The sequence below is a fragment of the Phyllobates terribilis genome, unplaced genomic scaffold, assembly GCF_046119375.1.
Source record: "Phyllobates terribilis strain yellow unplaced genomic scaffold, ASM4611937v1 Scaffold_4__5_contigs__length_816908805, whole genome shotgun sequence".
Taxonomy (NCBI): Eukaryota; Metazoa; Chordata; class Amphibia; order Anura; family Dendrobatidae; genus Phyllobates; species Phyllobates terribilis.
In genome coordinates this window covers 641,221,044-641,365,222 of record NW_027362764.1, presented here as the reverse complement: position 1 = coordinate 641,365,222, position 144,179 = coordinate 641,221,044, and the positions used below count along the sequence as shown (strand labels likewise).

Here is a 144,179-nt window from a genome sequence, read left to right as displayed (position 1 = left end):
GAGATTGACACATTCACAACTGATCAGATAGTGTTAGTATCACACTCCCACCCAGTAACACCAAATAGTCAGTGTATTCATTAAAGGGAGTCTGACTGTTCAAACCAAGCACAGATGCTTGGTGCACCATGATGGGGCCAATCATTTAAGTGTATCTTCCTACCTGCTTGTTTTTGTTTTTCCTGTTATTCTGTGCTGAGACTTCCTTTAATATCTAGGAGGAATAATGAAGGAACAACAAAATTGAGATCTAAGACAAGATACTCCTGGATTGTGTTATGAGGAGCTCCGGGCTGAGAATTCTGCAGGCACTCTACAGAATCGTGACAATGTGCATTACACACACTATCACGATTCCCCTGTATTCCCTGACTGTCACATGACCGTATGTGATTTGTATGCTTGCCTTCACATGCCAACTAGACTCATCTGACTTCTCAATAGAAGAGAACTGTGAAGTGCAGGAGTCTAGTCGGCATGTGACTACATATAGTATTTAAATCCTATACATCCGGTCACTTGACCATCGACCCGCACGTGGAATACCGGGAAATCGTGACTGTATATTATACACTGTCACAATTTGTGTGACTGCAAACTTTTCGATATCACATGGACAATGCCTTTAAATATGTAAAAGGGAAAATAATTAAGTCTTTTCATTGTGGCATTTGTGAGGCATATTATAAAAATGTATAGTACATACATGTAGGATACGTAGTAACGTGCAGATCAGCAGTGGATTTTCCAGGTAGATCATCTGTGTGTTGCAGTAGCACAGGATACAGAGTCTCATCCTCTCGCTGTGGAAATATGACAGCGGATGAGATCAGCAGTCATGTGTGAGAAGACCCCCCTCTAGGGTGATGGACAGATCCTGTGTTAATGAGCCAATTGCAGGGGTCCCTCTACTGTCAGGGATCTGGTGTGATGGAGCTTTCCACGTCGCCATTGGTGGGAGAGGACGGCGATGGTCTTAATGAGTGAGAGCTGCTTGTCTCTGTTGCTCTCAGCTCTGGTTAAAAGGCTATTCCCGTCCTAAAAAGTGATGAAGTATTGATGGGATAGATGATACCTACTAGATCCATGCTGTTCTGTCCGCTAAAACAATGGACTTGGGTCTTCTGTACGAGTCGTGCTCCATTCACTGACTGTCTCCATCAGTCCTTTAGATGGGTCAATCCAGGGTGTTAAGTGACTGCCAATTTGCCACATGCAGGCAGATTGGAGTTGGTTTACTGGCTCGTTTACACAGACCGATGAACGATTGTTATGCTCATTCGCCGGTAGATTGGAACAATCTTTCCTACAAATGCTCGTTCTCCAATTATTGTCTAAATTTGTTTTAAACAGTGTCCGTAAATGAGGGGCTGCTGATTGGTAGGAATTTGGCAGTGGAGCACCTTCTGGTCTAGCAGTAATCGCCTATCCCATGGAAACTTGATAAGTTATGACTGGAATCGAGAAAACAGAACTCTTTATTGAAACAAATGAAGACATGGATGCAGGGGAGCGGTCACAGATGGGACGACGGTCGTTTCACGTTCAACCTCGACCCGTTGAAGCGTTGGCTGGTTGCGAAACGGCTGTCATCCCATCTGTGACCCGCTCCCATGCATCCGTGTCTTCATTTGTTTCAATAAAGAAGAGTTTTTATGGGATATAAGAGTTCCACCCGTTCATCTGTTTTCTCGATTTCACAAAGACTTTGTTTTCCCGGGTGGAGCACTTATTGCTCCTGAAGTCAGCAAGCTGCAATCATTTCCAGGAGGCTGCACTGAGGTACGCCAGATTGAATGGTGCAGGTGATTTTCTGCTTTGCTTATGACTAGAATACCTCTTTAAGGGGTTGTTAATTATTATAAGGTAAAGGTTTTCTGGAGGTTTGTTTTTCTCCTTTTCTACCATAGGGATATTAGAATTTGTACAAGCTGCACATACTCTGTCAGATGCTGTTTTCTGCATACAATCTGTGTGCCTGGAACAAGGAACGACTGACCAGAGGTGATATAAAGTCACCCAGCTCACTGCACACTACTCTATTTTATTATTGCCAAAACTGAAATTCCCCAAAAATTCAGTGACATTTGGGAAAAATCAGTGAAAATTAGTTTCCGAACGGCAAGCAACTGTTAACCCCTTCCTGCTTTGCAACATACTATCACAACAAGACAAAGACAGCGTGAGGTTCTGTAGTAGTATTACTGGCCAGTGATGATTGCAGCACAGGCGCTTTCTGCAGCGGGGCCACTTGTATAATAACTCTTAGCCAGGAGCTGAAATCTGGTTGCCACCAGCAAATATTCAGATTTTTTCATAAACAGAAAACTTTTGTCCTCAGTGGTATCTGTAGACTTACTCTGCTCACATATGATTTGCTACATGTGTATAGGATTTTCAAAACCTTATTCACTAGTGCTCTGTAAATTACGCATTTTAGGTGCTATATCTGCAACTGATCCGCTACGTGGAAATATGAAATCTACCTTTTTGTGTGTTTACAAGCTTCCAGATAAGTAATTTATAAAGAGCCCCACCATTTTTATAATTAAAGTTTTAAAGGGTATCTGTCAGTGTAATTTGAGAGCCGCACGATGTAGGGGCAGAGACCCTGATTTCAGTTTTATCATTTACTGGTCTGTATGTTTTCAATAAAATCAGGAGATTATCACTACAGGACTAGGTGTCTGGTCCCACCACTGATTACCGCATTTCTGTCAATGTACTCAGAAAGCTGCCAATCAATGGTGTGGGCGGGATTACACAGGGCTCAGCATTCAGAGAACTGCTAGATCTGCAACAGAGAAAACTCAATTCTGTCATAACTGCTGCACTCCATCGCTAGAATCCATCGCTAGAATCAGGGGCTTTGTCCTTCATGCTGCTGCTGTCTGATTACATAGCAAAACCCTGCAGACAGATGCCCTTTAATCTGGCCCCAGGATTGGTGATCACTTTTAGATCGATGGGAGTCTGACCACTGGACCCTGTCTCATCAGAATGGAGCGATAACCGTGGTTTTACAATGTCATTACTTATCTTGGGTATAACTGATAACTTTTAATGTCAGAAATAACTCATGACTTTTTGTGCAAATGTGGGATTTCCAGTTCTGAATGCCACACTTTACCCTTTAGGCTTTCATTGCTGTGATGGTAAATTAGATGACACTATTCATGTTTGGGATGTATAGTTAAAGGGCCCGATACATCAAGATTGACGTTGTTCACACTGGTCTTGATGAGGAGATTGTCTGTCTGGAGTCGCATGCTAATCAGGAGTGTTGGACGAGTGGCATACATCTCTGCGTGCGCCTTTGCCACAAATCTTACTCCGGTCCCTGTTTCTTCATAGCGCAGGGAAAAGAGAATAATTTACTGGGTAGAAAGGCAAAATGAACAATTGTACATACACAGTGCTGTATAATATGAGCAGATAGTGAACGCTGACGTGCACTACATGGGGGAGTTTTCTATAGTGGATGATTCTTTATAACGTGTACGGTCTGTTATCTACTCCGACTTATAAGAGCAGATGTTGGGATATGATTAGTAGTTAGTGACTCACGTTGAAGGCAGCTTCATCTTGATAAATTCTTTCATTTTATTTTTAGTTTCATTTCTGATTTTCACCGATGTACTAACATGCATTTCCTAAGAGTGAGAGAAGGCTGCTGATCTCCCTGTGGGGCCCTCAGATAAGTTTCCGGGGTGTGAGCCCTCTCCTCACTCCGGGGACACCTTTTGCACTAATTGGGCAGTACCTTATTTCCCATGTCCATCAGGAGTCCCGGGGATGACTGCGCAGCTTTATGCCTTTTTAATCTTATCGCCATTATTATGTGCATTATCCGCATTCAGTTTTTCTTCATTATTGCAGTAAATCATTTTCCCTTCTGGCAGTCGGGGTACTGAGTAGATCACTAGTAACAAAGGCCGATGCAGAATGTGATTCTTTTTATCCTTTGTCTACATTGTGACTCTGTAATCCCTTTTTACATTACACTAATGGAGGTGATACTGTAGAGAAGTCTTGATTATGGCGTCTTATGGCTTCCTGGAGGGGGACAGGAACCTCATAGCGTCACCAATCGTCTGGGTAATTGGGTAATTGCCCAGAATCAGATGATGAATGGCAGAAATATGTATGATGCTTGTAATCGGCCTCTGTTTCTTATTGATAAGTAGGAGTGTCTCATTTTTGAGTTTTTTCACTTTTCTGAATTTGTGTGCATTTTGTCTTGCAGGAGAAGATGTTTGGTCCTATGCTAAAGGCCTCCCTCATCTGTTCCAGCAGGGTGGCGTCTTTTACAATATCATGAAGAAAAACATGGGTGAGACCTTGTTAGAGGGATATTATCTCCTGACTGCTTATTCCAGAGCTTACAGAAATAAGATGTATACAATGCAGGTAGTTACTGCCCGGTCTGAGCTTCGCTCGGTGGATGGCGCCAGAGCTTGTCTGTTTCCTCTAGTAATTGCTGTCCTATGAAGTTTTTAGTAATGCATATAAATAAGTGATTTTTTTGTAGCAGATTCCACTTGGAAAATCATGATTTAGATCCCAGTGCAAGTAAGTTTTACAAGTATCTGCATTTATAACCTTTATAATTGTCAAGAAATGCAATAAAAAATGAGGCTCCGCTATAAAAATGGATGCAGAGGATTTATTTATTTTACTCTATCTACCGCCAATAATTTTGCAGCACTTTACAGACATCATCACTGTCCCCGTTAGGGCTCACAATCTAAATTCTCTATCAGTATGTCTCTGGCATAAACTGGAGGAAACTGATATTGTCCTTGGTGGGATTTGAACCCAGGGCTGCAAAGTAACAGTGCTAATCAATGAGCCACCATGCTTTATTTATTTCTCTATAAAGAAAGTCTGTCAGAGTAAGCATAAGGTCTGCATCTGCTATTCCAATGTATCTAATCTTCTAGTTTTTCATTTTACTGATCAAAGTTTTAGGAAACTAAGATTTGTAGCGTGTGTGTGTGTGTGTGTGTGTGTGTGTGTGTGTGTGTGGTTTTTCTTTTTTTTTTTTTTTTATTGTTTGTGGTTTTAATGTAAAAATTAGCATTGGGGATGTATTGTTCTGGAACCCGCCATCCTCTCACCCTCCTAATCCTTCCTCATCTGTATACTAAAATGCAAATATAGAAGGAGATCATCTACGTATTGATGTCAATTCAATCCAGTATTGTCTTTAAAAGGGTTATTACCAACTTCACTAATGGGTATTGCCATACAGTGCTTGTAAGTACAAGTATTTTTGCAATTTATTGCTTCTGAAAATTCTCAGCCGTTCTTGAGATTTTAACACTTTTTTGTTTTGGTGTTTCTTTGGAGACAGACCACCATTGCTAGACAGCAGAACACAGTGCTTACAAGATCTTTTCTGTTCATCACTGCTTTGAAGCTGGCCAGGATCACTAGAGCATGCTGTTGTCTCCTAATCCCAGCCAGCTTCAGAGCATTGTTTACAAGCTAGGCAGCAGTGGAGGTCGGTTTCCCAGGCAACAAACTCTAAACAAAAGTTTTAGTATCTAAAGAACGGCTGCAAACTTTATTAAGCAGTCAATTGCAAAAGTACTTGTTTTTTCAAGCACTATCCAACAATAGAAAAATATTTAGATTTGAGAGTCCTCAGTGGTTGATACCTTTTGTAATGGCAAACTGAAAAGATAGTAAGAAATTGCAAGATTTCAAGACTACTCAGGCCTCTTCATCAGGTATAGTATAACATGAAATCTGAAATAGTATCTACCTGTGGCAAAACATTTTTGTCTCCCTGATCACAACACCACGGACATGAAATTACTGATATTAAAAGGTAATTTCAAATCTCAGAGAGACAGACGAGTCTGGGAGTATAAACTTATTACATCCTTTCACACACTCAATGCTGGAATGAATGTGTCGCATGGATTTATGTCATTCTACATCATCTACGTAATGTGCACTTAAGACCTGTGGGGTCATCACAAAACTCAACCAGATCCCAATCACCGAACAATAAAAACTTTCACAGTCCTTATCTATGAACTGCTCTAATATTTATGGCCACAGCTGTTTACCCCTCTCCTACACTCAAAGTTCTGCTTCACTTCTCTTGTCCTATCTATTGCATTTTTTCTGTGTCCTATTGTGTATAAATATGTGGCTCTTCAGATTTTGTGGTATACTATGCCTGATGGAGAGACCTGAGTAGCCTCGAAAGCTTGCAATTTGTTACTATATTTTCAGTTAGCCATTAAAAGGGATCAACCACTGAGATCTCTCAAATCTAAATATTTTTCTATCTACTGGCTAACACAGTACAAGAATATATATTTTCTCTGTATCCAACAATATCCATCTATGAAGATGGCAATAACACTTTAGCTCATGACACTGAACACATTGGCATGGAACTTGCAGGGCTGTGGAGTCTGAGTCGGAGCCCATTTTGGTGGAGTCGGTATAAAATGGACCAACTCCGACTCCTAAAATATATAATAAATTGGGTACAGTAGTTCAATGCAGTTTGTGGGGAATATTTTTTTCATAAGAATTTGGGAAAGTTATGAAATATCCTATAAATGTCTGTCCTGTTCCTAATCTAAGGGTCTAGACTTTTAGCCGAGATTAATCTGTGCTGCAGTAAATTTAGCACTTAAACATGAGCCATGTATGAGGGAGTCGGTGTCGTGGAGTTGGTGGCATGAAAATTGAGGAGTCGGGGGTTTGGCTTACTGACTCCACAGCCCTGCATGGAAGCACTCCTTCCAAGAATGAGCTAAAGAAAAAGAGCCTTCAAGTGATTGTTCAGTTTAATAGCTTAACTGCTGAAAATGAGCAGAAGCGCTACTCTCCTCTGAGGCTGAAGACTGGCTCAATAAAAAGTTTGACTTGGGCTATTGTCTTGGAGGAGAGTTGTGCTCAGCTGAGAACTTCTTGGTAGGTGATGGGATCACAGCAGCTGAACTCCACCAATCAAAACCTCTGACATGTCAAAGGTTTTCAAAAAGTTTGAGTTTATTAAGTAAAAACTTTTTGTAAACATTATTACAGATATTGAGTATGTACAAATGGAAGACTTCATGATCATTTTAGTTAAAATATATATATTTTTTTGTTTCTGTTTTTAGGAGTAGTTGATGGAAAGCACTGCACATTTCCGTACCTACCCAACAAAACCTTTGTTTACAATGCGGCTGAAGACCGGCTAGAACTGTGTGTGGACGCAGCAGGCCATTTTCCCATTGGCCCTGAGGTTGAAGATCTGGTGAAAGAGGCAATGACTCAAGTGCGTTCTGAGGCATCTTCTAAGAGCAGAGAGTCTAGTCCTTCACATGGACTGATGAAGCTTGGCAGTGGTGGGGTGGTGAAGAAGAAGTCCGAGCAGCATCACAATGTCACAGTCTTTCAAGGCAAAGGGCACTCTCTAGGAACAGCCTCCACAAGTCCGGAACATAACCAGAGAACCAAATCTACGGCTAAGCCCAGCTCCACACCCAGCCTCAATAGCACTGCGACCTATTCTGATTCCTCGTCATTTATGTCCACATCCAACGATGGGGAGCTTATCAGAGTAGCTCCTGGAGTAGTCACTATGAGAGATGGTCGGCAACTTGACCCCAATTTAATTGAGGCCCAGCGTAAAAAATTGCAGGAAATGGTTTCTTCCATTCAGGCTTCTATGGATAAGCACTTACGGGATCAAAATGCGGAAGCATTAACCGGACCTGATGCTTTGCCTCGTAAAGGAGAAATGCTTACCTCAAAGCCTACGGGCAGCCCTTCTAAGGGGAATGTCGACACGACTGTAGCGCCTGCTAGTAATATTGGGGGCTCTATAGCAACATCCATATCTGTTAGACCTAAAGTTCAGTCTGCAGTTTCTACAGATGATCCAGAAGAGATGGACAGCCAGGACACAGAAATAGCCCATGTAGCTGAGCCTATGGATCATTCATGATTAGCAAAGGGTTTGACAGCAAGGAACGTACATAAATATATATATACATATAAATATGTAATAACATGGCTGGGCCACCGTTTGGAATAGTCCTTTAAAGAATTCATGTACATTCAAAAGTATATTAAACGCCTTTTCGCTGCATGAAAATGTGTGTAATTTGGGGGAATAAAAGCTTTTCCATGGTTATTTTAGCTTTTAAAGGATTGAAAATATCTGTAAAATGAAGGGTCTGTGCATTTTTCAATGATCTCGCTGCCATTGATGCTGATGGGAATATCCACTGCTGATATTCACAGTCTGAATGTGATGGTGACAGACTAGAACAGTAGTACGCTGCTGACTTGCCATCACTTGTGAGTTTGCCTCCATATTAAAGAATCTACAGCCATTGTGGAAGGAGAATTTGAGCCCGGAGTTTATATGTATGTGCTTTACTGCCTTTGTGACACCAATCTCTGAGAACATCGTTTTGTCTTAAGCGTATAGTAGTTAGCGCCTTGTTATACGTGCAGTGATCTGGCTGTGCGCGCGAGAGTAAAGATTTATGTCATATAGTAAAAATAAACCTCATGAATCACATCTTCTTGAAAGCTTGAATCACAAGCCAGAGTGCCTCAGTTAGCTCAAGAGGGCCTTTACCGAAAATCCAAGCTTCTGCTGACCAAAGTGAATGCGCCTAGAGACATTTTCGGGATAGAATTAGCGGGATAAAATGTTTTGTAAGTTCCTTTTGGATTGCGTGCATTGGAAATGTTCATGTGTTTCTTTTTTCCAGCTCTTATGGTTGCTATAATTCTTGTGGATGATAGAATAAGAAATGTAACCTCACTAGACATTTCCTTTACTCGCTGTAGTTTATGAAGCAAATGGGTCATTGCAAAATATGATCAGTGGCTTTGGAGACCAACTACATGGCTTGATTACATGTGACATAGGTTTAATAAATTCTGAGCTTTAATGAGTGTAAAATTCAGTAAGATTTCTCGTCTAAGTAACGGAGTTACAATGTGTGCTTACCTGGGGTTGAGCAGTGGCCTTGCACACATGCCAGTGGCAACTGCCCGAGATGCCCAGCTTGATTTCTCATCAAATACAATCAAATCTAGCTAATGATCGAAGATAAAACAAAAAAAAATTGTAGCATTCTTCCTTAATTTCACTTTATGGCTGATCTACTCGGACTACCTCTTCTTAAATACTATGTTCCCCAGTGTGAATTAAAAATAACAGATACACTCCTCCTGCATCAGTGCCGTTCCAGCGACTCCCAGTGCTTGCGTGACATAACACATAACATAGATATCAGCGGCTGTTAATGGGTGGCTTCACTCACACCTCCCTTGAACAAACCTCTGACGTCTCAGATGGAAGTGAGAACAGCAGCCTATTAGCGGCCGCTGATTTTCTGCGACGTTCACATGGCATAACGTCATGTGAGTACCAGGGCTGTGGAGTCGGTATGAAATGGACCGACTCCAACTCCTAAAATATATAATAAATTGTGTAAAGTAGTTCAATGCAGAATGTGCTGAATATTTTTTCATAAGAATTTGGGTTATGAAATGTCCTATAAATGTCTGTCCTATTCCTGATCTAAGGGTCTAGACTTTTAGCTGAGATGAATCTGTGCTACAGTAAATTTATCACTTAAACATGAGCCATGTATGAGGGAGTCGGAGTCGTGTCATGGAAATTGAGGAGTCGGAGGTTTGGCTTACCGACTCCACAGCCCTGGTGAGTACCGGGAGACCTGACGCCAACAATGCTAGAGCAGGTAGAGTATCTTTTATTTTTTACTATGGGAAACATAGTATTTAACGAGTTGTCCAACCCCTTTAATGATTTAAGGATATTCTCCTCCAATAGCTGTCGGCTAAATGCTCATTTGGCTGATTGCTATTCTCCCCATGCAAATGCATGCTTGGACCCAGCAGCAGGTTCGGACAACATTGGTCTATTGTGCATGGATACCTCTTTTCTGCAGTTATGGATGTGGTTTTCAGATCTATAGAGCTAGCTGTCTGCGTTTCCCCTATTCTAGTGTGATAGATCGGGGGGTGAGAGGCTGCAACACTCCGACCTCCGCTGCTTCGCCTAAACACTGATGTCTAGGATGAGTGAATTCTGATTGTGGAACACGCAGAGGTCCGTGTTTTACGGCCCATAATACAGACACTATTTTCAGTTTTTTTTAGTAGCTTTTGTAAAAGAATCCTGCAGTTAGTATTTTTAGGACTAGATTTAGTATTTGGTTATTTGTATCATGAGCCAATTCTGTCGGGGGCGACTTCAGAATGCTCTCAAGTTTTATTTTTTTTTATACTGATTATTCTTTTCTTCTTTTTTTTTTTTTTTAGGCTTTTGAAATGCACTTTCTGCACCATACATGGGTCTCCTGACCTGAATTCTTCCGTCTCCTATATATGAGTCTGTTGGGTTTGGGTCAGGAGACTCTCGGCTGGATTGTGTACGAACCGTGAAAATCTGACTCTTGAAACTGATTAATAGCATCTAGAACAATGAGTTATTGAAGTGTTATAGGTTAGCAAATATTTTTAGGAAATTTCAAATGATTACTGTTTGATTTGGACTTTATCTAGATCCCATCAATTACTTCATTACTTCAGATTGTAATTTTTATTTTGTAATTGATAATGGTAAAGACATTTACAGGTATAGACACTGTAGGAAATATTCTCGAAGTATAAGCTTTTTTGTTTGTTTTTTTCCTGCCCAAATCCATTCCATAATTGAAAGTCAGAGAGCCTATATTTACGTTCCTGAAACCCTTCACATTCCCCGTCGATGGAAGTAATGAAAATAAATAGTATTTTCAGGTCTTCCTAGATTAGTTTTTCTTTTTGGCACCAGTTTGATGCTTGTTTGTTAATCTCGTTAATGAGTATCTTCATCCTCATATCAGATAATGATATGTTGGTTCTGTGAGGATGCCTACGTCCTGACGAAGGCTTTTGGATTGTGACATGAGTGCAGCATTTAGTATAAGGTAAAATAGTGTCAGAAGATCCTTTTCCAGGGGTTGTCCGATCATGTCCTTTGGATTCAACAGAAGTGTCTGGTAGCTTTCTCTAGAACACGGATCCATCGTTGCTTCGTGAATGATGTAGATAGGACATGTGTCCTGGGTTGGAATAACCCTTTAAGCTTTCCACCATTACTTTAGTATTATATTCTGACATTGATGTTACCAGAAGAACTTCTGTGCTTGCCTGACAACCCTCCATGCCTCTGATCTTGCACTATAGGGTTGTCGTAGGAATGCCGTGTTTTTGTTTTTTTTTAAAGCGACCTTTAACATCTTTTCCTACGCTTTTTTTTATCTGTGCTAAGAATAAGCTTTGATCTTCCTGCTGCTCCTTGAAGTTTCCTTGCACATGTAATTTGCTGTGTGCACTTTGGCTCTGTTCACGTCACTTTTCTGATGTGCGTGTGTCGTATAAGTTAGGAGCAGTTGATGGCGTATAGAGTGACGAGGCCATAAATTTTCCTTATCAAAATGCACTATGCTCATCTTTACAAGGGCATATATATGTTTCTCAGATCTCGAGCAGACAATGGTATTTTCAGTCCTTGTTTGATTCAACAATATCGAATCACACTCTGACCAATGTTAGTCTATGGCACCGTGCACATGTCCGATTTTTTTTTTTTTTTTCTCCTCTGTCAGAGGAAAAGATTGCAGCAGATTTGCATCAGATATTCGGATCGCACTCACCATACAAATCAGTCAATTGAAATCCAAGTTCGGTCCAATTTTCACATACAAACAGAATTTTTTCCCCACCTTCTCATCCGAGAAAATTGGACAATTGGATTGTACTATGCTCATACTCTGATCAAACTATGATTATCATAATCTATTGGATGAGAGCGAATCAGGTGGTGTCTCCTAGCCTTCGTGGACGCCATTGGCACACGTGTAATTACTGTTTAGGCAGATAGCTTCATCACGCTTAATTCAGACATTGCCTTTCAATGAGCCTTAATTTCCTTGTGCCACTTAGCATTTGGGTATTGTCACCCTAGAAATTGTATATTTTCGGTCACATATAGTTCATTAAACAATGAGGCTTTAAAGGTGTGTTACCACGTGTGCAGTGTCCGCAGGATGTGATCGCTTGGGGGTCTGACCGCTGAAATCCTCACCATTTACAGGAATGGGGTCCCGAATCTCCTGTTTAAATGGAGCGTCCGTGTACAGGTTATAAGTTGTAATCTTAGTATAATACCTTCATGAGCCTTGTGAGAGACCTGCAGTGATGTCTTAAGTGACATTATTGCAGCCAAAAATATATACTATTTTTTTTAGTAAATTTTCTGGTGCAATAATGGCGAAGAGAAGAACTAAGTAATGCTGGATCCTCTCATTATGTATTTATTGCAGAACTTCAGATGTGGGATCCTCATTGAAAGTAGCAAAGCATAGATCAATGTAACTCAATGAGTTTATACTGAGTTTTTGATGTGGATTTTTCCAAGTTTTTTTTTTGTGTATACAGGGAACGTTTTGATTCCAAAGTCAGATTTGGAGGTTTTGGTTTTTTAGCAGAAACACCTGATGAATTGACATGTTCTGTATAGAGAAAAATAGCATCTCTATGATGCTAATATGGGCACAAAAATGCACCCGTAGTATACTCATATACTGGCCCTGTCAAGTCAATTCACTTGTCAAACGTCTCCTTGTAGAGATGCTGTAGAAAAGAGAATTAAATTCACATACAGTATATTGTTCTGAAGAGATCTTGGGGGGAGGCTGCCTCGTCAAAGCACTTTAATAGACAAGCACATCATAGACATTAAAGAGGCTGTCCACTACTTTAGCATTGATGACCTATCCTCCAGGATGGGTCATCAATGTCTGATCGGTTGGGGTCCAACACTTGGCGCTCAGATCAGATTAGCTGCTGGTTGGAAATGCTCAATTGTGGAGCTGTTCCGTCTTCTGATGGAAGCAAGGTACTACACATCCTCCTCCTATTGATTTGAGTATGAGGTGGATGCGCAGTACCAAGTCTTGACCACTACCAGAAGGAGCAATTGAGCATTTCTGGCCGCCAACACCGAGAGCGGCTGATCGGCGGGGGTGACGGGTGTAAGACCCCGACAAGGATAGGTCATCAATGCTAAAGTAGTGGACAACCTCTAAGCTTTAATATTAGCACATCCATCACTTCATATGAAGTTACTGTGGCTAGATGCCAGTCCTGCATTTGTCAGGCATGTGTGCCACAGGAGCTTACTGCAGTGATGGGAACTTTGTAAAAAAATAAATAAAAAAAATGCAAATAAATTTATTGCGTAGCCATTGGATATGCCATGAGTATATAGTAGAAGCCAATAGGATCTGCATTGTTGAGTTGCGTGCCGTTGCCCGTGGAGAGGTGGTCGGGATTCACAACTCATTTGTATGGGAACTCTGATCTGTATCTACTATTCATTTATGGCTTTATCCTGTGGACATGTACAAGATGGGAAAACATCTTTAAGTTTCACGAGTTTGAGGTTTGCCCATGGTGAGACCCCTTTTTATTTAATGTCATTCTAACTTTGTATGTATGGAATATTTAATACATTGAGGCATGGAAATTCATTTAGGGTTGGATTTTATTTTTCCCTCTGATAACACAATGATGACCTGTCCACCAGTCCTAGTCATGTATAAGCCGTGCAAGCGAAGAGGCCACAACCTAGTTGCTTTTGGTCAGTTGCTCTACTTGAGGTCATGAGTCTTCTCTACTAAGGTAGATAGTGTCTGTAACTGAAGTGTGATTTTATTTTTATTTTTTTTTGGGGGGGGGGGGGGGGTTGAAAATGAATGCACATGTTAGGTGTCAGTGGATGGAAACATTTTTCAAAATGGGTCCTGATTGAGGCCTTGTTTCTTAGTGCGTCAATGGACACATCTGACTTACATGCAACCACAGCATAAACCTCTTCACCCTTTAGTGGGAGTCTGTCGGCACCAAATAACCATTCAACCCAAGTGCACCCTTGGAGTCGCCTGTGCTTGGTTTGTCTGGTCATTCTGTGCTAACAGACTCCAGACTGATAGCTTCTACCTATAATGATACACTGTAACAAATCTGTCAGCCGTGGGAACAAACTGGTTGTGTTTCCAATCATTGATCACAGTCAGAGTTCTTGAAATTAGAGAGGAGCTGAAATGTAAATGACATTTCTCTATAACTTTCCCTTGTGATGATCACCATGATCTCTTCTATGGTTTCTTATAAAGGTTTATGATTGTGTTTCTTACTGAGTAGAGTAAATCAGCACATAAGATATTGAAAACACATGCTGGAAATTGCCACCATTGTGGTTTCCAGCGCACATGAGTATATGGGATGGAGACATTGCAGAGTTTGTGCTGCTGCGTTTTAGGATCCAGATGAAGGGTCTTACTGTGAGTAAATTATACAGACCTATATTGCCTCAGATTAGCGTAGAGCTGTACATAACATGGGAGAGAACATGCTTCCAGCCATTGGAAGGCTTGTACATTGTTGTTGTATGGTTATTTTTTATTTCCTATAAGGAGCACTTTAGAAGGGAGAATCCGAATCCAATGTGTAGATAAACTCCTGTACATTTATAGAAAGACCTTTTGGAGGAGTTAGCTCTCCACCTAGGATTTTAAGCATTTTTGTTGCACTGGCTTTTTCTTCAGCCATCGATTTGTTTTGTGATTGCTGTGCTATCTGATTTTTTTATTTGTAATGTAACAATAGTGTATTATAATAGTATATAGTGTACTATATTACACTGACTGTACAGTATTTCAAGTTGGATTGCTCTATTAAACAATGTTAAGTCTACAAGAGGAGCGCTCCGTGTCTTATTCCTCATGGTACACGGCATTTATATGCCCAATATGGCGCCGCACACCTCCGGCATCGGGAACATTTCAGGGAGCTTTGTCTGCAGTTATACTGCAGAATAATCAAGCTATGTCCTGTACCTTTATTCATCATTATCTGCTTTTATTTGTCATATGTACTATCTATCCACTTGTATAGTGCTGGAAAAGAGATTATGATCAAGTCCCCCCCACCCTCCTCCAGTTACCATATATTGTAATCGCAGGGGATCTGCCCCCCCTCCCCTCCCCCCCCAGTGTCACCCATGTCATCCAGAAGTATTGTTGGGGGCGGCACAGCTTTAGCTGATGGAATAGACCTTTATTTAAATGTGTATAAGCCATTGTTTATATCACATTTATTATGCGTTGCTTATATGGTGCCATCATTTAGAGACATCATCACTGTCCCCATCGGGGCTCACAATCTAAAGTACTTTGGAGATGAAAGTGGATATAAGACCCGCGCTGAAGAGGATCCAATGTACGATAGGAAACCGGATGCGGTTTAATTTATTAACGCGTTTCGAGGTGATAATACCTCTTTATCAGGACAAACCACAATGATCACCTCGAAATGCATTGACAAGACTGCAAATCTGTCAGCCGTAGGAACAAACTGGTTGTGTATCCAGTCATTGATCAAAGTCAGAGTTCTTAAAATTAGAGAGGAGGTGAAATCCAAATGACATTTCTCCTCTATAACTTTCCATTATGATGATCTCCGCCCCATGAGTTGCCTCTTCTATGGTTTTTATAAAGGTTTAGGGATCACCCATTTCATCCAGAAGTATTGTTGGGGCCGGCTTTGCTTTAGCTGATGGAATAGACCTTTATTCAGACATGTATAAGCCATTGTTTATATCACATTTATTATGCATTGCTTATACAGTGGTGGCCAAAAGTATTGGCACCCCTGCAATTCTGTCAGATAATACTGTTTCTTCCTGAAAATGATTGCAATCACAAATTCTTTGGTCTTATTATATTCATTTAATTTGTCTTCAATGAAAAAACACAAAAAGAATTGTCCTAAAGCCAAATTGGATATAATTCCACACCAAACCTAAAAAAAGGGGGTGGACAAAAGTATTGGCACTGTTTGAAAAATCATGTGATGCTTCACTAATTCGTGTAATTAACAGCACCTGTAACTTACCTGTGGCACCTAACAGGTGTTGGCAATAGCTAAATCACACTTGCAGCCAGTTAACATGGATTAAAGTTGACTCAACCTCTGTCCTGTGTCCTTGTGTGTACCACATTGAGCATGGAGAAAAGAAAGAAGACCAAAGAACTGTCTGAGGACTTGAGAAACCAAATTGTGAGGAAGCATGAGCAATCTCAAGGCTACAAGTCCATCTCCAAAGACCTGAATGTTCCTGTGTCTTCCGTGCACAGTGTCATCAAGAAGTTTAAAGCCCATGGCACTGTGGCTAACCTCCCTAGATGTGGACGGAAAAGAAAAATTGACGAGAGATTTCAACGCAAGATTGTGTGGATGGTGGATAAAGAACCTAGACTAACATCAAAACAAGTTCAAGCTGCCCTGCAGTCCGAGGTTACAACAGTGTCAACCCGTACTATCCGTCGGCGTCTGAATGAAAAGGGACTGTATGGTAGGATACCCAGGAAGACCCCACTTCTTACCCCAAGACATAAAAAAGCCAGGCTGGAGTTTGCCAAAACTTACCTGAGAAAGCCTAAAACGTTTTGGAAGAATGTTCTCTGGTCAGATGAGACAAAAGTAGAGCTTTCTGGGAAAAAGCATCAACATAGAGTGTACAGGAAAAAAAAGAGGCATTCAAAGAAAAGAACACGGTCCCTACAGTCAAACATGGCGGAGGTTCCCTGATGTTTTGGGGTTGCTTTGCTGCCACTGGCACTGGACTGCTTGACCGTGTGCATGGCATTATGAAGTCTGAAGCCTACCAACAAATTTTGCAGCATAATGTAGGGCCCAGTGTGAGAAAGCTGGGTCTCCCTCAGAGGTCATGGGTCTTCCAGCAGGACAATGACCCAAAACACACTTCCAAAAGCACTATAAAATGGTTTGAGAGAAAGCACTGGAGACTTCTAAGGTGGCCAGCAATGAGTCCAGACCTGAATCCCATAGAACACCTGTGGAGAGATCTCAAAATGGCAGTTTGGAGAAGGCACCCTTCAAATATCAGGGACCTGGAGCAGTTTGCCAAAGAAGAATGGTCTACAATACCAGCAGAGCATTGAAAGAAACTGATTGATGGTTACTGGAAGCGGTTGTTCGCAGTTATTTTGGCTAAAGGTTGTGCAACCAAGTATTAGGCTGAGGGTGCCAATACTTTTGTCTGGCCCTTTTTTGGAGTTTTGTGTGAAATGATCAATGATTTGATTTTTGCTTCATTCTCTTTTGTGTTTTTTCCTTGCAAGCAAATTAAATGAAGATAATAATACCAAAGAATTTGTGATTGCAATCATTTTCAGGAAGAAACTGAGTATTATCTGACAGAATTGCAGGGGTGCCAATACTTTTGGCTACCACTGTATAGTGCCATCATTTAGAGACATTATCAGATCTGGTTTCCTATCGTATGTTGGATCCTTGGCAGCGCGGGTTTTGTATCCACTTTCATCTCCAAGTTTGCTTACTATCTGTTTGGTGGAGCTACAGCAGCCATCTTTACTTAAAAGCTAATAATGGGGTTGAGACTTTCACCCACCCCCCATTTTACTCTTTGTAATCCGGATAAGACCCTATTGCACTATTTGTCATTCCAGTTTTTATATAAACACAAATCTAAATTCCTTATCAGTATGTTTTTGGAGTATGTGAGGAAACCCCCACAAGCACAGGGAGAACATACAAACTCCTTGCAGATGTTGTCCTTGGTGGGATTTGAACCCAGGACCCCAGCGCTGCAAGGCAACAGTGCTAACCACTGAGCCACTGCACATAAAATCCATTCAACCCCTCCTGACATACCAGTAAAATGATGATTGTTCTGTCACAAGATGTGCCGATGATCACAGGAGCTTGACTGGAATTAACAGCGGTGAATAGACACACCCTGGTACCGGCTGTTTAATACCTTAGATACTGAATTCAATAGTAATTAAAAAAATTAACAAGAAGTATAATGAAAATAAAATAACAAAAAAATCTTGTGCCATCTTAATTTGTACTCGAATGTTATAAGCAAATTTATATGTATGAAGATTTTTCAATGGAGTTTTTCGCTGCCAACATAATATTATTTATTATTATAGCGCCATTTATTCTATGACACTTTACATGTGATAGGGATATACATAGCAAAAACATTTACATAATCTTAAACGAGTCAGCGACTGGTACAGGAGGAGCGAGGACCCTGCCCGCGAGGGCTCACAATCTACAAGGGATGGGTGAGGATACAGTAGGTGAGGGTAGAGCTGGTCGTGCAGTGGTATGGTGGAGCGGTGGTTACTGCAGGTTGTAGGTCTTCAGGTTTCTTTTGAAGGTTTCCACGGTAGGAGAGAGTCTGATATGTTGAGGTAGAGAGTTCCAGAGTAGGGGGGGAAGCACGGGAGAAATCTTGTATGCGATTGTGGGAAGAGGAGATAAGAGGGGAGTAGAGAAGGAGATCTTGTGAGGATTGGAGGTTGCGTGCAGATATGTACCGGTAGACTAGGTCACAGATGCAGGGGCGGACACAGACTGTAGTGGGCCCCTGTGCAAGAAATTTTTGGGGGGCCCCCCCCCCTGCGCTTCATAAGGCAACAAAGTTATGTAAACATAACCCCCCCATGTGCATCTCTCGCTCCCCCCATGTGCAGCTCTCATCCCCCCCATGTGCAGCTCACCCTCCCGATGCATCTCTCATCCCCCCATGTGCATCTCTCATCCCCCCCATGTGCATCTCTCATCCCCCCCATGCATCTCTCATCCCCCCCATGTGCATCTCTCATCCCCCCCATGTGCATCTCTCACCCCCCCCATGTGCATCTCTCACCCCCCCCATGTGCATCTCTCATCCCCCCCATGTGCATCTCTCACCCCCCCATGTGCATCTCTCATCCCCCCCCCCATGTGCATCTCTCATCCCCCCCCCATGTGCATCTCTCATCCCCCCCCCATGTGCATCTCTCATCCCCCCCCCATGTGCATCTCTCATCCCCCATGTGCATCTCTCATCCCCCCCCATGTGCATCTCTCATCCCCCCCCCATGTGCATCTCTCATCCCCCCCCCATGTGCATCTCTCATCCCCCCCCCATGTGCATCTCTCATCCCCCCCCCATGTGCATCTCTCATCCCCCCCACTCCTAGTTAATTAATTGTATTTAAGAAAAATAAAACTTGTTATACTTACCCCCATGCGATCCCTGCAGAATCCTGGCGCTCGTCCACGTTGCTGCCACCAGGCTCTCCTGACGTTCGGCCATGTGACGGTGCCACATACATAGCCAGCAGCTTTTGTTTTGGCCAAAAGATTTTTAAAGCCGCCACCACGATAAGGTAGACTCTTCTGGCCGGGCCCTACTCTAACCTATTAAAATTTTCTTAAAATATCCAATACTCTTTTTAGATATATTTTTATTTAGTTTTCTTTAAGGGAATGTGTCATATACATTTTTTTTTAAAATGACCAATAATACCACATACAGGGAATACCGCCATGCCATCACCAGACCACATATTACCACAACATAGTGACCGAATAATACCATACAGAAGGGAGAAAAACTGCCACACCATGACCAGACCACATATTACCACCACATTACTAATATTACCACCACATTACTAATATTACCATAAGTGTCATTATACACGGGAGCTCTATGCATGGTATGTATAATGTAAGTGTCCAGGTAATCTAGTGATCACCACTGACATTATACACAGGAGCTCTGTATATAGTGTCAGTGTACAGGTAATACAGTGATCACCAGTGACATTATACACAGGAACTCTGTATATAGTGTACAGGTAATACAGGGATCACCAGTGACATTATACACAGGAGCTCTGTATATATTGTCAGTGTACAGGTAATACAGTGATCACCAGTGACATTATACACAGGAGCTCTGTATATAGTGTACAGGTAATACAGTGATCACCAGTGACATTATACACAGGAGCTCTGTATATAGTGTACAGGTAATACAGTGATCACCAGTGACATTATACACAGGAGCTCTGTATATAGTGTACAGGTAATACAGTGATCACCAGTGACATTATACACAGGAGCCCGGTACATAGTATATAGTGTAAGTGTACATGTAATGCACTGACTCAATGGTGAAGTCTCTAGGTGAAGTCCTTCAGCTACGCTTTTCTCCTTCATCCAGCACAGACCGCCATCACGTCTTCCAGCCAGGACTCGTCTCTGCATAAAATAACACAGTTATGTAGAGCACATTCTCCAACTTCTACATTACGCAGCTGAATACAGACGTGCATCCACCATCAATATATGGTTAGTTATTATGCAACCTACCATTCCAAATATAAATTGTAATCCACCACGGTGCCCCCATTAACTGTAAATAGGCACTTAATATATAATTTAATTAGAACCTCTACTCTATACTTCCTGCTCCCCGCATTCATTATTTACATGCACCCCCTGCCCCAATTCATTATATCATGTCCGTGCTCTCCCCACCCCGTCATTTAACATTTACTCTCCCCCACCCCACATTCATTATGTGCAGCTCATTATCCCCCTACTCCTAATTCCCCCATGTGCAGCTCATTTTCTCCCAATTCCCCCATGTGCAGCTCTCACCCCCCCATGAGCAGCTCTCACCACCCCCCCATGTGCCCCTCTCTCATCCCCCTCCCACACATGTGCCCCTCTCTCATCCCCCCATGTGCAGCTCTCACCACCCCCCCATGTGCACCTCTCACCCCCCTCACATGTGCACATCTCTCATCCCCCTCCCCCACATGTGCCCCTCTCTCATCCCCACCATGTGCATCTCTCATCCCCCCACATGTGCAGCTCTCACCACCCCCTCTATGTGCACCTCTCTCACCCCCCATGTGCATCTCTTATCCCCCTTCCCCATGTGCATCTCTTATCTCCCCCATGTGCATCTCTTATCTCCCCCCCATGTGCATCTCTTATCTCCCCCCCATGTGCATCTCTTATCCCCCCCCATGTGCATCTCTTATCTCCCCCCCATGTGCATCTCTTATCCCCCCTCCCCCCACATGTGCACCTCTCTCATCCCCCCCACCCCATGTGCACCTCTCTCATCCCCCCCACCCCATGTGCACCTCTCTCATCCCCCCCACCCCATGTGCACCTCTCTCATCCCCCCACCCCATGTGCACCTCTCTCATCCCCCCCACCCCATGTGCATCTCTTATCATCTCCCCCCCATGTGCATTTCTTATCTCCCCCACACACACACACACATGTGCATCTCCCATTCCCCCCACTCCTAGTAAATTGTATTTTGAAAAAAACAAAACTTGTTATACTTACCCCCATGCGATCCCTGCAGAATCCTGGCGCTCGTCCAAATCGCTGACACCAGGTTCTCCTGACTTCCGGCCATGTGACGGCGCCGTCACATGACCGGAAATCAGGGGAATCATGAAGGTGCTGCCGCAGCAGCGCAACGCAGCGCTGAGATGTCCCGGACCCGGCGCTTAGCATGGGGCCGGGGGCCCCATGAGGAGAGAGACTCACAAGAGGGGGGCCCCCAGCGGGGCTCCAAGGGAGCCCCTACCGCCTGGGCCCCATACTGGAGTCAGGGCAGTCATGCCCTGATGGCGGCCCTGCTGGAGGGGCCCCCTCTCCCTCGGGGCCCCCGTTCAATGAACCGGCTGCACGGGCGGTAGTTCCGCCCCTGCACAGATGTATGGAGGAGACAGGTTGTGGATGGCTTTGTATGCCAAGGTTAGGGTTTTAAACTTGAGTCTCTGGGTAATGTGGAGCCAGGGAAGGGATTTACAGAGGGGAGAGGCTGGGAATAGCAGGGGGACAGGTGGATTAGTCGAGTAGCAGAGTTTAGGATAGATTGGAGGGGTGCGAGAGTGTTAGAAGGGAGACCACAGAGCAGGAGGTTGCAGTAGTCGAGGCGGGAGATGATGAGGGCATGCACTGGTGTTTTTGCAGAGTGTTTGCTGAGGAATGCGCTGATCCGGGAGATAGTTTTGAGTTGGAGTCGGCAGGAAATGGAAAGGGTTTGAAGAAGAGATCAGAGTCCAGGGTTACCCCGAGGCAGCGAGCTTGTGGGACTGGGGAGAGTGAACAGCCATTGACGTTGATGGATAGGTCAGATGGGGGATATGAATGAGAGGGTGGAAAGATGATGAATTCTGTTTTATCCATGTTAAGTTTTAGAAATCTGGCAGAGAAGAAGGATGAGATGGCGGACCGACATTGTGGGATGTGTAAGACTATATAGGAACACTGTGCCACACAATACCAGTATATATAAATAATTATATACACAGTACTGGGCAAACGTTTACAGCAGGTGTGGAAAAAAAATGCAGCAAAGTAAGAATGCTAAATGGAAAATCTAAATCAATAATTGGTTTGACCATCCTTTGACAACAAAACCTCAATTCTTCTAGGTACACTTACACAAGGTCAGGGATTTTCTAGGATTATAGTCCAGTGTATGAGTAACCACTTATACCAAACAGATGAGAATTATCATTTTTATGTGAAGGTTGAAACATTAACTGAAAAAGAAACATATGTAGGAGGCTTAAAACTGGGTGAAGAACAGCCAAAGTCTGCTACACAGGTGAGGTTGTGGAAGACAGTTTCATGTCAAAGGTCATTCACCGCGACAAGACTGGTTTTGTTAAGATTGGCATGTCGAACTCCAGTCTTAATGAGTGGCATGTAGGAATAAAACACACCAAAATCATTAAGTAACAGTCACTTAAGATGTGCCCACTGCCCAGTTCATTATCAGTTGCATGAGCCACCACTTTCAACTAAATTGACTGATACAGCTAAACCAATCCCGCCTCCTCCAATTTTGGCTGAGCTGCTTGAAACTTGTGAAAAAGCCAAAAGCTGCCAAATTTTACAACTATTTAAAGTGTTATACCAGTTCTTTGGCGTAAATACTTTGATGTATCAACAAAGATTTCAAAGCAGACTGGTATCTCAAGATGTGCTGCTTAAGCTCTTTTGAAGAAGCACCAAGAAATAGCAAATGTTGAGGACCATAGACGCAGTGGTTGGCCAATGAAACTTAGCGCAGCAAATGAAAGACACATCCTGCTGACTTCAAAATCGAAAGATGTCCAGCAGTGCCATCAGCTCAGAGCAGGCAGCAACGAGTGGGACTCAGCTGCACTCATCTACTGAAGAATTCTGGCCCAAAGTAATAGTAAAAAAGAACAAGTAGTCCTGGAAGCGATGATACGGCTCCCAAAGAGCCGCGTTTTTCCAATGCAAAAAAACATGCGGCAAAAACGCAACGTGTGAACATGCCTTTACCAAGAAAACATGGCGCAAAACAAGCCCCAACATGTGTTAGATGTATCTGCTAGGATCCCAGAGTATTTGGGCTGGACCATTTTGCTTGAGTCTCAAGTCCTATGAATTGTACCTTTGAGTTTTTACACTCTATTTATTGATGAATTATTAAAGATTTCTGTACAGATTAGCACTTAATTTTTGCACTATTGTGACCACGAGTACCATCCCTTACTGTATTTGTACCTCTTTCTGCCCTGGTCTCCTTTCTAATGACCACTAGGTGGCACCATAATACAAGCACCGACACAATGAGCATACTGTTACAAGTGTTGTATTACATGATCTTCACACTATGACTATATTTAATGCAATAAGTGCAGTTGTGTCTGTGTTTGGAGTCTTCCTTGCATATTCTTTTGTAATGAGACACCAGGGGCACCCGTCAGACCCCAATCACTTTCAGTTGCATCTGTTGGCTTCCACTGAGGTTTCCAAAAATCATATTCAAAGACTTATAGGCTCTGTTCACATCTTCGAGATAAGGTTGGTATTAGGAGCATTCATCACAGGCTCCATCTAAAACATGGAGAAAAAAAGCGAAGGACGCAATTATGAAAACCTTACAGACTCATCATAAGTCAATAGGGTCCATTATGTAATGGGTCCAGCGCTATGGGGGAGCAGAACAGCGCTATTCTGCATTCCTCTAGATCAGGAATGTCAAACTCAAACACACAGAGGGCCAAAATGAAAAACTTGGACAAAGTCGTGGGCCAACCAGTATACAGTGTAACGGGCCCCACACAGTCCTCCATACAGTGTAACGGGCCCAAAAAAACTACTCACCTCTGATCTGGTCTCTTCATATATCACAGTCCTACCCGTGGGCACGTGCGCCAGCTCTGCCACCCTCCTCAGCATGCATGCAGACTGATGAGAAGGCGTGCTGCCTGATGGGACAGCGTGTGTGAGAGGAGAGTGGCTGCGGCGCTAGTGATTAGGGGGATGGCATGCGGGCTAAGGAGAGTGGTGGCAGTAGTGCTGAGGAGATGGCACGCATGTCCACCAGGAGGGCTCTAAGTACCTACTCTGGCATGTGTACAATAGGTTTGCCACCACTGACCTATACTGTCCTTGAATATCTATGGGTAAGGCAAGGGCAGTGGCCAGTGAGGGTGAGCCGCCGTATCCCCTAGGGTGCCAACCTCCGCTGCTAGGTAGGGAAGAATCTATAGTGATATATAAAGTGAGCATTCCCTCTTTGTGTATAGACACATATGGATATAATATGTTTTAATAGTATCTAATTTTCCACACTTTTCCCATAAGGGCTGTGGCAGGTGGAGAAAGAAAGCTTCTTCTTGGCTGATTGCACACGGAGGACTGAGGCTGGACAAAAAAAAATTATTTGTGCTCAGTCAGCCGGGAGATTTATTTCTCCTTCTCTCACAGCTTATAATATACTAGTAGCCCGAGATCCGAAACAAATAAGTTTCGGAAGCTAGAAAAGTGTGCTCTACATAATAAAAACTAACTCAAATTACCCATGTCTATTGACTTTCAGCCTTTTTACATGATAAACAAAGTTGTCTTAATTAATAAATTAGTAAATCGCATTACGGAAAACAAAAATACAATTTAGAAGATTACAGAGATGTTCACCAATTCAAAAAGTGAATTGCCCAGGGCCGATCACATGGAAATCTCTCTGTATGCCTTATCACCTTCCGCTGATCCTGCTAAAACATCTGCCTCAAGAACATTTCTATTCAATGATGTTACAACTAATCGTGTACTATTGCAGAGTCCTCGTTTTGTATTCAAATTTCTCAATAACATAATAATGCTGCCCACCTTAAGTCTAAGGCAATGACCTGGCATGCCTGATGGGGTTAAGCGATTTAAAAATTCAATAGGAAAATGTTCCCTTTCATCGTCGTCATCTACAACAACAGTCATCGCTCTAACGTCAGCTGATGTTTTTCTCCGACTCACCTCAACATTAAGATAATACAGCTCCTGTGTCATTGAGACACAGGTCTCGGGAGCAGAGTTTCTTCAGACAGCAACCCATTCTGACACGCAAGTAGTACGGGCTGCCATATGAATTATGTGATGGGGGCCATTTTACTACATTCTTTGAGAACCCCATTAAGGAGTAGTTTCATTTATACAGTCTTACAATTACAGACGGACATAATGCGGATGTGGCCCTCAGTGAAAAGGAGTTTGCACCCTTGAACTATATCATGCCTACTACACAAAGCCGAACACAGCACAGACCGCAGCAGTGCACTATTGTTTGGGAAAGAGTGAGACCATACTGTAAGGTCTATGTGCACAACTTTTTTTTTTTTTTTTTTTTTTTTTTAAAGGGCCACATTGTCATACCGAATCAATCCGGTGGCCACACTAAAAATTAAAGGGTTATTATCTCCTGTGACATATCAAAAGTATATACTGTATATCATAAATTTCTGATAGAATTTGTACCTACCTACAGGACTCTTACCTCCAAAAGTATGTTCACACTGGTTTTTGATGAGGATTTAGAAACAGAATCTGTTCCTAAATCCACATCAAAAACTGCGCCAAATACTCTTTGGATATATTTCTGGTTTTAATGGAAAAAGCTCCTTTAGTGCACACAGGGCTGCATTTTTCATGTTACTTTGAATTTGTTGCAGTAAACGTAATAAGAATATTATTCAAAAGGTATTAAAAGGATTTTTTTATGTGGATTTGCATTAAAATCAGCTTCTAAATGTTCAAAAAAAACCTGAATAAGTCCAGAGATGTCTACAGAGGCCATCATTAGTACTTACCAATACTCTCTTGTGTGTGGCTGCTCACATATAGAAATTGTGAAATATTTTTCAGTCTATATGGTAGGGGGCCACACAGAATGGCATCAAGGGCCGCAGGTTGTGCACCCCTGCTGTAGGAGCATCATATTGTGTTTGGGGACACTGCAGGGACTTCAAATTATGATGGGAAACTGTGGGGGCATCGTACTGTGTTGGGGCCAAGAAAGGTGGGTAAGGTGCGAACACTGGCTTCAGTAGGGGCACTATTTCTGTACACATTACAATACATGTCCTTCCCCATCTTTAAAATTTGCTAGGTTCATTGGGTACGGAAAGTATTCAGACCCCTTTAAAATTTTTAACTCAGTTTCATTGCAGCCATTTGGTAAATTCTAAAAAGTTCATTTTTTTTCTCAGTAAAGTACACTCTGTACCCCATCTTGACTGAAAATAAAACAGAAATGTCGAAATTTTTGCAAATTTATTAAAAAGAAAAACTGAAATATCACATGGTCTTAAGTATTCAGACCCTTTGCTCAGACACTCATATTTATGTCACATGCTGTCCATTTCCTTGTGATCCTCCTTGAGATGGTTCTACGCCTTCATTGGAGTCCAGCTGTGTTTAATTAAACTGATAGGACTTGATTTGGAAAGGCACACACCTGTCTATATAAGACCTCACAGCTCACAGTGCATGTCAGGCCAAATGAGAATCATGAGCTCAAAGGAACTGCCCAAGGAGCTCAGAGACAGAATTGTGGCAAGGCACAGATGTGGCCAAGGTTACAAAAGAATTTCTGCATTACTCAAGGTTCCTAAGAGCACAGTGGCCTCCATAATCCTTAAATGGAAGAAGTTTGGCACCACTAGAAATCTAACTAGACCTGATCGTCCAGCCAAACTGAGCAATCGTAGGAGAAGAGCCTTGGTTAGCGAGGTAAAGAAGAACCCCAAAATCACTGTGGCTGAGCTCCAGAGATGCAGTAGGGAGATGGGAGAAAATTCCACAAAGTCAACTATCACTGCAGCCCTCCAACAGTTGGGCCTTTATAGCAGAGTGACCCGATGGAAGCCTCTCCTTAGTGCAAGACATATGAAAACCCGCATAGAGTTTGCTCAAAAACACATGAAGGACTCCCAGACTATGAGAAATAAGATTCTCTGGTCTGACGAGACGAAGATAGAACTTTTTGGTGATAATTCTAAGCGGTATGTGTGGAGAAAACCAGGCATTGCTCATCACCTGCCCAATACAGTCCCAACAGTGAAACATGGTGGTGGCATCATCATGCTATGGGGGTGCTTTTCAGCTGCAAGGACAGGACGACTGGTTGCAATTGAAGGAAATATAAATGAGACCAAGTACAGAGATATCCTGGATGAAAACCTCTTCCAGAGTGCTCTGGACCTCAGACTTTGCCGAAGGTTCACCTTCCAACAAGACAATGACCCTAAGCACACAGCTAAAATAACAAAGGAGTGGCTTCAGAACAACTCTGTGACCGTTCCTGACTGGCCCAGCCAGAGCCCTGACCTAAACCCAATTGAGCATCTCTGGAGAGACCTGAAAATGGCTGTCCACGAGCGTTCATCATCCAACCTGATGGAACTGGAGAGGATCTGCAAGGAAGAATGGCAGAGGATCCCCAAATCCAGGTGTGAAAAACTTGTTGCATCATTCCCAAGAAGACTCATGGCTGTACTAGCTCAAAAGGGTGCTTCTACTCAATACTGAGCAAAGGGTCTGAATACTTAGGACCATGTGATATTTCAGGTTTTTTTTTTTATAAATTAGCAAAAACTTCAACATTTCTGGGGTGTTTTCAGTCAAGATGGGGTGCTGAGTGTACGTTGATGAGAAAAAAATGAACTTTTTAGAATTTACCAAATGGCAGCAATGAAACAAAGTGAAAAATTTAAAGGGGTCAGAATACTTTCCGAACCAACTGTATGTCCTTCAATGACTGCGCACAAATGTCATGACCTCCTGTGACCCCACCAAATATCTGTTTGGGTATTCTCAGGGGCTGGGCAGTGCCCATTTCAGATTTTTGCTATGGGATGCCACGATCTTTATGTACGTCCCTACTAGAAGTGCTGGTTTTCGGAAGGGTTTGGCAGAATCTGGGAGATTTTCCACACTTCTATTAGGTGTTCTTTTTTGGGAACCATCGGGACTTTATGAAAGAGTTGCCCGACCATGGATCCAACATCTGCCACATATAGCCCAGTGGGGGCCCTCCCCCCCAACATCTGCCACATATAGCCCAGTGGGGGCCCCACCCAACATCTGCCACATATAGCCCCTAGCAACTGGATTCCAGCTTTTATTTTTCAGTCACCCTTAGGAAAATCAAAACCGAAAGCTGATCGGCTGCAGGGGTAACGGCTGCTGTTAGGTCGTTAGTGACGCTTGTTCCTCTCTTTAGGTGTGCTGTAGTTGGACACTGGGGCTTTACACCGTGAGAAGTTCTGCAACCTCACAACACGTGACCACACCGCCCGGTCACCGGCCTTCTACCACGTGACCACACCGCCCGGTCACCAGCACTTGCAGACGAGGACTCCCCTACAGCTCGGTGACTGACAGCTGTCACAAGCCACGCCCACTATTGCTACTGCCCTTTCCATTTGACAGCTAGTACCACCCACTGGTCACGTGTTCCGCTTCCAGCCAAGTCTATTCTTGCACGAGGGCCCCGCGCTCCCCCTCCATACAAGCCTCCGGAGCGGTGTCAGTACTACTATGACAGCTCGCGTGAATGGCGGCGCGCAGTCCTGTGTGGCGGAGCTGTCCGCCCCGGCCTCGCCGTGCACCTTGTACCGCGTATCCTTCCCGTACAGCTCAGATACAGGCAGCGCGGGAAAAGACCTGGATTCAAGTTAACACAGCCCCACCCTGTTTCTTAACATCTCACCCCACCCCACGTGTGTTCTTTGGTACCGCCCCTTCATACACAACTTTCTATTGGCTGATTGTGTTTGGTTGCCTGATAGGCCACGCCCCTGTGTCAGCGGCGCTGGGAGCCCGTGCCCGGGACCAGCAGTGGGCTCGGGGCAGGGGGAGAACGAGACGTGGCCGTTGGCACCGTGCGTAGTTTCTAATCTCTTTGGCAGGAAGACGCGGAGGTGCAACTACGGGGTACTGGAGCCCCTGACATGTCGCCTGTGCCCAGCCTGGCACCTGTCGCCCTGCTGTAATACTCCATACACAGAGCGGGATGGCCGGGCGAGCTCGCAGGTAAGAAGTGGGGTCAGCAGTGCCGGGTACAGCCGGGAGCCAGTGCGGACACGAGTGTCAGGACCGCCGGGTGCCCTCCAGCTGCCAGAGGCTGCAAACCAGCAGATGCCCGGTTAGGGGACGATGATGGGATTAGTAGTCCTTCTGGGACGGCTGGAAAACCGCGGGGATGAAAGCGACGCTGCAATAACAATCATCTCAGTCCAGTGTGTGTCCCCGGGGCCACAGAGCAGGGACCCCCGAGCTGTCACTGTGCAGGGTGGTCTGTGCCATACAGGAGCCGTGTACACATGTGCTGCCCACTGCATGCGGCACCGGGAGCTGCGCAGGAATCTGCGACAACCAGCCTGCTGCTGCCTGACCTATAGATTATTGATAGATTTTATATCTCTCTATCTATATAAAAATAATCTCACCATTTCTAGCACTGTTGTCTGCTACAGTCATATATATATATATATATATATATATATATATATATATATATATATATATATATATATATATGTATGTGTGTGTGTCCTGTAGATCTGTCTACCTTTAACTTAGTATCTATCTACTGTATAATGTAGTATCCATACAGTGTGTATTATCTAATACACTATATGGTATAGATAGATTTGAGATGATGCTTTATCTACCATAGATTCTAATATATCATCTTTATATTCTGCATATCTCAGATCTTTCTGTCTTTATGGGATGCTGTGTCTTGCTATATCTATGCATTGAGATCAAGGTCAAGGTATCTTGCACATAGAGCTGGCTTAATTGCCAAAATGAGGACGCTCCCCATTTGTCTTCCTATCCTGCCTTTGGAAGACCCCTTTACCGTGTTCACTACTAAAAAAGATGATGATATATTACACACCCACACCCCCCCCCCCCCTTCACTACAGCAATGTTTGTCATAATACACACAGCGCCCCTGCATACATCTTTATCCACTTTCTTTTTGGCTAATAGTCATTGTGTCTGATGAAGGTCCATAGTGTTATGGGGGCGATACATCACCTGTTACACTGTGGATGGCATGCATAAATGTAACTATCTTCGCTACTAAGAGAGTGCTGGGTTCCTTCATTGTTGTCTTTATGGGTGAGACCCTCTCCGAGCACCTAAACTCCAGGAGTGGCTATTTGTACTTACAGGGAATATGTAGCCACACACAAATGATAAACCCTTGTGCAGCTGGGTGATTCTACTCCTAGATGTGTATATATTGTATCTGTGTATGTAGCTCATATATAATGTGATAAAATCTACCTTTATAACAAATACGATATATTTTATCAATCTTATTTGTATCTATATAGCCCATATTTACTGTCATCTTATCTTTGTATCTGATTTAATTATCTTTGTTCCTATTATATAGCATCTGTACAGTATCTAATAACAGACTACATGGTATGGATAATGTTTATGTCTGTATGTATATTATATGTCTATATCTCTTTATCTATCTCATATATGTCTATCAGTCCATATCATATAAATCTTTGTTGAAAGCTTCTGGTCTTTCTATGTGAACATTGGGATCCTGGGTCAAGGTCAAGCTATTTGACACTGGAACTGTTACTAATTGCCAAAATGCAACTGTCCATTGGTCGGTCTATCTATCTATCTCTATCTAGTAACAGTCCAAATTAACCCCTGCATTGAAATCCTGTTTGATGTCTTTGGTCTTTGACTGCTTGTGCCTTTTGACTCCTCTACATGCAAGAGATGGAGGCAGCGAGGGCACATTTCCGATGGATGTATTATTATGTATTGTTGAAGCTTGGCTATAAGTTGTGTCCTCACATCTGCTGGACCTCATATTTACATACTCTTTGGATGTTGTTATATTCTCTTCCTCATTTTGATGCTTTGCTGCTCAGCTCAAAGATTGTAAGAAAATATTATTATCCACTGGTGTAAAAAAAAAGCAGCATTGACTGAAATAAGGATATTGTGCCCCTTATCTGACACTGCATTGGCTTGTTATATTGCAGATCAAGTTCAATTTTCCCTTTTTTTTTTTTGTTTCCACATTTTTTTTCTTACTTTTTTAAATCAGTTTTTTATTTATTTGGCGCTTGAGGACTTGTTAAATTTATAATGGAAATTATCTTTGTTCCAGGTATCATGGGCCACAGTTTGTTCTTGGAGTTGGCATGTTGCCATGCACACTATAGATGTTCTTGTGAGGCATTCGGTTAATGTTTTGAGGTTTTTGGTTGTTTTTGCATCAGTTTTCTATGGACTGAAAATCAGTTACAGGTATCCATTATACACAGGTATCTCAAGGGCTGTCACACTGTAGAGGGGTCAGCTTTATTCTCATTTGCACAAAGAAAGACGAGAAGCAATGGGATGAAACTGGATAGGACAAGATACAGACTAGATATTAGAAAAAACTTTTTGACAGTGAGGGTGATCAATGAGTGGAACAGGCTGCCACGAGAGGTGGTGAGTTCTCCTTCAATGTAAGTCTTCAAACAAAGGCTGGACAGACATCGGTCTGAGATGGTTTAGTGCAGGGATGCCAAACTCAAACACACAGAGGGCCAAAATGAAAAACTTGGACAAAGTCGCGGGCCAACCAGTATACAGAATAATTGGACCCACATAGTCCTCCAGACAGAATAATTGGACCCACATAGTCCTCCAGACAGAATAATGGGACCCACATAGTCCTCCAGACCGAATAATGGGACCCGCACAGTCCTCCAGACCGAATAGTGGGACCCGCACAGTCCTCCAGACCGAATAGTGGGACCCGCACAGTCCTCCAGACCGAATAGTGGGACCCGCACAGTCCTCCAGACCGAATAGTGGGACCCGCACAGTCCTCCAGACCGAATAGTGGGACCCGCACAGTCCTCCAGACCGAATAGTGGGACCCGCACAGTCCTCCAGACCGAATAGTGGGACCCGCACAGTCCTCCAGACCGAATAGTGGGACCCGCACAGCCCTCCAGACCGAATAGTGGGACCCGCACAGCCCTCCAGACCGAATAGTGGGACCCGCACAGCCCTCCAGACCGAATAGTGGGACCCGCACAGCCCTCCAGACCGAATAGTGGGACCCGCACAGTCCTCCAGACCGAATAGTGGGACCCGCACAGTCCTCCAGACCGAATAGTGGGACCCGCACAGCCCTCCAGACCGAATAGTGGGACCCGCACAGCCCTCCAGACCGAATAGTGGGACCCACACAGGGGTGGTGATTCTGGTGTCGCGGGCCAAATATAATCACCCTGCAGGACAGATTTGACCCATGGGCCAGAGTTTGACATGTATGGTTTAGTGAATTCTGCATTGAGCAGGGGGTTGGACACGAAGACCCTGGAGGTCCCTTCCAACTCCAACATTCTATGTATCCATGTTACAGGTATCCATTATCTTTTCAGATTTTTGTATTAAATGGGGTATTTTCAAGTTTACAAGTTCCATGGAATAGGGGATAATTTCCCAATCGCTGGGAATTTGATTTCTGAGGCCCCCACCAAGCCTCATGTTGTTTGAGCAGTAATAGATCATGGGTACTGCTGCACCAATCATTCTAAGAAGACCAGACAAGCTTTGCGTGGGCTATCACTGGCAGTCTTATTAAGAATAAGTTGTGCAGCAGTGCACATGATCAATCACTGCTCCATCCACATGGTGCTTTTTGTCATGTGGACGGAGCGTCTTGTCAAGCAATTTCTGAACTGCCTCTATCACATTGCAGATTTAGGAACCTGACAGTGTGCAATATGCGCGTTGTCAGGATTCTGCTTTCTTTGAATTCTCAAGTGGTTGTCATGTGACCACTCATCCGATTTATATACTTGTGGTCACATGCTGAATAACAACTTTTGTGGCTTTTCTGAATGCTCTGTTGAGATAAGCAGATTAGAAGCTAGTCAGTATGTGATCACAAGTATGCAAATCGCGTGAGTGTTCAAGTGACAACTACTTGAGCAGGCAAACAGGAGAATCTTGACAGTGTGCATATTGTAAACTGTCGGGATTCATGAATCTACAGTGCGATAGAGACATATTGCATACTGTCATGATTTGGCAACCTGTAGTGCGATAGTGGTACTGCAGAAATTTATGTTTAGTCCAGAAAACCCCTTTAACTTCTTGTTTAGTGCTACAGTATCTCTTCTGTAGAATTAGCCCTCACTCCCCGAGTCCTGGGTGCTTATGACCCTCTCCTCAGTCCACATTTTATCACACAATTATGAAGTAAAATCGTGGGCCTATTGGCCACTACGGGTGGACGACATTACAGCCACACAACTTGTCGCACCACGTAGGTTCCTCCTCAGTCTTTTCTTCTTTTTCCTATTTGACTTAAAAAAAAAAAAAAAAAAAAAAAAAAAAAAAACTACATACAAATTGTGAATGTGGAAACATAGACTTAACATTATGGCTGATCTGGTGTGTGTGTATATACTAGTGATAGAGATTCACCAAGCAAAATGGCCTAGAATTCTGCAACACATTGCTCCAAAAAAAACAGGAGGATGAGGCGTGTGCCAACACTTCTACTACTGAATTGTTTTGAAAAGTGGTAAAAAAGGACCAAATTCTCTAAGATGTGTTATCTTATTGTGGTGCACAATATTGGTGTGTATGTATACTAAGAGGTACGTGAAATAAATTTACTATCAGTAAAGTGTGCAAGATGAGGTTACAGTCTGTAGTTTTTGTTTTGGGATTGAGGTGTAATAAACTTTCTTTTTTGGTTTTGTTGCAGAGAATCTCTGTATAGACGCTGTGCTGTGAGTAGTAGTAATCCTGATACATTGTTATCATGTAACTATAACTCCCATAAATATCAGTATTTTACTGGATGTCATGGGTTTATTAATTCAAGTGTTATACCCCTCATGTATCTGGATTTACTTTCTCCTATTCTAATCCAGATTATCGGTGGTAGAAAATGGATTTGACTCAGTAACCAGACTTTCATTACCCTGTGGTAGTGCCCACCCTTTTCAAGCCTCTTTTCATATTGGCAGCCATTCTGCAGAAGCCCCAGTGTAAGGAAACCCTGCTATGATGCATAATTCATGTGTGTGTCCCGGATGTTTGTACAACCCTGCGCCCAGGAAAAATGCATCCAAGCCTGATCTAAGAGGTGCAGTGAGGATGTTTACTGCGCGCGTCAGTCACAATAGTGCAGTTATATAGCTAGATTTACTGTATGGGTATAAACATTATATACATTGGATTAGTAAGCCTTCACAGCTGCTGTGGAATCTGTACACCGCCGCAGCTCATGTTGGCTCTTCTCTCCTTTCCCATAAGAAGCATGAAAGTGTTTCCCCTATTCTGAAGAAACCCAACATTGAAAAAATAGGATCAGGTGAACCAACCTTTATACTGCTCTTCCCTAATGTGAGAAGGGGTGATAAACAAGCATGGGCCCTTTATTATTATTAATAATCATCAACAGGAATTGGGGCTCCAGAATAAATAGTTAACATTTAGAAAAAATTCCAATAAGTGGCGTAACGTGGTGGTCATCTTACAGAATATTGAAAACAGAAAAACCATCACAAAATAATCTGTTCAGGATGGTGGGGGGTCCTCCTAGTGATTCTGTCTCCTGGAGAGGATTTGCTGTACATAGATATATCCTATACATATGTATGAACCACGCTGCATGTATCTGTCTTCTGTACCCGCCGCTGCCTCCTTACTGCTCATGGCAGCTCCACAACACGGCCGCCCAGCCCTTGGCTTCACAGCAGAGGAATGCACTTCGGAAAATGTGACTCTCTCTTTATTGGATAAACCCATGTAATGACAGAGGCGCTTGTGTTGCATAATGACGAAGGTATTAACTGTTACCACACCAGCAACTTGTGAGCGTTGACTATAAACCTGTATCAAAATATTGTGACTGAGCCGTCAATGTGGTTCTGGCAGTAGCAGGCATATAGGGCCCAATCCATTAGTGTATCTGCGCCTGTTATTTATTGAGTCTTTGGTGTTTTGCATCTTTTATTTTTGTTCCAAATTCATTGCAACTTTTTTTTAAAGTCTATTCTTTGACGTTTACTTGTTGTTGTTTTTTTTTTTTTTTTTGGTTTTTTTAGTTTACCATTGTGGGCAGAGTTAGGGTCACCAGATGTTTGCGTCTGATTCATCATTTACGACTTTTCAAAAAGTCACAAAATTGTCGCCGATGTGCTCAAATTAACCCTCCTCACTCGGACTAATTTTATGAACGGCACAACATTTTTGAGCATTTTTTGCTGTAAAAGTTGCAAAAATGGTTTAAGACAAGAAAAAAAGTTAATTTTTTACTTTGCGCAAAATTCATGAACCACATGCTCCATTTTGATGAATTTGAGAAAAAGGAAAAAAACACAAAATGCGCAATAGGGTCTTATCTGAGTAGAAACAGGGAGACAAAAAAGCAATTTATGCTCATCTGGGGGGGTTGTGAGAGTCATAACCCCTATATGAGCTCAGAAACAGGCTGCTGCAGATCCACGATGTGGAGAAACTTGTGAGTCTGGAGATGAGTGGGTTAAAATCTGCACTGCCTGTGGTCCAGAGATGAGCAGGAGACGGGAATGGTAGAAATGTGGTTTATTAGTCAACGCGTTTCGAAGTGACACACTTCTTCATCAGGACACACCACTTGATTTTTATGGATTTGGCGCAATAACGTAAGCAATTGCCTGAAAAGAAAATTGACTTAAGCAAAAGATAAATGTGGCCTAAGGTCTATATATCAGTGTTATGTTATACTGTGTGCAGTCTGGCACTGTATTAGCACATTTTGCATTTGTCCCATGGTGCAGATGCCAAAAGCAACCAACGGCCAGACTGCTCCAGGGGGCGACTGAGGGCCCAAGGTTGAATTGCAAGTATCATTTTTCTGGTTTGTGAATAGAGGTGACTGGTAATAGTTTTGTCTTTTTTTGACAAAACTGTAAGGCCTCATTCAAACAACATGTTCTGTGTTTTTCATAGATAGAACACATGCCCAGTAAAGTCACTGGGGATTTCACGTCATTTTTTATTTTGTGGACAGTATTCACAAAAATAAGGTGACACGTCCTTTTTTATCTGTATTGTGGTCAATGGTGCAGTCAGAGGGCCGTACAAATCGGTCAGCAATCGTAACACAATGCTCGGACTGGCCGGCGGCTCTCCCGACCTAAGCGTGACAGCTGCATAGAGATACATGGACCTGTCACGCTCAGGTCGGGAGAGCCGCCGGCCAGTCCGAGCATTGCGTTCTGATCTCTGTCCGATTGATACGACGGTCTTACATGCACTCGGATGCCATTCATGTGTCATCTGATTGGTTTTAGTTTTGCAGTAAAAAAAAAAAAAAATTCTGCCTACCAGAAAAACAGATGCCACGCTGATGGTAAGAAAGGACATGGACCAAAATGGATAAAAAACATTCATTTTTTTTAAATGTAAACCAAGAAAGAAACGAAAACGTAAACAGGGTTGAGACCCAACACTGAGGTGTAATCTGCATGTTTGTTTGGTCAGTTACCCCCATCTTGGGCTTGGTCTTAAGTCACATGTGCCAACAGCTATATGGGAATGTACCATAAAAAGGTCAGATTGTTTGTTTTAAAGGGGGTTTCCTCATCAGGAGTGCTCCGCTCCCTGCCTCCCAGCTTCTTGCCGGGGCGGTGCGCTCCTGATGGAAATCACAGACCAATGGCGTCATTGGGCCGCTGGTCCGAACCTTGCTGCAACCAGAGGCCACTTTATCTCTACACAGGAGGAGCAGAGAGGTATTGATGCTGGCTGCATCCCGCAATCTGGCCAGCCTCAGAGTATTAATTAACGTAGGCAATGAACAGTACACAATAGAATTTATTTATTAGAATTACCCCCCCACACACCTGTTCAGAGAGGATTTTTAATAAGTGATACATTGCAAATTTGTTGGCTTCTTCCAATATTTTTTCCTTCTATTATGTGTTTCAAGGTTTCAGTTTCTTATTGTATTTTTTTTCAATATTGCCAATTTGTCAACTTGAGAATAACCCTTTAATTATTCCATGCAAAAAAATATTTTTTTTTCTGAACTGCTTATTTAGAAAGGGGCAGTTAGTTTTTTGTGTGTCGGCAATAACAATTGTGGCTGCACAAAGTGCGATTGAGTTGTAAAAGTTTTCTGCCACTTGTCACTGTAACGATGCAGATAATATTCCTGACAGCAGGAACAACAGTCTTTATACATCTGCCCACGCGTTCTTCACATTGTAGCATACTGTCTGCATAGTGTTTGTTTCAGTAATGTGATCGCCCCATTATTTGATGCTTAGTGTTCATTAAATGGGCCCTAGGATATAGCAGCTTTATATGAGGGAACATAGAAGATAAAGGTCATCATAGCAATAATTAGATTATATATTTACATAATTTCATTTACGCACCCAAATTTTGTGTCTGTTCGTCCCCTTTCTTGGATTATAGGACAGCAATGTGGCCACAGGGTCTGTTCTCCATTCCATTTTTTTACTGTTGTTGAGGGTGGTAGAGAAGGAGAGTCCTATGTATGGGGAGGATGCTAACATGAGCTGAGCCCCAACTTCTATTGGACCCAGTGCATGTGCCTTAACCGCCTGTATGGCTTGTATGACTGAATCTCTCCTCGTCTCTATCCACAGTGAGGATGAAGATGACGATATTTATTACGTTGACCATGATTATGAGGTTCCAGTGCGGAAATCTGTGAAGAAAGTCTGGAATAGAGTTAAATGGTCCAAAGAAGAGGTAGGGTTTACAGGCTCCCTATGTCTCACCATGCTGTCTTCAGTTTTCATTGAAGATGTGTTTTCTTGTGTTTTTTTTTTGTAGGATGAAAAATTGAAGAAACTAGTTGAACAGCTTGGGACAGATGACTGGCCTCTAGTTTCTTGTAACTTCATGGTAAGTGGGCACAATACACACGGGCTGACATGTTAACTTGCTTTCTACATGGACCTTAATATCTATAGGCATCCTGACTCATCCAATTAGTATCTATGAAAAAAACGGAATTATCACTGTGATTGTAAGCGTATATTACAACTCTACAGGAAATTAAAGAGGTATTCCGATCTCCAAGATCCTATCCCAATATGTAATAGGAGTAATATTAATATTAGCAAATTCTTCTAATTAGAAATGTAGTATAGTTCTTCTGATTAGCTATGTCACTTACCCCATGTGCAGTGCATTGCAGTAGCTTAGATTTCCATGGTTATGACTACTAACTGTCACTATGTGATTGGCCATAACCAAGATATTGCAATGCCCTACACAAGGGGTAACCGACATAGCGAATCAGAAGAACTATACTACATTTCGAATTGAAAGTATTTGATAATATTATTATATTTACACCTATTTACAATATAATATTATTATTATTACACCTGCTACATATTGGGATAGGATCTTGGAGATGGGAATACCTCTTTAGCTTGTGCTTAATAGTCGAGACCTAGGCCAAGTGAGCTCTGCTTATTAACTCATTATTGTACATATACTTGGATTACTTGCTAAATGTAACTGGCCTGGAAGCAAAGCCTGAGCTCACACCAGATTAAACTTGTAGAGCTGGTTTGTGGTAAGGATGTAGTAACTTGATATGTTTCTGATCTAGGCCATGTGTAATGCAAGGTAACACGTTCCTAAGTAATATTTCCAATTGAAATGTGTAGGTACATGTAAGTCTCACTGTTGTGGGCAGATTTCCATCAGAGTGGCTTGTCTTCTTTTAGAACCGGTCAGATATTCAGTGTCAGCATCGGTGGCAGAAGGTCTTGAATCCTGATCTTGTAAAGGGACCTTGGACCAAAGAGGAAGATCAAAGGGTAATTTAAGTGTCTATAACTTCTTGTAAGACTTGGCTCATCACTTTAGTTACATAATAGTAAAATAATGTAACAGTGGTAAGCCAGTCCTTCCCACGTTGTTCTGGTGCCGGCCCCATGAGCTACATCATGAAATCGTGTGATCTGGAGTCATAGAGGAGAGTACATTTAGCCTCCTGTGGAGAAGAAGAATACTTTCTCTCCTGTCTCCTGAATGCTGCGGTCGCATGACACAACTTGGGGGAGTGAGGCACGAAAGGGGGGTGATGATTTAGAGGTTATAGAAGAGTGAGCTGGACTAAAGGGGTGTACTGACTTCTGGACAACAGAGAAAGCATTCTGCGATTGAAATAAGGGGGAGACGGTGACCAAAACGCCATTAGATAGGGAAAATTGAAAAATTACAAATTGCTACCATATGAGAAAATATTTTTTATTCTCCATCCAGTAAACTTTTTTTTTTTTAATCTAATAGAAAACTTTAAAGTGTGCCTTATAGTAGCCATACAAGTTAGCTAAAAGAGGGCTAAGTAGCATACTTTCTTTTTCCCAGAAAGTATTGCCTGGCCTATAAAACTCCCCAGCAGGCAATCTCTACAATGGTATAACATTATCCCTTTAGGGCTTATTTAGATGTCCGGTTGTCACATACAGTCATGGCCAAAAGTGATGACCCCCTTGAAATTGTTCCAGAAAGTGAAGTATTTCTCCCAGAAAATTATTGCAATTCCACATGTTTTGTTATACACATGTTTATTTCCTTTGCGTGTATTGGTACAACACAAAAAAACAGAAAGGCTGAGTTCACACGATGCGTTTTTCATGCGTTTCCGCGGCGTTTTTGCAGTTGCGTAAACGCCGCGGAAACGCATGAAAAACGCATGGTAGAAGGGCAGCAATGTTCCCCAATGGAAATCCGCATGTGCTGTGCCCATGATGCGGATTTTTCCGCAGCGTAAACGCTGCGGTCAAAATTCCGCAGCATGTCAATTAATTTTGCGGAAACGCTGCTCTTTTGCCGCCATTGACTTGCATTAGACCGCATGGAATCCGCATCACTGTATATGTTGATGCGCTTTTCATGCGGTCTAATGTGCGGATGGTACCCGGGTGTGGATGAGAGGACTCTCATCCAGACCCAGGTACCATTAAAAAAAAAAGAATAAAATAAAAAATATATATATTCTCACCTTCTGACGGCCCGCGCTGCGTCCTGCCGGCTTCCCGCGCACTTCGCGGTTGAATGAAGGACCTTCGCTGACGTCAGAGTCATGTGACGGGTCACGTGACGCTGACGTCGGAAGGTCCTACAGTCTTCACTGCCGGCAGCCGGGACCGATGAAGCCGGACACCGGGGGCCATCAGAGGGTAAAGTATAGATTTATTTTTTATTTTTTGACATTCACACACTATATAAATCCATGCCGGCTGCATGGATTTATATAGTGTGAAGTTGACAAGCACTTTCCAAGTGATGCTAAAATCGCTTGGGAAGCGCTTGTCAACCCGCATGCGGAAATGAAAGTGAAGACCGCTTCATTTCCGCATGTCCCTGGCAGGAAACCGCATGTACAATCCGCATGCGTTTTTTCCTGCCAGAGAGATGCAGAAACGCTCAGGAAAAAATCCTGAGCATTTCTGCATCGTGTGCACATACCCAAAAAAAGGAAAATTGGACATAATTTCACACACAACCCCAAAAATGGGCCGCACAAAATTGTTGGCACCCTCAACTTAATATTTGGTTACACACCCTTTGGAATAAATAACTGCAATCAATCACTTCCTATAACCATCAACAAGCTTCTTACACCTCTCAACTGGAATTTTGGTCAACTCTTCTTTTGCAAACTGCTCCAGGTCTCTCATATTAGAAGGGGCCTTCTACCAACAGCAATTTTAAGATCTCTCCACAGGTGTTCAATGGAATTTAGATCCGGACTCATTGCTGCCCACTTCAGAACTCTCCAGCACTTTGTGTCCATCCATTTCTAGGTGCTTCTTGAAGTATGTTTGGGGTCATTGTCCTGCTGGAAGACCCATGACCTAGGATGCAAACCCAGCTTTTTCCCCTCCCCCATGACAGCACACCTTGAGAGAGGATCCGCCCCACCAAGGACAGGAAACCGTCTGAAATAAAAGGGCGGTACCTCTCCCTCGCTTCAGTTGGTTTCCTGTCCTTGATGGGGAACCTGTCTGGAAGAAAGAAGACTTACCTGGGGCTGTCCCGGTGTGGAAGAGCGGGCACTGGCCTGTGCACCGGGTTCAGTATCCCAGAAGCGCCGTCCGCAGCTTCCCCTGGGGTCTCTGCGCCGAGCGGGGCGCACGCGTGAGGCAGGCTCTATCCTCCCGGAGACCGCGGCGCCGTCCTCCCCCTGCAGTGTGGAACGCTTCCGGGTGTGACGCGCCTGACGTCACGGCGCAGGGCATGCTGGGAGCGGCGTGCTGGGTGACGTCAGGAGGCGGCGCCGATCCAAGATGGCGGCGCCCATCGGAGCGTCCCAGGCTGGTTTTTTATTTTTTATTTTTTTTATTTTTTCAACGGAGCTCCGGCCTGAGGAAGGGGGAGGGCCCACAGACCGGAGGAGGCTGGATGGCCCTATATTTAAGGGGGGGGAGCTATCCTGGAAGCGTGGTGCGCTTCTGAGACATGGCTGATCCAGATAGCCAGGAGCAGCAGCAGCTTACCCCCCCACCTCAGCAACAGAAAAAGCAGAGGGATGCATCGTATACAGACAGCCGCTCGAGTAATCGTAGTGGCAGCCGCAGGAGTAAGGCTTCGAGTGCCTCGGGACCATCCAGAATGGAATCATCGGTTCCGCGACAGCCTCCGAATCCGGTACCCGTTTGTGACCTCCGAGGGTGAGTGAGCTTCGTGAATGTCACTGGTTAATAACGGGAAGTCTCTTATGTGCTTCCTTTTTTTAGAAGCCTAAGAAGAGTAGTGCCAAGCAAAAGCATAAAATGTGTGCCCTTTGCCAAGCTTCTCTCTCAGTAGAGTGGCAGAAACCACTTTGCCAGGGCTGTGTGACCAAAACCATAGCTGAGAATTTCCGGGATTTTGCTGCAGATTTAAAGTCCATAGTACATGCAGAAGTTCAGGGGTCCCTGAAAGGGTTCCTTAGAGGGAAGAAAAGGCCCCGTAGAGAGGTTTCCCCCGTCTCTGATTCCTCCCAGTCCGAGGAGCAGTGGGATTCATCGTCCTCTTCATCATCGGGGGGCGGTAGACCCTGCTTCCCCATTGAGAATACAGACAGACTGGTTAGGGCAGTAAGATCAACCATGGGTCTGGAGGAAGAGAGAGCATCTAAATCCCGGGAGGACATCATGTTTGCGGGCTTGGGAGAGAAGAAGAGACTCTCATTTCCGGTTAACAGTAAGATTCAGGGCCTCATTGACCGGGAGTGGAGGAGACCTGAGAGATCAGGGGCTTTACCCTCCTTCTCCAAAAGAAGGTACCCCTTCGAAGAGAAGGATGCGGAACCTTGGGATAAGATCCCCAAGGTGGACGGGACTGTGGCAAGGTCATCGAAAAGATCTTCCCTGCCCTTGGAGGACTCTGGCGTCCTAAAAGATGCCCTGGATAAAAGAGCTGACTCCTTCCTGCGCCACACGTGGGAGGCGGCGGCAGGTGGCCTAAAACCAGCGGTGGCTAGCACCTGTGTGGCGAGGTCCTTGATGGTGTGGCTCCAACAGCTGGAAGACCAGCTTAAAGATAAAAAGGTCTCCAGACAGGCAATACTTGCAGAGCTACCTCTAATACAAACAGCATCGGCCTTCCTGGCCGACTCTTCAGCTGACTCGGTTAGACTGTCAGCTAGGGCAGCGGGACTATCCAACGCAGCCAGGCGGGCCTTGTGGCTCAAAGGTTGCCCAGGCGACCTACCTTCGAAACAGAAACTGTGCTCCCTCCCATGTGATGGTAGACTCCTGTTTGGCTAAAAGTTAGAAGACTTGTTGGAAAAAGCAGGCGATAAAACCAAAGGGTTACCGGGATTTTCGGGGGAACCAAGAAGATTTAGTTTTCGGAGGAGAAAATTTAACCGGGGTCGTCCTCCGGGAGACAAAAAGAAATGGGAAGCCAAGTCCAAAAAAGAATCGGGCTACATGTTTGGAGGACCATCCTCGAGTTCGAAGAGATCCTCCCAATGACGCCAGGCTGGAAGTGGGTGGAAGGCTTTCCCACTTTCTTCCAGCTTGGGATGCGATAACAGCAAACCCCTGGATTCTGAAAATTATCAGTGGGGGCCTGAAGATCCGGTTCAGCCAGACCCCCTGGCGGACCTTTGTGGTTACGCCCCTACGAAAGGTCCAGGAAGAACAATTAGCCCTGGAAACAGAAGTGTTAGAGTTAGTAGGAAAGCAGGTCCTTCTCGAAGTACCAGCAACACAGAGAGGGAGGGGGTTCTATTCCCCACTATTCATGATAAAAAAAACAAACGGGTCCTTAAGGACCATCATCAACCTCAGGAGTCTGAACCAAGTAGTAGAAAACCAGACTTTCAAGATGGAGTCAGTAAGCTCGGCAGTGAAGCTCTTACATCGCAACTGCTTTATGGCTGTAATAGACTTGAAGGACGCATATTATCACGTCCCAATCCATCCGGAGTATCAGAAGTATCTGAGAGTAACCCTGTTTATTCAGGGGAAGCTGAGGCATTTTCAGTTTGCTGCCCTACCCTTTGGCCTCTCCATTGCCCCGAGAATATTTACGAAACTAATAGCAGAAGTGACAGCCTTCCTACGGATCAAGAATGTAGTGATCGTGCCATATTTAGACGACTTCTTGATAATAGGGAAAACAGAAGCCCACTGCTCCAGTCAGCTCCTAGTGGTCACGGAAATGTTGCATCAGCTGGGGTGGTTAGTAAATTTCCAAAAATCAAGACTAACCCCCTCCAGGACTCAGACCTTTCTGGGTCTAATCCTAGACTCTCGTCGCCAAACCTGCTTCCTCCCAGAGGACAAAATCTGCAGGTTGATTGCATTAGTCTCGAAGGCCATTCAAGCTCCAGAGATGTCTCTGAGAGAGGCAATGTCCCTCCTGGGTTCTATGACGGCCTGTCTCCCAGCAGTAATGTGGGCCCAGGGGCATATGAGGCGGCTTCAGTGGGAGGTCCTGTCAGCACAGAGGTCCTGCAACGGGCATTTAGAAGGCAGGCTCTCTCTCTCCCCACAAGTAGTAGATTCCCTTTCGTGGTGGACAGTCAGGGGAAATCTAACCGCAGGCGTTCAATGGTCCAGACCAGTAGATCGGGTAATTACGACCGACGCAAGCAGTTCCGGATGGGGGGGTCATCTGGCAGAACTCGCAATACAGGGTCACTGGGCTTACCACGAGGGGGGAGCATCCTCAAACTTAAAGGAGCTTTGGGCCGTAGAAAGATCCCTCAGGGCCTTCCTCCCTCACATCCAAAATCACCATGTCCAGGTCAGGTCCGACAACCGGACAGCAGTAGCCTATGTGAATCACCAAGGAGGGACAAGGTCACGCCCTCTGATGGTGGTGGCAGACAGGATCCTTGGTCTAGCAGAGCGAAACCTCCTATCCCTCAGCGCCCTTCACATAAAGGGGATAGAAAACGTGAAAGCAGATTTTCTAAGCCGCCATACCCTAAGACAGGGGGAGTGGGGGTTGAACCCGGAGGTCTTCCATCAGATTGTCCAGTTATGGGGGCAGCCAGACATAGACCTGTTCGCCACAAGGGCAAACAGAAAGGTGCAGAGATTTTGCTCCCTAAATCCGGCAAAAAATCCCCTTGCCGTAGATGCCCTCCAGATTCCTTGGGGGTTCAGGAAGGCCTATGCCTTTCCGCCATTAGTGACGATTCCAGTAGTGGTGAGGAAGATCTGGGAGGAAGGCGCCAGGGTGATTTTGATAGCCCCTTTTTGTCCCAAGAGGCCTTGGTTCTCTCTGCTTCGGCTAATGTCGGTGTCAGATCCCTGGATTCTACCAGAGAGGCCGGACCTTCTCATGCAGGGACCAGTATTCCATGCCCAGGCCAGGGGGTTCCATCTTTCGGCATGGAATTTGAGAGGTCGCTATTGAGTAGCAAGGGGTTTTCACCAGGCTTAGTTTCTACTTTATTGGGGAGCAGAAAACCAATTACAACTAAGATTTATAGCAGGGTTTGGGGTAAATTCCTAGAGTTTATAGATATCCCGCTATCGAGCAAACCTCCGATCAGAGGGATCCTGGAATTTCTGCAAAAGGGGCGGGACCTGGGTCTAGCTACAGGGACCCTTAAGGTTCAAGTTTCAGCTTTGGGAGCACTCTACAATTGTAATCTGGCTGGGAATAGGTGGATCTCGAGGTTTATCAAGTGCCAGAGCAGGACCGGTTAGATCCTTGGGTGTTCCTCCTTGGGACCTGAACTTTGTCTTGAACGCTCTTACTAGTGAACCATTTGAACCTCTACACAAGGTTTCTCCAAAAATTCTCACCCTTAAGACCATCCTCCTAGTGGCCTTAACGACAGCCCGTAGGGTGGGTGATCTGCAGGCCCTTTCGGTTAATCCTCCTTACACACAAATCTTTGAGGATAGGGTCACCTTGCGGCCAGATCCAGCATACCTTCCCAAGGTGGTATCTAGATTTCACCGTAGTCAGGAGATTGTGCTACCCTCGTTCTGCAGCAATCCCAAGAACCCAGGGGAAGTCAGGTTCCATAGCCTAGATGTTAGGAGGTCCCTGCTACAGTACATTCACATGACTAGTCTGTGGAGGAAAGACGGTTCTCTGTTCCTGGCCTTTCAAGGGTGTAGGAAAGGTCACGGGGTGTCCAAGGGTACCATCTCTAGGTGGCTCAGGGAGGCCATTTGCTTAGCCTATACGTCCACAGGGCTTCCAGCCCCGGACAATGTGAGGGCTCATTCCACCAGAGCCGTTGCAACCTCCTGGGCAGAGAGAGCAGACGTCTCGATCGAGCAGATATGTAGGGCTGCTACTTGGTCTACACCATCCACCTTCTTTAAGCACTATCGGTTGGATCTATCCTCTTCTGATCTCACCTTTTGGGAGAAGGGTGCTTCAGGCGGTGGTCCCTCCCTAGGGTGCTCATAAATTCTCCAAAATTCTCTCAAGGTGTGCTGTCATGGGGGAGGGGAAAACACCAAGGTTACTTACCGGTAGCCGGTTTTTCCTGAGCCCATGACAGCACCCGTAGTTTCCCCCCCTTATTTTTTCTATGTTTCTCACACCCTGGTGTTTGGGGTGGTGTGTATATGTATATTGTGGTGTTGGTTATGTGCCTAACCTGTTTAGGGAGGTCCTCTCAATGCTCTGTAAACAACTGAAGCGAGGGAGAGGTACCGCCCTTTTATTTCAGACGGTTTCCTGTCCTTGGTGGGGCGGATCCTCTCTCAAGGTGTGCTGTCATGGGCTCAGGAAAAACCGGCTACCGGTAAGTAACCTTGGTGTTTTGGCACTACATTCATTGCGACGCAAAATCCTTTGGTAATCTTCAGATTTCATGATGCCTTGCACACAGTCAAGACAACCAGTGCCAGAAGCATCAAAACATCCCCAAAACATCTTTGACCCTCCATCATATTTGACTGTAGGTACTGTGTTCTTTTCTTTGTACGCCTCATTCCGTTTTCGGTTAACAGTAGAATGATGTGCTTTACCAAAAAACTCTATCTACCTTTCACCTGTCCACAAAACACTTTCACTAGCATCACATGCTTGAAACAAAGTTGTTTACCCACATTTTTGGAAAGGTGCCAACAATTTTGTCCCATTTTTGGGAGTTTTGTGTAAAATTTTGTCTAATTTTGCCTTGTTTTCAGTTTTTTTGTGTTATTCTAATACACGCAAAAGAAATAAACTTGTGTATAACAAAACATGTGTAATTGCAATAATTTTCTGGGAGAAATACTTCATTTTCTGGAACAGTTTCATGGGTGCTAACACTTTTGGCCATAACTGTACATATTTGTTTCATTCTTATTTTCATAGACAGAAGACGTGCCCATTATAGAGGATGAAATGCTGATGCTTTGGTCACATTAGCATATCGCATCTGATGCAAGATGCTAATAACACACGGCCCCTGCTCTGCTGCGAGCGTGAGCCGAGCGTCAGTGCTCTGTGCTCCGATCCTCTCGCATGAGAGAATCCTAGCACAGGTGCTGAGGAGATGGAGAAAGTCATTTCTCTATTGACCACATCCGCGGTAATCGCACTACACTCGGATGACATCTGAGTGCTGTGCGATGTTTCACACGTACTCATAGACTTGTATGGGTGAGTGCCTCCGATTCTTAGATGCAGTCGCAGCATGCTACGATTGTTTTCTCATGCCGAAACGGCATGAGAAAACAATTGCAGATCTGAGCTGCCCCATAGTATATCACTGGTCCGAGTGATATGTGATGTTTTATCCCATAGCATTCGGCCGTGTTATACGCTTGTGTGACTCTGGCCTTAGACTAATGCTAGCCATGTGAAAATACGTCTAAAACACACATTTACCCATTTTAAGAAAAATGAATAAAAGCTTATAAGATCTGCGTTGTATGGCTGAAATACTCATTTTTGTAGCTTTATAACAGCTTTTTTTATGACCATAATCATTTTTGTATTACTTGTAACCACATCTCTTCTCCTGCCGGGTATCAGGTGATTGAATTGATTCATAAATATGGTCCCAAACGATGGTCTCTTATTGCAAAGCATCTGAAAGGGAGAATTGGCAAACAATGCAGAGAGCGATGGCACAATCACTTAAACCCGGAAGTAAAAAAGTCTTCTTGGACATTAGAAGAGGACCGCGTAATCTACGATGCTCATAAACGACTTGGAAACAAATGGGCAGAAATTGCAAAATTGCTTCCAGGAAGGTAAATATCTACTCTTACTCGTGAATAAGTTTAGTTTTTATATAAAATAAGCCAGAGATCTGTTTTAGATGGATGTTTCTATTGATTGGTTTCAATACACATTTATGAGATTCCTTTTGTCCGACATTTGTTTCCATCTCAAAACTGTGATGTGGCGCACAACAATCAAGAAAACTAGTTAAAAAAATCCTCTGAGGCTGGAATCCCATATAGTGACCCCAGTCCCCTCCAACTTCACCAAATTTCTGAAAAGTGGGTACAGCTTTGTGAGGATGGGGCATGGCCGAACATCAAAAGTGGTGTAAATTTGGATAGACATGTACTCCAGTCTAAGACTGGAGTTAATTTCTTAACGTGGTGCACGACTCGGTGAATTTAGCACATTATACTCCACTGTACCATTCATGAAGATTAGCGGTGTAGAAGACTGTGTGCAAATAAATAGAAGAATCGGTTTTGTTTTGTTTTTTTTCTTTATACTCCCCCCCCCCCCCCCCCCCCCCCCTGTTTTGTGTTGTGTTTTTCGTTGTGGTGTTTGCTTCAAAAACTACACTTGCCATTACCTAAAGAAACAGTTTTTATATTAACATTTTAGTTCTAGCTTTTGTTCTGAAGGTTTATTATTATACAAAACACGGAATGTAGTGGGCACAACAGTATAAAAATTAATATGACAAGGGGTGCAACTGTAACCATGCAAAAAGAAGGACAATGAAAACAAAGAAAAGCTTGCACGGCAATATAATGCAGACCCAAGACCAGTTCTTCCACCAGGAATTTCAAGGCCCCATACTGGCAAAATTTTCGGGCCCCCGTGAGACTCCGCCTACACCCCAGCTCCACCTCCACCTCTACCCCTCGAACCTTCTACAGTCCCACTGCCCACTCTTGGAAAAACTCCACTTCTGCACCCCGTCCTCATAAATCACACATTACCAGTTCCCAGTGAACACCAGATCACATACACAGCCAGCAACTTTTGTTTTAGCCAAAAGATTTTTAAAGCCGTCACCACAATAAGGTAGACTCTTATGGCCGCGCCCTACTCTATTCTAACCAATTAAAATTTTCTTAAAATATCCAATACTCTTTTCAGGTATATTTTTATTTATTTTTCTTTAATAGAATGTGTCATATACAATTTTTAAAATGACCAATAATACCACATACAAAGATCAAATACCACCACACCATGACCACACCACATATTACCACCACATAGTAACCGAATAATACCACATACAAGGATCAAATGCCACCACACCATGACCAGACCACATATTACCACCACATTGTCACAGAATACTACAATAATGATCATTAATAAAGAAAACACAATACTAATATTACCATAATTGTCATTATACACAGGAACTCTGTACATGGTATACAGTGTATAATGTTAGTGTACAGGTAATACAGTGATCACCAGTGACATTATGTACAGGAGCTCTGTATATAGTGTACAGGTAATAGTCATCACCAGTGACATTATATACATGAGCTCTGTGCATAGTATATAGTGTCAGTGTACATGTAATACCGGTGATGTCTCTAGGTGAAGCCCTTCATCTTCGCTTTACTCCTTCATCCAGCACAGACCGCCATCACTTCTTCCAGCCAGGACTTTTCTCTGCATAAAATAACACACAGTTATGTAGAGCACATTCTCCAACTTCTACATTACACAGCTGAATACAGACGTGCACCTACCATTAATATATAATTAGTCATTATGCCGCCCACCGTTCCAAATATAAATTGTAATCCACCACTGTGCCCCCACTAACTGTAAATAGCCACTTTCCCCACCTAATAAATATATAAATTAATTAGAACCCAATTTATTACCAGTCACACTCCTGTATCTGCAACGCCCCCCACTCTGTACCTCCTGCTCCCCCGATTCATTATATCTATATGCACCCTCTGCCCCAATTCAATATACCATGTCCGTGCTCTCCCCACCCTCTATTCATCATCATTTGCTCTCCCCAATTCACCATGCGCTCTTCCCACCATGCGCTCATCCTCCCCCCGCTCCCAATTCCCCATCATGTGCAGCTCTTCTCCCCCCCCACTACCAATTCCCCATCATGTGCAGCTCATCCTCCCCCCACTCCCAATTCCCCATGTGCAGCTCATCCTCCCCCACTCCCAATTCCCCATGTGCAGCTCATCCTCTCCCCACTCTCATTTAATTAATTCTAAAAATAAAATTGTCATACTTATCCCTCATACGATCCCTGCAGCATCCTGCTGCGACGAGGAGATGCACTCTGCCGTCGGGTGATCCTGATGTCTTCTGGTCAGGTGACTGCGCATACGTGCTGTCACATGACCAGAAGTCAGGAGAAGTATGAAGGAGCTGCGCGGCACCGGTAAGGAATCCAGCATCAAGATGTGTGCCGCCTAGGGCGGCGCACGCCCCGGCGCTCGGCACTTTATTACATCATGGGGCCCCTTGAGCAGAAGCACAAGACGGGGGGGGCTCACAGGGCCCCATACAGCAGTAAGGGCAGTAATTCCCTGATGGCGGCCCTGCCCAAGACAATAATGTTTGGTGAAAAAATATAATAACTTTATTAATTACATGCAAAGAACACTTCATGAAAGTTAAAAAGCATTTAAAAACAGCAAAAAGCTGGACAAGAAATACACCGGGTGCTAGATATATGAAAACCTAGGTATACTGACAAATGGTATGGAATATCTGTATTGAATAATGCACCCTATCAAAAAAGTGGGATCACACTTCAATACAACACATTATTTATATATGTGCAAGATGGACAATATGACATACAGGGTTAATAGAAATAATCAACAAAGAGGTATGTACCATCCAATGAAAAGGATTTGAGTATAATACTGTATAAATACATCACTGTTACCACCTGGTAAGTGTCCTGTAGAGCAAAGAGACCATCAATGATGGTGGGCACCAGGGGAAACATGACTATTTAGATAAAATACCAAAAGGTAAGCATGTCACAAGTTAATAATAAGTCCCATAGTGACCGACCACCAATATGTATAGAGCCATAAATCGTGACCGACCACCAAAATGTATAGAGCCATAAATCAAGTATATGATGAAATGCACATATAAATAATAAAATAAATACACAGTGTGCCCACTAGGCAGGTGTGTGCCGCGTCCGCCGCACCAATAGGGAGACCACATGAAGGAATCGCGCATGCGCAAAAGAGCCTGTGGACCGGAAGTCGAGTAATATGCGTTCTAAAACAAGTAAAATGGGTGGAGATGCATTCCACCCACCCGAAATGACAACGCGGATATGCACCCGTCACTGGGCAACAATACAAAGCGGGAGAGACCAAGATCTCTGTTCCCCAGGAAGCAAAGAGACACACGAAAGGTTCCAAAAAACAAATCATGCGAAAGCATCCCAACACAATCAGGGAATATTCGCATTCATAATTTAGCAACCAAAGTGGACAACCTAAATGGGGATAACAAAAAACAGGGGAAAATGAAAAAAGTAATGTGAGTGATATAAAAAGTGAAGGATGAAAAAATAATAAGAATGAGAAACAAAAAATAATCAGACATAAACACAAACAACAATACAACATGGGAACTCCACGGAGGGATGAAAAGGGTGGGAAAGTGACAAACTAACAAAAAACCAAACTGGTAGGAGGGAGAAACTAAAGGAAAGGAGAAAACACAAAGAGAAATTAATAGATATTAAAGAGACAAGGCGGAGGATGGCTGGTCAACAGCCCAGTGTGTGGACTATCGAGCAGCAATCCCTCATCTGGCTAGACCATTTAGAATGTACCAATGGTCAAACCTGTTCTATCCCCGAGATACCTACCAAAGTAGAAGAGGACAAGGGCCAAGAACATCTTATCAAGGCATGCGGAAACCTGTAAAGAGTAAGTCCTCATTTTTGCCAGTGGGAACCACGGAATTAAGTTCAAAAATCCATCTGGATTCAAGTCTAAGCAGGTCACTTTGTCGGTCACGACGCCTAATGTTGTTCATGATTTTTTGCAGGCCGCAGACCTGTAAACCATACGTATTTCCAGAGTGTGTATGCAAAAAATGTGCCGCCACCGTGGAAAGAGTTTTGCCCTTAACCTCATCCTGTCTAGCGAGATGAATGTTAGAGACATGCTATTGTATACTTCGCTGTAATTCCTGAGAAGTGTGTCCTACATATACCTTAGGACAAGGACATGTTAGGGCATAGACAACATTACGAGTTTTACACTAATGTAATGCTTTAATTGAAAATCTCTTTGATCATCAGGATTATTAAAAACTGTATTGCGCTCCGTCAGATGGCATATATTACAATCGCCACACGGGTAGGATCCCTTTAGACTAAAGTCAGAACCTATTTTAGCCTTCAGCCTTGAAAAATGGCTCCTGGTGAGGTGATCATGAAGATTTGGTGCACGCCTTGCTGTAATAGGAGAATCCAGTAATAGAGTAGAAATCCTATTATCCGTTTTCAGAATTTTCCAATGCATATTAAACAATTTGTAAATGGCTCCCCACTGGTTGTTGAAAGTGGTGATGAACTTGAGTCTATTATCAGGAGTCCGCATGGCCGGATTAAGTAGCGATTCTCTGGTGGTATGCTGAATTCTTTGGTGGGCATTTGAGATAACAGCACTGGGGTAGCCTCTTGCACGAAAACGAGCTATTAATGACTTAGCTTGTGCCCTGTAGTTCACCAAATCAGAACAGTTCCATGTAAGTCGAGAGAACTGGCCAACCGGAATACCAATTTTTAGATGACGATGGTGAAAACTCTGATAATGTAACAGACTGTTGGTAGCAGTGTCTTTCCTGAACAGGTCTGTGCCTAGGGTATCTCCATTTCTGAAGAGTTGTAAATCTGAAAAGTCAACTGTAGATGGAGAGATATGATAAGTAGTGTTGAGCGATACCTTCCGATATCAGGAAATATCGTATCGGATTGGATCGGGCCGATACCCAAAAAGTATCGGATATCGCCAATTCCGATACCGGAAACCAATGCAAGTCAATGGGACACAAATATCGGAATGAAAATAAACCCTTTCTTTCCTTGTAGGTTAATTCTACATGAAGTAAAACAACTAAGAATAATGTAGAATGACATGAAAAGCCGGCAATTCATCAGCGGCATACACCGGTACCCGACAATTTACAACAGAAAGAATAGAGCTTCACACATAGATTAGATAGATAGAAACATGTCAGTCACATATATATGAAGTACAGTGACTGTGTTGCTTACTGTACTTGTCATTTAGTGTAAAGGATTTATTAAAAAAAATATTAGTGTTTTCGTGCACCGTCTCTTTAAAAAAGCCGGCCGGCAATTCAGCATCTGTACCCGACAATTTATAACAGACAGAATAGAGAATCACACATAGATTAGATAGATAGAAACATGTCAGTCACATATATATGAAGTACAGTGACAGTGTTGCTTACTGTACTTGTCATTTAGTGTAAAGGATTTATTAAAAAAAAATATTAGTGTTTTCGTGCACCGTCTCTTTAAAAAAGCCGGCCGGCAATTCAGCAGCGGTACCCGACAATTTATAACAGAAAGAATAGAGCTTCACACATAGATTAGATAGATAGAAACATGTCAGTCACATATATATGAAGTACAGTGACAGTGTTGCTTACTGTACTTGTCATTTAGTGTAAAGGATTTATTTAAAATTGCAGTCCGCAGCCGCCCCGGAAAATGGCGCATTCATAGAAGCGCCATCTTCTGGCGCTGTACCCAACTCATCCAGGGCCCTGGTGCGGTGGCTCACTGGGTAATAAAGGGGTTAAGGCCAGCTTGGCATTATCAGCTGGCCCTAAGCCCGAAATTCATGGGGTCACGCCAATATTAGACATGACCACCATGAATTTCTAGTAAAGTATTTAAAAAAAACACAAACACCCAGAAAAAAGTCCTTTAATTGAAATAAACACACAATTCTTTATTGTTCTAAATTAAACCATACTTACAGTCACGCCCATTCCAGCTGAAGCCAACGATCTCCTGCAATAAAAGAAAAATAATAAAGCAACCTCATCCTTACCTTTCCATGGCTCCCACGACGGCTCCAGCTCTGCTACATCGAGATGACAGGCTGGACCGCAGCAGAACGCTGCCATCCAGCCTGTCATCCCGCAGACACTGAGAAGCGCAGGCATACTTCCACTCCTCAGTGTCTGGCTGTGACGGCATCCAGATGAGCCGACAATGAACTCGGCTCACCTCATGTACGTCACTGACAGCGTGGGAGAATTCTCCTGCACTCAGCGCTTCAGCGTGAGAATTTTCCCACGCTGTCAGTGACGTGCATGAGGTGAGGTCATGTCCAATGAACTCGGCGCACCTCATGCACGTCACTGACAGCGTGGGAGAATTCTCACGCTGAAGCGCTGAGTGCAGGAGAATTTTCCCACGCTGTCAGTGACGTGCATGAGGTGAGCTGAGTTCATTGGACATGACCTCGGCTCATCTGGATGACGTCACAGAGAGACACTGAGGAGCGCAAGCATGCCTGCGCTTCTCAGTGTCCGCGGGATGACAGGCTGGATGGCAGCGTTCTGCTGCGGTCCAGCCTGTCATCTCGATGTAGCAGAGCTGAAGCTGTCCTGGGAACCATGGAAAGGTAAGGATGAGGTTGCTTTATTATTTTACTTTTATTGCAGGAGATCGTTTGCTTCAGCTGGAATGGGCGTGGCGGTAAGTATGGTTTAATTTAGAACAATAAAGAATTGTGTCTTTATTTCAATTAAAGGACTTTTTTCTGGGTGTTTGTGTTTTTTTTAAATACTTTACTAGAAATTCATGGCGGTCATGTCTAATATTGGCGTGACCCCATGAATTTCGGGCTTAGGGCCAGCTGATAATGCCAAGCTGGCCTTAACCCCTTTATTACCCAGTGAGCCACCGCACCAGGGCCCTGGATGAGTTGGGTACAGCGCCAGAAGATGGCGCTTCTATGAACGCGCCATTTTCCGGGGCGGCTGCGGACTGCAATTTGCAGCGGGTGGGGCCCAGAAAGCTTGGGTCTCCCTGCGCTGCAGATTCCAGCCCCCAGCTGCCTAGTTGTACCTGGCTGGACACAAAAATAGGGCGAAGCGCCACACATTTTTTTTTTTAATTATTTCATGAATTTCCTGAAATAATTTAAAAAAAATTGACGTGGGGCTTCACACTATATTTGTGTCCAGCCAGGTACAGCAGGCAGGAACGGGCTGCCCCCAACCACCAGCTGCCTATTTGTACCTAGCCGGACACAACAATATAGGGAAGCCCTTTTTTTCTTAATTATTCCATGAATTTCATGAAATAATTAAAAAAAAAAAAACGTGGAGCTTCTCCCTATTTTTGTGTCCAGCCAGGTATAACTAGGCAGCTGGGGGATGGAATCTGCAGCGCAGGGAGGCCCAAGCTTTCTGCCCCCCCCCCCCCCCGCTGAAAATTGCAGTCCGCGGCCGCCCCGGAAAATGGCGTGTTCATAGAAGCTGGATGCTGTACCTGGCTGGCATACAAAAATATGGCGAAGCCCACGTCAAAAGTTTTGGGAAAAATTTATTAAAAAATAAATAATAATTTAGGGACTGCATCTTTATTAAGTCCTCAAATGTCATTTAGTGTTAAAATAAAGGATTTATTTTAAAAAAAAATGGCGTGGGATCCCCCATAATTTTAGTCTCTAGCGGAGGTTAAGCAGACAGCTGGGGCAGATGTTTGAAGCCTGGGAAGGGGGTAATACCCACGGAGCTTCCCAGGCTACTAATATCAGCCCCCAGCTGAATACCTAGCCTTTACTAGCTATTAAAATGGAGGACCCCCCCCAAAAAAATGACGTGGGGGCCCCCCTAATTTTAGTCTCTAGCGGAGGTTAAGCAGACGGCTGGGGCAGATGTTTGAAGCCTGGGAAGGGGGTAAAACCCACGGAGCTTCCCAGGCTACTAATATCAGCCCCCAGCTGAATACCTAGCCTTTACTAGCTATTAAAATGGGGGACCCCCCCAAAAAAAATGACATGGGGTCCCCCCTATTTTAATAGCTAGCAAAGGCTAGGCAGACAGCTGGGGGCTGATATTAATAGCTCAGGAAGGGTGCCATGAATATTGGCCCCCTCCCAGGCTAGAAACACCAGCCGTCAGCCGCCCCAGAAATGGCGCATCCATAGGATGCGCCAATTCTGGCACTTAGCCTCGCTCTTCCACGCTGCCCTGGTGCGGTGGCAGGGGGTAATAGTGGTGGGGTTCATGTCAGCGCCAGCTGCCATGAAGCCCAGGTTAGTAATGATGGCCGTCTATATGACACCCCCATTACTAACCTACAAAGTGTTAAAAAGAAAAAACACACTACACCCAGAAAAAAAAAATTTATTTGAAATAAAACACCATTTTATTTAATTCTTAGTTTACTAAAAAAAAAATAGTTACCTGTCCACGTTCCTGCGCTCATCTCCCATGCACAGCTGTCACATCTGGAGATGGTGACAGCTGTGCATGGCTGCTGTAAGCTCACGCTGCCGGGAACACGTCCGCTCCCGGCAGCGGGAGCCACTGACTGAGGTCACCGGAGTGCATTCAGGCAGCGCAGCTCCGGAGACCTCCTTTACGGCAGTGCTGTACCGTGGGAATTTCTCACGATACAGCAGTGCCGTAAAGGAGCTAACCGGAGCAGCGCTGCCTGAACTCCGGTGAACCCTTACGGCCCCGTCATTCTAGCGGCGGCAGCGGTTCAGAGCGGTCACATTCTATGTGGCTGCTCTGAACTGGAGATCTTCGTGGGACACTCGTGGACTGCTACGGAGGGGTAAGGATAAGGTTGTGGTTTATTATTTTATATTTTATTACAGGAGATCGATGGCTTCGGGGAATTAGGTGTCTAGGTGAGTATAGGTGTAGTTTTTTATTTTTTACTTTATTTTAGGTGGCGATCGGCGGGGACAGGTAATGTATGAACTAATTTCTTTTAGGTAACCACTGGCCACCAATGACATGTATTTAAAATTTATTGGGGACACAGTAGGGCAATTTAAATAGCAGGATCAGGCTGATGGGAACTACTGCTCCCATCGAGCTGATCCTGCTGGCAGGAGTGGACGGGGGACAGACATAGGCCGATGGGAGTAGTAGTGTCACATCGGCCTATGTCTGCCTGCACGCACAGACACCCCGCACACACACCCGCACACACACCCGCACACACACACCCCGCACACACACACACCCCGCACACACACACACCCCGCACACACACACACACCCCGCACACACACACACACACCCCGCACACACACCCCGCACACACTAATCATGACGGGTTTGGGAGGAGTGGCTGACCTGTGCGGCCGTGGGAAAGTTGATGTGAGTTCATGCAGTCAAGCATGAACTCACATGAACCCTCTGAGGGCACCGCGGCTACTTCAAATTAACAGCTGATCGGCATCACCTGATACCTCAGCTGTTCATTTGAAATAACCGGCGGGAAAGCGCAGCACAGAACGGGAAAGCCGGCGGTGAAGTCTTTTCACTGCCGGCTTCCCCGCCCGGGTCCTTCGCTCCTTGGTGCTGCACTCCCCGCCCGGTCCTAATTTACGATTGGGATTGGAGGTGGCGAGGGGAGCGGAGGATCGGGGTGGGAGGCTGCGGGGAAGCAGTATGGGGCTGCGTGATTGTTTAAAAGCCGGCGGCTTTTTACCGCGCGCCGGCTTTTAAACAGTCAGGAGAATTCTCCCACGCTGGGATGGCATTCTGATGACAAGCTGGATCGCAGCTGAGCGCTGCCATCCAGCTTGTCATCCTTCACAGACACTGCAGAGCGCAGGCATTATGGGAACTTCCGATTCCGGTATTCGATATTATAAAAGTATCGGAATTAAGTATCGGAATTCCGATACAGTGAATATCGGCCGATACCCGATATTTCAGTATCGGAATGCTCAACACTAATGATAAGTAAGATGTATATTAAATGGATTGTTATTTAATTCTGATATGAAATTCTCCCACTCCTCCACTGACCCTTGTCAAGATCAAAAAAATATCAATAAACCTAAACCAATGTAAAGCAAAATGTTAAAATGCCATGGATGGGTACACGTGTGCCCCCTCCCACCAACCCATGAAAAGGTTGGCAAAGGAGGGGGCACAACGTGCACCCATCGCTGTGCCGGTAAAAACAAAAATCAAAATGAAATAATTATGTGTAAGTACAAACTGAAGTAAATCCAATAGAAAAAGAATCGTGTAGACTGTTTTCATGGCCTTGAAGATCAAGAAAATCAGTCACTGATCTTATGCCACAGTCATCCCGTATATTACTGTAAAGCGACTCAATGTCAATTACCACCAATAACGCATTCTCAGGTAGTTTTTAATGATTGGACCTTTTGGATAAGTTGGGTCGAGTCCCTAAGGTAGGAGAGTAACCGTACCACACGAGGTTGTAAAAAGAAGTCCATGTAAACACAAGCCTTTTCACTGAGGCTACCAACCCCAGAAACTGTTGGTCGTTCCCCCCGGTGGACATTTGTGGACTTTTGGTAGCATATACAGGGTCGGAATAACAATTTTTTTTGTTAAACATATAATCCCTCTCTTTTTTGTTTATGATGACGTGATCAAGGGCTGCCCCAAGCAGTCGTTCTAGTTTGTTGTTAAAGATTAATGTTGGATCTGAGGGTAATTTCCGATAATTATTGTGATCACTCAGATGTCCATAGACCTCACTTAGGTACATATCCGTGGGCGAGAGCACAATATTTCCACCCATATCTGCTTCCTTAATTAGGAACATCTTGTTCTGTAAATTAAGAAGTGATGTATTTATACAGTATTATACTCGAATCCTTTTAGATTTAATTTCATTGGATGGTACATACCTCATCATTGATTATTTCTATTAATCCTGTATGTCATTATATTGTCCATCCTGCACATATATTATTATTATTTATTATTATAGCGCCATATATTCCATGGCGCTTTACATGTGAAAAAGAGTGTATACATAGCAAAAATACTTACAATAATCTTATAAAACGAGTCAGCGACTGGTACAGGAGGAGAGAGGATCCTACCCGCGAGGGCTCGCAATCTACAAGGGATGGGTGAGGATACAGTAGGTGGGGGTAGAGCTGGTCATGCAGCAATGTGGTGGAGCGGTGGTTACTGCAGGTTGTAGGCTTGTCGGAAGAGGTAGGTCTTCAGGTTTCTTTTGAAGGTTTCCATGGTAGGCGAGAGTCTGATATGTTGGGGTAGAGAGTTCCAGAGTTCTCTAAATCTTGTATGCGATTGTGGGAAGAGAAAATAAGAGGGGAGTAGAGCAGGAAATCTTGTGAGGATCGGAGGTTGCGTGCAGGTAGGTACCGAGAGATTAGATCACAGATGTATGGAGGATACAGGTTGTGGATGGCTTTGTATCCAAAGATAGAGTTTTGAACTTTAGTCTCTGGGCAATGGGGAGCCAGTGAAGGGATTGACAGAGGGGAGAGGCCGGGGAATAGCGGGGGGGACAGGTGGATTAGTCGGGCAGCAGAGTTTAGGATAGATTGTAGGAGCAAGAGTGTTGGAAGGGAGGCCACAGAGCAGGAGGTTGCAGTAGTCGAGGCGGGAGATGATGAGGGCATGCACTGGTGTTTTTGCAGAGTCTTTGCTGAGGAATGCGCGGATGCGGGAGATATTGAGTTGGAGTCAGCAGGAAGTGGAAAGGTCTTGGATATGTGGTTTGAAGGAGAGATCAGAGTCCAGGGTTACCCCGAGGCAGCAAGCTTGTGGGACTGGGGAGAGTGAACAGCCATTGACGTTGATGGATAGGTCAGATGGGGGGGATGAATGAGAAGGTGGAAAGATGATGAATTCTGTTTTATCCGTGTTAAGTTTTAGAAATCTGGCAGAGAAGAAGGATGAGATAGCTGATAGACATTGTGTGATTTTGGTTAGTAGAGAGGAGATATCGGGTCCAGAGAGGTAGATCTGTGTGTCATCAGCATAGAGGTGAGACTCTATGAGCTGTCCCAGGCCAAAGGTGTAGATGGGAAAAGAGCAGAGGTCCTAGAACTGAACCTTGGGGGACACCGACAGATAGGGGGCGAGATGAGGAGGTGGTGCGTGAGTGGGAGATGCTGAATGTCCTGTCTGTTATGTATGAAGAGATCCAATATAGGGCCAAGTCTGTGATGTCAAGAGATGAGTCTGTAGTAAGAGGGAATGACAGGTCCAAGAGAAGGAGAATGGAGTAGTGTCGCTTGGATTTGGCGGTTAGTAAGTCATTGGTGACTTTGGTCAGGGCAGTTTGAGTCGAGTAATGCAGTTTGAAGACAGATTGTAAGCGGTTGAAGAGGGAACATGAGGAGAGGTGGGAGGACAGTTCAAGATGGACATGTTGTTCCAGTAGTTTTGAAGCATAGGGGAGAAGTGATATGGGGCTATAGCTAGCCGGAGAGAATGGGTCAAGGGAGGGCTTTTTGAGGATGGGTGTGATTGAGGGATGTTTGAAACATGAGGGGAAGACACCGGTTGTTAGTGACAGGTTGAAGAGGTGGGTTAAGGTTGGGATGAAGACTGTGGTAAGGTTAGGGATGAGGTGGGACAGGATTGGGAGGAGGCGCTGGGGGCGGAGGAGAGAATTGAAAGTGTTGAATAGCTGTTTACCGTTGTGTGACAGGGAGAGAAGTATGTTTGTTTTGCTGCAGTGAGTGTGGACTTGAAAATAGTGAGGGATTGTGCTCGATGGAGTGGGACCTTTTCCATCTCCGCTCAGCAACCCTGGAGGCCCATTACAGTTCTTTAGTAAGGTTGGTGTGCCAGGGTTCCCTGTTGATTGTGCGAGCTTTGGTATGTATATGGGGGGCGACCGAATTGAGGGCTGCAGCTGTTGTGGTGTTATATAAAGCAGCAGCAACATCTGCGTCGTGTAAGGAATTTTATATCTGTAAGAGGGAGGAGGAATTCAGAGAGTGAGTGTAGGTCAAGGTGTTTGAGGTTTCTGCGCGAAGGTGTGCAAGTTTGTGGAGTGGAGATTGTGGACCTGGAGAGAAGAGGGCAGAGAATATAAGTAGGTTGTGGTCAGAGTGAGGGAGAGGAGAGTTAGAGAGGTTAGATAGGGAACAGATGAGGCGGGTGAAGATGAGGTCCAGTGTGTGGCCATCTTTATGAGTGGCTGCGGAAGACCATTGAGCAAGGCCGAAGGAAGAAGTGAGGGATAGGAGCTTAGAGACAGATGAGTGGGAAGTATCGATGGGGATGTTGAAGTCACCCATGATAGTGCGGATGTCAGCGGAAAGGAAGTGAAGCAGCCAGGTGGTGAAGTGGTCTATGAAAGTGGTGGTTGGCCCTGGTTGTCGGTAAATGACGGCCAGTTGGAGGTTGGGGGGGAGTAGATGCGCACACAGTGCGCCTCAAAAGAGGGAAGTGTAACTGAGGGCAGCATTGGGATTTGGGTGAAGGCGCAGGTATCTGACATTAGAAAACCTACGCCTCCACCATGTTTGCCGTTGGGGGACGGGGGGGATGGGAAAGCTGGCATCCACCATACGAACGTGTGGCTGGAGAGGCTGTGTCAGAGGGGGTGAGACAGGTTTCGGTGATGGCGAAGAAGGAAAGTTTGTTAGTAATGAAAAGGTTGTGGATGTAGGAAAGTTTGTTGCAGACGCAGCGAGTGTTCCATAGAGCTCCTGTTAGTGCAACTGGGGAAGCGGGGATTAGATGGATTGGTAAGAGGTTAGAAAGGTTGCGAGAGTTTGTGGTAGGTCATGGATAGGAGTTAGAAGTGACTGGGGATATGGCGAGGAGGACCAGGATTTGGAGCGATGTTGCTGGCAGTGAGGAGGAGCAGAGAAAGTGTTAGCAGGTGGGAGCAGGAGAGAGCATGAGTGGCTGTCTGTGTTTGGAGATACATGATTGAATGTTGAGGAATAGTTCTGAGGAGAAGGTGAGATGAGTGAGGAGGATGGAGGGAGAGATGAAGAGTTCCTTACTAGATGTTCTGGAGGACTATAGGGGAAAAAGTGAAAGCTAACAGAAACATAGTTAAGAGAGAAAGCGGTCAAAGTGTGGGTTACCTGTCTCCTACCCTGACTAACTGCCTCTGAAGTAACTGCCACTTATCTCCGAAGCCACTTTGCACAAGAAGATGCGTGCACAACCCAGCATGTGTGTACCCCTTAAGGAGCTTCTAAATATATAGGGCACCCTAAACCATCAGGTGAGGGGCATTGTGGGAGCTGCTTGTGGCTAAATTAGCAGCTGCTCAGATCACCAGGAGATGACAGGGTGATCAAAGACAGAGCTAGGACTCTGTAGGCTCTGCTGTTTAGCACCTCTGAACATCAGATAAAGTCTACAGTGGGGAAAGGACAGACATACAGGGGGTACGGAAAGTATTCAGACCCCTTTAAATTTTTCACTCTTTGTTTCATTGCAGCCATTTGGTAAATTCTAAAAAGTTCATTTTTTTACCCCCTTAAAGTACACTCTGCACCCCATCTTGACTGAAAAAAAAAAAACAAGCATAGAAATTTTTGCAAATTTATTAAAAAAGAAAAACTGAAGTATCCCATGGTCATAAGTATTCAGACCCTTTGCTCAGTATTGAGAAGAAGCACCCTTTTGAGCTAGTACAGCCATGAGTCGTCTTGGGCATGATGCAACAAGTTTTTCCCACCTGGATTTGGGGGTCCTCTGCCATTCTTCCTTGCAGATCCTCTCCAGTTCCGTCAGGTTGGATGGTGAACGTTGGTGGACAGCCATTTTCAGGTATCTCCAGGGATGCTCAATTGGGTTTAGGTCAGGGCTCTGGCTGGGCCAGTCAGGAACGGTCACAGAGTTGTTCTGAAGCCACTCCTTTGTTATTTTAGCTGTGTGCTTAGGGTCATTGTCTTGTTGGAAGGTAAACCTTCGGCCAAGTCTGAGGTCCAGAGCACTCTGGAAGAGGTTTTCATCCAGGATATCTCTATTTGGCCGCATTTATGTTTCCTTCAGTTGCAACCAGTCGTCCTGTCCCTGCAGCTAAAAAACACCCCACCACCATGTTTTACTGTTGGGATTGTATTGGGCAGGTGATGAGCAGTGCCTGGTTTTCTTCAAACATACCGCTTAGAATTATCACCAAAAAGTTCTATCTTCGTCTCATCAGACCAGAGAATCTTATTTCTCATTGTCTGGGAGTCCTCCATGTGTTTTTGAGAAAACTCTATGCGGGCTTTCATATGTCTTGCACTGAGGAGAGGCTTCCATCGGGCCGCTGTGCCATAAAGGCCCGACTAGTGGAGGGCTGCAGTGATAGTTGACTTTGTGGAACTTTCTCCCATCTCCCTACTGCATCTCTGGAGCTCAGCCACAGTGATCTTGGGGTTCTTCTTTACCTCGCTAACCAAGGCTCTTCTCCCACGATTGCTCAGTTTGGCTGGACGGCCAGGTCTAGGAAGACTTCTGGTGGTCCCAAACTTCTTCCATTTAAGGTTTATGAAGGCCACTGTGCTCTTAGGAACCTTGAGTAATGCAGAAATTCTTTTGTAACCTTGGCCAGATCTATGCCTTGCCACAATTCTGTCTCTGAGCTCCTTGGACAGTTCCTTTTGAGCTCATGATTCTCATTTGGTCTGACATGCACTGTGAGCTGTGAGGTCTTAGGCTATGTGCCCACGATGCAGAAATGCTCAGGATTTTTTCCTGAGCGTTTCTGCATCTCCCTGTACATGCGTTTTCCTGCCAGGGACATGCGGAAATGGAGCGTTATTCACTGACATTTCCGCATGTGGATTGACAAGCGCTTTCCAAGCGATTAGCATCACTTGGAAAGTGCTTGTGACAACTAGGTCACACTATATAAATCCATGCAAACAGCATGGATTTATATAGTGTGACCCGAGAGAGTGGTAAAAATAAAAAAATGAATATATACTTTCCCTCCGATGGCCCGCGCTGGCTTGTTTCGCTTCGTCCCGGCTGCCGGCAGCAATGAATTGAAAGACCTGCCGACGTCAGCGTCGCGTGACCCGTCACATGACTCTGACGTCAGCGCAGGTCCTTTAATTCACTGCAAAGTGCTGGGAAGCAAGTAGGAGCGCAGCGCGGGCTGACAGAGGGTAAGTATACATTTATTTTATCGGTCGACCATGACAGCACCATGAGAGAGGGAATCCGCCCACCAAGGACAGGAAACCTACAGGCTTAAAAGGGGGCGGCCCTCCCTCTCGCCTCAGTTTGGTTTCCTGTCCTTGATGGAGGAAGCCGGTAGCAGGCGTAAAACATGGATGGCGACGGCTGTGATCCTGCGCCCCTGTCTGGGGATGGCAGCTCCAGCGTTGGCCGATGCTCGTGCGCCCCTATATGGGAGAGGCACAGCATCCTGAGGCACTGGGGGTTCTTTTTTTTTTTTTTTTTTTTTGGTTGCAGTGGGGCTGAGCCCCTGTCTGGGGTGGCATCCCCTTTTTTCTGCCTCAGCCAGGTGCGCCTCCCGTGGGAGTGTAGGCCCTGGCTGAGCCCCAAAAGTGCGGTGGGGTCTGCATTCCAAGTGGGGGTGACAGCCCACCATCACCCTCCGTAAGTATGGGGAGGGGGGGCGAGGGCCAAGGTGATTGTGTCCCCTCGCCCTGCCCTGGGTGAACGCAGCGCGAAGCATGCATCCTCGCGCGAAGCTCGTGCGGCGCGTACTTCCGGGTTTCGGTAAGTCGCGGCCCGATGAAGTCACCGCGACTCGGCGATCATGTGCAAAAGAGCGCGAAATTCAAAAAAAAATTTAAAAAAATAGTGTGCTGAGGCGCTGCTAGAGGGGAGGAGCCAGTACCTATTTAACCTATCAGGTAACATGGCTCAGTGCTTCCCAAACCTTCATTCTTTCATTATGGAGTCTGAAGGTGTCCAGTTGCAGCAGCAGCAGCAGGTTGAGCAGCCGCCATCTTCACCATCTCAGCGGCTGTCTGGGAAAAAATGCATCGCGCACGTGGTCCTGGTAGCCGGTCCTCAGGAAAACGGAGCTCTGGGTCTAGGTCTGGTCCCCATACCTCTGGTAGAACGGACGAATCTGCAGCCTCTAGGGAAGGTTCCCCGGCTGAGAAGGGTCCTTCCTCCAATCCGGTACCAGCTTTTTTTCTTCCTGAGCCGCCAGGGTAAGTGATCTTCGAGTAAGTTCACTTAGTAATATGGTATCCCTTCTCCCCTTCCATATTTTATCAGGGGAAGAAATGTACCGCCAAGGCAAAGCATATACAGTGTGCGCTATGCAAGTCTCTTCTTCCTGACGGATACCCTAAAAAGCTATGTCAGTTGTGCATAAACCAGACACTGGCAGAAGAGGGTCCTGCTCTAGCTTCTGGTTTAAAAACCTTAGTTAAAACAGAGATTCACAAGGTCCTCTCCAAGAGAGTTAAAGAGAAAATGAACTCGGACTGTGAGATCCCCTTAGTCTTGGATGACCCCCTATCCTCTCCCTATGAGTCGGATTCAGATAGTGCAGACTTTTCCTCTGCTTCCTCCTCTGATAGTGGTGTGGGACAAAATTGCTTCCCCCTTGGTGAAGTGGACAGATTGATTAAAATGGTTCGGTCCACCATGGGCATCACAGAGGCCAGGCAGGAGAAGTCAGTCCAGGACGTTATGTTCGGGGAGCTGGGTCAAAGGAAGAGAAGGAGTTTTCCGTTGAACGAAAAAATCCAGGGCTTAATCCTTAGTGAATGGAAAAAAACGGAAAGGAAGGGCGCTCTACCTCCATTCTTCAAAAGGAAGTACCCCTTTGAGGAATCTGCCTCTTCCTCCTGGGAAAAAGCCCCCAAGATTGATGTGGCCATTTCCAAAGCCTCTAAGAGTTCCTCCCTTCCGTTTGATGATATGGGAGCTCTTAAAGACCCCCCTGGATAGAAAGGCTGATTCTTTCCTTAGAGGGACCTGGGAGACTTCGGCGGGAGCCATAAAACCCGCGGTGGCAGCTACTTGTACCGCCAGGTCCCTAATGATCTGGCTGGACCAGCTGGAAGCCCATCTTAAAAACAATACCCCCAGGAAGGAAATCTTGGCGGACATGTCTCTTCTTCAGGGGGCGGCAGCCTTTCTGGCGGACGCATTAGCAGATTCCGTCAGATTAGCCGCAAGGTCGGCCGCCATGTCTAACTCGGCCCGGAGAGCTTTGTGGCTAAAATGTTGGCCGGGGGACATTCATGCGAGGACAAGACTCTGCGCTATCCCTTGTGAAGGGGGACATCTCTTTGGGTCGGTTCTGGATGAGCTACTGGATAGAGCAACTGACACAAAAAAGGGCTTTCCTAACCTATCTGCCCCCACGTACAAACGTCCTTTTCAGAAAAGAAGGTTTCTACGTAATAAGCGCCAGAAGGGTCAGGATAAATGGGAAGACCGTAGACCGAAAGGTAAAGGGCTCCTGTTCGGATCCTCTTCTGCTAGCCAAGGCCCCCGAAAACCGAGCCAATGATTCGCGGCCCAGGTAGGGGGGAGGTTATTGGGCTTCTTACCTGCCTGGACAAATATCTCTTCTAATAATTGGATCCTTGGTCTGGTAGGTTCCGGCCTGAGACTCGACTTTCAGCGAGTCCCTCGTGGGAGGTTCGTCCTGACCCCAAACCGGTCCTCAACACGGGAGCAGATGGCCCTACAAGTGGAGGTCCTGAATCTGGTCCATAAGGCCGTCTTAGTGGAGGTCCCGATAAGCAGAGAAGGGACTGGGGTTCTACTCACCGTTGTTTTTGGTCACTAAACCTGACGGATCCTTTAGGTGTATTGTTAACCTTAAGGCCCTGAATAAATTTTTGTTAATTCCCACCTTTAAAATGGAGTCCATTAAGTCTACTATAAAACTATTGTTCTCAGGCTGTCACATGGTAGTATTGGATCTAAAGGACGCATATTACCATATACCTATACACAGAAGCTTCCAAAAATACCCTAGAATATTTACGAAGGTGATAGCGGAGGTGATGGTTCATGTACGGGAACATAATGTGTTAATTATCCCTTACTTAGATGATTTTTTGATCATTGGAGACTCAGCCTCTCAATGTCTCTCCCATCTTAAATTGGTCTCCTCTATTCTGGAAGGCCTGGGCTGGATCCTAAATCTGGAGAAATCCAGGGTAGTCCCTTCGAGAGTACAGCAGTTCCTAGGTATCATGCTAGACTCAGACCTCCAGATGTGTTTCCTTCCAGAAGCCAAAAAACAGAAGGTCAAAAGGCTGGTGGAAGGAGCTCTTGCGAACCCGGTCATGTCCCTTAGGGCTGCAATGTCCTTACTTGGTACCCTGATATCTTGTCTGCCGGGGGTAATGTGGGCACAATACCACTCCAGAGTTTTACAGTGGGACGTCCTACAGAATGAGGTCTCGTTACATGGGCACTTGGAGAGACGGATGTTCCTATCTCCCCGGTCTATTGACTCTCTACAGTGGTGGGTGAATTTAGAAAACTTGTCTCGAGGAGTTCCCTGGGTGGTCAGAATATCTGAAATAATTACAACTGACGCAAGTCTACATGGATGGGGAGCTCACTTTGGGGATATGATTGCCCAGGGGTTCTGGTCGGACGCTGAGAGAGCTCTTTCCTCTAATACTAGGGAACTACTGGCAGTTGATAGGGCTGTTAATCATTTCTTACCATTCCTTCACATTAGAATCCTGTCCGATAATAATATAGCAGTAGCTTATATTAACCATCCGGGGGGTACTCGTGCTGGATCGCTAATGAGAGTGGCGGATCATCTCTTTCAGATCTCGGAACACCATCTCCTCTCTTTAACAGCCCTCCACATCAAAGGGAAAGAAAATTCAAAGGCAGACTTCTTAAACCGTCATTTTTTAAGGCAAGGCGAATGGGAACTAAAACAGGACATTTTTTCCCTATTAGTCCGGAAATGGGGTCTTCCGGTGGTGGATCTCTTCGCCACAAAACAAAACCAGAAGACAAAGGTTTTTTGCTCCCTAGATCCGAGAGAAAGGCCCCGGACAGTAGACGCTCTCCAAATCCCTTGGAACTTCAGTCTGGCCTATGCCTTCCCACTGTTAAACCTTCTGCCTATGGTGCTAAGAAAGATCAGAGGGGACAAGGCAAGGGTCCTCTTGATTGCCCCCTTTTGGCCCAAAAGACCCTGGTTCTCATGCCTGAGGAACATGTCCATCTCGGACCCTTGGGTCCTGCCCGAAGTTCCGGATCTCCTCAGCCAGGGTCCAGTGCTCCATCCGCGAGCTCCGGGCCTCCACTTGACGGCGTGGAATTTGAGAGGTCCCTGCTAGAACTAAAAGGTTTTTCCCAGAGTCTAGTATCTACTTTATTACGTAGTAGAAAGCCTGTCACTACCAAAATTTATGCAAAAGTTTGGAACAAGTTTTTATCTTTTTCTAAATCTTCAGTGGATAAGGGAGCGCCAGTTGGGAAGATTTTAGAGTTCCTACAAAGGGGCTTCGAGCTGGGGTTAGCAACGAGCACCTTGAAGGTCCAAGTGTCGGCACTAGGTGCCCTCTATAACTGTGTCCTCGCAGAAAACTATTGGATTTCCCACTTTATAAAAGCAGTAGGTAGGTCCAGGCCGGTTACCAAAACTAATGTCATTCCATGGGACCTAAACCTGGTTCTGAAAGCGTTCACTGGGGCACCCTTTGAACCAATAGATTCTGTATCCCTGAGATCTATTACCCTCAAAACAGCGCTTCTTGTAGCCCTAACATCTGCTAGGAGGATTGATGATATTCAGGCTCTGTCCTCTGGCCCTCCCTTCACCCAGGTTCTGGACGACAGAATAATTCTTAGAGCAGATCCAGCATACTTGCCTAAGGTAGCTTCCCGGTTTCATAGACTTCAGGAAGTAATATTACCCTCTTTTTGTCCGAACCCTAGTAATCAGATAGAAGCAGATTTCCATGCTTTAGATGTGAGAAGGTGTGTGGTTAGGTACCTTGCTGTCACTCAGCCCTTTAGGAGAGAGAGTTCCTTATTTATCTCCTATCAGGGGGTTAGGAAGGGGCTTAAGGTCTCTAGATCCACCATAGCTAGATGGATTAGGGAGGCCATTACGCTAGCCTATGTATCCAGCGGAGAGGAAGCACAGCGTGGCCTGAAAGCTCGCTCTACCCGGGCGGTGGCAACCTCATAGGCAGAGAGGTCTGGCGTCTCGATGGAGGATATATGTAAGGCAGCTACCTGGTCTTCTCCATCTACCTTCTATAAGCACTATAGACTAGATCTGGGTGCTTCGTCTGACCTCACATTTGGGAGAAGGGTGCTCCAAGCGGTGGTCCCTCCCTAGAATCTTCATCTCTGCAATTCTCTCGTGGTGCTGTCATGGTCGACCGATAAAGAGATTAGTTACTTACCAGTAACGGGATTTCTCGGAGACCATGACAGCACCCTTATATTCCCTCCCTTCACCCCTTGTTGGGAGCACTTCTTATCTGTTTTCATTCTTTATTCTCACACATTGGTGTTGTAAGAAAATGTATATACTGTTTGTTTCATGATTATGTTGCTATGTCTACTAACCGGGCGGTCCTCTCAATGCTCTGTAATCCAAACTGAGGCGAGAGGGAGGGCCTCCCCCTTTTAAGCCTGTAGATTTCCTGTCCTTGGTGGGCGGATTCCCTCTCTCGTGGTGCTGTCATGGTCTCCGAGAAATCCCGTTACCGGTAAGTAACTAATCTCTTTTTATTTTATTCTTTTTTTTTTACAGATTTTTAATGGTACCTGGGTGTGGATGAGACTCTCCTCTCATCTACATCCGGGTACCATCCGCACATTAGAACGCTTGGATTACGCATCTACATATACAGTGATGCGTAATCCATGCGGTCTAATGCAAGTCAATGGCGGCGAAGACGCAGCACTTCCGCAAAATAATTGCTTTTTTTTACGCAATGATAATCCGCAGCGGAAATTTCCGCAGCATGTGCACAGCACATGCGGATTATCATTGGGGAACATTGCTGCCCTTCTACCATGCGTTTTTAATGCGTTTCCGCAGCTGCAAAAACGCTGCGGAAACGCATTAAAAACGCATTGTGGGCACCCAGCCTTAGGCTGGGTGCCCACGTAGCGTTTTACAAGCGTTTATGCTGCGGAATTTCCGCAGCATAAACGCTTGGGAAACGCTTGGTAATCCGCCCCCCATGGTCCCCAATGACAAGCCGCACTTTCAATGCCCATGTTGCGGATTTTTCCACAGCGTTTATGCTGCGCTCAAAAATCCGCAGCATGTCCATTAATTTTGCGGACACGCAGCGTAATCGCCGCCATTGACTTGCATTGGACCGCGTGACATCCGCATCACTGCATCTGCACATGCGGATATCACACGGTTCAATGTGCGGATGGTACCCAAGTCTGGAGGAGAGAAGACTCTCATCCAGACCTGGGTACCATAGAAACTGTAAAAATCAGAATTTAAAATAAAAAATAAAGTTTATACTCACCTACCGATGTCTTCCCGGTGTTTTGTCTGCTCCGTCCGGTGTCTTGCAATGTTCGCGTTGATGTGAAGGACCTGCCATGACGTCACTGAGTCATGTGAGCCATCACATGGCTCAATGACGTCACCGCAGGTCCTTCACCCCCCACAAGCAGTGCAAGAGACCGGACGGAGCAGACAAAACACCGAGAAGACATCGGTAGGTGAGTATAAACTTTTTATTTTTTTTATTTTTCACCATTCTTATTCTTTTTTTTAACTAACTTGGTCACACTACTATAAATCCATGCCGGTTGCATGGATTTATATAGTGTGAACAAGTTGTCAAGCACTTTTCCAAGTGATGCTAAAATCGCTTGGAAAAGTGCTTGATAACCCGCATGCAGAAATGCATGCAAAGACGCTTGACAAACTCTTCTACCTGGCGGGAAAACCGCATGCGTTTTTCCTGCCAGGGAGAAGCGTAAAAAATATGCAGCATTTCTGCATCGTGGGCACTTAGCCTTATATAGAGAGGTGTGTGCCTTTCCATATCAAGTCCTATCAGTTTAATTAAACACAGCTGGACTCCAATGAAGGAGTAGAACCATCTCAAGGAGGATCACATGGAAGTGGACAGCAAGTGACTTAAATATGAGTGTCTGAGCAAAGGATCTGAATACTTATAACCATGTGATATTTCAGTTTCTCTTTTTTAATAAGTTTTCAAAAATTTCTACATTTCTGTTTTTTTCTTCTGTCAAGATGGGGTACAGAGTGTACTTTAATGAGGAAAAATGAACTTTTTAGAATTTACCAAGTGGCTGCAATGAAACAAGGAGTGAAAAATTTAAAGGGGTCTGAATACTTTCTGTACCCACTGTATGTGAGTATCGTATGGAATGTGACAGATAACAAAGCAGAAGTGTCAAGCAGAGAATTGTACCATTAAGTTGTTTCAGGGACGCAGGGCAATAGATGATATGTACAGCAAGTAGAGGAATTGTGCAGGAGCGGAGCTTGTACCTGTGTGAATATATAAATAATATATTGTATTGCAGTGTGATCCTACTTTTTTGATGGGGTGCATTATTCAATACAGATTTTCCATACCATTTTTCTGTATACCAATTTTTAGGTTTATATACAGTATATAAAGAGTGTGCAAAGCAGTCATCAAAGCAAAAGGTGGCTACTTTGAAGAACCTAGAATAGAAGACATATTTTCAGTTGTTTTACACTTTTTTGTTAAGTATATAATTCTACATGTGTTCATTCATAGTTTTGATGCCTTCAGTGTGAATGTACAATTTTCATAGTCATGAAAATACAGAAAAATCTTTAAATGAGAAGGTGTGTCCAAACTTTTGGTCTGTACTGTATATATTGTACCCGGTGTATTTCTTGTCCAGCTTTTTGCTGTTTTTACTTGTTTTAAATGCTTTTTAACTTTGAAGTGTTCTTTGCATGTGATTAATAAAGTTATTATATTTCTTCACCAAACATTGTCTTGGGTGTGCATTACATTGCCGTGCAAGCTTTTGTTTGTTTTCGAAGGTTTGTTATTCTTACTATTGAGTTTTAATATACTTTTTCTATAAATATGAAAGTCCAATAATCCAGAATATCTCATATTCTCATGTTCTGTTGATGCAGGATTAAAAGAATTTTATAAATAATTATTCTACAGACTCTTCCTAAATTGCAAACCGTTTTCTTTGTCATGTTCGATTTAGTAAATACTTGGATCCATAAAGGGGTTGTCTACCTTTTGCGGGCAATTTTTTTTTCTGATTTTCTATTGTACAAGGCTGATGGACTGATCTGGTCACTGCTCCACCAGCCGCCATTGTATGGACAGGAGATCTGCGCTGTGTGTGAGGAAATCTGTCAAATCTATCGCTCCTCCTGTATCAGTCGTCGTCATGTTTTGTTAAAGATCTTTGTAATAGTTCATGTATGTATGCCCCCTTTTTCACATGTAAAGCGCCATGAAATAAATGGTGCTATAATAATAATCTAGACATTGATACTGTTACCTTTTGCTGAAGGCTGTATCTGGAGCCAAGTGGGCATATCGGTTACTACAACGGCTCTGGGATATTATGTGTAACATGCCGGCGATCCACTGAGATGGACAATGTTATGAGCGGTGTATATATATATATATATATATATATATATATATATATATATATATATATATGTGTGTGGGAACATAGTATTTAATCATTAAATAGTCACATTTTGAACTTAACATCCCACTCAAATGTGATCTGGACTAAGAATTATAGTCCCTATATATCCTATATCCCAGGAGTGAGGTATTATCCTGGGTGTAACAAAATACCATTATATCAAAAAGTAGTGCTTACCCATAGTTCAAAGTGCCCCTGTGCATTCCTTCAAACCCTAATGAATGCGTGTTTCACAACGGCTTCTTCAGGGGATTTCCTGAACTATGCCATTATGTGTATTATCTACACAGTATAACATGTTACCCATGTTCTTTTGCATGTCTGGGCACTTTTTACTTGGGTCTTCACTGTAGACCCCATTTCTTTAAAACTTTTTAAGAATTTTTGGCAGTGCACTTCGGATTTTATATGTTTGTTAATAAATTACTTTTTTGTACTTTGTGTGGCCTTGTGACACCATATGTTTACAGGATATGTAAAATCTGATTCAGTCAGCACTGGTTGGACAATGTCAAACTGTATGGGGACACCTCCCCCATCCCCCCTAACTGGTTACACCCAGATCTGAATGTATGCTTCTATTTGTAAGAGTAATAGTGGAGGTGTGTGGTGGCATACATTGTGAATGTATAATTCTTTATATTCTGCTTCTTTTTTTTTAATTCTAGGACTGATAATTCGATAAAGAATCACTGGAATTCTACTATGAGACGCAAAGTGGAGCAGGAGGGATATTTGCAGGATTTAACACAGAAGGAACATTCTTCAAAACACCATCATAAAGCTCCTGCTACATTTGCTCACTTGCAGCCGCAGAACATGTACTATGTTCCAGTCCAATCACAAGTAATTATCCTATGTTAACCTTCGCCATCTCTGAAAGTGCAGCTTTAGCTTCCACACAGTGGAGGTATCTATTTAGAGCGGAATCAGTGATACCCCTCATTCTTAGTGAATCAAAGATGATGCCTTCATTACTTGTCCCCTCAGTCCACGCCATTCTTGCGGCTCGCTCTTTGTAGTTGACCTCCACCCTTGGCTCCTCTCCCCATATGGCATCTGCACTACTACTTCATACATGCATCCATCACTGTCACCTAGGAAGAATCGCCCATTTTGTTCAGCTGCGCTGCCTTTCTATACCACTGTCTCTAGGGATGGAGTATATCTGGCCCATTTGTGGGTTTTTTTTCCTCCGATTTTTACATACTTCCTTTACCTCTTGAAACTCCATATGTCTGGATTAGTCATAACCTGCCAAGATCACTATGTAGATGAATATATGTGTATTTCATGATGATTATTCTTCTTGTCTCTGTTTCGTGGGCCACCCAGTTCTCATTTAAAATTCTTTTGTTCTCTTTGACATGACTTTCCCCATTCTTGTTCACACTCCATCTGTTCTTCATTGTTTCCTTCTCTTTAACTTGTTTTTTAGAGTATTTCAGTGCTCGGTCTTCATCTTTTCTCTACTTGTCCCCAGCTCCTTGTGTGTTAAAAAAAGAGAGCAGGATAATGACCTGACGGGGTTTGAGTAATGTAACTGAGGCCCAGTTTGTAACATACTATAGTTTATTGTAAAGTACCAAGTATAAGGGTCAGTTACAAGTGATTGGCTGCAGACCTTGAGAATTGCTCTATAGGAAAACCAGATGGTGAAGTGTCCAGAATGAGAATAGTCATGCAGGGAAATTGGGCAAAACATTAGCTAAAAATAAAGGACTTTTGGTTACAAAAAATATATTTTACATAATGGTAAGCTCCATGTGTCTTAATATCCTAACATGGTGAGTTATAAAACTTGGTCCTAAGCTCCCTAAGATTAGGAGGATGAATGTTTACTTACATCTCATACATAGGGAACAGTGTACAGATATCTTATCTACGGAAGAGGCACAAGTAGGCACACATTCTCCTTCTCCCATCTGTTTGCCCTTCTTTAGTTCAGTTTTGAGGTGTAGAACTATTATGACAGGGGCTGTATTGTCGAATTAGAACTTTTTTTAGTGTGTGTTTGTTATTAAAAGGGTTGTCCAGTTCAAACAAGCTATCACCTATCCAATAACTTACTGATCATTGGGGTCAAAGCATCGGGACATGTACCGACCAGCAAATATATTGTTTAAGCAGGTTCTTTTATGTAACCTTGTGTCTTCCCAAAATCTGAGTAGAGATTAGTAATGTGGTAACTGGCGAAATATGTTTGAGTGAAAATAAAAGTTTAACACTTTGTTTATTCAATGACTTATTTTATTATGTCAGAAGATAAATGCTTCTGGCGTTCTCGGTCCTCAGATTCCAGGATACCATTATGTGCCTTCTGATAACAGCCGCATGGAAAGTGCCCACAACTCTTATGCTTTCATTCAGGTAAGGTTTATTGTGTGACATGTCTGCCTCAACATATAAGTAGATAAGACCAGTAATAGAAAGCATGTTCTTATGTAGTAACGATGGGCTATATGCTTACATACTATATGTAGGGACAGTTGTATAACTATGGAGCAGCTCCACCAAAACATGCAAGTCCTCGTCTTCTCCTTTCCTCTAAGATTATTTATTAAGTGCTTCATAGCTGTATCCTCTGCGACCATTAGTACAACTGTGAACAGGTGATGATGAAACGCATCCAAATCTCAATACCTTTTACCTTGATTCTTTATAGAAGCCTGCACACATACTAGGTATCTCTTAAATATCAGGATATAAGGGAAGTAACAGATACAAGTTAACAGTCAAACTTTATTTTTTGGATTGGAGATGAGCTTAAAATATATAGAAATGATCGGGGACCATTTTTATTTCTTTTTTTTTACTTTGCATGTATTTGTGGAAAAATATATAATTTTTCTAAATTATTAAATACATTCAAATGATTAGCAGTATTTTTTTTTTATATTACAATCTTTGTTTTTTTTTTTTTTTAATCTTGCAATTTTCACCCTAGAAACGGGATTTTTTTGACTCCTATATCCCATCCTTTCAGTAACACCTCTATAAACAGCTGATAACACAAGATCACCCAATAGGGGGATGTTACAGCTGACCCTGCTGCCTTCATAGTAGCCTTTTACAAGTTCCTTAGTTGTTCCAATACAAAAGATAAGGTGGAGGTCTGTCCATTGTGGACTGTGTTGTTGTGTACATGTGTTGTTTCCTGAAACAGTAGGACATTAGAGTTTAAAAAATCCCCACTGGCCAGTATGAAAATTGTAAGTTAATTTTTTTTTATTTTTAATACAAATTGTAATATTAAAAAAAAAAAAAATCAAAGCCACAAAATTTCCAAAAATACATTTAAAGAAGTTGTCCAGTACATTTTATGGATGATGGGTGTGACGCGCGGGGTAACCCGCCCACAGCCCATCACTCACCGTGGAGCGCAGCGCTGAGTCACCCCTGGCTGCAGCCGGAACTTGACGTGACATCAGTGGATGTCTGAGCCGGCTGCAGCCGGGGCCACGTGATGCCTGTGAGCGGCCAGCGATGGCGCCGCTCACAGGCAATAAAGACTACTAAAGGTAATTACAAAAACCCTTATGGGCACAGGGTAAATGCATTGGGGAGATAATAAAAAGTACTGGACAACTCCTTTAACACAAGAACCTTCTTTAAATAATAGGCCATTTTCTGATTATCACTTCTCTTTATGAGGGTATTTGCAGTCAGACTGATCTTTTAATATGTTGTAGATACCTCAAGGAGGTTCAAGATCTTGATAGAGCCTCTTCATTTTGCTGGTCCAAGACCTTTTATTTTACCAGTGATGTAAAAAAGTAACTAGTACAATATTGTCTTGTAAAATAATAATTTCACAATAGAAAGATGTACATGCATTGTGTATGTGAACTGAGAAATATTATATATGCCTGTTTTATTATATACTAGGGTTACACTATTACATATAGTGCAGCATAGGTTGACTTTTATCTACTGATCTTCATTGCACTGCACTTCCCTAAACTACTACTGTGTGAATCCTCTTCTCTGTCTCCATGACTGTTGTTTCCCCTCTTCTCTGGTTCTTTTACATGCCTCTCAGCAGCCCTTTGTTGATGTGGATGACCCTGATAAGGAAAAACGGATAAAGGAACTTGAGTTGCTGCTTATGTCAGCTGAGAATGAAGTCAGAAGAAAGAGAGTGCCATCTGTAAGAAGGCTGTTTGACTCTTTTTCTTCTTTCACTATTGCATGCTCTGTTTTCTAAATTCCTTACAATCAATGTCTGAAAACCAATCAGGTGATTTATGTGTCCCCATCTAAGAGCAGGAGAGAAGCTGAGCGCTGTGATGTACAAGTTGATATGATACGAAGTAGGCTTAAGGCTGTGTGCCCACGATGCGTTTTTTAAGCGTTTCCGCAGCGGCAAAAACGCTGCAGAAACGCTTAAAAAACGCATGGTAGAAGGCCTGCCATGTTCCCCAATGATAATCCGCATGTGCTGTGCACATGCTGAGGAAATTTCCGCTGCAGATTATCATTGTGGAAAAAAACGCAGCACTACCAATTATTTTACGAAAGCGCTGAGTTTTCGCCACCATTGACTTGCTTTGGAATGCATGGAATCCGTATCGCTGCATCTGTACATGCGGAATCCAAACGTTTCAATGTGCGGATGGTACTCGGGTCTGGAGGAGAGGAGACTCTCCTCCGGACCCAGGTACCCTAAAACCTGTAAAAAAATAAAAATAAAAAAAAAGAATAAAATAAAAAATAAATGTTATACTTACCTTCTGATGGCCTGCGGTGTGCTTGTCTTCGCTTGCCGGCAGATCGCGGTGGACTGAAGGACCTGCGCTGACGTCATTTAGTCATGTGACGGCAGGTCCTTCAGTGTACCGAGAGCTGCCGGCAAGCCAGGACGGAGCGAATAAAGACTGCGGGGGCCATCAGAAGGTAAGTATAGATTTATTTTTTTACCATTCTTTTATGGTCACACTGTATATATGCTGTTTGCATGGATTTATATAGTGTGACCAAGTTGTCAAACACTTTCCAAGTGATGCTAAAATCTCTTGGAAAGCGCTTGTCAACCCGCATGCGGAAATGCATGTGAAGAACGCTTCACATCCGCATGTCCCTGGCAGGAAAAACGATTGTACAATCCGCATGCGTTTTTTTCTGCCAGGGAGATGCAGAAACGCTCAGGAAAAAATGCAGAGCATTTCTGCATCGTGGGAACATAGCCCTCTGTAAATTGTGTTATGACTAAAGAAGAGGCAGTGAGAGTCCTGATAACCCCGGCCCATACTGAGTGAGAGCCCAACAAATTTTGGGGACATATTGATTCACTCCTGTCTATACTTTATAACGCCAAAATAAATTGAATATTTATTGTGTAAAAATTATGTTTTTTATAGAGCAGTGGCCTTAGTTTAAAGTGTATTTAGTAATGTGGTTAAATCCTGTGGATTTTCCAAATTCTTAAGGATTAGAATTAGAGGATAGAAAATGCGCTTATAGTTTATTTTGTCTGCTGTTTGTATTGGATAGTTTTAATTCAATTTCTCAGTATTGCCGCCTTTATTCTTGATGTAATGCTTACATGCCCTACAGTATTAAATATTTGAACTTGTTTAAAAATGTTTTTAGGAAAACTGTTAATCCAGGTGTGTGATTTTGCTCCAGGTTCTGCAAGCGCATATATTGTGTAGGGTATATATATATATATATATATTTTATTTTTTATAGGGCAGTGAGAGGTCCGTGAACATTTTTACTTGTAATTTTATATTTCTCAACATATTGTTGTGGGAAGAATTATTTAAGGTGTTATCCAGCCTTAGAATAAAAGTGTGTCCGTCACTGTGTGACTGCCGAATCATGACAGTGTGCCACGCGCACACTTTTTTGATTTCTCCTGTATTACCCAAAGATGACAATTCAGAGAAGCTGAGGCACCAAAACTGCAGGTTCTTGATTAAAAAAAACAACAACTTTATTCTATTTTAGTTAAAACAGGAAGACCAAGCTGGCAACGTTTCAGCCATAATTGGCCTTTTTCAAGCCTAATAAATATACAGCTCTATCAAGAACCTGCGGTTTTGGTGCCTCGGCTTCTCTGAATTTTCTATGTTTTTGGACCTGGTGCGAGGCCCTGCCGAGCTAAGCACAAGTTTGGTTAATGTTGCATATGAATCTACTATTTTCCTGCATGACCCAAGTGAGTTGGTGATCATGTGACCATATGAATGAGATTTCCACACTTGCGGTCACTTGCCTACTTGTCTCATTCGGATTCTTTAAATTCTCGTCTGTTGAGGGAAGGCGGATGAGACTAGTAGACAAGTGACCACAAGTTTGCAAAACTCATGTGGTCACCCGCTCGCTCGGATCATACAGGGGAGTCCTAACAATGTGCATATCACACAATCTCACTTCTGCCGTCTACAGACTTTTTAGATCAGCGCAGAAAATCCCTTTAAGACGGATATTGCTCCCAAGATACTCCAGTTGGATTTTATAAAGTCTTGTGTGTCATAGTCACTAATGAGGTGCAGACCTATGTAAATGGTGCAGGTTACTAATCAATGCCAGGCTGTTGTTCCGTTGCGCTTGGTGTGAGAGAACACCTTTAACACACAGGAGCTTTTAACCTTCTGTGCCACAAGTTATAATGTCTGTCACTGCATTGCCCTGTTTTTATCTTCACTCATCTCTATTTCAGCAGACTGAGAGTTTGTCAAGTTGGTCTGAAACTATTATTGTGGATGACAGTATGTCTAATACCAGGAACAGTTTAGAGGAACCGACCAATGAATTCTACAGTATGGATGACTCCAAGGACAGGACGGGCCAGAGCACATCCCCAAGGAATAAAATGGTCATGGAAACCAGTGCTGTAATACCCCCTCTAGACACCATCCCAGAATATGTCGAATCATTTGATCACCTTGAAATTGTGAGTACAGCAGATAAGAATAGAGGGAACATATCAACAGAAAATTACCTATTGTTTAAATCAGGTTTTTGTATTAACATACTTTTTTTTAGCAACAACTTTTTTATCACAAGCTATTAAAAATGAAAATAAAAAAAACGTGCAGTTTTCACACTGACCACTGGGGTTTTTTTTAGACTAACTTCCTGCTGTTCTAGCAAACAACACGCATACATGGCCAAATGTATAGCCCCCGACACTATTTTTTGTATTCACGCATCTAATGAGCATGTGCAAAGATCATTGTGAAGTAGGGGTAGCAGGGTCAGCCATGACATCAGCTATTGTGATTGGTGGATCCTAAGTTATCAGCTGAGTATAGAGGTGTAACCTTTCTTTGTAATCCTGCCTCTGATGATAATGAACCTGCTGAAAACCCTTTTTATAAGCATGGGGAGTATGAATCTAAATCAACACCAGTGGCAAATAAAAATAATTGCAAGTTTGTTAATTTTGCAAGTCAAGATAAATTATCAGATTTCCCAGTAGGAAATTTTGACTCCCTTTTCCGCTTTACCGTATGAGCAGTGTTTATTGGTCTGGTCCATATACGTGTATAAATATACCAAATGATTGCCTACATAGGAGCATCCGACGTGGAGCGATGTCACAAGTTTTGAAGCTTCCATCGAGATCACTCCGGCCAAGCTGAACCCAGTAAAGATCATTTCGGTTCAGCAAGAAGATTCACGCGATTGTTCATTAAGCTGCAGTTTGGAACTGTACGACATGGATTCTACTAATGTGGAGCATAAAGTACCATCTGTTTCACCCATTACATCGAAGTATAGCACTCCTCCAGCTATCCTAAGGAAGAAAACACTACGCCCCAGGCCTTCTCCTGGCTTTAAGGGGAGTGAAATGTACGACGACAGTGTGCTTAAAAGTACCCCCGTCAAGGCGCTTCCCTTCTCTCCATCACAGGTTGGTACATGAAGTTATCACTTTTATTTAGTGCCATTACTAACCTTGTCCTTGTCCTGATCGCGGTCATTTTGAATGACTAGTGAAGTCAGTATTTTCCCAGGACTTACCATCACAAAAACTAGAGCTAAATAAGCCCAGTTTTTATAGGAAGATATCCAAAAGAAATTTTTAAAAGATCAACAAACTTTATTTCAATCATATTAATGCAAAATTGATAAAATACAGGTACTTACAGGTGCAATATAAATGGATACTTGCATGGATTTTAGTATTTAAGCATCACCAAATTGGATCTATGTGGAAATCTATAATTATGATATAAGTCTGCAAGTGATAGTTGAGCTTTGATATTGAAAGTACCTGTATTTTATCAATTTTGTTTTAATATGATTGAAATAAAGTTTGTTGATCTTTGAAAAATTTCTTTTGGATATCTTCCTATAAAAACTGGGCTTATTTAGCTCTAGTTTTTGTTGTGGTAACATTTGACTGGGAAGTTGTGACTAATACACCGTGTGCAGAATTATTAGGCAAGTTGTATTTTAGAGGATTATTTTTATTATTGATCAACAACTATGTTCTCAATCAACCCAAAATACTCATAAATATCCAAGCTTAATATTTTTGGAAGTTGGAGTGTTTTTTTTAGATTTGGCTATCTTAGGAGGATATCTGTTTGTGCAGGTACCTATTACTTTGCAGAATTATTAGGCAACTTAATAAAAACCAAATATAATGCCATCTCACTTGTTTATTTTCATCAGGTAAACCAATATCAGTGCACAAAATTTAGAAATAAACATTTCTGACATGCAAAAACAAAAAACAAAAAAATTAGTGATCAATACAGCCACCTTTCTTTATGATGACACTCAACAGCCTTCCATCCATAGATTCTGTCAGTTGCTTGATCTGTTTTCGATCAACATTGCGTGCAGCAGCCACCACAGCCTCCCAGACACTGTTCCGAGAGGTGTACTGTTTTCCCTCCCTGTAGATCTCACATTTTATGATGGACCACAGGTTCTCTATGGGGTTTAGATCAGATGAACAAGGGGGCCATGTCATTATTTTTTCTTCTTTTAGACCTTTACTGGCCAGCCACGCTGGGGAGTAGTTGGATGCATGTGATGGAGCATTGTCCTGCATGAAAATCATGTTTTTCTTGAACGATACCGACTTCTTCCTGTACCACTGCTTGAAGAAGTTGTCTTCCAGAAACTGGCAGTAGGTGTGGGAGTTGAGCTTCACTCCATCCTCAACCTGAAAAGGTCCCACAAGTTCATCTTTGATGATACCAGCCCATACCAGTACCCCACCTCCACCTTGCTGGCGTCTGAGTCGAAGTGGAGCTCTCTGCCCTTTACAGATCCAGCCTCTGGCCCATCAAGAGTCACTCTCATTTCATCAGTCCATAAAACCTTTGAAAAATCAGTCTTAAGATATTTCTTGACCCATTCTTGACGTTTTATCTTATGTTTCTTGTTCAAAGGTGGTTGTTTTTCAGCCTTCCTTACCTTGGACATGTCCCTGAGTATCGCACACCTTGTGCTTTTTGATACTGCAGCTCTGAAATATGGCAAAACTGGTGGCGAATGGCATCTTGGCAGCTTCACGCTTGATTTTCCTCAATTCATGGGCAGTTATTTTGCGTCTTTTTTGGCCAACACGCTTCTTGCGACCCTGTTGGCTATTTGCCATGAAACGCTTGATTGTTCGGTGATCACGCTTCAAAAGTTTGGAAATTTCAAGACTGCTGCATCCCTCTGCAAGACATCTCACAATTTTGGACTTTTCAGAGCCCGTCATATCTCTCTTCTGACCCATTTTGCCAAAGGAAAGGAAGTTGCCTAATAATTAAGCACACCTTATATAGGGTGTTGTCATTAGTCAACACCCCTCCTCATTACAGAGATGCACAGCACCAGATTTACTTAATTGGTAGTTGGCTCTCAAGTCTATGCAGCTTGGAGTAGGACAACATGTATAAAAAGTATCATGTGATCAAAATACGCATTTGCCTAATAATTCTGCAAACAGTGTATTTGACCTTTTTGAATATATTAATTCTCCCAGTTCTGCAAACATTTCATTGAAATTTCATGCATATTTACACGTTAAAACACTATATTGTGGTGGAACTGTCAACCTAAGCTTTAAGTGGCCTGCTTACACGTCACACGCCAAAAAAAATCAGTTGTGGATTTCGACACAGATTTTCATCAAGATATCCGTGCAGAACATGCTGATTTTGGAGTCTGTTTGCTGCAGATTTCACCCTGCGCGTAGAAAAGAGTGAAGTCCATCTGCAGAAAGAATTGACAGGCTGCGGACTTATAAATCCACAATGTACAGATATGCTCTGCAGCGCGTGGATGAGAATTCTGCAATTTTAATCCACTGCAGATTTGCCGTCTGAACTGAAAATCCGTAGCAAATTTGTAATGTGTGAACAAGCCCTTATATGTAACCGTTGGTTGACATTTTGGAGACCAATTTTAGATATGTGCAGCACATTCCATTGGCATTACCAAAGTTAGTAAAAAGAATATCTGGGATCTAATTTTTTCCAATGGCAATTTCCTCTTTAGGGTTTTTTTAATCTATGATGCATACACAAGTCACTGGCTGGTAATTCTACCATCACTTTCCTACCTTTTTCTATGCCACTTTAAGGAAATGTGAGAGGAATCCAACTATGAGATCTTACCAGTGACTAGTCAGCGCTTCATCATCAAGTAACTATTGTCAGAAAGGACATTTTGCCCATAGGGCGGGAGATTTCCTCGGCGTGCACATTTGGCTTCATGATTGTTGCACTAATTATGTCAGAGTTAGCAGAGAAGGATAAAAATTCATCCAATAATTTTTTTTAAATTTATTATTTTTGTTCCTTTCTAGTTTCTCAACATTTCTGCTGGAAATGTTCAAGAATATTTCAGTCTTGAAAATCCAGCGTACACTTCCACTCCAATATGTGGGCAGAAGAAGCTTGCAACTCCCCTGCGGAAACAGACAACCCCTAAGAAGGGAAAGGAGAATATTGGGCAAGTAGATAAGGCGCTCCTTGGCATGTGTCAGTGATGGTTTTTATTTTTCATATTCATACTTGGCAAGGACTTTCGATATTCTCGATGTACACCTGTATTAAAGAGGTTTGTTGCCAGTGTTTGATATTCGTTTATTCCTGCCGATCCTCTAAGTATTTTGTTTTCTTTCTTTCTTCGTTTTTCTTTAAATCTTCTATACATTTCCAGACATACAGGCTTTTTTATTTAGTGCTACACCTCGCATTGGTGAAGATAATAAAACTTGGCACTAAATGAAAAGGCCCTTATCTCTACAACCATATGGCGGATTTAAGAAAACAAAAAAATTAATACTCCGTAGAGTAACGGGAGTAAAATAAAAGCAAAACCAGACAATCCTGGACCCGGTGACAGGTCTTCTTTAAAATGAAGATTTGGTCTACAGAAACTGTTAATTTCCTCAATGTCAATATTTTGTAAAAAACTGGAGCCGCAGCTTTAGCCTGATTTCACCTTGATAATTTTACCTCTAAGCAGCCACTTGACAGGTAGGCAGCACAGGAAATATTAGAGCTGCCAATTACATTGCTTGACTGGCAATGACCCCGATTACTTAAGTCTGGCACGCCACTTGGTGAATTTGGTGCATCTTATCAGAGAGGCGCACCTCGCCAGAAATGTTACTCCAGGGGTATCATTTCTGGCACAAGAAACGCCACCAATTATGAAGAATTTTCTAAGTGGGCGTAGCCACTTCCTGACTCCTCCCCAGCTCTGCCCCTTTGTAGAGCTACTTGAAACTGGAGTAAAAGGTTGCAAAATATTTGTGCAACTTCACATTCCGCACAATTTTGTGACTTTTCAAAGTGTTTTATGCCTTTTTTTTCTGGCGTAAACACTGATCTATTGACCCATAGTATTTTCTGTGTAGTCTGGGTCATATCAATGAGGTCAATTCATTAAGTAGAAGTTTGGCGTTATCAGCGACCTTGTAACCCCCACTGACCTTATCTGTGGAATGCTTGTATTCAAGTAGGTAACAATTTTTTGGAAGATATGCTCCATGTACCTACCAAATTGTTGATTTTCTTTTTTTTTTTGCCCATAGTTTCACTTTGGAAGGAGTTACTGTATGATTACTTGTGTTCTATACATTTGTTATGTAGTTCGTGAAGAATGTGTCATCATGAAGGACTGTGTACATGTGTCATTCTTTCATTGTGAGTCTTCTGATCAGGACCTGTTCATTTAGTTATTTTTTATTTACCATCTAATGTGTTTCTGCAGATTTCGCACCCCCACAATAAAGAAGTCCTTGCTGGGAACCCCGAGAACACCAACCCCATTTAAAAATGCTCTTGCTGCGCAGGAGAAAAAGTATGGACCATTAAAAGTTGTGGTATGTATGGAGAGATTGGATTATCTTTACATTCATTTATACGGCCAGGAATCCAAGTGTAGATTGTAACAAGGTGACAGAGTACAGCTTGTGCATTTTTGCTCTGTTTTTTAGGGGGTCAAACTGTCTTTCTGCCTTGGCTTCATGTGTAATGCCTCAGTTGGGATCATCATCAGTCAGAATAGAGACTGGATACAAAGAGTATTTCTATTTCTGGGCAACCCAGCCTGTCTGCATGTCATCCCCGTCCCATTGATTGCAAAGGATACAATAACAATAGGGTTCAATCACAAGAATGACGGCAAGATATGCACACATACACATGTATATGTGTGTGTGTATGTATGTATGACTTAGATTTATACTGTTTATAAATAATATATATACACTGTTCAAATAAATAAAGGGAACGCTTAAACAACAGAATATAACTCCAAGTAAATCAAACTTCAGTGAAATCAAACTGTCCACTTAGGAAGCAACACTGATTGACAATCAATTTCACATGCTGTTGTGCAAATGGAATAGACAATAGATGGAAATTATTGGCAATTATCAAGACACACTCAATAAAGGAGTGGTTCTGCAGGTGGGGACCACAGACCACATCTCAGTATCAATGCTTTCTGGCTGATGTTTTGGTCACTTTTGAATGTTGGTTGTGCTTTCACACTCGTGGTAGCATGAGATGGACTCTACAACCCACAGAAGTTGCTCAGGTAGTGCAGCTAATCCAGGATGGCACATCAATGTGAACTGTGGCAAGAAGGTTTGCTGTGTCTGTCAGCGTAGTGTCCAGAGGCTGGAGGCGCTACCAGAAGACAGGCCAGTACACCAGGAGACGTGGAGGGGGCCATAGGAGGACAACAACCCATCAGCAGGACCGCTACCTCCGCCTTTGTGCAAGGAGGAACAGGAGGAGCACTGCCAGAGCCCTGCAAAATGACCTCCAGCAGGCCACAAATGTGCATGTGTCTGCACAAACGGTTAGAAACCGACTCCATGAGGGTGGTATGAGGGCCCGACGTCCACAGATGGGGGTTGTGCTCACAGCCCAACACCGCGCAGGACGCTTGGTATTTGCCACAGAACACCAGGATTAGCAAAGTCGCCACTGGCGCCCTGTGCTCTTCACAGATGAAAGAAGGTTCACACTGAGCACATGTGACAGAGTCTGGAGGCGCTGTGGAGAGCGATCTGCTGCCTGCAACATCCTTCAGCATGACCGGTTTGGCAGTGGGTCAGTAATGGTGTGGGGTGGAATTTCTTTGGAGGGCCGCACAGCCCTCCATGTGCTCGCCAGAGGTAGCCTGACTGCCATTAGGTACCGAGATGAGATCCTCAGACCCCTTGTGAGACCATATGCTGGTGCGGTTGGCCTTGGGTTCCTCCTAATCCTAATGCAGGACAATGCCAGACCTCATGTGGCTGGAGTGTGTCAGCAGTTCCTGCAAGATGAAGGCATTGAAGCTATGGACTTGCCTGCCCGTTCCCCAGACCTGAATCCGATTGAGCACATCTGGGACATCATGTCTCGCTCCATCCACCAATGGCACGTTGCACCACAGACTGTTCAGGAGTTGGCAGATGCTTTAGTCCAGGTCTGGGAGGAGATCCCACAGGAGACCATCCGCAACCTCATCCGGAGCATGCCCAGGCGTGGTAGGGAGGTCATACAGGCACATGGAGGTCACACACAATACTGAGCCTCATTTTGACTTGTTTTAAGGACATTACATCAAAGTTGGATCAGCCTGTAGTGTGTTTTTCCACTTTAATTTTGGGGTGTCTCCAAATCCAGGCCTCCATTGGTTAATAAATTTGATTTCCATTGATGATTTTTGTGTGATTTTGTTGTCAGCACACTCAACTTTGTACAGAACAAAGTATTCAATGAGAATATTTCATTCATTCAGATCTAGGATGTTATTTGAGTGTTCCCTTTATTTTTTGAGCAGTGTATTTATATTGTTTATAAAGAATATATTTATTTATGTGGTTTATAAATTATAAAATATATATATATATACAGTACAGACCAAAAGTTTGGACACACCTTCTCATTTAAAGATTTTTCTGTATTTTCATGACTATGAAAATTGTACATTCACACTGAAGGCATCAAAACTATGAATTACACATGTGGAATTATATACTTAACAAAAAAGTGTGAAATAACTGAAAATATGTCTTATATTCTAGGTTCTTCAAAGTAGCCACCTTTTGCTTTGATGACTGCTTTGCACACTCTTGGCATTCTCTTGATGAGCTTCAAGAGGTAGTCACCGGAAATGGTTTTCACTTCACAGGTGTGCCCTGTCAGGTTTAGTATAAACCTATTGCCTTTATAAATGGGTTTGGGACCATCAGTTGTGCTGTGCAGAAGTCTGGTGGATACACAGCTGATAGTCCTACTGAATAGACTGTTAGCTGCTTTTTTTTTTGCCATAATACAAATTCTGAGTAAAGAAAAACGAGTGGCTATCATTACTTTAAGAAATGAAGGTCAGTCAGCCCAAAAAATTAGGAAAACTTTGAAAGTGTCTCCAAGTGCAGTTGCAAAAACCATCAAGCGCTACAAAGAAACTGGCTCACATGAGGACCGCCCCAGGAAAGGAAGACCAAGAGTCATCTCTGCTTCTGAGGATAAGTTTATCCGAGTCGCCAGCCTCAGAAATCGCAGGTTAACAGCAGCTCAGATTAGAGAGCAGGTCAATGCCACACAGAGTTCTAGCAGCAGACACCTCTCTACAACAACTGTTAAGAGGAGACTTTGTGCAGCAGGCCTTCATGGTAAAATAGCTGCTAGGAAACCACTGCTAAGGACAGGCAACAAGCAGAAGAGACTTGTTTGGGCTAAAGAACGCAAGGAATGGACATTAGACCAGTGGAAATCTGTGCTTTGGTCTGATGAATCCAAATTTGAGATCTTTGATTCCAACCACCGTGTCTTTGTGCGACGCAAAAAAGGTGAACGGATGGACTCTACATGCCTGGTTCCCACCGTGAAGCATGGAGGAGGAGGTGTGATGGTGTGGGGGTGCTTTGCTGGTGACACTGTTGGGGATTTATTCAAAATTGAAGGCATACTGAACCAGCATGGCTACCACAGCATCTTGCAGCGGCATGCTATTCCATCCGGTTTGCATTTAGTTGGACCATCATTTATTTTTCAACAGGATAATGACCCCAAACACACCTCCAGGCTGTGTAAGGGCTATTTGACCAAGCAGGAGAGTGATGGAGTGCTACACCAGATGACCTGGCCTCCACAGTCACCAGACCTGAACCCAATTGATATGGTTTGGGATGAGCTGGACCGCAGAGTGAAGGCAAAAGGGCCAACAAGTGCTAAGCATCTCTGGGAACTCCTTCAAGATTGTTGGAAGACCATTTCCGGTGACTACCTCTTGAAGCTCATCAAGAGAATGCCAAGAGTGTGCAAAGCAGTCATCAAAGCAAAAGGTGGCTACTTTGAAGAACCTAGAATATAAGACATATTTTCAGTTGTTTCACACTTTTTTGTTAAGTATATAATTCCACATGTGTTAATTCATAGTTTTGTGTATATATATATATATATATATATATATATATATATATATATATATATATATATATATATATATACATACACATATAGTGTGTGTGTGTGTGTGTGTTTTCTACTCCTCTTCAATCATATCCTCTCGCATTATTAAAACATTACTTTTATAAATGTGGGATGTATCACCTTATTAACTTTTCCTAAGTCCACATTCTGTGGATTTTCCAATGTTGCTGTTTAATTGAGAGCATCATTTATCAACTCTCCTATTGCCACGATAGTTATGTTGGTAGTGTGTCTGCAGTACACCCCACTAATTGTACAAGGTACAGCCACCACCATTGTTAAAACTTAATTCACAAGACCAGGGCTGCGGAGTCGGAGCCCATTTTGGTGGAGTCCATTTTATACCGACTCCTAAAATATATAATAAATTGGGTACAGTAGTTCAATGCAGTTTGTGGGGAATATTGTTTCATAAGAATTTGAGAAAGTTATGAAATGTCCTATAAGTGTCTGTCCTATTCCTGATCTAAGGGTCTGAACTTTTAGCTGAGATGAATCTGTGCTACAGTAAATTTAGCACTTAAACATGAGCCATGTATGAGGGAGTCGTGTCGGAGGTTTGGCTTATCAACTCCACAGCCCTGCACAAGACTTCCTTCCTCATCAACATGTTTCGCTATTAATTCCGCTTCTTCAGGGGTACAGGGATATTTCTTTTTAAGCTTCTGTAACCCTGAAGAAGCTGGATTACTTGAAAAGCATGTCAGTGAGGGGATATATGTGGCTTTCTTTACATTGTATCAATTGTGATGACTGCCCCTTACACAAATAAATTGGTGTGTACTGCAGACACACCACCATCATATCCATTGCAGCAGTAGAAGAGTTAAGTAATGCTCTCAATTAGACAGCAATATTGAAAAATCCACACATTAGGAGCTTAGTCCACCAGTTGTAATTTAGTATTTGGTTAGTGTTGGGTATCTTGGATCATTCATTTTAAATAATACCTAATAAAAGTAATGTTTTAATAATGCAAATGGATATGGTGGGGAAAAAGGGTAAAAAAATGTTCTGGCCAGTTGGATAATTGTGTATGTTGATTGCTGAGGGGCACAGTGTAATGCTTCATTTCTTCTGTGGTGCTGCTGTAGGGAAATAGCAGGACACACTGTTATCAGATTACTTTTGGTGGATATTCCTTTTAAAGAAAATAAGTGATCATCCAAAACTAAAAAGCTATGCCATATAGAGAATCAAGTATGCAGTCGGACTAAGGCCTTTGATGTCTTTTAGGATGTTGCAGCTGTCCTTATGTGCTACATCTATATGGGCAAAAAACATTGTGTGAACAGGTTGTTGGCTTCATATATTTCTATGACCATGTCATATTGTATGTAAACTAAACTAGGTTTGGATAATTTCAGTCACAGCCTCTTGCTTACCTTGAAGAAGATATACGTGAGGTACTAAAGCAAGAAACTGGGAAGGATATATTCCTCAAAGAGGAAGATGATGAACCTTGTTATAGGCCATTAAAACAGGTGAAATATACATTTTATGTTTTAATATGCTGTCCTGAATATTAGGAAAAAGGTTACTAACACCCATTGTCATTATATCTAGCATTCTGCTGTAAAAAAGGTCAGAAAGTCACTGATTCTCGATGCTTGGGACAAGGATGAGTTGGGTGCTCAGCTATTAGCCGATGACACTTCTGACTTGCAGGTATGTAATGGCTGATCTGGGATCTCATTTCTTGGTTACTGAAGTGTATATTACATCTTCCATACTCTCTAGGCCGGTGCTGTCCCAGCCAGTGCTCAGCCCTGATTCTTACAAACCTCAATGAGAATATGTTCTTGAATGTGAACGTTTTGCTGCCTTTTTTTTAAAGTCCCTTTCCCTTTTTGTCTGGTGATATTTGATACCTCCTTCTGCGGTGTTGCTATCAGTGTGTCAAGAGTGGGAGGGTTGCATTGACAATCCAACACAATGGGCAGCACTTTGAACACATTTTATAAGTGGTCATAAACTTGTAAAAAACTCATGAAAGAATAAAGTTACATTAAAACCAAGCACACCATTGTTTTTCTTATGAAATTCTCAATAAGTTTGATGTGTCACATGATTTTCTTCCCATTGAAAAAAATAAAGTTGGATCCAAAATGGCCGACTTCAAAATGGCTGCCATGGTCACCACCCATCTGGAAAAGTTTTCCCCCTCCCATATACTAATGTGCCACAAACAGGAAGTTGATATCACCAACCATTTCCATTTAATTTAGGTGTATCCATATAAGTGGCCCACCCTGTATATGTCCATCTTTCAGCAGTTGACAGCGGGCATGCTCTAATTTATTAATTTACTACATTTTATTGTCTTTAAAGAATGAAAATAAAATTAAGAGTGAGAATAGTCCAGTGGCTGAAAACAATGACTGGAGATGCAAGTATAGCCCTGAAAAGCATAGACATATGCTGCTTTCAAGAAAGAAGCCAAACCTTGACTCCAGAACAGTTAAAATGGAAAGATTTGACCAGGTATCTTTACCTTGAGCTTTATAAAGTACTGGCATGCTTTTATCAAATTCATTCCACCCTGTGTGTGATGTAGCTGTGTACTTTGAGAATAATAGCTGTAGTGTATCTTTTATGTTGTGTGTTACATTTGCACTTTTTTGATAGTTTAAAAACACTTCAACATTGAATGTTATAGCTTGAGCATGGCACCTCTGCATTAAAGTCTAAGAGTTACAGTAAAAGCTGCACAATGAAGTCTCATTGAAGCATCTAGTGCAGTGGTGTACCGGCAATGGCGGCAGGCCACGCAACTGTTATGGGACCCGTGAGCTGAGGGGGCCCAGTGTCAGCACCTGCTCTGTGCAGCCCCCCACTCCCTCTCCCATCATTCCCCTTCTGCGTCTGACGCAGCGGCTTTATGACGTCATTTCACCGCGCCACGCTGTGTCAGACAGTGGAGCTGGCAGCTGCTGAGGTGATGAGTCGTGCTGCAGAGACAGAAGCAGCGGGGAACGAAGAGCGGTGAGTATGTATTTATTTTTTAAAAATCTGTCAGTACTGATAATACTGGGGGCTGCGTTTTACCCTATGGTGGGGGGAGGCTGCGTTTTACCCTATGGTGGGGGGAGGCTGCGTTTTACCCTATGGTGGGGGGAGGCTGCGTTTTACCCTATGGTGGGGGGAGGCTGCGTTTTACCCTATGGTGGGGGGAGGCTGCGTTTTACCCTATGGTGGGGGGAGGCTGCGTTTTACCCTATGGTGGGGGGAGGCTGCGTTTTACCCTATGGTGGGGGGAGGCTGCGTTTTACCCTATGGTGGGGGGAGGCTGCGTTTTACCCTATGGTGGGGGGAGGCTGCGTTTTACCCTATGGTGGGGGGAGGCTGCGTTTTACCCTATGGTGGGGGGAGGCTGCCTTTTACCCTATGGTGGGGGGAGGCTGCGTTTTACCCTATGGTGGGGGGAGGCTGCGTTTTACCCTATGGTGGGGGGAGGCTGCGTTTTACCCTATGGTGGGGGGAGGCTGCGTTTTACCCTATGGTGGGGGGAGGCTGCGTTTTACCCTATGGTGGGGGGAGGCTGCGTTTTACCCTATGGTGGGGGGAGGCTGCGTTTTACCCTATGGTGGGGGGAGGCTGCGTTTTACCCTATGGTGGGGGAGGCTGCGTTTTACCCTATGGTGGGGGAGGCTGCGTTTTACCCTATGGTGGGGGAGGCTGCGTTTTACCCTATGGTGGGGGAGGCTGCGTTTTACCCTATGGTGGGAGGGGCTGTGTGGAGGACCATGGGGAGTGCATTATACAGTTTGGAGGACCATGGGGAGTGCATTATACAGTTTGGAGGACCATGGGGAGTGCATTATACAGTGTGGAGGACCATGGGGAGTGCATTATACAGTGTGGAGGACCATGGGGAGTGCATTATACAGTGTGGAGGACCATGGGGAGTGCATTATACAGTGTGGAGGACCATGGGGAGTGCATTGTACTGCGTGGAGGACCATGGGGAGTGCATTGTACTGCGTGGAGGACCATGGGGATTGCATTATACAGTGTGGAGGACCATGGGGATTGCATTATACAGTGTGGAGGACCATGGGGATTGCATTATACAGTGTGGAGGACCATGGGGAGTGCATTATACAGTGTGGAGGACCATGGGGAGTGCATTATACAGTGTGGAGGACCATGGGGAGTGCATTATACAGCGTGGAGGACCATGGGGAGTGCATTATACAGCGTGTAGGATCATGGGGAGTGTCTCATACTGCATGGAGAACCATGGGGAGTGTGTTATACTGCATGGAGAACCATGGGGAGTGCATTATACTGTATGCAAGCAATTATACAGTGTGAAGATTTGTGTGGGGACCATTATATTGTATGTAGGCCCATTATACTGCATGGAGGGCTGTGTGGGGGTCAGAATTAAGGTATCATACTGTGTTGGGGTCACCATACTTTGCCTTGGGAGTTGAGGTGGGGTACAGTAGGATCATTATACTGTGCATGTGGAGGCTAATGTGGAAGAATGCAACATGGGGGTATCATACTGTGTTTGGGGGCACTTTTGTTGGCATCATACTTTATGGGGGCAATAAAAGAGGGATCTGGGACTTCAACAGGAGGAAAATTACTATGTAAAGGCTGGAAAGTTGTGAGATCTGCTCTTCTGTGACCCCAACACTTATTTTATTTTTTGGGTGGGAGGGGGGGCCCAATTGAAACTTCTGCTATGGGGCCCCATGATTCCTATGTACGTCCCTGATCTAGTGTGTATTTGGGGTCAAAGGACCACTATCCTCCAGTCTATTAGAGGTGTCAGAGTTCCTAGGAATAGAGCACACGCTTGCAACCTTTTGGTTTAGAGACTGCAAGCTCTGCTCTAAAGCGAAGTGGATCCATCCAGCTTTAGTGTCCTGCGCTTCTGCGATGCTGCAGAGGCTAAGCATTGAACAACGTACAGTTCGGACCAGCAGCTTAGCTATGATGTTAGCCCGAAGTGTCAATCTTCAGGAGAACATCACTCCCTCAGCAAACAGAAAGCTGGGAGACGGGAGCAATGTGCTCCTGAGGAAAGAAGATGAGAATAAACCTTTAACAATCTTGGTTTGGGAGTGTGTTAATCCCAAGGACTGAGGGCAATTATTTACATTATGCTTATCTATAGAGGCTGCTCCATGGATGAGTATCTTGAAATGAAACAATGCCCCCCTTCCCCCTTAACTTCAGCTGCTGCCACTGGGGACTACCTTTTCTTTCAGGAAGCAGATGTGCTGTATTATTTTTGTCAGCTTTGCAAAATCCCAGAGAATCCCTTTTTATCACTTTCTGTCCAACCTTTGGGATTTTTGTCATTTGACCGTGAAAGTGAACCAAACAGCAAAAGGCAAATTTTGGGTTGCGTTATGTGATAAAGGAATTGTCCAGCGTTCATTTTTAACTCTTGGGATAGCAACATAAACCTAGGGGCTTGGAAGCATCTGCTGGAAAGTTCTCTTCTTCGATCAGTCTGGACAGAGATTTTTAGATAAATTAGCTTCTTAGTTTGCGAAATGTATAGATCTGACAGCTATATTGTTTCTAGTGCTTCAGATTGAAGATTTCTTGAACAGTTATCTCTGAGAGCCAGAGTTTTATCCATGAATTTCAGCCATTATATGTATTAACAACTGTGTCTTAATATATCATTATTCTTAAAGGGAACCAGTCACCAGGTTTTTCCCATATAAAGTACGGCCAATACCATTAAGGCCTCTGTTACAGCATATTAGATTGCTGTAAAAAGATCCCAATCCAGTCTTTCATTCTACTCAGACGGCGTGGACCGGTCCGATGGGCGTCTCTGGTCTTGATCCGGCGCCTCCACTCTTCCTTCAATCGCCGTCCTCTTTGCCTGCTTTGTGTGGCTAACACATCCTACTTCATCCACACAGTGTCCCCCATTGCGCTCCTGCACAAGCGTACTTCTCTTTCCCCACAGTACAGAGCACAGTGATGTAGTGCGCATGCACCGGGAAAAGCGCATGCTCACTACAGTGCTTCCCTCTGCCCTCAGCAAGGCAGAGAGAAGTGCGTCTGCGCAGGGGCATGATGGGGAACATTGTGTGGATGACGTAGGACGCATCATCCACATGAAGCAGGGAAGGAGGATGGCAATCGTAACAATAGAAGAGGCGACGAATCAAGACCAGACCGGACCGCGCTGTCTGGGAGTATAATAAAAGGTATTTTTTGGGGATCTGCAGAGTGGGATTGGGGAGTTGTTGTTTTTTGTTTTCTTTACAGTATCCTAGTACGCTGTAACAGAGGCCTTAATGATGGTAGCCATACTTTTATATGTGGAAAACCTGGTGACAGGTTCCCTTTAATGTAATAACTGATTTAAAATTTTACATGTGTTTTATAGTAAGTCTAAATACATCAACCACTATATTTTTTTTTCAGTCATTTTACGAATGGGAAGCAGTTGTATTTGGGAAGACGCAGGACCAGCTCATCATGACGGAACAAGCAAGACGTTATCTTGATACCTACACGACGTCCACCAGCTCTACATCCAGACATCTAGTTTTATGAATGTAGGACATTGAACTGGTGAATCCAGTTTCCTTCTATACATGCACTAAAATAGGACTTTTCCAAGCTGTTAATAAGACAGTGCTTTGCAGGCCTGTATTATGCATGAAGGCTACAGTGTAGCAGATACCAGTTTTCTATAAAGTCAAAAAGTTCACATAGGGAAGTATATGTAAACCAAAAGCAGAACTTTTCTACATAATTATAATAACCTCTGGTCTAGGTTTTTTTTTTCTTAAGAAAACCTCTTTCAAGCAGATAACAAACTTGGTCAACAAGTCTATATCAATCTGTCAAACTAATAACTGATAAGTCAACTTTTGACCACAACCTCACTCAAGCATTTGCTTTGAAAACCCAAACCTAACATTCTTGGATTTGATTACTTCTGGTCTTGTCTGTTGAATGGTAAGGTTGACTTTAGTTATTATGTTAAATGGATTATTATCCCATAAGATCTTGGAACATTTCAGTTGGACATGTTAAGTCCCATCACATGGAGTTTAGGAACAATACCGATGTCATAAACAAGTGGTTCTTGGTACTTGATTTTGAAGATGTTCTCCCCTGTACTCTCCTTTCCTTTCAAATAGATGAAAGTTGCAGAAATTTGAAGTGGCACAAGTTTGGGTATTTTTCTCCACTGGGAACCTGTCTAATCTTCTTTTTGACCTCATGATTGATTTATATGACTTCTTAGAAGACATTGCTGCAGGGCTCTACTTTTTGCTCTGGCATAATGTTTTAGTTTTTTTTGTTTGTGAGCTAAGCTTATTTTTGTACAATTTTTGTTCAATGTACTAGTGATGAACCATTTGTACTTAGATGAATCTATAAGCTTCACAGTAAATGCAGAATCCAGTATAGACTACTTGTGGCATCCGAGGGAGAACTAATCTCAGCTCATTCATGGTTTTATACATTTTTACCTTCTTCTTTTAGTTGTTTTCTATGTTTTGAGTACATTAGGCCTGTGCAGAGAGCGCTTGCATTAACACTTCAGCTTCCCAGACGTCTGTTTATACTGTAGATGATTGCGGGAACAGGAAGTTGCACTAGTAGATTTGGTATGCTGCGGAGTAACACATGAATGAGCTCCAGTGTTATATATTTATATACTAAGGTACTTCATGCAGAACTAGGCGAAATGCAGACTTAGGTTTTCCTAATTAGAATTTATCAGTATTTTTATTCTCTATGTGAGGATAATGCTATGTTTGAATGTAATGTACAGGGCAAAGGAACGAGAAAATGTTGATCCTGGGATCTTTTTAACTTATTTTATGCTTACAAGTAGAGATTCGTGTTATTACTGTATAAAGGGTTTTATTGAAGCCTTCGTGGCTTCCTGATTTGCCAGCATCTGGGACATTTCTGACATTTTATTCTTGCTTATTCTTTGTAAAGGATTACTAAACCTGAAATTCAAGTTGGCTTGCATAAAATATAGATTTAAGGCATAATCTGTAACAAAGGGACAATACAGTTTAAGCATTACAGGGTTAAGTTGCCCAGTTAAGATAAACATTAAGCTAAATGTGCTTAACATAGTAAGTTATGCATCTTACTAATACAGACCACGCCTGAAAGGTGCCCCCATCTTCTGCCATAAGCTTCACTCCTCCCAGCAGGTCCTCATCTAGTTTGTGTGCAGCTTTTCCTGTGACCGCACATGACTGGGCTGTTAGAGAGGTTAGGCTGGCTAATTCTTTTTAATAGCTATGCTGCCCCTTTATCTGTTAACAGCCAATGTATAGATAGATAAGGGGCTGGCTAAGCTATTTAAATGAGCAGTTCGCCAGCCCCTTCACCCACAGCTGTGGTCACATGATAACCCGGAAAATTCTATCCTGGGCTGGACACGACCGGGAGAGGGTCTCCCAGGATCAGACCCTGTAATTAAAGATCAGGGCACCATTCTACAATGTTTTTTTAATGGACAACCCCCTTTAAATTTGTAATATAAAAAATGTTGCCAGGCTAATTCAAAGTCAAAATGTCAAGCTCCCAGTTCTGAACACGTTTTAGGGTAAATGCGTGGTGTTCATATAGACATGTTTGGAGCACTAATAGCCTGCTGTATGATGACATGCTACTGTCCCAAAATCCAGTGACAGGTACCCCCTAACTGTATTTATTTCACATAAAAAGGAGGCTCTAGGAATAGAAAAAAAAATGGAAAAAGATATCATTGTAAATATCCTTAATAAGTAAATCACACTCCATTTGTCTAGGGCGGTAATCACTATAGTATTTTAAGATAACTGCTGCCTTTTTGCAATGAACCCTGTCCTAAATGTTAAAGGGAGTTTGCCAGCACAAATTGACTCCTCAAACCAAGCAGAGTCGCTCGGTGCAGCCATGGTGTGGACAATCAGTTCAGTGCTCCTTACCACCCACTTGTTTGCGTCTATCTCTGCTCCTCCAGAGGTTGGAGGAGATAGATGGTAAAACAAGTAGATGGGAAAGTGCACTCAGCAGTTTTGTCACGCCAAGGGTGCACCGAGTGCCTGTATTGGATTTGAACAGTCATTTTGTTTTTTGAGCATGGTCAATAGATAGCTCTGCCTCTCTCCAATTAATGTGTAGGAAGATGGGCGGTGGTGGATATTCTCATCTAATACAGTATACACCAGGGGTGCTGAGGCTAAGAGGCCACTAACTCCGCTGTCCACCCTGCCTTTCTGAATGCTGCTGTGACCTGCAGAAAGATTGACAGTCCATGGTATAGATTATATTCAGGTCACAACAGCAGAGTGTCCTACTGCACATGCTCAGAAGCGCCAGTCCTACTAATATTTTTGGATCGGTTTCTGTCAGTGTAACGGCCATTTTAATGATTACCTCCCTAGACAAAATGAATGTGGTTTCCTAATTGAATATGTTTAGGAATTTATTAGCAATAGCATTCTTTTCTCTGCTGGGAGATCCCTTTGAATGTGGTTGCTATCTCAGTGTGTAAGCCCACATGAATTACAGGTTTGAGCCTCCTGAAATAAGCCAAAGTGTTTTTTTGCTCAGACTGCTGCCATTTTTCCCTTTATCTGTTTCCATCCAATCTGAAAACCAGCTGTACATTTAGTGACGAGGTCTCTCACATCAGACCTGTGTGGCCAGGCCCATCGTTGAGACTGCGCTTACTTCTGAACATTGTGACATGTTGCACTATTAATCATGTACATGAAAGCTGGCAGAAGGTCCCATCACTGGTATAGCTGGAGCCTGGGAAGCGACGTTTCTGACTGTCACACGACACGTATATGTTCATGCTCAGTTTTTTCGGATTGCACTCCAGTCCCTTGTAGATAGCATTGTAGCCATAGTTGTTTAATGCCTTTGGTCGTTCTAAGCTTTGCACATCTATAACAGGCGACATCAGTTGCTTCATTTGCCTATATTTAGGTATTTGCACTTATTATTTATTTCTTTGTTTTGAAGGATTGTTTTGCTTGTACTGTAGAGAATGTAATGGATGTAGCATAGTGGTGCGCTTGGCTATGTATTTCCTGATGGGTAGTGTGCTGTACTGTAGAGTTTGGTGTTTATTTTGTCCTTATTTATAGATCTTACGTTCCTCTCCACTCCTGAGATGTGCTGCTACCTGACAGCAGATTCGGCTTGCTGCTACTGAGAGACGGAATAAAAGAGCATTATATGCACTGTACAAGGGTTGTAACAATATTCCCGCTTTCCCAATACAGCACAAAGTCCTTTTTCTATATAACATATTCCAAGGCTTCAGTAATTGCAGACCATTGCAAAACACGTCTTTGGAATTATATAGGAGTATGGTGGTGTCCTTCATGGAGCAGGGTTTCAGGGGGATGGCTAGATTTAATATTTTAAAAATTGGACCCAATGTAAATTTTTAGTAATAAAATTATAAAAATTTCAAATGTTTTGGGAGTAATTTGAAAACCAAATTCAATGTGGAAAATATAGATGGTGGCCATCAATCTGACTGTTTTTACTTAAAGTGGTTCTCCAGACATATGATATTGATGACCTTACCCTTAGGATGGTCATCCGCCTCAGATGGGTGACATGTGGCACATCCATCAATCAGTTCTAACATTGTGTAGCTCCTTTTAATGTGCACCTTATTCAAAATCAGCTCTTTCAGGAGAATAAGATGATCTGCAGAACATGGCAGCAGCTTCTACACCTTGAATCAAGCTGCACAGGGCAACTCCATTCAGTGATTACCTCTGGCCAGAGTTAATAACAGTTAAAGGGTTTGGGGGCCGGGTATAAGACCCCCAGCGATCTGAAACTGATGATTTATGCTAGATTTAAGGTATCTACATCATATGCCTGGAGAATCCCTCAAAGGGCTTGTCCGGGACTTTAACATTGATGGCCTATTCTTAGGATAGGTCATCAATGTCTAATCGATGGGGGTGCGACACCCGACACCCCCCCCCCCCCGTCGATCAGCTATTCCCAGTGTTGGCGGCAGCCGAAACTGCTTAGTTACGGAGCTACAGAGCTCCTCCAACAGTATTGTGGCCACGGCCAGGTACTACACATCCACCCCATATTTAAATCAATAGGGGGTGAATGTGCTGTACCCAGATGCGGCCACTATTCCATTGACAGAGCTGTGCATCTCCGTATCTGAGCAGTTCCGGTCTCCCAGACACCGGAAACACCTGATCAGACATTGATGACCTATCCTAAGGACAGGCCATCAATGTTAAAGTCCCGGACAACCCTTTTAAATGTATATTCACTTTTTAAAAAATTCTCCATGAGTACATAAATATAGCTGAAAAAAACTGAGCACAAGATAGATGGAGAGTTATCAAAACTAGTGCAAGAGACAATGTTTGTCACAGCAAACGTATCAGATCGTAGCTCTCATTTCTGAAAGGCCATTTGGAGACTGAAAGCAGTGATCTGATTGGACGTTATCGACAACTGCTCCAATTTTACTATTCTGGGATTCATCCCTTGACAATGAATGAGATTTTAGTAAAAAACTCATCATTCCAAATGTTATAGCTACATTTATGTACTTGTGTCCTCAGAGGAGAGCGCAATAAAAAACGTGTCTATATCTGTGTGGTCTCCCACCACCACAACTCATCCTTACCGTAGTATTCCAGTCTAAGCAATTTATCATGTATTCACTGGATAAGTGACAGTTGTTAGATCGGTGTCAGTCCTGCTGCTGGGACCCCCACCAACCACCAGAGTAGGGCACTAGTGCCCCCTGATCGTTCTGGGTCCACGGGGCTGCAGCCAGGAGCAGTGAATGGAGCAGCAGGTGATATAAAAGTCATGATGCTGAAGATATGAAGCTGCACTCGCTGATATTCGTCTGCACCATAAACTGGCATAGAGGTGCAGGGTGCATGTGCGATCGGCCGCTCCATTCACGCCTCCTGGCAGCCATGCTGTGCCCAGTGGAGAATGGGGGACGCATGTCCTTTGTTTCTGCTGATCAGTGAGGGTCACAACAGTGGGACCAACTCCAATCTATCCGTTATTGCATGTTCAGAGGATATGTGCACACTTGCACAGACCGAATACCCGTTTCTTTCAGTTGTAATGCTGGCTTGAGGCTTTCCTAGTCCTGAACCTTTTATAGCAGCAAAGGAAATTTCTGGCACCTGTATGAGAAAGTCGCTCCTCTAGGGGCTGCTTCCCTCTACAAAGATGCACCTTATCCTCTAGCTGCTATGAGAGAAGTAATTGGTGCCACTTTCCTAGTTCCACTTGTAACTTGAGGAAATTGCAGAGAAGTGATGCCATTTTAGAGCCATTCAATACATGGAAATGTGTGTAGTAGGTGAGCAATGGTAACAAAACACGCACCCCCAACGTGTACATATAAAGAGGGGCACTAATTCCTTTTTACCAGTACTGGTAGAGCTCTTCTTTCCTACAATATCCCTCATATCTTTGCTTATACACTTCCATAATAAACCTATTACCTTTCCTGAGTGACTTGTTTATGGCCCTTTTATTTATATATATATATATATATATATATATATATATATATATATATATATATATATATATATATATATATATATATATATAAATTTTTTGTATGTTTTGCCTTTGTTTTACACTACCAACTTTATAATATGCAACTATTAAACATGAATGAACTAAGAATTGGGTCGCCTGTATTCTTCTCACCAGGCGGAGGATAGTCCTCGTTCAACAATCTATTGTTATAAACCAGTCAATCATCTGGCTGGCGGAAACACTACGATCCTGGGTGTTCAGTTATTTCATGCGCAGTACACTTTACTAGTAATAAAAAAAAATAAAAATATTTTTAACACTGTCTGTTTTTTGTCTATTTTTTTAAGTATAATTTTTGGTTTCTTTTGCACATTGAATTGTGGGTAGGCAGGAGTGTCCATTCTTTTTTTAATGAGAATTAAAGAGGGCCTTTCTGCCTGATTTTGGACTCTTAATTATAGACAGAGCTGTAATGACGCTCTGAAACTGATTCCAATTTTCCATTTTTTACAGAAATCTGTTTTGTCGCTCTTCTGTAATCAGCTGTGGAAAGTGTATGCTAATGAGATGTAAGTGCAGCAGGGCTAGACGCTGCACTCGGTCTTCTCCTGCCGGTCTGGGAATTACCCGCCTCCTGCCTTCCTCCAATCTATGACAGACAGGTCACTACTTTTTTAGTGACCTGCCTCCTGCGGCCAAAATCTCATTCAGGCATTGTCATTGCCCCGGGGGTGGGCATGGAAGGAAGCTGGCAAATTGTCACAAATTAAATTCTGCTACTGATATCCTCAGCAATCTGCTGTTATTGCAGGAGGATTATATGTATTATTAGACATTCATCTCCTTAAAGGGGTTCTCTGGAAATAGAAAAAAATAAATAACAAAAATGTCATTTTAAGTAATTTCCTTTGTGCTTTTGATGAGCAAATCACACTTGTTTTGTCTAGGGAGGCAATCATTATAGTTCATCAAAACATCCGCAATCTTGGTAGACTGACAGAAGCAGGGCATGGAGACGGTAAGCCAAACCTCCAACTACTCAATTTCCCGGACTCCGACTCCACAGCACTGCCTCACTACTGAGCGTGTATATAAAGTGCAGCACAGATTCATCTCCGCTAAAAGCCGAGATCCTTAGATCAGGAATAGAACAGACGTTTATAGGACATTTCATAACTTCCCCAGATTCTTATGAAAACATTTACAGCACATCCTGCATGGTACTACAGTACCCAATTATTATATATTTTCGAAATCAGTCCATTTTATACCGACTCCCAACAAAATGGACGCCGACTCCATGACTCTGACTCCACAGCCCTGGACAGAAGCCTGTCCTAGAATGGTAAAATGACAGGTGCCAGTGAGCATGTGCAGTAGGAAGCTCTGCACCCTCCCTTCATGTGTTCCCCATAGATATTCTGGACTAATAATGAAGATACCAAGGGCGCTGAGGTAACATGGAGCTGTTCACACTGCTGTCCACCCTGACTATCTGAGCTAATGCTGAAAATGCTGGCAGTGGTAAGGTATGAAGAGACTGCTGTCCACCTTGCTTATCTTATCTAATGCTGGAGATTCCACGACTGTTGCGGTAAGAAGAAGCTGCTTACACTGCTGTCCACCCTGTCTTCCTGATCTAATACTAGAAATACCAGTAGTGGTGAGGTAATAAGAGGTCACTCACACTGCTGTACACCTTGTCTATCTTATCTAATACTGGAGATATCGGGAGTGCAGAAATAAGAAGAGGCAGCTCACACTGCTGTCCACCATGTCTGCCTGATCTAATACTAGAAATACCAGTAGTGGTAAGGTAAAAAGAGGATCTCACACTACTGTACACCTTGTCTATCTTATCTAATACTGGAGATACCAGGGGAGCTGAGGTAAGAAGCGGATGCTCACACTGCTTCCACCATCTCTATCTTATCTAATGCTAAAGATACCAAGGGGCTGCGGTAAGAAGAGGCTGCTCATACTGCTTCCACCATAGTTTTCTGATCTATCACTGGAGATTCCAGAAGTGCTGAGGTAAGAAGAGGCTGCTCACACTGCTGTCCTCCCTGTCTTTTTGAATGTGGAGTGGATGCCGTGATCAGGAGATGTATTTGCTTTACAGTACGTGGTGGAGGTGTAGGTTATCTCCAGGTCACAGCAATGAAGCTTCCAACTCTATACTCTATGACCAGTTTCAGTCAGTGTAACATGACAACCGCCATTTTAATTCTTTTGTAATTACCTCCCTAAACGTAACAATTGTGATTTGCTAATTAAAGGAATTTATTCATAGTTTCCTTAAGTTATTTTTTTTTCCTATTACTGGAGAACTATTTTAAGCAAATGGCTGTCTATGTAATACATATATGGCCAAGCCCCCTCTCTTTCTCATTAATAGAGAGAGCACATTACAAGAGTATATCAGTGGACAACCCCTTTAAGTGTATCAGTTCTCTTTATTATAATAAGAAACCAGGCAATGTGAACTGAGGTCTAAGATGGTAGACATGCAAGAAATAGGAGCATGTTCACACTAGCAAAAAAGAAACAAAACCTACAAAAGACAAAAATATATCTCATACCCTACCATCATTATATATAAATGTAAAGCAAAGTTGCATAATAAATATAGGGTACTTAGTGAACTATTTTTGATCAAAAAAAGTATACAAGCCGTCCCACCAGCGGCAAGGTGACCCTAAATTGGGACGGTACCTATACTGCCTATATTAAAAACCTTACTGTATATCAAAGTTGAAATAATGCATATAAAAGGGTAGACAAATAGGACCGGGTCCCAACTCCAGACCACCCAGGCCCGTGGTAAGCTACATATATACCAGTCAGCTCAACAAAGGGGATGCCACACCCTTAAATTGCACAGAATGCAAACAAGACAAAAAAACAGGCAATGTGAACTGAGGTCTAAGATGGTAGACATGCAAGAAATAGGAGCATGTTCACACTAGCAAAAAAGAAACAAAACCTACAAAAGACAAAAATATATCTCATACCCTACCATCATTATATATAAATGTAAAGCAAAGTTGCATAATAAATATAGGGTACTTAGTGAACTATTTTTGATCAAAAAAAGTATACAAGCCGTCCCACCAGCGGCAAGGTGACCCTAAATTGGGACGGTACCTATACTGCCTATATTAAAAACCTTACTGTATATCAAAGTTGAAATAATGCATATAAAAGGGTAGACAAATAGGACTGGGTCCCAACTCCAGACCACCCAGGCCCGTGGTAAGCTACATATATACCAGTCAGCTCAACAAAGGGGATGCCACACCCTTAAATTGCACAGAATGCAAACAAGACAAAAAACCAGGCAATGTGAACTGAGGTCTAAGATGGTAGACATGCAAGAAATAGGAGCATGTTCACACTAGCAAAAAAGAAACAAAACCTACAAAAGACAAAAATATATCTCATACCCTACCATCATTATATATAAATGTAAAGCAAAGTTGCATAATAAATATAGGGTACTTAGTGAACTATTTTTGATCAAAAAAAGTATACAAGCCGTCCCACCAGCGGCAAGGTGACCCTAAATTGGGACGGTACCTATACTGCCTATATTAAAAACCTTACTGTATATCAAAGTTGAAATAATGCATATAAAAGGGTAGACAAATAGGACCGGGTCCCAACTCCAGACCACCCAGGCCCGTGGTAAGCTACATATATACCAGTCAGCTCAACAAAGGGGATGCCACACCCTTAAATTGCACAGAATGCAAACAAGACAAAAAACCAGGCAATGTGAACTGAGGTCTAAGATGGTAGACATGCAAGAAATAGGAGCATGTTCACACTAGCAAAAAAGAAACAAAACCTACAAAAGACAAAAATATATCTCATACCCTACCATCATTATATATAAATGTAAAGCAAAGTTGCATAATAAATATAGGGTACTTAGTGAACTATTTTTGATCAAAAAAAGTATACAAGCCGTCCCACCAGCGGCAAGGTGACCCTAAATTGGGACGGTACCTATACTGCCTATATTAAAAACCTTACTGTATATCAAAGTTGAAATAATGCATATAAAAGGGTAGACAAATAGGACCGGGTCCCAACTCCAGACCACCCAGGCCCGTGGTAAGCTACATATATACCAGTCAGCTCAACAAAGGGGATGCCACACCCTTAAATTGCACAGAATGCAAACAAGACAAAAAACCAGGCAATGTGAGCTGAGGTCTAAGATGGTAGACATGCAATAAATAGGAGCATGTTCACACTAGCAAAAAAGAAACAAAACCTACAAAAGACAAAAGACAAAAATATATCTCATACCCTACCATCATTATATATAAATGTAAAGCAAAGTTGCATAATAAATATAGGGTACTTAGTGAACTATTTTTGATCAAAAAAAGTATACAAGCCGTCCCACCAGCGGCAAGGTGACCCTAAATTTGGACGGTACCTATACTGCCTATATTAAAAACCTTACTGTATATCAAAGTTGAAATAATGCATATAAAAGGGTAGACAAATAGGACTGGGTCCCAACTCCAGACCACCCAGGCCCGTGGTAAGCTACATATATACCAGTCAGCTCAACAAAGGGGATGCCACACCCTTAAATTGCACAGAATGCAAACAAGACAAAAAAACAGGCAATGTGAACTGAGGTCTAAGATGGTAGACATGCAAGAAATAGGAGCATGTTCACACTAGCAAAAAAGAAACAAAACCTACAAAAGACAAGACAAAAATATATCTCATACCCTACCATCATTATATATAAATGTAAAGCAAAGTTGCATAATAAATATAGGGTACTTAGTGAACTATTTTTGATCAAAAAAAGTATACAAGCCGTCCCACCAGCGGCAAGGTGACCCTAAATTGGGACGGTACCTATACTGCCTATATTAAAAATCTTACTGTATATCAAAGTTGAAATAATGCATATAAAAGGGTAGACAAATAGGACCGGGTCCCAACTCCAGACCACCCAGGCCCGTGGTAAGCTACATATATACCAGTCAGCTCAACAAAGGGGATGCCACACCCTTAAATTGCACAGAATGCAAACAAGACAAAAAAACAGGCAATGTGAACTGAGGTTTAAGATGGTAGACATGCAAGAAATAGGAGCATGTTCACACTAGCAAAAAAGAAACAAAACCTACAAAAGACAAAAGACAAAAATATATCTCATACCCTACCATCATTATATATAAATGTAAAGCAAAGTTGCATAATAAATATAGGGTACTTAGTCAAAAATAGTTCACTAAGTACCCTATATTTATTATGCAACTTTGCTTTACATTTATATATAATGATGGTAGGGTATGAGATATATTTTTGTCTTTTGTAGGTTTTGTTTCTTTTTTGCTAGTGTGAACATGCTCCTATTTCTTGCATGTCTACCATCTTAGACCTCAGTTCACATTGCCTGGTTTTTTGTCTTGTTTGCATTCTGTGCAATTTAAGGGTGTGGCATCCCCTTTGTTGAGCTGACTGGTATATATGTAGCTTACCACGGGCCTGGGTGGTCTGGAGTTGGGACCCAGTCCTATTTGTCTACCCTTTTATATGCATTATTTCAACTTTGATATACAGTAAGGTTTTTAATATAGGCAGTATAGGTACCGTCCCAATTTAGGGTCACCTTGCCGCTGGTGGGACGGCTTGTATACTTTTTTTGATCAAAAATAGTTCACTAAGTACCCTATATTTATTATGCAACTTTGCTTTACATTTATATATAATGATGGTAGGGTATGAGATATATTTTTGTCTTTTGTAGGTTTTGTTTCTTTTTTGCTAGTGTGAACATGCTCCTATTTCTTGCATGTCTACCATCTTAGACCTCAGTTCACATTGCCTGGTTTTTTGTCTTGTTTGCATTCTGTGCAATTTAAGGGTGTGGCATCCCCTTTGTTGAGCTGACTGGTATATATGTAGCTTACCACGGGCCTGGGTGGTCTGGAGTTGGGACCCGGTCCTATTTGTCTACCCTTTTATATGCATTATTTCAACTTTGATATACAGTAAGGTTTTTAATATAGGCAGTATAGGTACCGTCCCAATTTAGGGTCACCTTGCCGCTGGTGGGACGGCTTGTATACTTTTTTTGATCAAAAATAGTTCACTAAGTACCCTATATTTATTATGCAACTTTGCTTTACATTTATATATAATGATGGTAGGGTATGAGATATATTTTTGTCTTTTGTAGGTTTTGTTTATTATAATAAGGCATACCTGATCATTGTCAGGATGGGTTTTTAGCTTCTGAAATTGAAAATTGGATATTAAAAATTAAAGTGTAATATATTTTGAAGGTTGCATACCTTATGCTAGTAAAATTCTGAGTTTTCAAAATGGTCAAGCAAGTTACCATCTGTCAGTTAATTAAAACTCTCCTTTTCTGACTATAGCCTTTCCATACAGTCTAGCGAGACCTTTGAGGATAATGCAGCTACAGCACACGTCTCTCCTCTCAAAGTCAAATGTCTGCATGCTGTCAGTGATTAGAAACTGCAGGCCTCCTCCAACTATATCTAGTTTACATATTACATAGATTGGGCCCAGTGGTCTTCAAACTGGCTTTCTGTCCGCTGCAGAAATACAACTCCCAGCATGTTCTAATATTAACCACTTCGCACCGGAGCCTGTTTTTGCCTTCGTGACCGGGCCAATTTTTTCAATTCTGACCACTGTCACTTTATGAGGTAATTACTCTGGAACGCTTCAATGGATCCACCTGATTCTGAGAATTTTTTTTCGTGACATATTGTACTTCATGATAGTGGTAAAATTTCTTCGATATCACTTGCGTTTATTTGTGAAAAAATCGGAAATTTGGCGAAAATTTAGAAAATTTTGCAATTTTCAAAATTTGAATTTTCATGCCCTTAAATCAGAGAGATATGTCACAAAAAATAGTTAATACATAACATTTCCCACATGTCTACTTCACATCAGCACAATTTTGGAACCAAAATTTTTTTTTGTTAGGAAGCTATAAGGGTTAAAAGTTGACCAGCGATTTCTCATTTTTACAACAAAATTTACAAAAACATTTTTTTAGGGACCACATCTTATTTGAAGTGACTTTGAGGGGCCTTTATGACAGAAAATACCCAAAAGTGTCTCCATTCTAAAAACTTCACCCCTCAAGGTGCTCAAAACCACATTCAAGAAGTTTATTAACCCTTCAGGTGCTTCACAGGAATTTTTGGAATGTGGAAGAAAACAATGAACATTTAACTTTTTTTCACAAAACTGCTACTTTAGCCTAAAATTTTTAATTTTCACAAGGGCAGCCAGAAAAAATGGACCCCAAAATGTGTTGTGCAATTTCTCCTGAGCACACTGATACCCCATATGTGGTGCAAAACCACTGTTTGGGCGCACGGCATGGCTCGGAAGGTAAGGAGCGCCATTTGACTTTTGGAATGGAAATTTGGCTGGAATCGATAGCGGACGCCATGTTGCATTTGGAGAGCCCCTGAGGTGCCTAAACAGTGGAAACCCCCAACAAGTGACTCCATTTTGGAAACTAGACCCCTCAAGGAACTTATCTAGATGTGTGGTGAGCACCTTGAACCCCCAGGGGCTTCACAGAATTTTATAATGTTGAAGTGTGAAAATAAAAAAACACATTTTTAACACAAAACTGCTACTTCAGCCTAAAATTTTTAATTTTCACAAGGGCAGCCAGAAAAAATGGACCCCAAAATGTGTTGTGCAATTTCTCCTGAGCACGCTGATACCCCATATGTGGTGCAAAACCACTGTTTGGGCGCACGGCATGGCTCGGAAGGTAAGGAGCGCCATTTGACTTTTGGAATGGAAATTTGGCTGGAATCGATAGCGGACGCCATGTTGCATTTGGAGAGCCCCTGAGGTGCCTAAACAGAGAAAACACCCAACAAGTCACCCCATTTTGGAAATGACACCCCTCTGGGAATTCATCTATGGGTTTAGTAACCATTTTAACTCAATGGATGATTTCCAGAAACAAGCACACAATGGAAGGTTTTGATTCTGGAGAACCCCCCCCCCCACACACACACCCCTGGAAATTAAGTGAGCTCTACTCGAATGTGTCATTCACTAAATGAACCAAATGTTTGAATGACAAATTGGGATACATTTTTACAGTTTAAAAACGTGGTTCTGTGTGGAAGATTTTAAAGCAGTCAGTGACGCATAAGGCTGGCAATGATGGGCATTGTGGGCAATAGTAGCGGGTATCACGCCTCATTCCTCTCTTAGTACATACACGACATCTTTTCTGGGGGTTCCTTCTTGTTTCCGTTGCTGGAATAAGTGCAATAAAATGTCGCTCAGTGAGTCTTTTCACATCCTCAGATTCTAATGGATGAGCGGGGCTAACACTTTGAAAGACAAGATTTTCAATTACCTTTTCTTGATAATCAAGAAAAGGATCTGAATTTCCTGCTTTTTTGTACAACACAAAAGAATTGTATGTGGCCACCTGAAACAAATAAATAACCAACTTTTTATACCAGGTATAGGACTTTCTTGATACCTGGTATGGCTGTAGAACCTGGTCTGCAAGGTCCACACCCCCCATGTGTTTGTTGTAGTCAATGACTGACACAGGTTTTTGCTTCGGAGTGGTGGATCCTAGCTCTACAATGGCCCTTGTGGCATCTGTGTGGATCGAGCTGAGGACAAAAATATCCCTCTTATCCCTATATTTCAGGGCAAGCAGCTCTCCGTTGCGTGCAGCCCCTGACTGCCCCTTTTGGAACTTTTGGTTGACCAATGGCTGTGGAAACCCCTGACAGTTTTTACGAATGGTCCCACTAGCCCCGATGTTGTGTTCAACCAGACTTTTAAATAGGGGTATGCTGGTGTAATAATTGTCCACATATAGATTGTAGCCTTTTTGAAAAAATGGACTTATCAGCTCCCAAACAATTTTTCCAGATGTCCCCAGATAAGTAGGGCATCCTGGTGGGTTTAGTTGGCTATCTTTCCCCTCGTACATGCGAAAAGCGGATGTGTATCCGGTTGAACTTTCGCACATTTTATAGAGCTTTATTCCAAACCTTGCCCTTTTAGATGGGATAAATTGCTTGAGGTGCAGTCTTCCTTTGAATTTTACAAGGGACTCATCTATAGAAATATTTTGTGTTGGGGTTTAGAGCCTTAAGAATTTTTCTGACCAATTTTCAATGATGGGTCTAATTTTATATAACCTGTCATGTTCTGGGGCATTTCTGGGCAGGCATTGACTATTGTCGTTAAAATGCCAAAACCGCATGAGCATTTCATAACGGGTCCTAGGCAGAACGACTGAAAACATAGGGGTGGCTTGAACAGGGTGGTTGGACCAGTAGGATCGAATGCTTGGTTTTTTAACAAGCCCCATGGCAAATGTAAGTCCTGAAAATTTTTTTATTTCCGGGACATTAGTTGGTGTCCATAAATTTGCCCTAGCATAGTAAGATCGGGGATTCTGGCTTATGAATTGGGATGCATATAAATTTGCTTGCACGACAATATGCTCTAGCAAGCTGTCTGTAAAAAAAAAAAATAAAAAAAAATGAATTGGTCCAAAATATTCCACCTCCACATTTATACCAGGAATGGCGTTGAAATCAGGGCTGAATGGAGCAGCCGAATCCGAAGCCTCCCATCTGGGAAATGCTAGATCATGTGGCAAGGCCCCTTGTACACTGGCGTGCGCCAATTCACTAGTAGCAGGGACAGCGCTTGTACTGGGCAGTGTTCCCTGATTTGGAGACTTTTCTCCAGTAGCGCTATTTGCCCCTATTGCTGTACTGGTCCTTGGGCTTGAGGATGGACCAGAATCACTGCTCATTTCTGAGCTCTCAGTGTCACCGCTACTAAAGCCCTCAAAATCCATATCTCCATCTGAGATTGCACTGTCATCACTATCAGAACACAGCAGGGCATACACCTCTTCTGCAGTATAAGTCTGACGGGCCATTTTATTTTTATATTTTTTGACTGGACTGAACGGACTGACTGATCTGACAGGACTGACTGATCTGACAGGACAGACTGACTGATCTGACAGGACAGACTGACTGATCTGACAGGACAGACTGACGGACTGACTGATCTGACAGGACTGACGGACTGACTGACTGATCTGACAGGACTGACGGACTGACGGACTGACTGACTGATCTGACAGGACGGACTGACTGACTGATCTGACAGGACGGACTGACTGACTGATCTGACAGGACTGACTAACCCTAACTCTTACTTTCTTTTTTATTTTATTTTTTTCACTTTTACTGTGGCAAGGCTGACAGCTCTTGTCACACTGTTTCTCCTCTGCTCTCTCACTGAGATCGGAGGAGAAACCGTGTATTTATCAGCCAGATCGCCCAGGAAAGTTTGTTGCTAAAACAAACTTCCCTGGTGATCTCTCTGATTGGCTGGTGTGATGCTGACATCATCGAGACCTGAGCCAATCAGGTCTCGATGATGTCAGAGGTCACAGCACCGGGATCCCCGCCGCTGCTGATGTATGTGGGGGGTCCCGATCGCCGACCACCGGCTGTCACTATCTTTTAAATGCCGCGATCGCTATGGATCGCGGCATCTAGAAGATAGGAACAGGTTAACATCATGGGGACCTGATCCAATCAGGTCCCCATGATGCCACATGTCATAGCTATCGCTCTGAACTGGTACCGCAGTGCTAGCAGGACCCTGGGGGTCCTGAGCGCTGGGGGACCACCCACCGTTTTTAAACGTCGGCGCTGCGCAGAGCCCAGCAAGCGCCGACGTTTATGTACAGTGGGCGGTCGGGAACCGGTTAAGAGACTGTTACAAATGGATAAATAGTACACTGCTCAAAAAAATAAAGGGAACACTTAACCAACAGAATATAACTCCAAGTAGATCAAACATCTGTGAAATCAAACTGTCCACTTAGGAAGCAACACTGATTGACAATCAATTTCACATGCTGTTGTGCAAATGGAATAGACAATAGATGGAAATTATTGGCAATTATCAAGACACACTCAATAAAGGAGTGGTTCTGCAGGTGGGGACCACAGACCACATCTCAGTACCAATGCTTTCTGGCTGATGTTTTGGTCACTTTTGAATGTTGGTTGTGCTTTCACACTCGTGGTAGCATGAGACGGACTCTACAACCCACAGAAGTTGCTCAGGTAGTGCAACTCATCCAGGATGGCACATCAATGCGAGCTGTGGCAAGAAAGTTTGCTGTGTCTGTCAGCTTAGTGTCTAGAGGCTGGAGGCGCTACTAGGAGATGTGGAGGGGGCCGTAGGAGAGCAACAACCCATCAGCAGGACCGCTACCTCCGCCTTTGTGCAAGGAGGAACAGGAGGAGCACTGCCAGAGCCCTGCAAAATGACCTCCAGCAGGCCACAAATGTGCATGTGTCTGCACAAACGGTTAGAAACCGAGTCCATGAGGGTGGTATGAGGGTCCGACGTCCACACATGGCGGTTGTGCTCACAGCCCAACACCGTGCAGGACGCTTGGCATTTGCCACACAGCACCAGGATTGGCAAAGTCGCCACTGGCGCCCTGTGCTCTTCACAGATGAAAGCAGGTTCACACTGAGCACATGTGACAGACGTGACAGAGTCTGGAGACACAGTGGAGAGCTATCTGCTGCCTGCAACAGCCTTCAGCATGACCGGTTTGGCAGCGGGTCAGTAATGGTGTGGGGTGGCATTTCTTTGGAGGGCCGCACAGCCCTCCATGTGCTCGCCAGAGGTAGCCTGATTGCCATTAGGTACCGAGATGAGATCATCAGACCCCTTGTGAGACCATATGCTGGTGCGGTTGGCCCTGGGTTCCTCCTAATGCAGGACAATGCCAGACCTCATGTGGCTGGAGTGTGTCAGCAGTTCCTGCAAGATGAAGGCACTGAAGCTATGGACTGGCCCGCCCGTTCCCCACACCTGAATCCGATTGCGCACATCTGGGACATCATGTCTCGCTCCATCCACCAACGTCACGTTGCACCACAGACTGTCCAGGACTTGGCGGATGCTTTAGTCCAGGTCTGGGAGGAGATCCCACAGGAGACCATCCGCAACCTCATCCGGAGCATGCCCAGGCGTTGTAGGGAGGTCATACAGGCACGTGGAGGCCACACACAATACTGAGCCTCATTTTGACTTGTTTTAAGGACATTACATCAAAGTTGGATCAGCCTGTAGTGTGTTTTTCCACTTTAATTTTGGGGGTGACTCCAAATCCAGGCCTCCATTGGTTAATAAATTTGATTTCCATTGATGATTTTTGTGTGATTTTGTTGTCAGCACATTCAACTTTGTACAGAACAAAGTATTCAATGAGAATATTTCATTCATTCAGATCTCAGATGTGTTATTTGAGTGTTTCCTTTATTTTTTTGAGCAGTGTATTTAATGTGGACTTATGTTTTAAAAAAAAAACTAAAGCTGAATGCCATCATGTGATTGCATCATCTAGGAAATATTAGAATCAGTAATCTTTCTTCTATATTGACATATATGTATAGGAGTTGTTGGATGTGGGGGACAGAAAAGTCATGTTCCCATTAAACTTATAGTATCCTTAAATGGGTTATACTGGACCTTGCTTATTCTTTGCTATGGGGCTAAGAACTTACCAGTGGGTAGTTGCTAACTACCTGCCTGTTCTGCGCCATGACTATTTCTGCCAGCTCAGAGCAGTCATGGACTACCTCCTCCTCCTTCTAGTGAGTCTCCTGCTTCCGGTGAGGTCATTGACAGAACAATCACCGACAGCGGCAATGAACACGCGCAGGTAGAAGCGTGTCAATGATGCCGCCCATCGGTGCACCAGTCATTTGATCATGGGGCACCAATGGGTTGTCATGACAGCTGGGGGTCTGCTGATAACCCCCATGCCTGTTATCACTATCCTCCTGTGAACGCTGGCCCATGGCCGACGTTCATAGATCGTGATTTTTGCTATACATACAGTAGCACTGCTATGTATAGCTCAGACGATCGCAGCTTAGGGGACTATTAAATACAGTAAAAAGAAAAAAAAGTTTTAGAAAAAATATAAACACAAGTTAAAGTCATCCCCGTTTGTCCCATTAAAAATAAAACCGTTAAAAAAAATTAAAAAATACACTTTTGAGATCGACACATTCAGAAATGTCCCATCTATCAAAACATAAAATAAATTAATCTGATCGGTAAACAGTGTAATGAGAAAAAAAAATCAAAACGCCAGAATTACGTTTTTTTGGACTCTGCAACGTTGCAATAAGAGGCGATCAAAACATTGTATCTACCCCAACATGGTGTCAGTAAAAAACTCAGGGCACAAAAAATAAGCCCTTACACAGCTCCAGGTCCGAAAAATTGTGATAAAAGTGAAAAAAAATGTTGATAAATTTCTGCACATGTTTGGTATCTGTGTACTCGTACAGACCTGGGGAATCATATTCCCAGGTAATTTTTACCATATATTGAACATAGTAAATAAATGGAAAAAAAAATTGTAGAATTGCACTTTTCTTTGCAATTTCACCGCACTTGTAGTTTTTTTTCCCATTTTCCAGTACGCTATGTAGCAGAATGAATGGTGTCATTCAAAAGTACAACTCATCCCACAAAAAAGCCCTCATACAGCTATATGCCTGGAAAAATAAAAAAGTTATGGCTTTTGGAAAAAGGAGAGGGAAAAACGGAAAATCGCCCGGGGGTGAAGGGGTTAAAAATTACAGTATACGTCTATCAGTGTTTGTTCTAAATAAGGTGTTTGAGTAGAACAACTAGAAAGAATCTGCAGTGAGATATGAGAATGCAGGGGGTGAAACTTGCATACTGTGACAAATTCACGTGTAACGTACAGATTTGGTCACTGACATTAATGGGATTAGCAGCAAAAGTCACAGTGGTAATTATTTGTATGTGGTAGGAATTTTACAATAGGGTTTAAATAGAAGGCATGGTATCTTCAAGGAATCGAGAAGGATACATTGTCATATTCCTAAACTATTACAAGGAGAAGTGACCATCGTCTTGCTGAAAGTCTCCATTGCCGCCTTTAAAAAAAAAAATATATATACATTTACTACACCTGAAATAAACGCATTAGCGCTAGTGTTGAGCGAGTATGTTCTATTAACCCTTTCGCCAAGTATGCTCGGGCCGAGCTCCGAGTATTTACAGCTGCTCGGTGATATGGTTGAATCGCTCCCATGTGCATGATTTGCAACTGTTTGACAGCTTTATTACATGTGAGGAATGTGTAAGAAATAGACATTCCTCACATGTAATAAAACTGTCAAACAGTTGCAAATCATGCACACGGGGGGGCGGGGGGCGATTCAACCATATCACCAAGCAGCTGTAAATACTCGGAGCTCGGCCCGAGCATACTCGGCGAAAGGGTTAATAGAACATACTCGCTCAACACTAATTAGCGCACATTACTAGCTTAAAGCCCTTGATTAGTCATTATCTCAGGCCATTTCATACTGGACTGACTCACAGGCTGCCTAGATGGGAATTTATTATTCTCTATTATAAAATATCTAAATATTGCCACCTTTTTCTTTATCTCTTTGTGACCCAGGGCCAGAACCTGGGACTGATTTCTTTATCAGGCAGCATTGTGGCTCAGTGGTTAGCACTGCAGCGCTGGGTCCTGGGTTCAAATCCCACCAAGGACAACATCTGCAAGGATGTTTGTATGTTCTCCCTGTGTTTGCACAGGTTTCCTCCGGGTTCTCCGGTTTCCTCCGAAACTTCAAAGACATACTGATAGGGAATTTAGACCATGAGCATCAATGGGGACAGCCATGATAATGTACAGTATGTAAAGCGCTGCGGAATATGTTGGCGCTATATAAAAATAAAGATTATTATTTTCATCACTTTGTGACCGAGGGCCAGTACCTGGGACTGATTTTACCTTTTGGATCAAAATCGAAATCAACAATATTTGATGATAAAGTGAATTGGCCAGAACAGGTCAGCTGGATGTAGCATAAAAACTCAGTGTGGCATGAAATAAACCTAAGACGACCTTTTGTCCTAGCAGCTTCAGACTAGGGAGCGAATGCATGAGATTGTACTGTGAGCATGGGTGCCACTCCGAGCCGGCAATAGCCTGTCTGCTCAGGACAGAGATTTTCTCTGGATCATTTTGCAGAAATGTGTTGATTCCTAACCGAACGTCTCACCCCTCAGGGATGTGAAGTGTTGGATGCAGGTGTCTGACCGGCAGTGTTGTCACAATTCATTGAGGTTACACAACTGAGGAAGAAAAAGCCGTTCCCCGAAATATGCAAATGAAAAGCCTCATTTATGTCTAATGAGATGTCAGAGATTTGCATGCATGGTGTACGAAAGACGACTATTGTCTGACTTTATGGGGTTTTTGTTATACAGTTTGTGCACAACTTCTGTTAGAGTATGAGGCCTGTCTGCTGATGGGTCAATGGGGAACGCAAAAGAAATGACATCTACTGTATTTCATAGAAGCTGAATAATTTCATACATTGCTTTGTGGCAGAAAAAAAACGATGGGACAGATGAAAGAATGTGTTTAACCCTAGACCTTGGCAAAAAAAAAAAACGTGGCAATATTATGTCTACAGATGGTGCACATTATGTTCCACCAAATTTTAAACCGATTATGTATTTTAGAAACTTTCTGCAACTCGTTTGACCAGGCTTGTGGCTTATTAGGAAATGGGCAGCAATGTGCACCAAAATTTAGGTACAAAGCAGGTTCACAAATGTGGTGTAAAGTTAGACAAAAATGTTGAAAAATCTCACATTTATCATGCAGAATAAGCAACTGCTTTACATTTGTCCCATTATCAGACTGTACAGTCATGGCCAAAAGTTTTGAGAATGACACCAAAATTATATTTTCACATGATCTGCTGGCCTCTGGTTTTTATTAGTGTTTGTATGATGTTTATATCACATACAGAGATATAATTGCAATCATATTATGAGTACCAATAGGTTATATTGACAGTTAGAATGAGTTAATGCAGCAAGTCAATATTTGCAGTGTTGCCGCTTCTTCTTCAAGACCTCTGTAATTCTCCCTGGCATGCTCTCAATCAACTTTTGGACCAAATCCTGACTGATACCAGTCCATTCTTGCATAATCAATGCTTTCATTTTGCCAGAATTTGTTGGTTTTTGTTTGTCCACCCGTCTCTTGATGATTGACCTCAAGTTCTCAATGGGATTAAGATCTGGGGAGTTTCCAGGCCATGGACCCAAAATCTCTATGTTTTGTTCCATGAGCCATTTAGTTATCACCTTTGCTTTATGGCAAGGTGCTCCATCATGCTGGAAAAGGCATTGTTGGGCGCCAAACTGCTCTTGGACGGTTGGGAGAAGTTGCTCTTGGAGGACATTCTGGTACCATTCTTTATTCATGGCTGTGTTTTTAGGCAAGACTGTGAGTGAGCCGATTCCCTTGGCTGAGAAGCAACCCCACACATGAATGGCTTCAGGATGCTTTACAGTTGGCATGAGACAAGACTGGTGGTAGCGCTCACCTCTTCTTCTCCGAATAAGCTGTTTTCCAGATGTCCCAAACAATCGAAAAGGGGATTCATCAGAGAAAATGACTTTGCCCCAGTCCTCAGCAGTCCACTCCCTGTACCTTTTGCAGAATATCAGTCGGTCCCTGATGTTTTTTCTGGAGAGAAGTGGCTTCTTTGCTGCCTTCCTTGAAACCAGCCCTTGCTCAAAGAGTCTCCGCCTCACAGTGCGTGCAGAAGCACTCACACCAGCCTGCTGTCATTCCTGAGCAAGCTCGGCACTGTTGGTAGTCCGATCCCGCAGCTGAAACAGTTTTAAGATACGGTCCTGGCGCTTGCTGGTCTTTCTTGGGCGCCCTGGAGCCTTTTTGACAACAATGGAAGCTCTCTCCTTGAAGTTCTTCATGATGCGATAGATTGTTGACTGAGGTGCAATCTTTGTAGCTGCGATACTCTTCCCTGTTAGGCCATTTTTGTGCAGTGCAATGATGGCTGCACGTGTTTCTTTAGAGATAACCATGGTTAACTGAAGAGAAACAATGATACCAAGAACCAGCCTCCTTTTAAAGTGTCCAGTGATGTCATTCTTGCTTAATCATGACTGATTGATCGCCAGCCCTGTCCTCATCAACACCCACACCTGTGTTAATGGATCAATCACTAAAACGATGTTAGCTGCTCCTTTTAAGGCAGGACTGCAATGATGTTGAAATGTGTTTTGGGGGTTAAAGTTCATTTTCTGGGAAAATATTGACTTTGCAAGTACAGTAATTGCTGTTAAGCTGATCACTCTTTGACATTCAGGAGTATATGCAAATTGTCATTACAAAAAATGAAGCAGTAAACTTTGGAAAAATTACTATTTGTCTCATTCTCAATACTTTTGGCCATGACTGTATAGTCTAAATACAGGGAAAGGAACGATGCTGAAGTTGGTTTTTTATTTATCCGGATTCTTATTCATCAAGTTTATTTGGATCTGAAGTTGGTTTCTTATTCGGCAATTTTTGTTCTGTGTTTTTATTCTATTTTTTAGCAGAACCCTTTTGGGTCAAGCTGGAGTGATATGAATTTGATGCAGGGCATCATCAATTTTGTGATGGTCATCTAAGATCAGTGGCCCAAAGTCATTTAACACCTGAAAACACCAGTTACTTATTCAAATCTGGGAAAATTGGCTATTTGCTCACTTTGATGCAAATTCTGGTGCCCAGAACCCATTTGAGCCAGGCTGGAGGGACCTGAATTGGATGCGGGGCATCACTATCTGTGTAATGGTGGTATGAGATCAGTGGCCCAAGGTAATTTAACCCCTTAAAAACACCAGTTACTTATTCAAACCGTTAAAATCGACTGCTCACTTTGATGCCAGTTCTGATGCCCAGAACCCGTTTGAGCCAGGCTGGAGGCACTTGAATCAGATGTGGGGCATCACTGTCTGTGTGCCTGCATTGTGATATCAGTGGCCCAAAGTCATTTAACCCTTTCAGTGTTCCCACTTGATGGCCATTTTGTGACATTTTAATTTTTGTAGCTGCTTTTAAGTGTATTCACATCAGGGCAGCTCGCTCCATTGTATTTTATTATTGTGATTTTTGATATTTATAGTTAAACCTGTAAAAAACTGAAAAATAAAAAAATGTTGAATAAGAAACCAATTTCAGTCTCAAATAAGATACTGGGCGAATAAGAAATCAACTTCAGCATTGTAAATTGTGGTTGACCTGATTTGAGTTTATAAAAATGTCATAAATTTGATGAAGAAAAATTTTCAATTTTTTTTTACTTTTTTTTATTATCCTTAAAACAGATGAAAAAAAAATGAACCCCACCATTTGTTATGTAATTTCTTCTCCATGTGTCAATACCCAATATGTGGTCAGAATCTACTGTTTGGGCACACAGTATGGCTCACAAGGGAAGGAGCACTATTTAAAGGGGTATTCCATTCTCTAAGATCCTATCCCAATATTTAGTAGTAATAATAATATTAACAAATACCTCCATTTAGAAATGTAGTATAGTTCTTCAGATTAGCTATATCCCATGTGCAGGGCATTGCCGTACCTTTGTTATGACGACCACTAATAGCTAACTGTCACTATAGGAGTGGTCATAACCATGGATACCTAAGCTACTGCAATCATAACTCCCAACCATTCCAGATTCAGCAGGACTGTCTGAATTTGAGGGCACAGTCCTGCCATGTCAGGTCTTTGTCCTGGCTTCTATTACTCACCCCTCTCTCTGAAAGTCTTCATCACTTTGTAGGTCCTTCTTGTGGGCAGGGCCACATCTCTCTTCACTGACATAAACTACACTATAACATTCACACTTTTTCTCCTGTGATTGGGTCTTCCCAGGACTTGAACTTGCATCTCCCTGTTCTCAGGCAGCAGCTCTAGCTAGGAGCCACAGCCTATAATGATAAATATAGGAGAATTTGGTAATCTTAAAATGTATTGCAGGCAGTGAACCCAGAAGCAGATTATACATGTACATTGTATACAGCAGAGTATTTCTTTGTACAGTACTTGTATACTGAAGCGAAGAAAAGTCATATTTTGTTGTTCCTATGAAACTGCTAAAAATAATAATAAGCAATTATGAAAATTGTCATTTTCTTTTTTGTGAGTCTCCCCAGGTCGCGAACCCACAATCTTCAAAATTACAGGCAGGAGTTAAAGTGCCACAGGCTCTGGTATTGTCACCTGGAGAATTTTGTATACTTGATCTGTATTGCAGGCTCTGACTGCCCAAGCAGATTACATAGAGATACATCTGTACATAGCAGTGTATTTTTATCTCTCTGTATTCTAGAAGGAGAATAAAGGCTGGGTCACACTGGCGTATAATACAGAGGAGAGCAATTCGAGAAAACATTGCATTGCACTCTGACCAATGTTATTAAATGAGTCAGTGATCATTTGCGAGTTTTTCCTCAGCTCTAATCGGACTGAGAAAAGAATCGCAGCATGCTGCAATTGTCTGCAAGAATCGGATCACACTTTCCCATGTAAGTCACTGGGTGTGAGAAGAAAATCGGACAGCACACGGACCATACGTGCGCTGCCTGATTTTTTTTTTTTTTTTACACACACACATCTCAACGAAAACCCGACATACTGTATAGGGATCCCACTTATTTTTGATAACTAGCCAAGGTAAAGCAGACAGCTGCGGGCTTATATTATAAGGCTGTGAAGGTCCCTGGTTATTGGGCCCTTGTCAGCCTAAAAATACAAGCCCGCAGCCGCCCCAGAATTGGCGCATCACATTAGATGCACCAATTCTGGTACTTTGCCCTGCTCTTACCGATTACCCTGGAGTGGTGGCAATCGGGGTAATAGTTTATGGGGTTGATGTCAGCTGTGTAATGTTAGCTGGCTGAGAATCTCAGCGAGTTTGAGCAGATGTGAGCGAACCCTAAATCTGCTAAATATGTCTCAAGTAGAACCATCTACTATTATGAGACAGATGGAGTAACTGTGGCTTCTGTACGGCCCCTGTTCCAGTGATTTTCGTCTTTTCCCCGGCTCCTCGGCGGAAGCAGTCACATGGATTACAGCAGATGACACCTAGGAGAGGGGAGTATATAGATTTTATTATTTTATTCTTATTTTTACAGGTGGTGACACCGGGATCAGACTACCACTACCCTCATCATGGTCCCTGCTGGTGCTGATCGCAGAGTCAGCAGAAACCATGATGAGGGCAGTGTTCAGCACCCGGCACTTGGGAACACTGCTAACTGTAGCGCTGATTCCCAGGCGCCGGTCTGTGTGATCCTGATGCGGCACACATTTGCCACATATATGACACAATCGGGCACACGGGACCCGGATATCTCCAGTACGGTTTTTCCGTTACCGGAAATATCCGGATGTGTGTAACCGGCCTTAGACTTAGTTCACTTGATCATATAAAAATTTGTCCAATTATTTTCCAGAAAAAAACAGACTATTTTCGTCCATATGGCATCAGTAGTTTTTCTTATTATAGTAGTTTTCAACATTTACAAGACCAAATTCAGTTTCCTAGGTAAAGTTTTGCAATGTATCTGTAAAAATCGGATGCTATACAGTTGATCTGTATGGGATCCAATTTTTTTTGCACATAATACACTTGAATTGGCTAGTCTCATTCGACATACAGAAAATACTAGTGCATGCTCCGCCTTTTTTTTTTTTTTTTTTTCACTTACTGATTTGGTTCTTGAGAAAAAATGTTCACCAGAACAGCCCAATTGAATAACATTAGGAAACAACCAAAGCGAGCATCCAAAATTAATTAAAACCTGGAAATTATTTTTTTAAATTAAAAACATGTATCCAGTGAGATTCCACAAATAGAAGATATAAATATTGCTCACGCGTTTAAGGCACAACTCGCCCTTAATCATAGCATAGTTGATTTAAGGTTTTAACTAATTAATTTTGGTTGCTGGCTTTGGTTGTTTCCTTCTGTTTATTGACTGCCTAGCAAGCAGCCATGTGACCAACTAAGTACAGGTGAGCTGAATATTCTTTTTTCTCAAGTGATTCACAATGGTCCTAGTGCTATCTCGATGTTCGTTTTTTTTCATGGATAGGACCAAAAATACGGTTGTTTGTATTAGGTTTCATACTGATTTTTGGGAAGTAAATTAAACAAATAAACAGAAGTTCAACGATTGTTTTATATCTTTTTACACAGTTCACCAATGGAGTATAAGTCATAAGATGGTCTTATTTGGGTCAGTATGATTACAGCAGTACCAGATTTCAATTGATTCTTTATGTTTTGCTACGCTTACACACAGAAAATGCACTTTTTTAAAAAAAAAAATAATTTTTTTGCCTCACTATGTTTTGAGAACTATAACATTTTTAGTTTCCACCAACAAAGTAATATAAGTGTTTGTATTAGCACAATGAGTTGAAGTATTTATCGGCACTATTTTGGGGTACATAATATTTTTTAATCACAAACTATTTCCATTTTTCAGAGTGAACAAGAAAATAGCATTTCACAAGCTTGTTTGTTTTTTTTAAATGCCATCGAGCTGTAAAAGTGATAAGACAGCTTTATTCTTTGGGTTAGTACGATGACAGTGATACTACATATTAGGGATTTCATGCTTTGCTTCTTTTGCACATGAAAAAACATATTTTACACAAAAAAATATATATATACTTTTGCATTGCCATGTCCTGAGAGGTATAACTTTTTTGTTTTTTTCCGCTGATAAGGCCATTTTAGGGTTTGTTTTTTGCAGGACAAGATGACTGATGATATTGTAAAAAAATAAAATAATAAATGTAAAGTAGTGAATAAATCCAAAAATTGTGGTCAGATTTTTTTTACAGTCAAATCATAATGATCATTAAGATTATAATTAACATGTGTCTACAGCTTGGAAAACTGATTTAAACACATAACCAATATTTACTGTGGACTGTAAAATGCTGAGAATTACAATCACACTAACTTATAAAAGCGTCTTCAGTTTAACAAAATTCACAGCCTCGTTAAAAAAATATTTCTTATGGATAACTAAAACAAGTTTACAATTTTTACAGATTGATAAGGAATTTGCGGGCAGTTGACCATTCAGACACGTCTGAAGATAGCATGCCCATCATTATCAGATTGGAGGGGACTTCATATGGGCTTATTATTTCTTAAGTCACAGTCCTCACACCTCCATCAAAGATAGGATTGATTCTGAGGATAGTTAGGCTATGTGCCCACGATGCAGAAATGCTGCAGATTTTTTTCCTGAGCGTTTCTGCATCTCCCTGGCAGAAAAAACGCATGCGGATTGTACATGTGTTATTCCTGCCAGGTAGAAGCATTTGTGAAGTGTTTTGATCATGCGATTTCGCTTGCGGGTTGTCAAGCGCTTTTCCAAGCGATTTTAGCATCACTTGGAAAAGTGCTTGACCACTTGGTCACACTATATAAATCCATGCAACCGGCATGGATTTATACAGTGTGACCAAGTTACGATGCTGCAAATGCAGCATCAATAGTAAGAAAAACAAAACATTATACTCACCTTCAGATGACCCCCGGTCTCCTCACTGATGCGTCCGGTATCTTCGGTGGCTCCCAGTGCTCTAAAAAGGACCTGCTCAGAAGCTCAGAACCCATTTCCCGGGCTTCCGGTGGTCTCCGAGTCACGAAAACCACACCATCACAATTGGAAAGAGGTGACCATCTCAAAAATCTGGTCCCTGTGTTTGTGACAGTCATGTGCATTATTAAAATCGACATTAAACGTTTGTACAGATAAACAATGGGATCTGGAAGGGAAAATCCAGTTTACCAGAAGGCTTGCTCTGGGCAGAGGCTTTATGGCGCTCATAAAAATTCCTGAGGTTTGGGGGAAGTACGAGTGAGTACTATGTCTTACAAATGGACAGGAGGGTGGAAATTTAGGACATCTCTCATTTTTAAAACTCGGACAAAAATACATTTTGTCTGACACCTCCCCCTTTTAGACTGCGCTATGGAGGTAAGACCTTCTGGTGCTCCTCCAAGCGTATCTCTGGAGGCTCCCCTCACCGGGACAACCCATCGGCATTGCCACGCTCGCTGCCTTTGCGGTGTTGAACGGTAAAGTCGTACTGCTGGAGGGTGAGGCTCCAGCGTAACAACCTTCCGTTAGCACCGGACATGGTGTGCAGCCAACTCAGGGGGTTGTGGTCAGTCACGACAGTGAAGGGGCGCCCGTACAAGTAAGGCTGTAATCGGTTGAGGGCCCATACAATGGCCAGGCACTCCTTCTCTATGGTGGAATAGGCCACTTCCCTCGGCAGCAGTTTCCGACTTAGGTACAACACGGGGTGTTCTTGGTTCCTCGAGTCGACCTGGCTGAGTACAGCACCGAGGCCAAACTCACTGGCGTCGTTCTGTACGAAGAGGGGCTGTGTGCTGTTGACCGCCTTTAGCACAGGAGATATGCTCAAGGCAGTCTTCAAAGCCCGAAAGGCCACCTCGCATTCATCTGTCCATTTGACTGAATGGAGTAGGCTCCTCCTGGTGAGGTCTGTCAAGGGCTTCGCAAGGCTACTATAGTCTTGTACAAAGCATCTATAGTACCCTGCGGTGCCCAAGAAGGACTGCACCTGCTTCTTGGTCCTGGCCCAGGACACGATAGCGTCCACTTTCCCAGGCTCTGGCTTCAGAGTACCCCCACCTACCCGGTGCCCCAGGTAGTGGACCTCGTTCATGCCCATCTGGCACTTTCCTGTCTTAATGGTCAAGCCCGCCTGGCGAATGCGCCCGAGCACCTGCTGCAGGTGCTCGAGGTGATCCTCCCAGGTGGGACTGAAGACGGCAATATCATCCAGGTACGCCACTGCGTACCTCTCCAGTCCCTGGAGCAGGTGGTTGACCATTCACTGGAACGTGGCAGGGGCATTTTTCATGCCAAAAGGCATGACCGTGGACTCATACAATCCGAAGGGGGTGATAAAGGCGGACTTCTCCTGGGCCCCGGGGCTCAAGGGAATCTGCCAATATCCCCGACTCAGATCCATAATGGAGAGATAGCTCGTGCTGGCTAACCGCTCCAGCAGCTCCTCAATGCGTGGCATTGGTTGTGCGTCAGAGGCTGTGATAGCGTTGAGCCCCCTGTAGTCAACACAGAACCGGGTGGTCCAGTCCTTCTTTGGCACCAGGACTACAGGTGAGGCCCACTCGCTTTTGGACCGCTTAATCACCCCCAACTTCAGCATCTCCTCGACCTCCTGGCGCATGACATGCTGCACCTCGTCTGAGATTCGATAGGCTGTCCGCCAGAGTGGGGCATGATTCCCGGTGTCCACTTCATGGACCGCCGCCTCAGTCCTGCCAGGCATGTTGGTGAACACTGCTTGGAAGGGTTTCAGCACTGCTCGCAGCTGAGACCTCTGGTCTGCGGATAGCAAGGCGCTTATCTCTACATCCTCTAGGGACCCGCTGGCCTTCGCTTGGGCTAGCATGTCCAAGAGGGGGTCGTCCTCCCCATCCTAGGGCAGGCTGCAGACCGGTAGGATGCAGGCTCCACGTTCTTGATGAGCCTTCATCATATTAACGTGGAAAGCCTTCCGCCTACCCCGCGTGTGGTCAAGAGTGATCACGTAGGTGACCGGGTTGAGCTGTTGGTGAATGACGTACGGACCTTCCCCGGCCGCCTGAAGCTTGTCCTTTGGTACGGGGACCAGCACCCACACCTTCTGACCCACCTGGTAGGTCCACTCTCGGGCATTCTGGTCGTACCAATGCTTCTGGTCAGCCTGGGCGTGTGCCATGTTGTCATGCACCAACTGCGTCAAGGTCTGCATCTTGTCACGGAAGCGCATGACATACTCCACGATGGACACTCCTGGGGAGCTCGGCTCTTCTTCCCAGAATTCCCTTATCAACCCAAGGGGTCCTCGGACACGCCTGCCATACAGGAGCTCAAAGGGGGAGAACCCCGTCAAGGCCTGTGGAACCTCTTTGTAAGCAAATAGCAGGTGTGGGAGGTAACGCTCCCAGTCGCGTCCCTGGGTCTCAACAAGCATTTTTAACATCTGTTTGAGGGTAAAGTTGAATCGCTCACACAAACCATTGGTTTGGGGATGATACGCGCTCGATACCAGATACTGCACCAGCATTTTCTTACATAGAGCCTCCATTAAGCGTGACATGAACTGGGTCCCCTGGTCGGTAAGCATCTCCCTGGGAAAGCCTACTCGCGAAAAGATGGCCAAGAGGGCGTCCGCCACTTTATCCGCCCTAATTGAGGACAGGGCTACTGCCTCCGGATACCGGGTAGCATAGTCTACCACGGTAAGGATGAAACGCTTTCCAGAGCTGCTGGGTATGGCCAGTGGTCCCACAATCTCCACAGCAATCTTTTGGAAAGGCTCCTCTATCACTGGCAAAGAGATCAGGGGGGCTTTGGGAGCCGGCCCTGACTTTCCCACTCTTTGACATGTGGTACAGGAGCGACAGTAGTTCACCACATCCGTCCTCATTTTGGGCCAATAAAAGTGGTGAGACAGCCGGGCCTTGGTTTTGCTGACCCCCAAGTGTCCAGCGAGTGGAATCTCATGGGCGATCCGCAACAACTCATCCCTGAATTGGTAGGGGACGACCAGCTGTCTTTCCCTCAGCCACTCCTGTTGGGGTGTACAGGGAACTGTCTCCCGGTACAACCTTCCTTGGTCCCAGAATACCCTCTCCTTATCAGACTCGGAGGGGGGCTTCTCAGCGAGGCTCCTTAACATACCTAGGCTAGCATCTGAGTGCAGAGCTGCCTGAAACTCCTGGCTGGAGGAAGCCAGAAGTGAGGTTAGGGCCACGTCCTCACTGGGACCCTCTGGGACCGGCTCTGGGTCCATACCTGATTCTGTTATTCCTCTGTCCGAGGAGGGTCCAGAAGGCAGGGCATTACTTGCATTCTGGACACTCTGACTGCGGGTAACAGCAGCTATATAGGCCGTCTCCCCGGGGAATAACACGGTCCCATCAGCCTGTGCGACTATGAGTACTACTTCCCCATCCTCCTCCATTACCTCAGGCACAGTGCTACGTATGGGGCAGCTACCATCAGCCAGGTCACCATCTGTTGTGACACTGGTCGCTGCCACAGCACTACCTGCTTCATGGTCCCTGCGCCTCTCCCCAATACCCTTAGCACTGACACTTGTTCCTGCTAGGAGATCCTCAGCAATATCACCCCGCAGCGTGACATGGCTGAGTTCTCCTGTACCTTCCAATACATCATCATCATCATCAGGTAAAGCATTGACATTCACGGTATCAGCATTAACTTTACCAACCGTATCAGATCTGGGAGGGGGTTCAGGGACATAATAAGCAAACATCCTCCCCAAATCAGTTCCCAACAAAACATTTGCAGGTAGGTTTGCAGATACTCCCATTTCCTTCACCCCACTCCCCGCACCCCAATCAATAAAAACCCGGGCCATGGGAAAGGGGCATCGGACGCCCCCAATCCCGGTGACAGTCGGGGTCTTTCCCGGAATAAGCTCTTCAGCGGACACCAGTTCAGGTCGGATGAGGGTTCGTTTGGCCCCAGTGTCCTTGAGGCCTACAGCGACAGTGTCCCCCACCCTGACAGGCTGCAAGTTTTCACAGGCCCTCCCAACCGGCCCACCCACCAAAAGAACTGATGCGTTAGGCCCTGGGGCCTTGGATGGGGGGTTCTTCCTCTGCTTCTCTGGGCAAGTGGCGCTGAGATGACCAGTCTGGTTGCAGAAATAACAACTGCGGGCTGTAGCATCGGCGTCTCTGCCCCGTTCTAGGCAGAGACGCCGTCCCTCTCACCTCCCCGCTCCTGGCGCGGCGTCCTCCAGCGCTTCTCTCCCCGCTGCTTCCGGCACGCGCTCCTTCCCCGGCAGTGTGCTTAGGGCGCGCTCCCCCTCTCTTAAAGGGACCGCGCGCGCCGTCCTAAGGAGTCCCCGGCCAATTGCCGGAGGACCTCCCATATAAAAGGCACCTCCTCCAAAATGGAGGTGCCCGAGCAATGTTGTAGCACTGTTCACTACTCTGCTTCAGCCCTCAGGTCCCGTTGCCAGTTACCTGCCAGATACCTGCCAGATTCCTGCCAGTCTACTGTCTAATTCCTGCCTGATATCCTGCTACCTGCCTGCTAGCCTGAGGTCCGACGGTCTGCCTTCCAACTTCTGTCAGTCTGTCTAAGGACCAGCTTGCCCGCTCACCTGGGAGCGCACATCTTCTACCTGCCTGCTTGCCTGAGGTCCGACGGTCTGCCTTCCAACTCCTGTCAGTCTGTCTAAGGACCAGCTTGCCCGCTCACCTGGGAGCGCTCATCTGCTGCCTGTCTGCTAGCCTACCAGGAGGCTCTGCCGTCACGTGCTGTGACCACCCGTCTGTCCAGAGACTCCTGCCCGCTCACCTGGGAGCGCTCATCTGCTACCTGTCTGTTGGTCTTCCTGGAGGCTCCGCCGTCACATGCTGTGATCACCCGATTATCCAGAGACTGCCCCGGTCACTTGCCGTGACCTCCTGCCCGTTCATCCAGAGACTGCCCCGGTCACTTGCCGTGACCTCCTGCCCGTTCATCCAGAGACTGCCCCGGTCACTTGCCGTGACCTCCTGCCCGTTCATCCAGAGACTGCCCCGGTCACTTGCCGTGACCTCCTGCCCGTTCATCCAGAGACTGCCCCGGTCACTTGCCGTGACCTCCTGTCCGTTCATTCAGAGACTGTCCCAGTCACCTGCTGTGACTGCCTGCCCGTCTACCCTGGTCGCCACCCGCTCCCTTACAAGGACCGCCCCCTTGTATAGTAGCTCAGAGGTTCCGCCTCCCAGACCCGTTACAGTTTGCTCGGGCCATGGAACTCGGTGGCACCCAAGCTCCCTCGCTCTCGGACCTGTGTCATGAACTGTCCCGTCAGAGGTCCCAACAGGAGTCCATCCTGGGTCACCTGTGGAATGTCAATTCTCGCCTGGACACTCTGACTGCTCTGCCTGCAACCACCGCCAGTGTCATGACTCGCAATCCGGCAGCTCCACTGCCCACTAATAACATGGTATCCTACCCCGGACCCCGGCTTTCTGCACCTCCTCGTTTCGGAGGCGACTCCGCCCAGGCTCGGGGCTTCATAAATCAGTGCACCCTGCACTTTGAACTCCTGTCTCACCAGTTTAACTCCGACCGGGCCAAAATTGCCTTCATCATGTCCCATCTCACCGGAGAGGCCCTGGCCTGGCTAAATCCTCTATGGGAGAGAGGAGACCCCCTGGTGTCCGACTTGCCTGCCTTTCTCACGGCTTTCCGGAAAGTCTTCGACGAACCCGGACGGAAGACCTCATCCGCATCATCTCTGCTACGCCTCCATCAGGGAAGTCTCACCGTGGGCCAATATGCCATACGGTTCCGTACCCTTGCCTCGGAGCTGGCCTGGGATAATGACGCTCTGGTTTCCGTCTTCTGGGAGGGTCTGTCCGGCCGTATTAAAGATGAACTTGCCGGTCGGGACATTCCTACCACTCTCGATGACCTAATAACTCTTGCCACCCGGATTGACCTGCGGTTCCAGGAGCGTGCCAAAGAGGTCACCCGTGAGAGGAGGTTTCCACGTCTAGCTCCTACTTTTCAGAAATCCGTCACTCCCTCCGTCTCTCCTCAGCTACACTCTCCTGAGCCTATGCAGGTCGACCAGACCAAGATGGTCGGTTCTCGCCAAGAATCTCGCCGAGCCGAGGGAAGCTGTTTCTATTGTGGCAGTATGAAGCACTTCATCCGTTCCTGCCCGGAAAAGCCGGGAAACGCCAGTGTCTAGGACCACTCGGAGAGGTCGTCCTAGACAAAAGTAAGCCCTCTCCGTCTCTGACCTTACCGGTCTCTATTGCTTGGGGAGAAAACCGTCTCTTTGAACTCGCCCATCTGGATTCTGGAGCTGCTGGAAACCTCATCTCCCAGTCTCTGGTAGAGAGATACCATATTCCCACCAAGTCCCTGGCTGAACCATTGTCAGTCACCTCCGTGGATGGAAGACTTCTCTCGGAGACCATCCTGCTCGTCACCGAACCCATAACCCTGCAGGTGGGAATGCTGCACTCTGAGGAGATCTCATTCCATGTGCTGTCCGGACTTTCTCACTCCCTGTTGCTAGGTCTACCTTGGCTCCAGACACATGAACCCGTATTGAACTGGCGGTCCGGTGAAGTACTCCGATGGGGTCCTGACTGCCATAGGACCTGCCTGGTCCCGGTCCGTCCACTTCGCCCTCAGCCTACTCCAGCTAACTTACCTGGTCTCCCGGCTCCCTACTGGCCCTATGCGGACGTCTTCGGTAAGAAGGAAGCTGAGACGTTGCCACCCCATAGGCCATACGATTGCCCGATCGACCTGGTACCTGGCACCACTCCTCCCCGTGGGCGTATCTACCCGTTGTCTGCAGCCGAGACCCGAGCCATGTCTGAGTACATTGAAGAGAATCTGACTAGGGGATTTATCCGAAAATCTACCTCCCCGGCTGGAGCCGGATTCTTCTTTGTCAAAAAGAAAGACGGCTCGCTACGTCCCTGTATTGACTACAGAGGACTCAATCTCATCACGGTAAAAAACAAATATCCCCTGCCACTCATCTCCGAATTGTTTGACCGTCTCAAGGGCGCCAGGATCTTCTCCAAGCTGGATCTACGAGGAGCGTATAATCTGGTCCGTATCCGTCAAGGAGACGAGTGGAAGACGGCATTCAATACCCGGGACGGTCACTACGAGTACCTTGTGATGCCCTTCGGTCTCTGTAATGCTCCCGCGGTCTTTCAGGAACTCGTCAACGACATCTTCCGTGACCTCCTGTACTCCTGCGTAGTGGTATACCTGGACGATATCTTGGTCTTCTCTCCGGATCTCCCCACACACCGGAGGGATGTTCGTCAGGTCCTGCTTAGGCTTCGGCAGAACCACCTTTACGCCAAATACGAGAAGTGCCTCTTCGATCAGACCTCCCTTCCGTTCTTGGGCTATGTCATCTCCCAAACAGGTCTGCAAATGGATCCCGAGAAGCTCTCTTCCGTTCTAAAATGGCCTCGTCCTGAAGGTTTGAAGGCGATACAGCGATTCCTGGGCTTCGCTAATTATTATCGTCTTTTCATCCCACACTTCTCGTCTCGGACTGCTCCCATATCTGCACTTACCCGTAAGGGGGCTAACCCCAGGACATGGTCGCCTGAAGCCGAGGAGGCCTTCCTTTCCCTAAAGAAAGCCTTCGCCTCTGCTCCCGTCCTGCACCGTCCGGACTGTAATAAACAATTCTACCTGGAGGTTGATGCCTCCTCCTCCGGAGCCGGAGCGGTGCTCACCCAGAAGTCTTCTACCGGGAGAATGGTAACGTGCGGCTTCTTCTCCAAAATCTTCTCCTCGTCGGAGCGCAACTACTCCATTGGAGACCGGGAATTGTTAGCCATCAAATTGGCACTGGGAGAGTGGCGCTATCTGCTTGAAGGGGCTCTCTACCCGGTAATTATCTACACGGATCACAAAAACCTGGCATATCTCCAAAATGCCCAGAGACTCAATCCTCGCCAGGCCCGGTGGTCGTTGTTTTTTGCCCGCTTCGACTTCATTCTTCATTTCCGTCCGGCGGACAAGAACGTCAAAGCTGATGCCTTGTCCCGGTCCTTCCTGTCCTCCGATCAAGAGGAGGAACCTACGCACATCATCGACTCCTCCAAGGTGATGAATGTGGCCCCCCTGGATCTGACTCGTCTTCCACCCGGTAAGACGTTCGTAGCTGTGCCAGATCGGGAGAGGGTTCTTCGCTGGGGACATTCTTCTAAACTAGCTGGCCATGCTGGCCAAAAGAAGACCTTCCAACTTATCACCCGGCATTACTGGTGGCCTACCCTGCGTAAGGACGTGGTAGACTTCGTCGCGGCCTGTTCATCCTGTGCCTGTAACAAAGTTCCCCGACATCTACCTGCCGGCCATCTCCTGCCCCTTCCCGTACCTGCTGCTCCTTGGCAACACATCGCTATGGACTTTATCACCGACCTTCCAGTTTCTGCCGGTTGTACTGTCATTTGGGTTGTCGCTGACCGTTTTTCTAAGATGGCCCACTTCATTCCCCTGCCTGGTCTTCCGTCTGCACCCGAGCTGGCTAAAGACTTTATCCGCCACATCTTCCGTCTCCATGGTCTGCCCCTCCACATCGTGTCGGATCGTGGGGTTCAGTTCACCTCTCGCTTCTGGAGAGCCACATGTAAGCTGCTGGACATTACCCTGGATTTCTCCTCCGCTTACCACCCTCAGTCCAGTGGTCAAGTGGAGCGGATCAATCAGATCTTGTCCAGCTACCTCCGGCACTTCGTTGATGCTCACCACTCGGACTGGGTGGATCTCCTACCATGGGCCGAGTTCTCTTATAACAACCATGAGAGCGAGTCCTCTTCCAAATCCCCGTTCTTTATAGTCGGTGGCCAACATCCCCGGATTCCACTTCCTGTCTCCGTTTCTGTAGACAACCCTGCTGCGGAGTCTCTTGTCAGCGAATTTTCTACTATTTGGGAGAGCACCAGGTCCGCTCTTCTTCTCTCCTCTGAGCGGATGAAGAGATATGCTGATAAGAGACGTCTGGATCCGCCCCAATTCCGTCCGGGAGACAAGGTTTGGCTCTCATCCAAACATGTGCGGCTCAAAGTACCCTCCTACAAGTTGGGTCCTCGATTCATCGGCCCCTTCGAAGTCCTCAGGCAAATTAACCCTGTGGCCTACAAATTAAAACTCCCGGCCACCCTACGGATCCCCAACTCCTTCCACGTATCTCTCCTCAAACCCGTTGTCTTTAACTTTTTTTCCAAAAATCCAGGTGCCCCTCCTGCTCCGGTTTCCGCTGATGACATCTTTGAGGTAGAGAGTATTCTGGCCTCCAAGAGGGTAAGAGGAAAAACCTTTTTTCTGGTAGATTGGAAGGGGTTTGGTCCTGAGGAGAGAACTTGGGAACCCAGGGAGAACATCAACGCCCCGCTTCTCCTTGAGAAATTTCTTTCTGGCCAAAAAAAGAGGGGGCCTAAAGGGGGGGGTACTGTAGCATCGGCGTCTCTGCCCCGTTCTAGGCAGAGACGCCGTCCCTCTCACCTCCCCGCTCCTGGCGCGGCGTCCTCCAGCGCTTCTCTCCCCGCTGCTTCCGGCACGCGCTCCTTCCCCGGCAGTGTGCTTAGGGCGCGCTCCCCCTCTCTTAAAGGGACCGTGCGCGCCATCCTAAGGAGTCCCCGGCCAATTGCCGGAGGACCTCCCATATAAAAGGCACCTCCTCCAAAATGGAGGTGCCCGAGCAATGTTGTAGCACTGTTCACTACTCTGCTTCAGCCCTCAGGTCCCGTTGCCAGTTACCTGCCAGATACCTGCCAGATTCCTGCCAGTCTACTGTCTAATTCCTGCCTGATATCCTGCTACCTGCCTGCTAGCCTGAGGTCCGACGGTCTGCCTTCCAACTTCTGTCAGTCTGTCTAAGGACCAGCTTGCCTGCTCACCTGGGAGCGCACATCTTCTACCTGCCTGCTTGCCTGAGGTCCGACGGTCTGCCTTCCAACTCCTGTCAGTCTGTCTAAGGACCAGCTTGCCCGCTCACCTGGGAGCGCTCATCTGCTGCCTGTCTGCTAGCCTACCAGGAGGCTCTGCCGTCACGTGCTGTGACCACCCGCCTGTCCAGAGACTCCTGCCCGCTCACCTGGGAGCGCTCATCTGCTACCTGTCTGTTGGTCTTCCTGGAAGCTCCGCTGTCACATGCTGTGATCACCCGATTATCCAGAGACTGCCCCGGTCACTTGCCGTGACCTCCTGCCAGTTCATCCAGAGACTGCCCCGGTCACTTGCCGTGACCTCCTGCCCGTTCATCCAGAGACTGCCCCGGTCACTTGCCGTGACCTCCTGCCCGTTCATCCAGAGACTGCCCCGGTCACTTGCCGTGACCTCCTGCCCGTTCATCCAGAGACTGCCCCGGTCACTTGCCGTGACCTCCTGCCCGTTCATCCAGAGACTGCCCCGGTCACTTGCCGTGACCTCCTGTCCGTTCATTCAGAGACTGTCCCAGTCACCTGCTGTGACTGCCTGCCCGTCTACCCTGGTCGCCACCCGCTCCCTTACAAGGACCGCCTCCTTGTATAGTAGCTCAGAGGTTCCGCCTCCCAGACCCGTTACACGGGCATCAGATGCAGGCCGGGCATTGGTAACGGGAAAAAGGCCTCCGGAAGGTCGGCTGGCAGGGATGGTGGTTGATGGCTTCCCCCTTTTCCAGCTGGCGACGACCGGCTTCCGCACCTCTGGTCTCCGGTTGGCCTCGTAGGTGTCTGCGATCTGCGCTGCTTTATTGGCATCTGGTGGCTCCCGATCCATCACGAACTGCCGTACCTCAGTCGGACACAGATGCAGGAACTGGTCTTTCACCATCCTTTAGCTGCTCAAAGGTGGTCGCTGACAGTCCTTGGATCCACTGTTCAAAGTGGGTTCGGAGCCCATGCACCACATCGCTGTAACTGTCGTGCGGTCCACGTTGGAGGTTCCGGAACTTTTTACGGTACACCTCAGGAGTCAGTTGGAACCTCTGGATTAGGTCCTGCTTAATGGCATCATAGTTCCCATCGAGGCTCGGAGGAAGAGCCACAAACACATCCAGAGCTTTGCCTTGCAGCCCTGCAGTTAAATATCGCGCCCACTGTTCCTCAGGCAGCTGGTACTGTCTGCAAGTCTTTTCAAAACCGCTCAGAAAGGTGGGCCATCTGCAGTTCATGGGCCCTCTGGGCTTGGGCCTCCGCTCGCCGCTCGGCTCTCTCGGCCTCCGCTCACCACTCGGCAGCCTCCTGGTGCTGTTGAATTACTTTCAGCCGTCTTTCATGATCCTCTGCAGGAAGTTGCTGTAGAGCCATCTGCAGAAGGGGGTCCACGCTGCCCTGGTCGCTGACGCGCGTGCGTCTACAGGGGGGAAACCTGCAGCAGTACTGTCCATATCTCGGCTGACCCCTGGCCCTGCTGAGGTCTGGAGAAGGGCTTGCTCGGTCTCCAGTTGCGCCAGTGCAGCAGCCATATGTTCTCTGTTTTTGCCGTGGGGGTCAATGCCTCTGGAAATACATATTCCAATAAGAGTGTCCTTTTTCTGCTGGTGGTACCAGGACTCCCCAACTACGACCATGATCACCAAAATAAAAATAGAAAAGAAAAAATGAAGAAGGGTAGGGGTAACTGCTACACATACAGTATTGTCTCAGATCTAATAAACACTGAGTTCGATCTTCAAAACTTTCGTGCAGGGTCCAGGTAAGAACCGTGCAAGTTTTTTAGTGAGAGGAATGATTGCTCAAACCAGATCACTAATGTCCAAGGATCCCACAGCTGCCACCAATTGTCAGGAAAACACACTTGGTCAGACCTTGCAACTCTCTGGCGCCCCCTTATCCTGCTGGTCAAACACGGTATTGACCGAGGATAAGCACGGGTGCAGCTGCTCTAATTTATGTCGACTATTGTGGCACGTGATGTGACAGGACGTATATATACCACCAGTTCCTTCCAGGAACGTATATATACCTCCGACCAGCCACCCTCAAACCACAATAACACATAAATACTGGTATACTGCCACCACCGACCGCTTAACAGGTGGATCGGGTACCCGTAAGGTAACGTGAATTAGCGGGTGAGGAACGTGTTTGCTCGACATAGGACAAGAAGAACGAAGCTGGTAAATAATAATGATTTACTCCCGAAAGTGGGCAGTGTTTACAAAAGATATACAAGATATTATAAAAGAGACAATGTACATATATGCATAAAGTTATGAAAATAAAAGGGATAAGTAATAGCAAAACCTGCTTCACAAGGTGATGGTCTCAGATTCTGTGGGGGGGACGGCTCCCCAGAAATTAGATGTGATTCTTCCACGCAGCGAGACGGGCATGCGTCTGACGTCCCTGAGAAGAATGACTTAAAATGGCCGTACTGGTTTTTAGTACAGGGGCCAAAACCTTAGGAAACACCCATGGTGTTTACCTCACACGGGGGCTCGGTTTTGTGAACCCACCCAGCTGCATATGACCTAGAAATCCTTCAGATTCCATATCTTGGTGTGGGGAGGTCCCACATCCAAGATGGAGACATCATGTTTGCCGTCATCAATATTCATGAAGATGGATATCAAATATGAAATCTCTATGATGCTCAGAAGCTCAGAACCCATTTCCCGGGCTTCCGGTGGTCTCCGAGTCACGAAAACCACACCATCACAATTGGAAAAAGGTGACCATCTCAAAAATGTGGTCCCTGTGTTTGTGACAGTCATGTGCATTATTAAAATCGACATTAAACGTTTGTACAGATAAACAATGGGATCTGGGGGGGAAAATCCAGTTTACCAGAAGGCTTGCTCTGGGCTGAGGCTTTATGGCGCTCATAAAAATTCCTGAGGTTTGGGGGAAGTACGAGTGAGTACTATGTCTTACAAATGGACAGGGGGGTGGAAATTTAGGACATCTCTCATTTTTAAAACTCGGACAAAAATACATTTTGCCTGACAATCATTGGGGAACATGGCAGACCTTCTACCAAGCGTTTTTTAAGTGTTTCTGTGGCAGAATTGCCGATGCGGAAACGCTTAAAAAATGCATAGTGGGCACACAGCCTTACAGTGAATATAAATACCTGCTGTAGTAATGGCATTATACTGCGTATTAACCTTACTTTCAAAAAAACTATTATTTACCACACACAATAAACATGACATACACAGATTTGGTTGGAAAATTTATGGCCACAGCCTTTATTAAAAATTCTTATACTTTAAAAAACCATAACTTTAATAAAACTCTTATAACACCACAGCTTAGCCATAAGCTCAAGCCCGTTTACCTTACCAACCTGCTGTCCATTCAGTCTCCTGAACGACTAACCCCAAGGCCGTGACGAATATAAACATATATGTAGGGAGGGTGGGCAGGGCAGCAGCAGTAGATGAGCAGCGTCTGAGGACTGGCACTCTCCTCAGGCGCTGCCATCTTTAATGCCCTGCACCACCAATGTTTAATAAATATTAGTACCCTATCAGCAGCTGTCGCATAGGGAAGAAGTAGTCTTCCCCCTGCAACACCTCACTGACAGGCTGGCTACCTGAACCAATCCCCAGCATGGCGGGAAAAGACGGTGGGAAACTATTCCAGACACTTAACCCTTTCAGGAGAGGAAAACAATGCATAATAATGCCATGCATTCCCCTCCTGAAGGTCCGGGTCTTAACATTATATGCACAACTAGGAAATTCATAAAAAAAAACTAATTAATTCGTACAATTTGGGGCATTATCTTTATTGAGCAAGTGTAAGGGTGATGGACTGTTCTGCTGAGTTCCTACCCCTGAAGACAACAATCGCACTATGTGTACAGTTCCATGTGGTTTTACATGTAACGTGATTAGTGATGGGTGTCTTCTATATTGTGTGATGGTAATGAACAGCGTATAAGAATGTAAAGTGTTAATGTATAATGTGACTAGTGCAGGGTAAGCACAGGGTTACAATTTGGATAGTATGAGTACTGTTCATGACGCGCCCCCTGTGCCGTGGGGTACTCGGTAGCCGGGCCGTGGGGTACTTGGTAGCCGGGCCGGTCGATGCTGGGTAAAGTCACAGTGGCAGTGACCCGGTCCGTGACCCAGGGCGGTCAATAAGAGGGGTTATTTACAGGGGATTTTTAGTTTTTATATAAAGTTCGTGACACCACCAGTGGTATGAGGCTATATGGAGCCACCGCTGCGGAGCATGTCCTCTGGAGCTGATGTTAATGCAGCAGAGTTGGTTTAGCTCTCCACAGGTAGAGCTTAGCTCCAGGGCGTTGCAGGAATGTTATAGATGAAGCAGGTGTGTAGAGTGGTGCAGGGAATGATGGCGCAGTAATAATTCGCAGAGACAGTGGGGTGCAGTCTTCTGGGTTTTACGCACGATTTTTAGACTCCAAGTTACCAGGGCCAGAGTAACTTCCCACGACGTCCTGTGCTTACTCAGGGAGGGGTTCAGCAAACCCTCAGGCAATTCCAGCTTACTTAGCGGGACCCCGTTCTGTGTGTTCCTTCTGGCCGTCTCCCTGCACCTCACACCCAGTGTCCCAAGCCAGTGACCGCGGACCTTGTCGGGCGACGTCTTCTCTGTCCCCTGGGTCCTCTATGGCCACCTTTTTGGAGATTTAGATGTGGCTTTTGGCTGCAGCACCTGAAATGCTGCACCCTCCGGTTATCTAGTTGAGACTTGAAGAACTCTGCTAGTTTAGGGGCCGGTCCCCTCTCTGCGACCTGATTCTTCCACTCCTGGTGGGTTCGGGCTCACGGGTGGCATCCGCACTGCCTGTGCCCCTAGGATCCTGTCTGTCTTACTGGAGCCTTTTTTCTCACTCCTCTCCTCTCTTCAGTCTGTCCTGGGCCTCTCACTAGGCCCTCCTCCTGAGCAGAGCTCCTGCTGAGCTCCTGCTCCACACACTCTCCTCCTCTGACTGAAGTGAACTCCCAAGATGGCTTCTCCTTTTTATATCCTCCTTCTCAAGTGCTCCCCTGAACTTCTTCCTCCACCCACACCCACTACATGGTTCCCCCTCTCTTGGTTCCCCCCACTCCAGCCAGGGACCGGGCTCAGCAGCGCAGCAGTGCATCTTGCCCCTCCTGCTGGTCTGGAGTAGTGTAGTGTTGGATGCAGGTGTTTGGGTCCCGGGCAGTACTCCATCCTTACCTGAGAGTGAGATACCACACCTCTGGGTGAGATGCAGTACCTCTGTGGCGACTGAACCCGCAGGGGCGCCACATTCATATAGTTAAGTGGTTAGCAACGGCATAGGACATAAGATAAGGACAATAGGTGTAGTCTATAGGATAGGATATAGTTAATAGATAGAACTAGCCCAGTGGGTGATGACTAGTGATAATGAAGAGTGGGCACTTCCTGATAGTGGATCAGATAGGGAAGTACCATGATAAGGTAAAGTTCAAGAACAGTGAGCTGCTAGGGCCATCCAGTCGTTCAAAGCAATGGGAAGTCCTACTGGAATCCCGAGCAGACGACCGTTTGCGTCCGGAGTCCAAGGTCTGGCATAGGGGCTACCGGGCACGTCGTGTATTCTGGTATACAGTAGAACTTAGACAGGAAATTCCTGAGGCTGACAGAGTTAGTGGGCTTAGGGATAGTCCAGGACAAATGAGTGGTAGAACTGAAGATGCGTTGTACTAAGGAAGTAAGAAAATGAAGTGCTGTTCCTTATCCCACAGGTTACACCCTGATGAACTTGAATTGACCAGTAAACATTTCCTTGTTGCAATAAACTTGGTATTCCCATGAGTTGTGTGTGGCGGCTCATGAAGATGGAGGCCTGGAGACAGCGGAGGCTTGCGGCCTACAAGTGAGTGTGAAGCACCCCACACCTGACAGCACACTGGGACACTGTTTTCTTGTAAAGTGCCAGGGCGACTCCAGACAGCAGCTTAGTCAGGACTACCGCTCTTGGCAACTTTACACAAGAAAAACATTTACAGTCTTATAGCAGCTCATTTTTAAAGGGAATCTGTCACCAGGTTTTTACCATATAAAGTAGGGCCAGCACCTGTACACCCTCATATACAGTATTCTAGAATGCTGTATATATGTCCCCAATCCTCTCTGCATAACACAAAAAATAGATTTTATTATACTTACCTATGGCGCAGTCACCGGAGGAGACGCGCATAGGACCGGACCTCCCCGTAGATGTCTTGCAGGCCGGATTGGGGGCATATATACAGCATAGAATGCTATATATGAGGACTTACAGGTACTGGCATTACCTCATATGGAAAAAAAACTGGTGACAGATTCCCTTTAAATGTGTCTCTGGACTGAGATACTTTACTACTGGCTCCTATATTAAAGATATGTGATGGGAGCGTGTGCTGCGTTTTTATTACTATTGGGCTATACATTTAGATGCCATGACATTAATTCCTAGGATGACCATCTGAGCTGTGCCTTCACACAGCTATATAACTCAGTAAAAAATGCTGCCTTATTTTAACAAACAAAACTCTGCTTGGCCCCATGAGGGCCCATAGGAACACGACCGTATCATGGCTCTGTACAACCTCTGAATTACGGAGCTGTAATAGAGCACCCATATTTAAAATTCCTAGGGCCTTTTGGGTATTCATCTCATTTTACATAGTGACACGACTAGTTACTTAGGTTGAATAAAGAATTGACCATCAAGCTCAGCATTTCTGGGAGAAATCACACATTTTTGATAAATATTTAGACCTAGAGATGAGCAGATTGATTCGCACATCCCCGGTCCAGGTCAGTGCTCTTAGGCCGTGGACAGGAGCTGCGTGAAATTCCTGACCTTACAGGATCTTGGGCTCATGTTATGATTTTCTGTGCCGGTACGTCATCTCTTGTACACCGCACAGAGCACAGATGTCACAAAAGGCCGGCAAATCAAACGCCACACCAAGGAGCCCAGAAGGCCAGGAAATATGTGCAGAGCCTGGCAACAGCCATTGAGCACTGACCTGGACTATGGACCAGGGTTCCACTCATCTCTATTTATAACTGTCAATGTCATCAAACCCTTACTTGAATTTTGTCCTACCTACCATTACTACCTCCAGAAGTAGATTCCTTAGGCCACGTTCACACATTCAGTATCTGGTCAATATTTTACATCAATATTTGTAAGCCAAAATCAGGATGGAACAATCAGAGGAAAAGTATAATAGAGACATGTCACCACTTCTGTATTTTTCACCCAATACTAATGTAAAATACTAATCAAATAATGAACGCGTGAACGTGGCCTTAGTTTGACTACTTGAACAAAAAAAAAAACCTTTCCTATACTGTTGTCTGAAATGCCTTTCCTCCTTATGGAATGAACATTCCCAGGTCCTTCGTGCAGTTTTCGGAATTAATAAATGATCTGCCGATACTTCATATTGACTACAGTATATACTTCGATATACTGTAAGACAAAAACAGAGATTTTATCCCAATTGAAAGTCAGAAATATGCTATGCTCCATCCAATTACACATGTATTCACCGTATGTAGGTGCTGTAGCATGGCACATACAGTGAGTGTAGCTATGGGGACTGTATGTGCTGTGGCTCTACAATGCCTCAACATTTAACTAAACACAACCAGGGTCTAAAAAACCCAACATGACCAGAGTTTTAAATTATAAATATCTTTATTGAAACAACCTTAGTTGCTATAAAATGTATAAAAACACAGCACTATGATGCTACCAAACAGGGAAAACAACCTGGACAGTTGTCAGCGCTAAGTATATGTTAGAGTGGTAACCTCCTACTCCTCCATAAAGTGTCTAATGCACATAGTTTAAAACAGTAATGCCCAAGATGGAAGTCTCCTATCTTCAAAAATTGTATAATCAAAGTAGGGCATAAAGACCGTATACTTACTCTAGCGCTCTGTCTGGCGTATATCCCCGCGCCCCTACGCGCGTTTCACCCTCGCTTCTTCGGGGGGCGTATACCTGAAGTGGTTCTGACCATCTTTTTATAATACCCCGCCACCAATCCTAACGTGCACCGTCCACCTGTATAGCCTGATTTGTCCACTCTGCGAACATTACTCACGGCGCATGCCCCACCATACGTCACATCCTATGAGGTACTTCTGCTTATCGACGGTGGAACGCAAGCGTGTCACCGCTGCTAAGCAGCAGTGTACACGAGATGAGTGCCAAGTGTCAGAAAGAGGAAGACCGGACGGGACAACGGTGGTCATGCGCTATGAATGCCACATATAAGGTAACTGACTGGGTTAGTGGAACCCTATAGGAGCAAATTAAGAGTATATGTATATATATCTATGTAGGACACCGACTTTTATTCCCTATATATTCCCAAAAATGAGATTTAATTATATCTAAAGAGAGGGGCAACAGAATCAAATTTAAGAGCAAGAAGGAAGGAAGTTCTAATCAAGGACTTTCACATTATCCTGAAGAGCTGTGAGTTCCCTCAACACGCATAGTTACATATACATCATTTGAGTACACAAATGATTACATATACACATTTAAATGTGAAAAAAAAACCTTTCTCCTAAATTTGTGATCCTAGGGTCCTATGTTAATATCATGTCCCTATCACACTTCCTTCCTAACATATTACCCCCTTCAAAAATGAATCATATGAATATCATATAGAGGTCCCAATAGTCCCATAATAGAATCCCTTTGTTGGTTGGTGGAAGAAGATCCTCCCACTGCAGGTACCACGTCATCCAAAATCGTCTGTATGCCCCAGATCAATACTTCAATCCAATGAGGGAAGATGTGGATCCATAGCGAGTATTCAAAACACTTGTACGCCCATATTATTGGAGTGCTGAAAATCACTTTCACAGGCAGAAGGTGTATATATATATATACCTAGAACTCAAACAAACCATGAATTAAAAATAGCTCGTATTAAAATAAAAAAGAAAAAAACAAAACAAAAAAAACACTCTATACTCATTAAAAGAGAGAGAAAAGACATTATTTTATATATAACTTATAAAAAGGAACTGAAACCAAAATTTTCATTCAAACCCAAAGGGCTTATAGTTTTCAGTCTATAAATCCACCTACTCTCAATTTGTGATACCGCTTTAAATAGGTCGCCTCCTCTTGTGCCCAAACAAACCTGATCAATCCCTTTAATTTTCAATTGCCGTGCATCGCTATCATGGAATCTTTTAAAGTGTCTGGGTAACGTTTTCAGGTCCCCATCATTTTCAATTTCTTTGGATTTTTGGATGTCTCTGATGTGTTCCCGTACACGTACCCTCAATTCCCGTGTAGTCATGCCTACATAAAGTTTTGCACAGGGACACTCTGCTACGTATACGACCCCTTTGGAGGCACAGGTTATAAACCTATCAATGGTAAATTCTTTGGTTCTATCCGAATTCATAAATTTCTTGGTTTTAACCAGATTATCACACGCCTTACAATGGCCACATGGGAAGAAGCCCCTAATATAGTTCTTAAATTAATCTATTTTATTATCATTCCCCCGGGAGTAAAGGCTTTTAACAAGTAAGTCCTTCAAGTTTTTAGATCTCTTCGCTGTGATCAACGCTTTATCTGACATGATACGTCCCAGAATGGGGTCAGTTTGTATAATGCCCCAATGTTTCTTAATGATATTAGTGAACTTCTTCCAATGGCCATTGAAGGGAGTGATTAAACGTACCTGACCTCCTAATTCCTTATTTTCTTTGGGCTTCTTATCATATAGCAACTGATTCCTAGGAGTATCCTTTGCTCTGTAATAGCCTCGCCTGATTGTCTGATGGCTATACCCCCTTTCACGAAATCTCTGGTACAAGTCTTGTGCCTGCTGTTGAAATCGTTCTTCTGTCGAACAGATTCTTTTAGCCCGGAGATACTGACTAATTGGTATACTTTGTATGGTAGAGGGCAAGTGTGAGGAGCTAGCATGCAAGATAGAATTAGTCGCAGTAGGTTTGCGAAAAATATCCGTGGTGATCAATCCATCAGCAGTGACCATCAGGTCAATGTCCAAAAAATTAGCATGCAGACCACTGGTATAAGTTAACTTGATATTAACATCGTTGGTGTTCAAATTACATATGAAGTGTGCCAGCTCCTCATCCGTGCCCTCCCACACAAACAGGACATCATCTATGTACCTCATCCAGTTGTGGGCTTTGTCCAAGCCCACAACTGGAGTGTACTGTAGTACTTCGCTCTCCCAAGCTCCCATAAAGAGATTTGCATATGAGGGGGCACAGGCCGCCCCCATTGCAGTCCCTTGCCTCTGGATGGAGATTTCTTCATTGAACGTGAAACAATTATGCTTAAGCACAAATTCCAATAGTTCCATAATAACTTCACTAAGAGAAGCATCCAAATTACTGTTGGCTAGGTACCACCTTACTGCACTCAATCCGTCAGCATGTTTGATTGACGTATAGAGCGCTTCTACGTCAGCCACCACCAAAACCATTCCACTTTCCAATTGGATCTGGTCCAGTCTTTTTAGTGCTGCAGTGGTGTCCTGAATGTAAGATGGTAAGCTGGACACAATAGGCTTCAAAAAACAATCAATCATTAAGCATATTGTTTCACAGAGGCCTCCCATCCCGGATACAATAGGACGTCCGGGAG

At 44.2% G+C, this 144,179-nt stretch overlaps 2 protein-coding genes across 11 annotated transcripts in view; both read left to right on the top strand.

Annotated features, from left to right (window-relative positions):
* VCPIP1 (valosin containing protein interacting protein 1) overlaps window positions 1-14,808 on the top strand; it is a 21,211-nt gene extending 6,403 nt beyond the window's left edge. The window contains exons 2-3 of the mRNA XM_073679396.1: window positions 4,247-4,333; window positions 7,134-14,808. Coding sequence (XP_073535497.1) covers window positions 4,247-4,333; window positions 7,134-7,963 — 917 coding nt within the window. The 3' untranslated portion in view covers window positions 7,964-14,808. The remainder of the gene's footprint in view (window positions 1-4,246; window positions 4,334-7,133) is intronic.
* A 14,249-nt stretch (window positions 14,809-29,057) lies between these two features.
* On the top strand, window positions 29,058-101,156 carry MYBL1 (MYB proto-oncogene like 1). Of its 10 annotated transcripts, none has more exons than XM_073679390.1 (16): window positions 29,058-29,325; window positions 37,962-38,067; window positions 38,152-38,223; window positions 39,060-39,152; window positions 47,776-47,996; window positions 73,248-73,425; window positions 74,875-74,949; window positions 76,625-76,729; window positions 79,247-79,480; window positions 80,105-80,443; window positions 83,348-83,493; window positions 84,763-84,874; window positions 89,855-89,971; window positions 90,054-90,155; window positions 90,819-90,971; window positions 94,896-101,156. In XM_073679390.1, the coding sequence occupies exons 1-16, from the start codon at window positions 29,306-29,308 to the stop codon at window positions 95,025-95,027; spliced, it is 2,205 nt and encodes a 734-aa protein (XP_073535491.1). In that variant the 5' UTR covers window positions 29,058-29,305; the 3' UTR covers window positions 95,028-101,156. The 10 variants fall into 10 exon arrangements, with proteins under 10 accessions (XP_073535491.1, XP_073535492.1, XP_073535490.1 ...); XM_073679391.1 differs by having other exon boundaries at window positions 76,622-76,729; window positions 79,250-79,480; XM_073679389.1 differs by having other exon boundaries at window positions 76,622-76,729.
* The last annotated feature ends 43,023 nt before the right edge of the window (window positions 101,157-144,179 follow it).

What these genes read in the sequence shown, in the direction of transcription:
- MYBL1 (XM_073679385.1), top strand. Translation starts at nt 29,306, where the DNA reads ATGGCCGGGCGAGCTCGCAG. An exon ending in ATGGCCGGGCGAGCTCGCAG is followed by an intron (nt 29,326 to 37,961) that starts GTAAGAAGTGGG and finishes CTCTATCCACAG; the next exon opens with TGAGGATGAAGATGACGATA. An exon ending in AAGGGAAAGGAGAATATTGG is followed by an intron (nt 83,494 to 84,762) that starts GCAAGTAGATAA and finishes GTGTTTCTGCAG; the next exon opens with ATTTCGCACCCCCACAATAA.